This window comes from Cupressus sempervirens, chromosome 10 (genome assembly GCF_028749045.1).
Source record: "Cupressus sempervirens isolate cs-2001-9-10 chromosome 10, ASM2874904v1, whole genome shotgun sequence".
Lineage (NCBI taxonomy): Eukaryota > Viridiplantae > Streptophyta > Pinopsida > Cupressales > Cupressaceae > Cupressus > Cupressus sempervirens.
The window spans coordinates 502,123,333-502,267,511 of NC_143127.1; the positions used below are offsets into that span (position 1 = coordinate 502,123,333).

General features: G+C 35.3%; 1 protein-coding gene across 2 annotated transcripts; it reads left to right on the forward strand.

Moving 5' to 3' along the window:
• Window positions 1–18,905: 18,905 nt before the first annotated feature.
• LOC149534864 (phosphatidylinositol/phosphatidylcholine transfer protein SFH8-like) lies at window positions 18,906–83,805 on the forward strand. 2 transcript variants are annotated; one of them, XM_089803518.1, is made up of 15 exons: window positions 18,906–19,446; window positions 19,533–19,610; window positions 24,493–24,778; window positions 34,732–34,831; window positions 36,598–36,864; window positions 37,029–37,106; window positions 37,276–37,377; window positions 37,504–37,553; window positions 37,702–37,801; window positions 38,273–38,371; window positions 38,526–38,639; window positions 51,377–51,503; window positions 82,589–82,992; window positions 83,092–83,166; window positions 83,269–83,805. In XM_089803518.1, the coding sequence occupies exons 2-15, from the start codon at window positions 19,577–19,579 to the stop codon at window positions 83,290–83,292; spliced, it is 1,860 nt and encodes a 619-aa protein (XP_089659644.1). In that variant the 5' UTR covers window positions 18,906–19,446; window positions 19,533–19,576; the 3' UTR covers window positions 83,293–83,805. The 2 variants fall into 2 exon arrangements, with proteins under 2 accessions (XP_089659644.1, XP_089659645.1); XM_089803519.1 differs by having other exon boundaries at window positions 18,906–19,351.
• The last annotated feature ends 60,374 nt before the right edge of the window (window positions 83,806–144,179 follow it).

Genomic DNA, 144,179 nt, shown 5'->3' on the forward strand with positions numbered 1-144,179 from the left:
GTCCTATACAAGAAATTGGAAAGCATCAAAAGATAATCAATTGAAACTCAAAGGTTACATCAAGAAATTATAATATTCACCTCAGTTCTATACAAATAACTGGAAATAATCAAAAGATAACTGATTGAAACTCAAAGGTTACACTAAGAAAATCACACCATTCACCTCAGTCCTATACAAGCAACTTGAAAGCACTAGCAAATAACTAATCAAAACTCATCACAAAATTACGTAAATACATCATAATGGTTGGGAATAAAAGATCGTGGCCAAATAATAAACACTGATCCATATCTCAAAGATCAAAACATAAACCACGACATCTCATATAACTTTAGAAAATAGTAACCCCTAGGCCTTTGTAAACATCCAAAATTGGTCAACGTAATAAGTCAAACCCAAACCCAACACCCGTAAACCATACATCACATCAAGTATATAACAAGTTTAGTTTCATAAAGCATTTGTTTGAAAACATACAAGTTTGATTTCACAAATAGGTTCAAGTTTTCTGTTTTCAATGTGTCATATCACACAAAAGTTTTTTTTGAGTTCACAAAAGTAATAAAGTTCCTTAGCATAAAATCATTTACTTATAAACTAAACCATTTAAACAAAATTCGAGTCATATAAAAGGTCCAAACAATTCCCTCATTTATAAATAATTTAATTACACTTTCCAAATTAAAATATACACAAAGCTAATTTTTTAATGAAAATAATAATTAAATTTTAATAAAAACTATTAAATTATTAATAATAGTAATTGTTCAATTATTAATAACTAATATTTATTAATTATTAGTAATAACAGTTACAAATTAATAATAATAAAATAATAATAATTAATAATACTAATTGAATAAAAATCATTATTTAATAATTTAAAAAATATATAAATTAAAAATAATAAATAACCTCACCTTTTGGTTTTAAAGCTCGTAGGCTGAATGTGCTATAACAACGTTGATGCCTGTAGCAGCAATGTACTGTCATAAGGCGATACCTGCTGCTATGGCAACAAATTGTCGTGTGGCCTGCATGAACAGTCGCGGGGTTGGAGTTGGGGATGTGGTGCCCCCCCACCTTAAAACATTAATTTTTTTTATAAAATTACATTTCATACACACACACACACACACACACACACACACACACACACACACACACACACACACACATTCCAGTACAAGCCTGGAATACAAACTCTTTCGGCAATTCTCTTTTTCTTTTTTGAAAAATGAAACAAGATAAAATGATTTCCTCAATCGAGTTATTAATCTAATACATATTGAATTCCAAAATAAACCCTAGCTATGTTTTGTTTCTAAACATCAATTCCTAACATGAGGGTTTCAAATTTGATTTTCGTTCATAGACGTTTTCAATAATGAAGAACAATAATTTTAACAACAAGGGTTTCGACCAGAATTATTTTTAAAAATAGATCCATAACAAACATGAAGAAGACAGAGGAATTTTGAAGGGAAATTAATGTGAAAATCTCAACAAGATCCTACCTCGATCTGATGCTAACTAGACAAATGCTCATAACTCACAAGAATTCTTGTCTTCTCGAAAACCCTCTTTCTCGAAATTTGTTCCTCCAAACTCGTGTGTGGAGAAATGAGCAACCATGAACAACTTCCTAAGCCTTAGGACAACATCTTCCTCATAGTCATGAAAAATTTAACACTCGAGGGCAGGTTTGGAGTTTGTTGTTATTATCACCTCCCATTCTTAAATCATTTCTGTAATCGTATTTTAATTTCCTTTCATTATTATCCACTACAATCTCTAGAAAATAATATCAAGGAGGTGTTTGAGGTGAAGAACACTAGAAAATTTTTTAGTATCCTTCACCAAGGCCTCATTTTTTGTCTTTACCATTTCCACCTAGCTCTATGTCCTCCCCATCAAATTATTGTGGAAGAAGTATTGCAATCCTCATCCCCAATGTTGAGAAGACTTTCTAATACCATATCCCCTAGCCATAACGTGGATACCCCTAGCCTTAGTTGCAATATTAATAATCCCACTCCTAAAACCAAGTCCAAATCCCTTTAGGGTGACTCCTAGAGAAAGCTAGATAAGAGAAATAAGTGAGTGACCCCTCCCACTAGACTAAAAAACCTCAAAGAGGTAAATTGAATGTCAAAATTACCACAAAAGCCAATAATCCTTGTTTCTCTAAATGCTTTAGAGAAAAACCTGATAAAATGATTGTTAAGGAGGCCTTCGACTCCAATAATACAAAGTATAAGGAATTGGGTGAGGAGGAGGTCTTTGACTTTTTCATTGAATTTAGTTCTACCAATGTTTTAGCCAACAAAAGATTTGTGGGGAGCCCATTGAGGATTTGGTGGTCTAAGATGCAATTCCTATCACTGATGTCAAAGGTAAGGATCCACTAAGGGAGGAATTAATGCAAATTGATCCACCTTTGAATGACATGGAGGTCTTGAAGAAACATCTTTCAAAGGTGGAGGTAAAAGTTGTGAATGAAAATGGGAAGCTAGAGGACTTGGATGTCAAGTTGTACAATGTTTGCAAGTTTTTTATTTAAGTGATATATAACTTGACCACTTCTCTGTGTTTGATGCATATTTCAAGTGAGAAAAATATAGAAGATGCGAAGGAGTGCAGGGAACTTTTTCACTTCCTCATGGAATATTGAGCGACCTTGATGCTTACCTCTAAACAAACAAATAAGTATAATTAAGGTTGTTGAGATTATGGGTGTTGCACACATTGCATAATATTGTTATATTGTATTATTTTATTTTATTATGTAATGTTGTACCTAGATGAACGTGCAACATGTAAAGATTCCCATAGAATATCCTTGATGAGTTGTATTGTAACATTGTGATAATATTTCATATAATTATTTAATATTGGGGAAAATAATTAAATGCCCAATATTAAATGTGGGGTCAGTGGGTTAGGTAGCACATGGTTTATGCAATACCACTTGGTGGTTTTGTGGGACTTGCTACTATATAAGAAGCCACAATGGTAGTTGTTGATGAAAGAGAAGACAAAAGGAAAGAGTCGAGTAGGACAAGGCTTGATAGGTTAGCCAAGGGAGCATTTGTAAAAGTTGGAAGCATGGAATGGGATGTGTGGATTCATTCTTGTTCACATAGTTTGCTTGGTTGTGGCTACGATTTTGAAGGCTTTCATGGTTGTATTGCAATGGTGTTTTTTGCTAAATAATACATGGTGATGGATGCTTTTGGAGGCCAATTTTTTCCTTCAATGAGAGTTTCCCAGGGTATATCTTGTGTCACATTTTTTGTGGGTATGTTGTCTATTCTCTTGCATGTGGATTTTAATTCTGTATTTATTTTAGATCTATTATGGGTTATGTGGGAACGGTTATATTCTTTATTGCAAGTTTCCTTACAAAGGCTTGACTCTCTTAGGCTTTTTACTTTTTGGCTATTATAGGCTTCCATGGCCCTATCATAGCTATGAAATTTAGTTTTTATTACTAGAGGATGAACTCACAATAGTGGGTTGTACATTAAAAAATCTACATTTGAATGTATATTGCTGCTAAATTGTTACAAATTTGATGATGAAGTAAATTACAATCTCATATGACACTCTCTCTCTCTCTCTCTCTCTCTCTCTCTCTCTCTCTCTCTCTCTATATATATATATATATATATATATATATATATATATATTTCAATTTTCTTTCTCCTATGAAAATTGGTATGTTGTTAAAAACATTATTTTAAAAGAGTGAAATTGTTTTCATAAAACATATCATTTTTTCTAAAATAGATATCAATGCGATCTTTTGAATGTAGTTTTCTAACATCCATATTGAGATCATGGAAATGGTTTCATATATTTATCATGAGTATTTCTTATTTTTTAAATGCTTGAAGTTTACCTAACCCTAATTTCGAGATACATTCTTTTCATAACATGTAACTTCTTGTGTATTTGCTCAATTTTAAAAATTATTTTTCTTGATAGAAAAAAGACTCCAATACAAAGATTTTGGTTGTATTTTAGAATTATTTTTTTCTCTTGTTTACTATTTTTCTATGAATGTCAAATATAGAAGTTTATTTTTGGTAATAAACCTATATTGGTTGATCTCAAAAAATATATACATAATAAACTCAAAAGTTATCAAATCTATAACAATTAGAAAGCTCGTTTTGAGTAATTATGTCATGCAAATAGGCTTGTCTTTGGTATTCCATTTGAGCCCTCTAATTGAGTCCAAAAGCCATGGAAGCTTCTAAATTCTAATAGGTATAAAGGAGACTCCATTGGAGGTATGATTGAGTAGAGAGATTATGTCATATTTTTTTTGATCTAATCATTTTTAATTACTTCCTTAAAATGGACCTCTCAATACTTGAATCAATGCAATTTTTTAAAAAATGTTTTACTTTAGCACAATCAACATGTCCAAAGAAGTGCAACCCACCATTATAGGGTCACCCTAGATCTATATTACGCTTTTTGGTCATGTCCCTAGTACTTTGCTATTTTACTTTTATGCTTTGATTGGCATTATGACGAACTCCTATTTTTGGAATATTTCATGAAAAGTAATTTATCTTGGTTTGTATGCTCATTACTAGTTAAACCTTAATTTATCTTTTTTTTTATAGTAATGTTTGGGTGAATCATAAATGGTTAATGTCTTGATGGTTCTTGACTGAGGTTGTCAATCTGTTGACAAAGTTACTTTGTTGTTAGCATTTTTGTGCTTCCTTGCCCTGGTGACTTGCTATATAGGATCAACACCCTTGTTTTGCTCCACTGCTTCTCACAAAAAATTATTTATGATGTAGAAAAAATCATTATAGAGACAAATGCATGGATAGTTACTATTTGCATAATAAATACAATATTTTTTTGTTTGACATAGGATTTTATATCATTCATAAGATTATTATACACTCCATAGAAGAGCACGAGCCTTAGGTTAACACCTCTTTGGTTGATAACTAAGTACTTTGGGTAGCCATTCCATGAAAATTTCATGAGGCACACCCTATCTCTTACGTTGTTGAGGCCTTATACTTTAATCCTTATGAGCTCATTAGTAACCATTCAACTTTAACAATAGATTACAAATCAAAATATTTTTTAAGTCTTAGTGCTCAACACAACATAATAATATAATTTTGACTTATTAACTTAATGTCTAAACCATTAAAACATATTATCTCAGTTACAAGATTGTCAACTTATAAAACAAGTGCCACTTAGTGGCTTAGTACTTGCCTTTAATAGTTAAATGTTTAATTATCTTTGTCAATTTAATATAATATTTATTTAATGTATTAAATATATTAATTTTTATTTTTTCTATATTTTATAATTATATTTAATGTACATTTTTAAGGCAAGATTTATTTTATTTTATTTAGCCGATATGCTATTTGTGAGAACTTTGTTCATGCAAATTATTTTTTTGATGGAAAAGTTGTTAGTTGGTCCGAAAAGTTGTCAATTTGGCTGAAAAATTATAAATCATTTCCGTTAATTATTTATCGGCCAATTTTTATCTCACTCCACTTTTAACTCTTGTTTTGATATTTATTAGTTGTTATCTCCCACTTTTAACTATTGTTTATCTCCACATTAGCTCATGTTATCTCTACTTATTTAACTTTTGATTTGCAAAATTAATTTAGATTTTAATTTACTTATTATATTAGTTTAGTTTTTCTTTAAATATTATTTTTTAGTTTGTTTAGTCAATAGAATATTTGTTAGAGACTTTGATATTTTTTCATATTATTATTTTTTATTTCTCTTATTAATTTTTCATAATAGATTTTTTGATGGGATTTTTAAAAATGATTATTTTTTATATTTGATAAATTGAATTTAAATAAATAATATTTATGAATCCATTTAAAAGATTTTAGTAAATATTATGTTATTTAAATTGAAAATTATTAATAATCTAATTTGTTCACATAAGATTATATTTTAAATCTCCACTTTTAACTATTGTGTTTTTCTATTTATTTAAAAATAATTACTCGTGATCTTCACATTAGCTCATGTTGTTATCTCTATTTATTTAACTTTTAATTTTTAAAATTCATTTAAGTTTTAGTTTTTAAATTATTTTGAATTAATTTTTATATTAGTTTCATTTTTATTTAAATATTATGCTTTAGTTTGTATAATTTATTTAATTAATAGAATATTTGTTAGAGGTCGTTATTTTTTTATATTTAAATTTTAAATTTTAAATTAATTTTTTAGAATAGTTTTTTTGATTGGGTTTTTTAAATGATTTTTTTTTCATATTTGATAAATTGAAATTAAATAAATAACATTTATTAATCTATTTAAAATATTTGAGTAAATATTATGTTATTAAATTGAAAATTATTAATAATCCAATTTGTTCACATAAGGTTATACTTTAAAAAATAATTTTATTATCGAGCACTATCAACTTATCATTGCAAGTGCAAAAGCGTGCAACTGCTATAAATATTTTATTTTTAAAATTTTAAAATTTAATATTAAAATTTAAATAATGAAAATCAAAAGAACTATTTAATAAAATTTGATATTAGTAGATAATAATAAATATCATACTACATTTTTATTTTTTTTGAAAAAAGAGGGGTAAAAACTTTATTGAACTTTAGAACAAAACATTACAAAACAGCAAAGAGCCAAAGCCCTAGGAACCACCAGAGACCTCAAAAAAGACAAGAACTAGATTATCTCTCCCTAATTCCATTTACATCCTCTGCAAGAGTCCTCTCCAAGTCCTCCCACTCATCAATCTTCCCACCATCTATATTTCCAAATGCCCATTTTGCCAAACTATCAATTGCCCTATTCCACTCCCTTGGAATATGGGCATAAGACATTGAATCCATCAAAGAGCTAACTTGAAAAATTTGTTGTATTATCGTAGAAAACTACCAACTAACATCCAAAATCTTCCTCTCAAGGAAAATATTAATCAGAACTTGAGAGTCAGATTCACAAATCACCTTACGCCACCCTAGAGCATAAGCCTGCTTCAAAGCATATAGGATAGCCAAACCTTCCATCCTATTAACAGTCTGCATTCCTTTATTAGCCGAGAAAATAAAAACCACTGATCCAAAAGAATCCTTACCAATCCCACCAATCCCAACTAGACCTGGATTTCCCCTAGAAGAACCATCCGTATTAATTTTCAAAAAACCATCAGGAGGGGGCAACCATCTCCTCATCCTTTGAACTTTTTGCTTCACACGTCTACCTCTCCTAACACAGGCTGAGGCTGGAGATATCCCCTATATTCCAAACCTATCAACCATCTCAGCATCACCTCTCTCAAGTAGCAACACTACCTCACTCTTCGCTATGACAATATCTTGAATCATTCCCATAATTCTAAGCCAAACCTATTGAATCCCCAATTTTTCACCCTGAAAGATTCTTCGATTCCTTTCCAACTAGACTTGCCATAGTAGAAAGATAGGTCCAACATACCCAACATCTTGCAAGAAGGGAGCCAAGGAGGGGGGCTTCCCTAGAATCATCCAAAACTCCACCAAGGAGGAGGCATGAATGCATGAGTGTTTCCAAACACCCCACAAGAAATGTCATAGCTGCAGGGTGAAAGAGCAGTGGAAGAACGAATGCGGAGAGTCTTCCTCCCCATTACTACAAAGAACTCACCTCGAAGGGCTCGAAAAACACCTCTTCTAGATATTATCCCAAGTCAAGCATCTATTCTAGACCAAAGTCCAAATAAAGCAATTACACTTTGGCCAAGAAAACTTATTCCAAACTTCCTTCCACCATTGAACCTCCCCCCCCCCCACAAGTTGTTGGGAGAGCAACTCTTGATACTCAAAAGAAATAGTGTAAGCACCCTTGGGATTAGGGGACCAAGCCAACACATCATCATCTATAAGGGTGCTATAGTTTCGGCCAGAAAGAATGTACTTGAGCTCAACGCACTCCACATCCAAATCAAAAATAGGTCATTCCTCTAGGTTCTTCCATCTTGCCTCCACCAGTTGCCCTTGAAGTGAAAAGGACTTAAAGTCGTGCACTCTTGACCATCCAGCTTCACAAAACCTTTGGGACAATATACACAAATGAGGATATTGAATGACCATGGGAGGGTAGCCATCCCAAGCATCATGCTAGAAATGAGCCTCTAACCTACCCTTATAGATCCAAAATAGGCCACCTTTAATGAGCGCAACACCTTTCTTGAGAGTATTCCAAATCACCGAACCTTTCCCATTCAAGCTATACCGAGGGATATCTTTCTAGGGGATCCTTGGAAAGTACTTCTTAGTCAAAATTTTTGCCCATACCCAGTCCTATTCCACACACCATCGCCAATACAATTTGGCTGCCTGAGCAGTACTAGTTAGCACTGATTATCATAATCCAAGAACACCAAACTGTTTTGGTCTACAAACAACCTCCCATTTGATAAGGCTCCACTTAGTTGAAGATAAATTTCTAGCCCATAAAAATTGTCTTGCTAAGGAATCCAGGTCCCTAACAAAGCTCATCGGTGCCACTTGAATCATACTCCTATAGAGAGGAAGAGCCTAAACCACAGATTGGAGTAGCTGGACCCACCCAACAAAGGATAGCCAGTGATGGGTCCAATGAGTGACTTTGACACAAAACTTATCCAGAATGACCTGCCAAGAATCCCTAGATTGCCTGTCACCCAAGATAGGAATCCCAAGGTAGAGCAATGGAAGACTCCCAATTTGGAATTTGAGAATATGAGCGACTCTCCTCTAAATAGATGGCAAAGTGTTGAAGAAAAAAATGGAAGACTTGCCCTTGTTTATTAACTGGCTTGAAGCAACAAGATAAACATCCAACACTTGCACATATTAAAAGCCTCCCGAATGGTAGCCATGCCCATCAAAGTTGTATCATCCACAAACTGTAGGTGTGATTGCATAGGAAGGCCTCCTCCCCATTACTAGCCCTGAATGAAGCCCCCTTCTACATTCCTTTTTATCAACCATCCCAAACCTTTTGCCAAAAGAAGAAACAAGTAAGGAGAGAGGGGGTCGCCTTGTCGTAAACCCTGAGAGGCACCAAAAAGATCAGAATGCTCCACATTAATCAAAACTGAGAAAGAAGTCGAATTCACACAACTCATAACCCAACAAATCCATTCCTCCTCAAAACCAAAGGCTCCCAAAACCTTTTGGAGGAATGACCACTGAACTTTGTCATAAGCCTTAGCCATGTCCAACTTGATGAACTTAGCCTTGTCTTTAGAGTTGGCCATATAATGAATAGTCTCAGTAGCCACAACCACCCCATCCAAGATCTAGTGGCCCACCCCAAAGCCACTTTGTTCTTAAGATTTTAGCAGTGGAAGCCACTTTTTTAACCTATCAACAATCAACTTAGATATAATTTTATAAATAACATTGCAAAGAGAGATAGGGTGAAATTGACTTATCTGATCAACCCCTTCCCCCTTGGGGATGAGAGCAAGGAAGGTAGAGTTCAGTGCCTAAAGCATTTTTTTATTCTTCTATGATTTATGAACAACTGCTAGTAAATCTATCTTGACAATGTCCCAAAATTCCTAGAAGAACTCAATCGAAAAGCCATATGGACCAGGAGCTTTTCCTTTTTTCATCTAGAAAACTATCATCTCTAGCTCCTCCAAAGTTATGGCACTCATAAGATGCTCTTTCATTTCCAAAGAAACCAAAGAAGGAATACAAGAGAGCACCTGAGCCTCTTTAATTGAGTCCCTTTGCGAATCCTCCCTAAATAAAGAAGCAAAATACTACACAACTTCTCTGGAGCTATCCTAAGAAGAAGAGAGAACCTCCCCCCTATCAGTCACCAAAGTTGACATAGAATTACCATGTCGTCTAGCCTTCACTGAATTGAAGAAGAAAGTAGTATTCTTATCACCCTCTTGAAGCCATTCAATCCGAGCTTTTTGCTTCCAAAAGATTTCCTCTCTCAGCTCCCATTCCTCCAAGGTTTTTAAAGCCCTAGTTACATCTCACAACAAATACTCTGACACCCCATCCTCCCTAATCAACCTAGTAATATTATTCAACTCAGCTTGAGCTATATTTTTCACCTAGAAAATATTTTTGAAGCATTGCCTGTTCCACCGTTTGAGCTGATACTTAACATATTGTAGGAGTTTAGCAAAAATATACATTGTTGTACCAAAGGCAGGTCTACCATCCTTCCACCACTCAGCCACACATCCATACAGGTTTGGGTCCCTCAACCACATGAGACTGGAATTTGAAAGGTGGCCTCTGAGGCAACCGGGCAGAAGAAATAGCTAGCTTTATGGGCCAATGATCTGAATCTCTCCAATCTAATATCTTAGAATTGGAAGACCACAATCCACCCACCCAAAAATTGGAAACCATGAATCGATCTAGTCGTTCAACAATGCAACTGTCTCCCACCCTTCTATTATTCCAAGTGAATTGACCATTGCTAGGCTTGATATCCACAAGATTGAGTGCCGATATATTATCCCATAATAGCATAGAAGAGGGCTCAAGTCTTGTAATACCCCCCTATTTTTTAGATAAATCAAGAATAACATTAAAGTTACCATCAATAATCCATGGCAAATAAGGAAATAGGCTATGAACAAAATGAATATTATTCCATGCAAGAAGTTTACCTTGGAACTCAATGGGAGCATAGACATTGGAAAAAAGAATAGATTCTCCTGACTCAGGGCATAGAGAGACCATGTATAAGGAGGACCTAAAGGATATCCACCACAAAGGTTGGATCTTTTGTGGGTTCTAGAAGCATGCCACACCCCCCGAAGATCCCTGAGCTCCAATGTATTGACATTGACCATTCTTCCATAATTTAGGTGCTATGCTCATCATGCACTTAATAGAAACCTTGGTCTCTTGAAGAAAAAGAACATCAAGGGAATGACTTCTAACCAATTCTCAAACAACTTTTTGTCTAGGACCAATGTTCAAGCCCCTTACATTCCATGAAATAATGATCATTTTAGGGAAGTCAAAAAATGGGAATCCAAGGTCTTAATAGATCCTAACTCCACCAAAGTCTCCCCTATCATCTTAATCTTCTCCAGGTCCTTCTTAAGTCCACTTTTATCGCTTTTCTCTAAAACCCCCTTCTTGCCATCCTTCTAAAGAATACCCAGATCAGGAGAAGACTTTCCATGCTTATCCATATCTGAAACAACAATCCATGTAGGAAGGGCAATGCCCTCTTTTCCCTGTCCCAAATCAACAATTGGCTCTAGAATCACGTGAGCCCCTCCCTGCCCATCTGTGACCATAGGCATGGTAGATTTTACATGTGGAGCAGGAGGAGGAATGGAAGAGGCAATCTCCAGGCTGGAATCCACCACAAATTGATCCACATTGATAAATCCTGGATCAACTTCTTGCTGTCTCAAATCATCCAAGACCTCAAATATGTTAAAAGTGCCCTCATCTTGTCTCTCCATTAGAGTCCTCTTTTGTCGTCTATTTCAGTTACGAGCCTTAACCTGAACAAAACCCTCAACATCCTTACCCTCGCTAGAAACTACCTTCTTTCCTTTATTAGTACCAAGAGTGTTACGAGGAGGAGGCGAAGGCTATTGCTCCACTGTCTTGGCCTTTGGGCATCTTCGTAGCAAGTGGCCATATTCATGACAAAGGTGGCATCAGAAAGGAAGGGTCTCATAATCTAGTTGTTACACCCAAGAATGTGAGCCCACACACAATTCCACTACATATGGCAATGGTCTACTCAAATCAAGTTCAACACAAATTCGAGCAAAAGTCATTACCTTCTTACCAAGGGTTTGTGTTGAAGACCCCACTAGCTTCCCCAACATCGATGCAAGCATATGAAGAACATCCTCTCGACAACATTCTATTGGAAATTTGGGTAACCAAACCCACACTGGAACCCGATTTGAGAGCTCCTCAGAAAGATTAAATCCTGCATGCCATGGCTTGACAAATAGCCCAACTTGGTTATAAAAATGGGGCTCACCCTCAAAAACCCTATTGCGATCAGCCACACAATTGAATGTGACCATGAAAAAGTTATTTGCAAGCAACGTGACCTCTATTTTCCCCTCTGGTTCCCAAATTCTTTGAGCCCAATTTTTCAAAAATTAAAGAGATACTCTTAATCCCAAAAATTTGCAATACAACAAATTCTTAGAATAGTATTCGACATCCTCAGCAATCATTTCAAAAGAGATTACTAGTTTGGGTCTTTCTTTGCATCGCTTAAGGCACCCGTTAATCTTCGTGGTTAAAGATCCACCAGGTGAGCTCGATTTCGTAGCTCCTGAAATCTGAGAAAAGAGGGCATTATCAAACACCCTCGCCCCTTCTCCCGACAAATGCATATCCACCGCATCATGCAAATCTATATCGGGCATAGCCCTAGAAGGCTCACCCCGAGACATAGCCGCCCACTGGCCTGGACTGTTCACGGCAAGGGACCTCTGTCCAAGCTCCTTCAAAAAAGAATGACCACACTTCTCGCAATAAGGTGGCTAAAAATGAGCAACCAACGTCATTACCACCATTCATTGCAGATACCCTCCCCCACATGATCAGACACGCACCCCCCCACCTTCGCATGCCTAGGAAGAACAAGAACAAGCTAGGGCACGACTAGCCTAACTCAGTAACAGGTTGCAGAGAAACGCCATCTAATAAAATCTACTTCGTAGCATATCATACTACATTAATTATTCAACGTAAACATGAATATAAATATAAATAAAAATAGTAAATGATATTCATCCATCTAATTCAATATGATATATGTATAAGTAAATAAATATAATAAATAATAATGTATGAGACTTTTATCAAATATTTATATTATAACCTTCTTATTTTTTATTTGTAAATGAAGTTTATTTTATTTTTAATTTTAATTTTTGATCAATAAATGGCTGAAGACATGGATTATATTAATGAAAAAATAAGAATATACAATAATCTCCGTTCTGGCGGTCACTAGTAGGAAAGAACAGAGAAGAAAACCTCCAATCTAGCCCAGGACCAAAGTCCTATATTATAGAGAAATAAAAGGGACATACCCCAGTGAGAATCTTAACAAATTTACATAATTCCTTTGTATATAAAGAATCTAATTTAAAAGAAGGCAACCCTTCCAAATTCCGAAGTGTGAATTTGAGCTTAATGAATGGAATCCTGTGAGCAAGAAAGAGAAACACCATAAGCTAGCCACACCAATAAGTTAATAGTTAATCCAAACAAGGAAGGGGAAAGCCAGAACCGAATGATAAAATGAGACAGGTGCCCTAAGCTGAAATTAAGTAAATTGATATTTCTTAAGTTTAAAAATTACTAATGTACTACTCAACTATATTAGTAGATACTTTGAGAAGTCAATCTCCTATCGCTGATTTTAATGTAATTACTTCAAATTAATAATTAATCTACCATCCTTGAAAGAAAGGTTAACTTGTCATCCCCTACCCAACTAAACTTGGAGAAACTACAGATATTACTTAGATTAAATAAAACAAGGAGGAGAACAAGATATCAGTTTTGAAATATATGAAAATAATCAGATATGTCCACAACCATGATAAACATTTCAGATAGCCTTAGGAGAATATATCATAACGATGTCTATAATTAATTTGAACTATAAATGTAAATGAATTTTATAATTTATAGGGGTAGATAATTTTGGCCATAAGGATGGAGTGGGTGTTGAAACATAGTTTATAAAATTTTAAAACAAATTCATATATAAACTTCAATTGATTCACCCAATTAAAATAGAGAAAAATAATTTATATGTATTATAAAGTTAAAAAGTTAACATCTATATTTTAGAAACATATTATTTTTAATAAAAGACCAAATATAAAAAATATTTGATTGGTCAACTACAAGTTCATTTAATCATGAGTTAACATAGATAATCCAAAACATGATACAATAGTACTTAGCCTCTAACAAGTACTAACAAGTGCCACGTAGTGACTAAGTACTTGCCTTTAGTTATTAATTAATTATAGCTTTAATTTAATAAATAAAATATAAAACTTATTTTTATTATTATAGATATTAAAATATTTAATTTTTAATTTTTAAATATAATGTGTATATATATATGTAAAATATTAATTTATTAAATTTTTTAAGAATATATCAAGATAAAAATGATATAAATAAATATATAATCCACGATGTAAATATAATTTTATATTAATTTATTATTTGACTATATCTATAATGCATAAAGCATTATATTGAAAATCTATTATAATATTTTACAAATATTATAAAACTTATTTTTATTATTATAGATATTAAAATATTTAATTTTTAATTTTTAAATATAATGTGTATATATATATGTAAAATATTAATTTATTAAATTTTTTAAGAATATATCAAGATAAAAATGATATAAATAAATATATAATCCACGATGTAAATATAATTTTATATTAATTTATTATTTGACTATATCTATAATGCATAAAGCATTATATTGAAAATCTATTATAATATTTTACAAATATAGTTTTATATTAAACATTTTAAGATAAAATTAAAATAATGCATGTTATATATATATTTAAAAAAATTATATTAAAAATATAAATTTTAATTTATCAATTCTAAAAATCTAAATTATAATAATTTATTATCGTAATATATAAGCAACAACTACATTAATAAATGTTATGAGAATTGTCCCATTTAAGACTCAAATCTCTTTAGCCAATCAAATAAATAATAAATAATTTAAAAAATTTATAAAGTTAAAAATCTTTCATTTATACTATATAAATAAAAAAAATTGTAAATTGTGATTGGTCATGCATTTAGTTGTAATCACTAGTTATTGATGTATGAAATTCAAAAATTGTCACAATGACAAGTACTAATAAATGAAATAAATAAATACTACGCAACCATTAACATATATTATCTCACTTCAAGATTGTTAACCTATAAAACAAGAGATGCGAAGCGTCATAGTTCCTGCCATATGTGTGGTAGTTATGTTGTTGTAGAGAAGGGAAGGGAGGGTTGGCATTAAGTAATAATTAGTTAACTTGAAAAAGCAAGAAATGTACTTAAAACAGTTAACTTGAAAAAACAATAAATGTACTTAAAGCTTTGTGTCCAAGCCAAACAACAGTACAAAAATCGACAGCAAAATTACATTAGGAAATTATAACCTAGGCAAAAAGAAAACTACCAACACACGGACCATGTTTAAATAGATCTCAATCTATTTTACACATAGAATGTAAAAAGACAAAACGCTTTGAGCCACTCTATTTATTATATCAAGTTCAACATTCTATCATTGTTTTAGTAAATCAATATTATCATTTACCATGTTATCATTATGATAAAGACAATACTAACATCTGCATCCCATCATTGGAAAATTAAATACTTACTAGATATCATACACTTTAGATCTAGAGGGAGCAATCTAGACAACGAGGTCACACAAATAGAGCATGTGACATCTTTTTATCAATTAAGCCCTTAACATTGATGCTCTAGCAATTTAAGTATCAATCTTTTAAGAGATAGAGAGAGACAATTAAGCTCTCTAAGCTTATACGCCTGTAGCTAGCTTCTAAATATTAAATAATAAACACAAAAACGAAACAGAATGAAGCCCATGAACCTTCAACATCTATAAAAACATTTGTGTACTTGGTTTTGCATAAGCAACTACCCTCAGTTTTGGATCATTCAAGAAGCCTGTCCTTAAAAAGGAAAAGCTAGTTAAATATAATTGAGGTGCACGCCTCATTAAATAGTGAAATTCTAGTTCAGTTAGAACATCTATCAACAATTTGATGTCACCTTACAAGACATCAAAGTTACAGCTACACAAAGTTATCATCCTACAAAATGAACATACTATAGCATTTTATGACCAAAAAGTGTTCGCAAACTGAACATACTATAGCATTTTATGACTAAAGAAAAAAATTATTAAAATATATTAGGCAATTGCAATACCAGAAGCTTGCAAGTGCTTAATAACTCCAATTAGATGGCATATTTAACACCTTTATAGAGTATGATGTTGTTGTTAACAACATATTTTCTTTTCTAAATAACCAAATCTTTTTAAATTAAACGCAGCTTCATAACAACAACTACAGAAATTGCCCCAATGTATTCGAGTGAACAAAGCAATTCGCTCAACATAAATTTGTATAATTTTGTAACGTTATGTCAAATATGCTTTTGAAATATTGCAGATACTGAAGAATCTTGTTGTGTGGTTTGTTCTTTTGGCATATATTCCGATTGCAATTTTTTCAAAATGTTCTCTTGTAAATTTATTCGCTAAAATTAGGAGGGAATTCAGTAGCAGGTCCAGTATTAGGCATATTTTTTATATGTAAATGGCCAGGGCAGAGCACCAATGTTGCAGGGCTACTTTTTGGATATATATTTTGACAATTTTGGGGCTTATTTTGTTTGTGAGTTTGATGTTTGGTCTTACGCTCAGCTTAATGTCGCTCAGACTCGTTGATTTGGAAGTGCTCATCAAATCTAATAGGAAAAAAGATCAAAGACATGCTGGTAAATTATCTGTAGCCTTACATCTCTTGCATTAGATACCTTGGATATTTGAATTTTATGAACTTTTGCCTTAACAAGGGGTTAAAATGTGGCCAAACAATAGAGGGGTGAAAAACAGTAGTCTCTAGCTAGTAGCTAATTATCTTTAGGATCTTTATCATTACCTTTGAGAAAAATCAATAGGGTTGTCATCATGTTGATATCCAAACAACAAACTCTAAAGCAAAAACATAAAATTTGCTCTAGGAAGGCATGAGTAGTCACCATGTGCAAACATAGGCGAAACTAATTCAAATTGTTGTACAATCAAGAGAATTTTGAGTGGAAAAAAAAACATCATATGCATGAGTAGATATATCATCAAAGCACACGTCAGCACTTAAATGAGGAATCAGTTATATGAGAGCAGATTTTTGAGTGTAACAAAAGATCCTTGTATAAAACATAAAGCTGATTTGACATAAATTATTAATCTAAAATATAGAACCGATACCAGGGCATAAAGAATTTTATGGACAAGAAACATATCTAAACCCCAACTTATGAAATTCAGATCAAGCAAACTACCCAGCTCGCATAGATTTCAGTCTCACTTCACTGAGATGCATTCGCACTTTTAACCTATACAGTAAATAATTTCTAAGCGAAAGACGAGCTATAAACTAAACCAAAAAACACAGTTTTCTTATGCAAGCTAATAAAACGTTGTAAGGGAATGTCAGTACGCCAATATCGTATAGTTTTCTTATGTAGTTAATATTAAGATTGTTTATTGTTTTCTGATGACCATTATATAATTATTGCTCTTGGCTTGTGTCCAAACATATAAATTCTTGTATGGCTTTATTAGGATCAACACCTACCCGTTAAATGTATTTTATTTTTCTTAGTTTGCATTTATTATGTGATCCATGTCTTTCCATTCTATCATTGAATACTACTATGAAATAGAAATCTCAAGCTTGAAGGAAAGAGACAAGCATCTACAAATTGCTTTCTAGAACAAAATCGTACCATTTAGAACAACACGCCGAAAAGAGCAACTAGACGACAGGTCCCCGAATCAACGAGTGTAGAGGCCTTTAGCAAGTTTAAAAAAACCTAAAATTAATATGCTAAAAAATCTTTTTTACAAGGCATCTTCGGTTATAAAAGCCTTGTTTCTAAAACAAAAAATTCACTGTTTTTGAAGTTACAAAGATTTTAAAGCTAAGATTAAAAAAAAGGAGCTTGGGCTCTGCAAGCAAATATCTAGATCATTTAATTTCTTTTACAAAATATGAGGGCTTTAAAACAAATAGGAGGATTCAGCTGGCCTCTAGAACCAACGCTCCTTCAGTCTGGCAGACATTATACAAATGGATGAGAGTAGCTGCTGAGGAAAAAACGATGAACAATCTTGTTCACCACCATCTAGGTTGAGTTCACTAGCATTCTGTTGACTCCGCTTCAGGTCTCCTTCCAACCATGAGCCTTCTGCACACATCATTTCAGAAATGCAATTTTTTTTCCACGAGCCTACTGCACGCATCATTTCAGAAATGCAATTTTTTCGGATAAGTGTTCGAGATAAAGATCATTAATGTGCATTTAATGCCACCGCCTTTTCATATGGGTGTGACTGTGAACAACTCCGCCGCTTACCAACAACTTCACCGCCTTACTGACAACTCCACCATCTTAGCATTGAATGAATTTGAACAATTTATCGTTGGGAGAAATATTTTTCTCCTTGCCTAAATTGTTCTCTGCCAATCAAATGTTAGGTAAATAGTATTTTATTTATTTTATAAATGTATTGTAAAAATGAACTCTAAAATAGAAGTTGAAGTGTAAAAAAATATTTTTATTTTATTGAACAAATTAATGTCACTTTAGCATATGTGCGAATGCATAAGTATTCCTCCATAGGCAGGAACTAATAAATCAATAAACACATATTATATCCCTTGAAAGATTATCAATGTGGTTGAAATATTACAATGAATATGAATATAAGGAAAAAAGTAAAAACCAAACAAATTTGTGTGGTTGATAAAATTGCAATTATCACAAGACAAAGCAAAATGCAGCTAAAAACCGAAAACCCTAACAAAATCCAGCACCTACTTCCAACTACCACGTCATTGTTATTATTATGTTCAAGTAAACAAAAGTGCAATTGAAATTAATAATAAAAAAAATGAAAAAGCAAAAGTTTTTCCTATTGGAGCAAGCAGTTAAAGGTGAAGTAGAGAAGCAAAGGCTGGTCGAGTAGAGGAAACGATATCCAGGATACTGGATTTATATTTGGAGCGTGCCGTTAGGCATTCCAACTTTGCCCGATCGTAAAAATCAGGCTAAATATACGAAAACACAAGTCAACCTCGAAACCCTAACCCTCGTAATGACTGTTTCAGCTCGAATGCCAACGGATCTCTGATGTCACCACCCAAAATCCCGCCATTGAATTAAAAAATTGGAGGAGAAATTGGCTGGCAGCGCCTCGTAAAAAAAGGAAAGCAATACCCATTACTGGTAATCGTACAAAGCAGATTGAAATGCTTTTAGGGCCGCCCGTGGCTCGCCGGGAATTGTAATGCGACGTGCTTTAGTGGGTCCTAGTCCCAGTCCCAGTACCAGTGGCAGTGCAGTCCAGTCGGACACGCGGGCGGCATTCGCCGGCTCCCTAGGAACGGGTCTGCCAAGGTGGCAATTTTCCTTGTTGATATGTTTCCGCTCCCGCATCGTGCGCTCCGAAGGAAAGCAGACGAGAATAGGTATAACCGTAATTCTGTAGGAATTGTTTTGATTTATTCTCGCTTCCCTCCGCTGTACTGCACGCTCTAAACAGCTGACTACTCGGCCAGTTAAGGTACGTGTTTTGCTTTGTACCATTTTAGTTTGATTCCTTGTAGTCTCCTCCGATACCCATTGTAGCTGATCTGAGGAACGTTGCAGGGTGCTAACTGTTCCGTTCCTGAGCAGCTGTACCGAACTGCAGAATGTCCGGTCCCCTCGATAGATTTGCCAGACCTTGTAAGTTTTCAATTGCAATTGTTTTTCTGTCCAATTGTGTGGGGTAATGCGGAAATCAAGAGCTATTTCATGTTTTGATTTTTCAGATGATCGTTTGTTTACATCAGAGTAGCGGTAATGATCGGAATTGTGTTGGCTTATGTTCAGTTCTAGGGAAATTAGGTTTTTTTTGAAGGATTTAATTTCGCAGGAGTTTTGTGTTCTTGTTTACGGTCTTGTAGTTTGGTTCTACTGCTGCCTATTTTGTTGAGAAGACAATAGTTAAACCATAATTCATGTATGTTAGACATGCCACTTGAAACACGGCTTGTTTAGTTTGAGAGATGATAAGATCGCGAATATCAGGCTGTGCATGTTCTGATCCAATTTGCTTACAAATTTTTTTATAGCCCAACTTCTGTAACCACTATTGCGATCTGTCTAAAAGTCTTTTCTGTCGCAGTTAACACTCTGTAGCTAAGGCATTTTTTAATCTACGAAATTAAATTTGAGAGTTATCTATGTGAATGCTTCTTATGTGATTAGATTCTTATCGTATATGCTTACTAGCAACAAACTGATTTATAACAGGTTATTTGCCCATCAAAGGTTGCCATCATAATAGTCTAATTGAATTCAACATTAGGCACACAGCCAAGTCTTTAATAACAGTCAATATATACATCTGCCACTGAAAAACCATCAAAGTTTATCCTCCTTACATTAATTTCCTTGGACCAATCTGTAAGTTCAAATGTATGCGGGTCCCTTGAGTCTACGCTTCGTCTTGTATTTGCCATCCCACCTTGCGGCAAATAGACTGGAGGCCATTCACAGTGCGGGCACTGGAATGACCTAAAATTAACAACTAAGCCAGTCATTTAAATCAGAGACTAGTGCAGATGCATCTGATAACCCTTTTATGGAGACCAAGATTAAGATTTAGTTTTCTGATGGAAACGTGGATGCACATGGTTCAGTTTGGTTTGCAATTAGCGGAGATATAATTTAAGTGGCAGGGATTCGTTGACGTCCTTGAGATATCATGGTCTCACTTTAAGATACTGGTTATGTGTTGTCATGGAGGGAAAATTATGGCATGACAAGGCACATTATTATGCCAGAGGTTAGAAAGGCCTGAAGATTCTATGATGATTCTATTGTCAATTATCTGAAACAAGAGAAACGATTAGAATAAATTTATGTAAGTTTTACAACATTCTTGAACACGGTGAGAGAGTAGGTTATTGAGTTGAAGTTAGAAGCCAAGATCCAAAATTCTGGAGGAACATGTTCCAGGATTAAGGCAGTGGGGAATTCAAACATCAATCTGATTAGGAAGGGAATCCTGGGGAAGACCAGGCAGAATTGTAAAATAATGCACACATGGATTTTAACTATTTAATATTTCATCTTGGTTGGATTGTTTATAATTGTTCAGGTAAGTTTTATGATGACAAAGTAGGCAGGAAGATGGGATAGTCATATACTGTATATGGAATGCAAATAGAATTATTGGGAATGAGTGTGCAATAACAATATTATTAATATCTTTGACAAATTTTCTCTTCTTAACATTTTCCACCAAATTCTGCATCTCTGATCCCAAAAAATGCCAGCATTTCTTATAAAAAAGAGTTGGGAAACCATCAGGGCCAGGGGTTTTCTTTTGGTGTTGCTGATATGTAATGGCGCTTACTTTTTCCATGGTGAATGGGGTGTTGAACATACTATCATTAACCATGTTGATGCATGGTGGAATACAAGAGAGAAGGATTGTCTGATTGGCATACAGTCTGTGACTAGAGGCAAGTAAAGATCTGTAAAAGGTCAGTGCTTCCTCCTCTGCGACTTCCTTATCTTGCCCGAAGGATCTATCTGCTTTGGTAATCTATTCTTTTCTGTTTTTGGATCTTCTAGCATTGGTCAGCACATGAAATAGATTTGTGTTAAGAGACACTTGCCTTGAACCATGTCTCTCTAGCTTTCTCTCCAAAATAATTTTTCCAGCACCAGAAATTTGATGTGCTCCTGTTGGAGCTGCTGTTCCATTTCGAAATCTTCTTTAACATGCCAAATTTTATTATCTCTTCATTGAGTTCTTCCATTTCGTTTTCCTCTTTTTCTTTTTCTCTGATTTTTAATCCCTATGTCTCTCTCCCAATCTCGATTTTATGTATTGCTAAGTAAATTTGAAACTCACAGTTCCTTCTGCAATGAGGCTCTTCTTCCTTAATGTCGCAATAAGTGTGACTAATCTTTCATCCTTCCACCACATACTTTCAAATTTAAAATAGCTTTTGGCGGCTTTTGTCCCAATTTTAACTCGAGTTGGATGGGGAAGTGATCTGAGATGGCTATAGGTATAATCTTCAAGACTACAATGCATGAACCAATAAACTATGCTTGAGATAAAATTAATTGGTTCACAGTTTTTCTGAGATATTTGTGAACACAAAACGTCTATTGGTCCACGTGTAAACTCCATTTTCTGGAACACAGTGCAGTAAAGCTCCATCTTATACAGAACCTCTGAAATGCATCATTGTTCTATTTACTTTGTGCAGATCAACACTTTCTCGCTCAAATGAAGAATGCAATTGAAGATTTCTGCCCCAAAATGAATTTCTTGTTTCTATGAAAAGATTATCTTGGGACCAATTGCAGTCCAAATCTCCTGCTTATCTTCAGTTTTAATAGGATCATATATATTTAAAAGACAAAATTTGAGTATCAGTTTAAACTTCTTACCACACACATTATCCAATGTTGTTGGATTTGGATTGTCTCAATTGATGCATTATTCACTCTCCACAAAATGCCAAGACCGCCTGCAGTCCCATTGGCATCTTGGAACGTCACTGATCAAAATTTACAATATTTTAAGAACCTCTCTGTTTCTCACTGCAAAGCTTTGTTTCCTACAATAATACAAACTCAACCCCATTCTCTTTAGACGATGACTTGCAGGAGTCTTTTGTTTTTGGCATCAAGGCCTGACATTGCATGTGGCAATCTTCAATTCTCTTCAAGGGAGGTACTCAATTTCTTGGATCTCAGCATATACTCTGTGATAATTGTGAGGCCTTTTCCTGTTACCTCTTCCTCATTTATGTTCGTCTTCCTACCTCAACTATTCCCTTTTCTAGATCTACCGAGTGCCCTTGACACAGACTGACTAATACTTCTTTTTTCTATAATTCCAAGATCAGCGGGGATCAGGCAAGATCCCTTATCTGAACCAAAGCTATCGGAATCAACTTTTTCTACTTTCTTACTGGGTAATTCCTTGCTTCTCTTGTTTGATTGATCTTGTTTTTGTGTCTCTTTTGTTACACTTACCTTCTCCTGTTCCTTATTTGACCCACATTTCTTCTCTGTCATTGAAGGATTGAACCCTATGCTTCCCCTTCTAACACCAGATCTTACATCTCCCTGCCCAAAATTGAGGGCAGAGTGTGCTTCCCCATCCAAACTAGTCTTCGCTGGCTCCAGAGATACCTTAGTAGAGAAACTATCAGAACTGATTTCCCCAACCATGCTTAGTTTCAGGGGTCTACCCAGAATAGCCTCCCATTGTTTCTGCTCTGTATTTATCGCTATGGCATTAGCTGCAATGTTTTCTGTGTGCTGCTTGGGGATCCATCTTTTGCTCTATGATCCAGGTCACCTTGCTTCAAAATTTTTCTTGCAATCACATCTTTATTATAAGAATCACCTATCCTTAATTTCAGTTGACTACTTGCAAAGATCTCCAGATGAAGATAGCCGTATGACCTTAGGGATTGGGTCTATGGATATTAATTTGATCTTGACATACAGTGCTGAATTGACTTCCTCTATATCTAGGCCAAGGACAACCCCTTGTTTTGAACCAATCAGTTGAAAACAATGGCGCAACCAATATTTGAATAGCAGATTGTAAAGGGGGCTCCAGTATGGACCTTCTGACAAAACCTTTGATAAGGGTTGAAATTCTGAATCCACTTCTGAACATTTACAAGGTTTTCTCGGCACCACCAATAAGATTTATTGTTTTTTTTTAAATGTCATCTTTGTCCGTCAACTACATCAGAACTCCATTTGTCTGTCGCCAACGCCCCAATTTCTTCTCTGCTGGAATTTAACCCAATGATTTTTTAAGTGTGGCAGTTTGACCGAAAGCCTTTTCAACCTTATCCACCAACAGGGGAACATCAGGAGTGTAGGTTTCTGATTTGGTGACATCAAGGAGACTGCTGGCTGTGCCTAACTCACAAAATATTAGTCGCGACCTCATGTGACTCTTTGCCATTTTTCCAACTAAATTTAATTTCTGTTTACTTATTTTTCATAGTTTTTGGATTTTTAATCAAGATTAAATATTTATTTGTGCAAGTGAATTTTATTTTTCTGAATTTAGATTACTATTGTTTATTTAGATCTTGATATTTAGATTTTGAAATTTTAATATAATTATGATTTTTTTTTCTTTTTCAACTTATATTTAAAATTTTACTTTATTTTACTTTAATTTAGATTTAAATGACATTATTGTTAATTTAGTTATAGGTCGTGGTTTGTATGTATATTTTGAATTTTAAAATCAACTTATAATTAGGTTTCTAAGGTAATAAAAATCTCCTCTAAAAACTTACAAAATCACGTAAAATATATCTGTATGTGTTTTTCAAATTTTATGAATGTCATATCCAGCTGTATCCTTAATAGGGTCTTCAAAAAATGCCGTATCTTTATTTGGTACAATACGCATACTTGTCTCCATATCCATGTCCATGCAACTTTGCTGAATAATTTTATGGTTTGGAGAACCAATGTTTTATATGATGCAATCTAGTTATGTTTAAGATTCCATATAATGCCATTCAGCATGTGATTTTCTTGAGATGAATCTTTTTTCCAGGTTTTGAGGGATCTTCTGGAAATGATGAAAGAAGAGAGAGGAAATCTGATGTAGAGAACTCTGAAGATGAGAGAAGAACCACAAAGATTGGAGCTTTAAAAAAGAAAGCAATAAATGCTTCCACAAAATTTAGGCGCTCTTTAAAGAAAAATTCAAGGAAGAAGTCTGTTGCAATTCAGGATGTACGGGATGCTGAAGAACAGGAGGCTGTTGATAATTTTCGGCAGGCTCTTATTGCAGAAGACCTTCTGCCTCCCAGACATGATGATTATCATATGATGTTAAGGTAGTATTAATGTCTTCAATGAATGCCTGCAATGCTTCAATTTTAGGGATTCTACAGTGTTAAATAAAATATGATTATTCCTGTGATTCATTATAATTATTGTGTAGTTATGATGGACAACTTAAATAGCACATCCGAGTACATTAATGTGCTTTCTTAGATCTACCTTTGCAGCTATAAAATCTCATATGACACCCAATTTATGCTGATCTTGCAAATGCAGTTACTGTTGATCACATCTTTAACCTCTTCTTGAATTTAAATTCACTTGAATGCAACAGACAGAGCATCAATAACTTATGGAACTGGTTCACACTGATCAGATGTCATAGAAGATGGAGTTTATTTAAATAATTTTTTTAAAATGATAAAGCTCAATGACACGTTCTTCTTATTAGAACCTTGCAATTCTTCATTTGGATATTGTTAATGTTTGGTAGCTTCAGTCAGTTAAAACAATGAGACTAGTATAAATATACATATATATATATTACATATATAAGTGTGATGTATATGTGTGTGTGTGTGTGTGTATTAAATATAGATATTTAATATATGAGATATTTTATATATTTGTTATTTTATAATTATAATGGATAGACATGTCTCATGAGGAGACATGTCTCTCCAGCTGTCATTTGTAATATATATAAGATGAGATTGATGCATTTGAAACACATACCGAAGAGGCAGTGCTACTACAATTTGCAACAATCTTTCACAACAACATGGTATCAGAGCAAAAGCCTTAGAGGAAGATCGAAAGAATGAGGAGATCGTAGTTGTTCATGATGTCATCAAAGCAAAAGGGCAGGACATGACACAATCTACCAGAATTACAGATATTGAGTCTTTTCAAACAGCTGTGGAAGAAAAGTGTCTCAAGAGTATCAGAGGGATTGAACTCTGGTGTGACAAAGACCATTCTTCTTACGTGTTGAAAAGGCAACACTAAAAATCAATGAGCAAATCATTACGAGTTTTGAAGTTGGGACTGAACATCAGCGTCAGCAATGAGAGCAAAATGACATTTCCAGAACTGAGATATGTTTATTTAGATCACAATATTCCTTTTGTACCATTCAATTCAAAGGCCCTACCAAAATTGGCAGTATACGTTGGTCCTCTCTTCAAAGGTGGTCTTAGCATTTATAATTTACCCCAAAGTTTAATCCATATAAGAACATTTCAGTCCAAAGGGAAAAGCAGAGATTGGTATGAATCAAAATCAACCAAGGTCGCTCCGAATTCTTCTCTACAATACATAACTTTAACCTCAGTTTCAATGAAGATGTTACCAGAGGGACTCCTTGGTTTCAGTGCATTGAGAAGTTTGAGGTTAGAGAATTGGTATGAAATGGAGGAGTTGCCAGAGGTAATATGTGGACTACATTGGTTGAGTACACTCAGTCTGGTGAAATGTAGCTTCAAACAACTTCCACAGCCTTTTGGAGACGTTATAAGTTTAGTGAATTTGTCACTAGATTGTTGTAACAGATTGGAAGAAGTGCCTTCCAGCTTGGGAAATCTGAAAGCTCTCAAGTATTTAAATCTGGAGAGGTGTACTTCTCTCAAGAAATTGCCTTCAACTTTTGGGGAACTTGGGGCTCTACAAGGTCTGAATTTGAAGAAATGTGTTCACTTAGAAGAGATTCCCGGATTTAAGAAGCTCACAAGACTCAGACATTTGAATATCCAGGATTGCCTGGAATTAAGGTGGGAGTTTGCTAATGCTTACAAAGACTTGCAAATTGAAGAAAAGGGAAGTGAAGAGGAAGAGGAATTACCACATAGATCACTTATACAGTTTATCAGTATACAAATAAGTATATCAAATTAGAGACAACCTTGAAAGAGAGGGAGCAGATAGAGGGTATGATTCGGTCAACCTTTGGTGATCTTGGATGTATTGATTAATAGGGAGTAGACCATGTTGAAGATGAATTCTCTAGTAATCAATAAATTGTAGCAATCAAGAGGATTGTGATTCTTAAATATTCGCCCTAAACTATATGTGTCTACCTGTGTATATCATGAGGAAGTGATGACTTCCAAATGATCATCACTTGTATTTGCTGAAGTTATTGAAAGGTGATGATCTTTCAATAACTTAATCTGTTATGATGGATATATTACAATAATAGATAAGATGTCTATTATTAGTTAATGGTTATCTTGTAAATATCTTTAGCTTTAGTTTGCTTTCGTTTTTTACTTTCTCTGGAATAGAATGTTTCTATTCTTTACGATCGTTTCCTAAGGAAACATCGTCTCTTCCTTTTGTATAAATTGACCTTTCGGTCTCTGTTATTAATAAGCAAGTATTTACCAATTACCTTGTAATATGGTATCAGAGCTAAATACTTAAATTTTTTCGGAAAAATTTATAATTTCTTCTTGAAATTATTTGTTTAAATTTTTTCAAAATTATTTCAGCTAATTTCTCCAAAACCCACCTAGGGTTTTTCTGCTTGGAGAAATTCCCGAATTACGGGTCTGCAAATCGCGTGGAAATCGTGGCCATTTTTTGAAGACTCGCGTTTTTGGGGTGAAAATCTGCATGTTTCTGTATCAAATCTTCATGCTCTTAGCCGTCTCAGTCTGTCATCGTGCTTTGGGAAGCAGATTCGACCATTTTTCATCAAGAAATCTGAAGTTTTTTCAAGCTTTTTTCAGCTAGGGCCGTTTTTTTTCGAAACCCTAATTTTTGGGGTCGAAATTTTTTTTTGTTTGCAGATTCTTGGTGGGTTTTTCAAGAGCTCAACTGGGTTGTCGTCCGTTTTTTCTGGGTGCCTCGATTTTCGAGCCAGCGGATTCAGAAAACGACAGGAGATTCCTTCTAAGTTTTTCGAGCTCTCTTTTGGGTCATTCTCTGATTCTTCTGGGTCTTCCGTATTTTTGCCTCGAAGAACGTGCCTTCACAGATTTTCACAGTTTTTAATTGAAAAACGTGCCATGGCATCTCTGACAAATATTCTGCTCGAGCATAATTCCAAATTCAATGGTCGCAATTATGGAACCTGGAAGCAGCGCATCATCGCAATCTTCGAATATCGAAACACCGATCAACTTGTTCTGGGTGTTAAGCAGCGTTCGACTTCTCCGGGTCCTGATCAAGATACATGGGATCTGAACAATCGAGAGGCAGTAATGCTTCTCAAACTCTCCGTAGCTGATGACCAGCTTTCTCAGATTCCATCCGGCAAGACAGCGGCCGAAATCTGGACACATCTAAAAGGTCTTCATGAGTCTTCCGACAAGAGCAGAGCCTTCTTTCTGAAAAACACTTTGTTTTCTATTGTCATGGATGAGCGCACCTCGCTCCAGGCACACCTGAATCGGATTCAGGAAATCCGTGATCAGTTACTTGCCATCGGTCGCAAGATGGAGGAAGAGGATATTGTGGTAATCACTCTTCGGAGTTTACCAAATTCCTATGAGCATTTTATCGAGACTCTCAACATCACATCTATTGGTGTTGATCTAAAGTTCACTGATCTCTGCACCCTGCTACTTCAGCAAGATCCGTGGAAACAACAGTTCGGTAGCAGCTCCAGTTCCACCTCCACTGAGCAAGCCTTTGCTGCGAAATCCTTTCAGAAGGATAAGGGCAAGTTTCAGCAACCATCTCAGCAGAAGCCTTCTGCTCCAGCATCCGATGGTACCAAAAAGAAGAACATTCAATGCAACTATTGCCACAAGTATGGTCACATGAAGGTTGCATGTCGGAAACGCTTAGCTGCCCAGTCTAAGCAATCAGGTTTGCAACCCAAAGTGAACAGTGCAGAGCACACTGAGCAGGTGGAATCTGCCTTTTATGCCTTCATGGCTAAAAGACCTGCAGATCATGTACAGTCATCTGCCTGGTACATTGATTCAGGTGCCTCTCGACATTTCACTCACCGCAGAGACTGGTTTACTGACTACCAGCCTTATTCAGATTCTGTTATCTTTGGTGGTGGAGAAGAGTACACGGTTGTTGGTAAAGGCAACATTCAAATTCAGTCTGTTGGGAGGAAGCTCATATTCCTTGATGTGTACTACGTTCCAGGGATGGAACTAAATCTACTCTCGGTTAGTCAGTTGTTGCGACATTCTCCACACTTGGCAGTCACCTTCAGTTTACATTAGTGCACCATCACTGATCGGGCGACTAAGTCTACTATTGCAGTTGGTCTTGAGGATCATGGTCTTTTTAGACTTACTGATTCTGGTGATTCTCAGGACTTAGCTATGGCTGCTCGGCGATCTTCCATCAGCACACTTTGGCATTAGCGATATGGGCACTTAAATGTGCATTATCTCTCACAACTTGCTCGGGATGAGCTTGTTCTTGGTTTGCCAGAGATTCAAACCCAACACCTTGGAGTTTGTGACGCATGTTAGGTTGGGAAGCAACATCGCACACCTTTCCCCAATGGCGATTCTTGGCGAGCTTCTCAAGTACTTCAGCTTGTTCATGCTGATATTTGCGGCCCTATGGCCACTCCTTCTGTTCTTGGGTACAAGTATTTTCTGTTGTTTGTAGATGATTTCAGTAGAAAAATGTGGGTGTATTTCCTTAAAAAGAAATCCGATGCATTTATTGTATTTCAGAAGTTTAAACCCTTAGTTGAAAAAGAGTCTGGGAAATCTATTATTACTCTTAGATCAGACAATGGGGGGGAATTTTGTTCTAATGTTTTCTCCAGCTTCTTGGATACACATGGCATCCAACGCCAGTTCACCACACCCTACACGCCACAACAGAACAGTGTAGTTGAACGTCGGAACAGGACAATCATCGAGATGGCTCGTTCCATGCTCGAACACAGACATGTTCCGAAGCGTTTTTGGGCAGAAGCAGTTAACACTGCAGTTTATCTGTTGAACCGGTCACCCACAGTGGCGGTCAAAGGTAAAACTCCGGAAGAGGCCTGGTCAGGTCGCAAGCCCAGAATCAGTCACCTGAAGGTTTTTGGCTCTCTTGCTTTTGTTTGGATCCCTGATGCTTCACGCACCAAGTTGGATGCCAAGAGTCAGAAACTGATGCTTGCTGGATATAGCAGTCTTCACAAAGCCTACTGCCTTATTGATGTTGAGATATCTCGTCTCATATACAGCCGCGATGTAGTCTTTGATGAACAGCGAGGACCATTCATGCTTGTTTGTCCTGTTCCTGATCCAGCAGACCAGCCTATGCAGGTTCATGATTTGGGAGTTTGGTTTCCATTAGGTCCACCTGATGCGAGGGCTCCAGTAGCTCCTACAGCTCCAGTCCTGCCAGTGATACCTGTACAGCCACCTCCGGCTTCTCCTGCAGGATCACCTCGTTTTGAAGATGCTTCACCTGAGTTTGATCCAGATTCTTCTGATTAGGATCCTGCTGATCAAGCATCTCCTAGTACTACTGTTGGTCATTCTCCTCTCCGGCCTAAGTGGTGGGGTAAGACACTTGCTGATCTTCATGATGATGAGCTCATTGATGGGAGAACTACTCGGAAAAAGAGCAAAATTATAGATTCTGTTAACTTTGCTCTTATGGCCAACATTCACAGTGTGTTTGAACCTCAAACATATTCCGAGGCTAAAGGAATTCCAGAGTGGGAACAGGCCATGCAATCTGAACACCAGAGCCTGCTGAAGAACAACACTTGGGTCCTTTCTGATCTTCCCCCAGGGAAGAAACCCATTAGCTGCAAATGGGTCTACAAAATCAAATACAAATCAGACGGTACTTTGGATAAGTACAAAGCTCGTTTAGTGGCAAAGGGCTTTTCTCAGCGTCAGGGCATTGATTATGAGGAGACCTTTGCTCCTACTGCAAAGATGAGCACCATCAGATTAGTCTTAGCCATGGCAGCACAGTTTGGCTGGAAGGTCCATCAGATGGACGTAAAGAGTGCTTTCCTGAATGGTGATCTCCATGAAGAGGTCTACATGACGCAACCTCCTGGTTTCAAGGTTGCTGGTAAAGACCATCAGGTTCTCAGATTGGTAAAAGCTCTCTATGGTTTGAAGCAGGCCCCTCGGGCATGGTACATCAAAATTGATACGTACCTCAGTGATCAAGGCTTCAAGAGGAGTTCTTCAGACTCAAATCTATACAGCAAGACTACTGACAGTGACATCATCCTTCTGGTTATCTATGTGGATGATCTGATCATCACTGGCAGTTCGGCATCTTTGATTCAGGGAATCAAACAACACTTATGCCAGTCTTTTGATATGACTGACCTTGGGCTCATGCATTATTGCTTAGGTGTTGAAGTTTGGCAACAGTCTTCTGGTATATTCATCTCTCAGTCCAAATATGCCAGAGCCTTGTTAGACAAATTCCGAATGCAGGATTGCAAACCTGCATCTACACCTATGGAGAAAGGTCTCAAGTTATCAGCCAAGTCTGATTCTCCTTCCGTTGATGATACTACGTATAGGCAACTAGTAGGCAGCCTCATCTACCTATCTGCTACTAGGCCTGATATCAGCTTCGCAGTCAGCTATATTTCACGCTTTATGACAGCTCCTAAGGCTGATCATTGGATGGCGGCAAAGCGTGTGCTTCGTTATGTGAAGGGCACTTCTGATTATGGACTTCTGTATTCTCGGAGTTCTAATCCTAAACTCAGTGGGTTCACAGATTCAGATTGGGTAGGCTCTGTTGATGATAAAAAGTCAACATCTGGATATGTGTTCAGTTTGGGATCCGGTGCAGTCACATGGACCAGCAAGAAGCAGCAGGCAGTTTCTCTCTCTTCTACAGAGGCTGAATATAGAGGGACTGTTAAGGCAGGATGTGAAGCTGTCTGGCTTCGTCGGATGCTTGGGGATATGCAGATGTCACCAGCAGGACCGACTACTCTATTTGTTGATAACGAAGGCGTGATCAAGTTAGCACGGAATCTAGTCTTCCATGAACGAACCAAGCATGTGGATGTTCATTGTCATTACATACGACAGCTGGTTGAAGACGGGACTATAGATCTGCAGTATGTTCCTACCTCAGATCAGACTGCAGACATTCTCACCAAGCCTCTTGGTCCTGATAAGTTTGTCAAATTCAGAGGATAGCTTGGTGTGTTAGATAGATTAACCATTAAGGGAGGGTATTACAATAATAGATAAGACGTCTATTATTAGTTAATGGTTATCTTGTAAATATCTTTAGCTTTAGTTTGCTTTCGTTTTTTGCTTTCTCTGGAATAGAATGTTTCTATTCTTTACGATCGTTTCCTAAGGAAACATCGTCTCTTCCTTTTGTATAAATTGACCTTTCGGTCTCTGTTATTAATAAGCAAGTATTTACCAATTACCTTGTAATAGGATATCTTATGATATCTATGCATATCATGATAGATTATACTTTGCATGTGGATGTTCATATGGTAAGCATTATAAGAATGCATGTACACATACCTTATGAACATTTTGAGTACATGGTGAATGTTATGCAAATTGATGTTCAGGAGGCCATTACACAGGGTACTTGGTGAATATCAAATGAGTTGACATTCTTGAGGCCATTACTCACAGTACTTGGTGAATATCTTGCTACTCGACACTCAGGAGGCCATTGCTCAAAGAGCACGTGGTGAATGTCAAACGAGTTGACATTCAAGAGGCCATTACTCCCAATATCTATATATTACATTGAGGTAATATATGGTCGCATGTTTGTCCTCCCTAGCTAAGAGGGAGTGTTAATGTTTGGTAGCTTCAGTCAGTTAAAACTATGAGACTAGTATAAATATACATATATATATATATATATATATATTACATATATAAGTGTGATGTATATGTGTGTGTGTGTGTATTAATTATAGATATAAAATATATAAGATATTATATATATTTGTTATTTTATAATTATAATGGATAGACATGTCTCTCCATCTGTCATATATATATATATATATATAAGAGGAGATTGATGCATTTGAAACACACATACCGAAGAGGCAGTGTTACTACAATTTGCAACAGTCTTTCACAACAACAGGTATCATTTTTATACATACAGCAAGTTATAATTTTCAGCAATGTTTCCCCACAGTTATTGGTTCTTGTGCTTTTTTCATGTTTCATATGTTGTAACTTGTAAGTATAGAACTGGTAGGGCCTAAGGATTTTGAATTCTCTATAGTGCTCATTTTGTCCTGTTGCATTGTATGTAAATCAAAATGTGATGCACCTCTCGGGCCTCGAGGGGGTAGAATATGATATGGTTGAATTAATCAATCTATATACAGTTTCCCGATTTGACCATCAGAGCTTTGTAGAAAGCAACAATAATTGTCCTTTTAACACTGACAAAATCTGCAAGTCTATGATATCATGTATGTTCTAACTCGAGTTTCAAAGCATTGGTTTTCAAATTTTGAAATTACCATTTATTGTTTATAGGTTTTCACTTTATGAACTGTTTATTATTGTTCTGGTTCCACAAATTCAGTTTTAAGATCATTTTCAGAGATCCAATGCTCCATTGAAAAATATTAACTCAAGTTTCAGAGCACTGGTTTTCAAAATTTAAAATTAGCATTTATTGGTATATGGGTTTTCACTTTATGAACTGTTTATTATTGTGCTGGTTCACAAAGCCAGTTTTAGATTATTTTCAGAGACACAATGTTCCATTGAAGAATATCGGCATATTTGTGCAAAGAGGTGTGGTGGTGGTTTGAGTATAATGTCTGTGAGATGTTCACTGCAATGGCTGACCATGTAATTTTTCTGTCTTCCAAAATCATCACTGTAATGGCTGACCATGTAACTTTTCTCTGTCTTGCAAAATCATCCTTCATATAATTGCTGAGTATATAAATTGTTTTTGTGTTTTTCAAGGTTAGCATGTACATACATTAGAAACAATAGCTGTGATGCAATTCTTTTTGCTTTCATTCTAAACACTTTTTTTTTTCACACACTAAACAAGTCCATTTAACAGGTTTAAAGGTAAGCGCCACAGTACTGTTAAATTCTTCTAATCCTGTGCCAAAGCATGATTGATAACCTGTGCTAATTCATAATTGAAAATGGAATTTCATTCGGGTATGGAGTATGGACATCCACCAATGCATAACAAATATTTGATTTCTTTCAGGGTATGAATGCCATGTCTGATGATTGCGCACTTCACTGCCAATGATAACACAAAATCTATGCCAATTCTGCAAACTAGCAGCACCATGGCTGATCCTAAAGGCCTTCATTTTGCTTCTGTATGCTGTAGACATAGACCTCAAAATCTCTCAGCTATGCTCTACTCCAACACATTTAAACTCATCCTCACTATCAATCTCATGGACACAGACAAGCTTACTATATCTGCACATACATGCTCACTATATTTACTTACAATGAAGAAACAAATAAATCCCGAGACTATAATAAATTTATGCGTGTGTCAAAATCCTTGTCATATTCTTTACTGTTGCGATCTATTATGTAAATTTCTTTGCATTAGCTGAATTATTTTTGAATATCAAATGAATTCTCACCACTGGATAATTTGCACCTTAGCGTTGATATCTCTTGGGAATCGTCATATAGATATACTTAAGATATCTGAGCTGGTTATCTCTACTTGTATAAACAGAATGATTGTAAATATTTAGCTTCATTTTCCCTTTTCTTTACAATTTTTATTGGATCATCTGTTTTTTGGGACAAAGTTGCCTTGTACATTTGCAGAGCCACCTATAGATTTCTTAAATAAGTGGCAGTGAAAACTGGACGAGTCCCCAAATTCTTGCAATTGGAAAATAGACATAATTTTAGCAAAATAAGAACAAAGATAGGCATACTCCACCAAAATCTATTCCTGCTATGTTTCTGTACAGTAGTTTAAGCTGCATGAGAGTTTTTCACTTTTCAGATAATTTTTAGTATTTGTTGAGGGTATTTATCTCAATCGGAATTGAGTTATGGTAGTTCATGTTGAAACTTATACCAATATGTGAGAGGTGCAGATTTTTGAAAGCAAGGAAATTTGACATTGAGAAAACAAAGCAGATGTGGGCGGACATGCTTCAGTGGAGAAAGGAATATGGTGCTGATACCATTGAGGATGTAAGTATTGATTGTATAGATGTTGCTTTTTTGCAGCTGTGGCTTGTTCATATTATAAGCTGTTGAGTAAATTGAAGTATAGTTTGTTATATTTAGTTTTGTTAAGCTTTTTGGCAGTCATTATTGTTGCTTTCGTGCTAGTATTTTATAATAGGTTTATGCATTTGTCGCTATTGAAGTAGTTCTGACACTTTTTCATCATTTATGTTGTTCTCTTCTATAGAAATAGGTTCTGTCCATCAATAATAAAGAAATACATGAAAGGGTACATTACTAAAACTTGAGACCAGCAGATCTGTAAAGATGTGAAAAGGCAACAAAATCACCAATCTCGTCAGCATCCTAATACATTAGAGATCAATAGCAAAACTGCTTCCTGAGTGGAAAAAAGAAAAAACTGCCCTTGACCAAAACATTTTTTGCCAGAAATTCAGACATAAAATTAGAGAAAAAATTTCTGGAAAAAAAGGAAAACTGTCCTTGACTAGAGCATTTATTGATGCTCAACCTGAATATTTTTTTGCTGAAGTCCTGTACAAAGTGATAGTTTTCTGGTGAAACTGTTGGATCTTGAAACTACAGCAAGAACAGCTGTCTGACTTCAGCAGAATACATGCAAATATAGCCTGCCCAGCAGAATGTTTATCGCTTTTAAATGTTGCAACACTCATGAGTTTGGCTTTGATACCATAAAAAGCTATACTTGCACAGACCACAATTATTATTTTACCACTTAATATAATCTGGCTATTGTATGACAAAGTCTTCCAATTATATTTGTATATTGTATATTTCAAAAATAAAAAGTATATTGCATATATGAATAAAAAAAATGAATAGTATATAAAGTACAAATGTTGTGTACCTTTTGCAATTATACAGTACTTGTCAAACACTCTTTATATTTGCAGTATTTGTATCTTTGCAACTTGTTTAGTTATTGTGTAATTTGTATTTTCAATTTGTTATTGTATTTTTCTTGCACACATATACAAATACATGTATAAATACAAATGTGACTCTATTGTATGTTTTGCAATTACACAATATACAATGTACAAATACTATTCATATTTGCAGTATTTATAGATATGCAGTTGGTTAGGTTATAGCTGTATTTGTATTTTCAGTTTTGAATAGAGTATTTTTTTTTGGCATACATGTAGCTGTGTCTGTACCAGGGAATTTGCATGCCTTACAGATACCAACATGCATAAAGCCCAAATCTGAACCCATTCTTGTAGGACTGTCAACTTAGATTAGAATGTTATGAAAAATGTGAGCCAGCTAAGTCTGTTTGAAGTTCAATTACAATAGACAGCACATTCGGATAGCATCTTGGCAGTTGAACTTTGAAAGATGCTACCAACATAGCATGGCCAGGATTATGCATTGTCTCTCACTAAAGCCTTCATAGAACATGAGTGAACGATTTGAATTTAATGCCATTATTGATTTTGGAGTAATATTTGTTGCCAATTCTTTTGCTCTAAATCTTCTCATCGGTCTTTAGAAATTGCTGGTTTGATGAAGTGCCTTAAGTGGTAGGAGATTAGGCATACACTTATTTTTAGCATGGTTTTTAACATGGAAGCAGACTTCCTCTCTTAGTTTCACTTATTGTAGCTGTTGGACTAAGAACTAAATTTACTTAATTTTCTCTACTGGATTGTGGAAAAATGTACTCGTTCTTTTGATCCCAACACTTCGATGTATAAATTAATAATATTTTTCTAATCACTTATGCTCAATTTGGTATCTTTTAGGATTTTGAATTCAAAGAGATTGGCGATGTCCTCCAATACTATCCACAAGGTCATCATGGTGTGGACAAGGAGGGAAGACCTGTCTATATTGAGAGGCTTGGTAAAGTTGATGTGAACAAGCTCATGCAGGTTACAACTATTGAACGATATCTGAAGTATCATGTGCAGGAGTTTGAGAAGACTATTAACATTAAGTTTCCTGCTTGCTCGATTGCTGCAAAAAAACACATTGATTCAACCACAACAATATTGGATGTGCATGGTGTGGTATGTCTAATAATAATTGAGTGCATATTTGGCTGGTGTGGTATGTCTCTATATATTTTGTATAGCATTTGATCAACAGACAGGAAAGCACTATGATCATGCAGTGCATGCTATTGTTTTTTATTGATTTCTTCTGTGCCTCTTAAGTAAATTCTGTTATTCAGGGTCTAAAGAATTTCCACAAGGCTGCAAGAGAACTTATCGTACGTATACAAAAAATTGACGGTGACAACTATCCTGAGGTATTTCATGATTATTTGCACAGAGTGCACAATTCTGTTTGAATGGATTTGACAAGTAGGTTTAAAATTTGTGTCGGACAAAAATATGTATGTTTAGCTCCCCTTTGGTCAGCAATTTTTTTTTCTTTATGTTCTGATTAATAGCAATAGACATGTTAAATTGCTGCAGACCTTATATCGGATGTTTATCATCAATGCTGGTTCTGGTTTTAGATTGCTGTGGAACACTATAAAGAATTTTCTTGATCCAAAGACCACTACCAAGATACATGTATGTGAGAATGATTTCGTTCCTTATTGCATCAGTTCTTTATCATGGAGTATGTTTCTTTTTGCTTGTCCAATTATTCAGGAATTTGGCTTTTTTTTCCATTGATAGTTTGTTTTTCTGGTATAGGTACTTGGAAACAAATATCAGAGCAAGCTCTTAGAGATAATTGATGCAAGGTATTGTGATTGGCACTTAATTAGGTTGTAATTTAATATCAAGTATTCAGATTGTTGTTGCACCATTGCTTAATGGCAATTTAGTATTTAATCTTTGCAAATTGAACTGCGATAATTCTTGTATATGTTTTGCTTGCTTTGCAAACAGTCAGCTACCTGAATTCTTAGGTGGCTCTTGTGTCTGCTCTGTAGAAGGAGGGTGCATTGCATCAGATAGAGGTCCGTGGAAGGATCCTGATATCATGAAGGTTTGTGGTATTTTGAATCTTTATTGATGTGGTTTTATGATAGAGGAATTACTTTGGGAGAAATAGTCCTTGATTAGATTTGCATATATGATTTTGACCTTAGTAATGAAAATCCTTCAAGTTGAATGAGTATCCATGCATTTTTTTTCTTGGGCCATAAATCTTAAAACCTTAACTTCTTCCAAGAAAGTGGTTGAATTTTGATCCACTTCGTTTAAACTTCTTTGATCTATAATTAGAAAACAATACGAAGAAAGCCTTTCTAGTGAGTTTGACTGGAAAGAAGTCTCTATCCCCTCCTCTCCCAAATTTATTTGCTTGAAGTTATTTCCAATATCTATTATTATCGGTGGTCTCTCATATTTTATATTTTCACAAACATGAGTGCCATTGTTTTGAGTCTTTGTAATGTGTTATGTTTCTGTTAATTGCATTTCACTTTTCTGAATGTGCATCTATTTGGTTTTGCAGTTGGTAATGAATGGTGAAGTCAGATGTGCCCGGCAAATAGTTACTGTATCAACTGTGGAAGGCAAAACGGTTTCACATGGAAAATCACTTTACATGAAGGTAAATTGACTCTTTGTAACCTCAGTAGTATTATCTCAATGTTTGATGGGAAAAGGTTAAGTATCTTGTCATCTAAATACACTCAAGATTTTAATTACAGATTATTTATTTAAACTTCTCCCTGTGAAGCTCCTGTTTTTTGTACCTTTACCAGGCAAAGGGTAGTGACGTGTCTACTGCAGAGTCGGGTTCAGATGTGGAAGATGTGGTCTCTCCAAAAGTACATAAAGCTCCTGGGTTTGCGCGGCTAACTCCTGTTCATGAGGAAGTAAGCACTGTTAATTCTATCTGAGTTTTCCTTGATCAAGCATTTTAAGAGCATTGCATGCATGATGTAGTTGATATAACTCAAAATCTGATGATTTTGAAGGCTAGAATGTCTAATGAAAAGTTGATGAGAAGAGATTAGTGCACATAAGAGATCATTACTTGTATCTTTTTTTATGAGGGAGTAGCCTGCATTACATGATGAGAAATATAATGTTCAAATTTTTGCTTATGCTATATCATGTTCTGCCTTTCCCCTTTGATGCATTGTAAAGCATGGTGGTTACGAAAAAGTTTTCTCCTATGTTTCATGGAGTTTCAGGGATGGTTTAGGGTATGGGGATGTGTTTCCGGTATGGGTACGGTTTAGGGCCAAATTTTTAGGGGGCTATAGGGGCGGATATTAAAAAGAAGGGAATATAGAGAAATTTCAAGTATGCATATTATAACATTGATAAAGCATTTATCATAGACATTGAGATTTCACATTTGAATCAATAAGCAAAATAACAAAATTGAAATGCTTCCATTGTCAATAATGGCATAAATATAGCAAAACTCCCCAAAGGCTCCATATTTCAGCCATGAAATGACATCAAATATTAAAATGTAAATCATAGAGTTAAGCTACTAAGCACTAAACATTGAAGCTCACAACAATATATAACTGTCCATAATCAATAGATGGTAGGTCTAAGAGCCTAAAACCAAGTAGATTTGACACCCAAACCTCCTCTTTCAACTATTAGTCACTCCTTGACCAGCCACTCTTCTCATTTGCAAATGTGAATGAATGTGTTTTTCTTCTTTTTGGTTATTTTATGCTTTGATTATGTCTTTGTATTGTTAAATGTGGTTTCGGTGTCCTTGTTGGCCAGCCAACCTTTTCTCTCAAATTTTAAAAATGCCTAATTATTTAACACTGGCAGTCCAAAATAACTTGAGCCATAGGGGACTTTAAGCTGTACCCTCATACCCTGCCGCTCTCAAAGTGGTGTTTCAGGAATGGTATTGAGCCATAGGGGACTTTTAGCCGTACCCTTGTACCCTGCTGCTCTCAAAGTGGTGTTTCAGGAACGGTACCTAATTTGGAAAAAATGGGATGCCTTTGGGTACGACAAGTTCCCGTTCACGCGACCCTATACCGTCTCCGGGATGGGTGTGAGTGGAATTTCGGAGGAGACGCATCTCCGTGGAGCATGGTTTCTTCACCTTTAAGTAGGGTTGGTTTAACTGCAACACTATTACTAACATTTCAATACGCACAATTGTTACATCCCAATTTTTGCCCTAATTTCTCTTTAGTTAAAAGATAGCCGTTGTGATCATGTGAAATGAATATAGTTTATAGCCGTTGTGTTCAGGTGAAATGAATATAGTTTATAGCTGTTGTGTCCATGTGAAATGAATATAGTTTACAGCCGTTGTGTTCATGTGAAATGAATATAGTTTACAGCCGTTGTGTTCATGTGAAATGAATATAGTTTATAGCCGTTGTGTTCATATGAAATGAATATAGTTTATAGCCGTTGTGTTCTTGTGAAAATATTATTATTTCTCTTTAACCATTGTTTAATCAGTTATTATGTATGATCAAATTCCTAATGGTATTATTTAAGCAAATTATGAATTATTAAATTGATGTTTTTGGCGAGAATGATTGTTTTGAAGGTTGCAGGATAAAGACTCGAGAAGGAGGGGAAGCATTAAGAAATGAGGTCATCTGGAAATGGGACGATCATGTGACCTAGTTATTAGGAATATCAGGTTTGATCAAAAAGACGCCATGGCAAGGTTGTTAAAGCTTGATAATAAAAGTTCAAAGTGAAAAGTTACATGAGCTAAAAAAATAATAATACAAGATTATTAAATTAAATAATAAAATTCGTACCTTTAAAAAAAAAAAGTAATATTATTTAATATTTTATCATTATTTTGATTAGAATCACAATTAAATATTTGCAAAGTGGCACTATTATAAAAGGATCTATAATTCAATAATGTCACTTTGAATATACTTAACTATAATTTAACCCAAGGTCACCGGGAGACGGGGAGACTTCGAGGTCTCCGGTACTGGTACTGGTACCGGTACGGCAATTTTTCAAATAGGAGACGGGGGTACTTGGAGACGGCAATTTTCATTTTATTTTATTTTTTTAATAGTTTAAAGAGTCTAACACTAAAATTAAATACAAAATTTGAAAATAGTAATACTGTAAGACTAAAGTAAATAATAATAGTAATGTCACATTAAAAATTAAAATAGACTCATAGGGTCAAAGATTTCAAAACTCACATGATCACAATATTGTATCTCATAGACATATTTGTTTTTCGAATATTGCATATGATCACCATCATATCAGATTGATAATCGTTGAGATTATCATTACATATTCAAATTTTAAATTCAAAAAGGTATAGTTTGATGCTGAATTGCCGATATGCAAACAAAAATGAACACTTTGTACAATAAACAAAAAATAGAAATATATCTAGTATTAGTATGTCGATGGTACTATCATCTACTCTACAAGGTTGTGATCATCCATCTCAAAGTCTTCAGCTATCATGCTCTCCAAAAATATTTTAAATGATTTAATCATTTAAATTGTTGAATAAAAATAAATTTTTAAAAGTGTTTCTAATGTTTTTAAAGTTATTAATTTATTAAATAAAATATTTTAAATGATTTAATCTTTTAAATTGTCAGTGGTCTCAATTTTTGTATTAAAAACATTAAAATGAGGGCTAAAATATATAATATTTATTAAATATTATATTTTACATTTATATTTTACCAAGAGACTTCGGGGAGACTTCACTTTTTGGATTAGGAGACGGGGAGACTTTAGGAGACTTTGTCATGAAGTCTCCAACCTTTTTTGAGGTCTCTGGAGACGCGAAAAGTCTCCGAGACCGAGACGCGACTTTTAGGGGGGAGACGGGTCTCCTGGTAGCCATGATTTAACCAAAATAATAATATAACATTAAATTATATTAATAAAACTTTTCACCCATTGTTCCAACGTTTTATATTTCCAATCGATGGGAATTCCAATCATATTTCAATCTTGTAACGGTAGGAGATGAAAAGTCGATTCATATCTTTTAAGTTCTGCCTTTGTCGTTTTCAAATGACAGTAACCAATGTCTTCCGCCTGCTGATACTCTCGCCATGGTCTAAGAAATTGTCTATCAATGATCTAAAATTGGTGATGAGGAAAAGCCTCCTTTCTCTGCAGTGGGTTATCCATTTTAGACTGTTCTTTTGATACCCGAATTTCTTGCCAAACATTCACGCCTGCAATCCCGATTTGTCTAACCACGAAACCTTTCATCACAGCATACGTGAAGACGATCTTGCACATTTTGAGAGCCGGGAGTCAGTTGCATTGAAGACTCACAAGCAAATCGTTCAGCAGACTGTGAACAAGTAAGAGTGTGTTAAAACGTACTTCATTCCCTTACGTTTTGTTTCTTCATCTTCTATGACTTCTTTCTTTCTGAGTCGGGTTGTAACAGTGAGGAAGAGTTAAGTGAAAAGATTCAGTCATAATATTAATCTTGAAGCTCATCATAACTGTAGGAAACAATAGAGTTGCAAACATTGTCTAGCAATGTAGTATATGATGCTTCTGATATGTTAAGATTTCTGATCTCATTCTTTTGTTATACACCATTTCCAATCCACAATACTTGAATATAGAACTGCATCATTATCAACCTGTGTCACAAATCCGTAGAATGGTGTCATAAATTGCTTTGTTTCATCTAACCAAAATCATTAATGAAGATCAACTCTGAAAAAAAAAACCAAGGAAAATCTGAGAAAGCAGAACCATAATCTTATGAATAAGATATAAAAGGTTCAGGCACTGATTAATCACCGATCTGTAGATCTGTTAATGGTGAGATGTGTAGATGAACCTGACACAAGAAAAACAAGAAGGATATCAATAATTATTTAATTCAAAATAATCTGATTAGCTCATGTAAATCCACTTTGATTGTCAAGCTGAGCGGTGGAGATCGGGTTACAAAAACCCACCTCTAAAATCCCTGGCCAAGGCGATAGAAGGGCATTCATGCCACAACAAAATGATCGCGTTGTTGTCCTGATACTTCAGCTATTCAATCGAATAGTTGTTGGGACCTCAACCCACCTAAGTACTCCGATGACTGGATCGATGAACATCCCAACCCTGACCTTGGGGTAGGGAGGGCCGTTCTATTAAATTAGAACTTGTGGGGATAAGTAAAAAGGTCCGCGGTTAGGAGGTTAAGCCCATGTTAATGCTTCTTCCCTCACCAAAGTCAGAGCTTGGTCAATTAATTGGAAGAGTCTCTCAAGAAAATCAGTACGTATCTTTGTTTATTTAAGTTTCTTTATATAATCTGAAAGATACTTTCTTGTAAATTAGAAGTAACATAAAATGATTCTTTTAAGTATATTAGCTGAGGTTTTCTTGCAATAATTTAGACTAGAGTTAAAATTCAGTATTCTCAACTATTAGAACAAATTTTGATATTCAGTAATCAAAATAGATTCAGAATTTTCGATTAGCTTTTATCTCATCTAATAATTAGAATATTAAATTCAGGTAATTGTAATTATAGAGTATCATCGGAGTACTCAGGTGGGTTGAGGTCCCAACAGCTATTCGATTGAATAGCTGAAGTATCAGGACAACAACGCGATCATTTTGTTGTGGCATGAATGCCCTTCTATCATCCTGGCCAGGGATTTCAGAGGTGGGTTTTTGTAACCCGATCTCCACCGCTCAGCTTGACAATCAAAGTGGATTTACATGAGCTAATTAGATTATTTTGAATTAAATAATTATTGATATCCTTCTTGTTTTTCTTGTGTCAGGTTCATCTACACATCTCACCATTAACAGATCTACAGATCGGTGATTAATCAGTGCCTGAACCTTTTATATCTTATTCATAAGATTATGGTTCTGCTTTCTCAGATTTTCCTTGGTTTTTTTTCCAGAGTTGATCTTCATTAATGATTTTGGTTAGATGAAACAGAGCAGTTTATGACACCATTCTATAGATTTGTGACACAGGTTGATAATGATGCAGTTCTATATTCAAGTATTGTGGATTGGAAATGGTGTATAACAAAAGAATGAGATCAGAAATCTTAACATATCAGAAGCATCATATACTACATTGCTAGACAATGTTTGCAACTCTATTGTTTCCTACAGTTATGACGAGCTTCAAGATTAATATTATGATTGAATCTTTTCACTTAACTCTTCCTCACTGTTACAACCCGACTTAGAAAGAAAGAAGTCATAGAAGATGAAGAAACAAAACGTGAGTAAGGGAATGAAGTACGTTTTAACACACTCTTACTTGTCCACAGTCTGCTGAACGATTTGCTTGTGAGTCTTCAACGCAACTAACTCCCGGCTCTCAGAATGTGCAAGATCGTCTTCACGTATGCTGTGATGAAAGGTTTCGTGGTTAGACAAATCGGGATTGCAGGTGTGAATGTTTGGCAGGAAATTCGGGTATCAAAAGAACAGTCTAAAATGGATAACCCACGGCAGAGAAAGAAGGAGGCTTTTCCTCATCACCAATTTCAGATCATTGATAGACAATTTCTCAGACCATGGTGAGAGTATCAGCAGGCGGAAGACATTGGTTATTGTCATTTGAAAACGACAAAGGCAGAATTTAAAAGATATGAATCGACTTTTAATCTCCTGCCGTTACAAGATTGAAATACGATTGGAATTCCCATCGATTGGAAATATAAAACGTTGGAACAATGGGTGAAAAGTTTTATTAATATAATTTAATGTTATATTATTATTTTGGTTAGATTATAGTTAAGTATATTCAAAGTGACATTATTGTATTATAGATCCTTTTATAATAGTGCCACTTTGCAAATATTTAATTGTGATTCTAATTAAAATAATGATATAATATTAAATGATATTACTTATTTTTTTTAAAGGTAAGAATTTTATTATTTAATTTAATAATCTTGTATTATTATTTTTTTAGCTCATGTAACTTTCCACTTTGAACTTTTATTGTCAAGCTTTAACAACCTTGCCATGGCGTCTTTTTGATCAAACTTGATATTCCTGATAACTAGGTCACATGATCGTTCCATTTCCAGATGACCTCATTTCTTAATGCTTCCCCTCCTTCTCGAGTCTTTATCCTGCAACCTTCAAAACAATCATTCTCGCCAAAAACATCAATTTCATAATTCATAATTTGCTTAAATAATACCGTTAGGAATTTCATCATACATAATAACTGATTAAACAATGGTTAAAGAGAAATTATAATCTTTTCACATGAACACAACGGCTATAAACTATATTCATTTCATATGAACACAACGGCTATAAACTATATTCATTTCACATGAACACAACGGCTATAAACTATATTCATTTCACATGAACACAACGGCTATAAACTATATTCATTTCACCTGAACACAACGGCTATAAACTATATTCATTTCACATGATCACAACGGCTATCTTTTAACTAAAGAGAAATTAGGGCAAAAATTGGGATGTAACAACAATAGTTTGAAGGTTTTGTTTCTATCCAATGCCATTCCCCACCAGAAGCAATTCTTTTTCCCAGAGGCCAAACCTGTGAGCTTATCTATGATACTTCATTTCTGTCCAGTTTACTGCAAGCAGAATTCCAAGCAGACTTCTATGGAAGATTCTCTTACCTGTCAATCTCAACAGTTTGATGTGATTTTTGCCTAGTATGTTGATTGTGTGTCACAAAGTATTACATGATTTACAACTACTTCCATAAATTCCCAGGTTTATGGCCTGTTTTCAAGTTTTGAAAGTATCTAGAGATTTTACTTTACAATCTTTACAACATGTCTTTGTTATACATAACTGAACTATAAACCTGCTTTTTGTAACTTGGTTAATCCACAATTAGAAAAAAAGCTTTTGTGCCATTGAAGATAAACAGGATGAAGAAATAACTGTTTTGGAAGGATCAGAGTTTTACCTAACCATACAGTCTCTACAAAATGCCCTTGTTATACATTATTACACTAAAATCATAGTTATTTGTAATTTGGTTTGCCCATTATTTGAATAAAAACATATGGACCATTGAAGGTAGACAGGATAAAGAAATAACAGGCAGAATATGAAATAAGCAGGACATTAATATACCTGATTTACTGTATAACTTATGGACCTTCTCAATGCAGTAATAATATTATCTTTCACTTTCTTTCATACTTATCTTCATTCTTCGCTATCTTAAATAAATCTTCAGTTAGTCTTGAATGGGAGGTTAGAGGCATTTATTTTGCAAATATTTGTTGCCGGACAGCATTCTTGACATAGATCTGCATAACGAAAATAAAATTCCCTTCTTTTACTCATTTGGTCCCTTCTTCTTGTTATATGCATCTGTATCTTAACAAATATATGAACAAAATGATCAATTACATTTCTAATCAAGTCCAAGACTTTGACTTAGTTTATTCTCCCTTCACAGACTCTATCATTTGAAAAATAAAGATCATGCTTTATGGTGATGAGAAGATAAACTAAGTTGTTAGTTTTGTTATGGGACTGGGTAGGGGTATGGGATACAGGTGATGCCAGTATGACAATACATACATTATAGAGCAGGTGTAACATCCCAACAGAGCCATCTCCAGTTGTCAGATTTGCGGGATGTCTCTATGGTGTGCGTGTGTTTGCAAATAAATTAGACCAGATCAATCAGGACAGATCGCAAATAGTGGTGGAGGTGTTGTCTTTGATTTGGCTAATAAGCTAAAGGCCTTTATGTGATGTGAAATTGCACTAGTTGCAATTTACAATGTTACATTTTTCCCTGACTTTTGTGAGCATAGAAATGTTTTATTTAAAGTAGAGAGAAAGTGTTGAGACAATTATACTGAGTTGGTAAGGGTAAACTGAGTCTTTAGTGTTGCACCCAGGGAAGAGGCCGAGTCAAACCTTTCTGAGATGGTGTTGAGCTGTACCATCACCACATGTAGCTGCAGACAAACATGTTAGATGAAAAATGTGAAAATTTTGTTACAAAGATGATCAGCTGTCAAACATATGTTTTGAGATCAATCATAGACAAGTCCTTCAGATGCAAGATTGTTAAGATTGTGCCAGTATGGGTAGTAGCAAATATGTACATATATACAAAATAATTAAAAAGTATACAGAAGTGTAAATAGATTTGATAGTGGGAAGACATTTACAAGTATGATAGGTTGAAGGGATGGAGCTAGTGGTTGTTTGTTATCGTGAGAATTTCTGGAACATGCCTATCTTTACAATTACAACAAAAGTTGGAGTTTGAAATGCATTTTTTGTTATTATTGTTGGTTAATGGTACTAGATCATTCACATCTCTGTTCTTTTGTTGTATGGCTTCTAGAACTTCCCTATCACAGCATTTTGTCTATGGTTCTTTTCATGTCTGTGGACTTCTGTGCTCAGTTTTATGGTTGCCAGGAACCCGGATCGCCAGGGCGCTCCCTAGACACTCCCAGGTGCTTTTCAGCAAGAGTACAATTCCAAATGCTTTTTTGGGTACGAAAAACAAAATTGGAACATGGTAGCCTGGAAGATGCTTATTATCTTTCTGTTTTTTTTTGATTTGCATCTCTGTTGTTTTGTTGTATGGCTTCTTCAACTTACCACAGCATTCTGGCTATGGTTCTTTTCATGTCTGTGGTCTTCTATGCTCAGTTTATGGTCGCCAGGAACCTGGATTGCCGGGACACTCACTAGGCTCTCCCAGGGGCTTCTCAGCAAGAGTCCAAATCCCAAATGCTTTTTTAGGGCACGAAAACCAAAATCAGAACCTGGCAACCTAGAAAATGCGTATTAATTTTTTTTAAATTTTTTTTTTTTTTGGCATTTTACCAATCTTCATCTTGTTGCAGTTTTTAAGCAAAAGCATTTGTAATTGGCAAATGAGTATGTAAAATATAAATCCAAATTTAACTGTGACAGTGAATGCAGAAATGTAGTCACATCTTGGAAATGCTTTTAAGGTACAAAAGTTTTTTCGAAAAGCATTATTCTTGTATATGCAATTACCTCAACTTGTGTGGCTGCAAAAATCAAAGAGATGCTTTGGTGACTATAAAAAATTGACAATCAATTTGTAGTTTCTTGAGGCCTTTGAATGCAATGGCGATGTCAGAATCAGTCCAAGAGGCTTCTACTTTTTCTTTTATGGAAAAAAGAGTTTATTTTTTATTTTGGCATTTTACCAATCTTCATCTTGTTGCAGTCTTCAAGCAAAAGCATTTGTAATTGGTGAATGAGTATGTAAAAAATAAATCCAAATTTAACAGTGACAGTGAATGCAGAAATGTAGTCACATCTTGGAAATGCTTTTAAGGTACAAAAGTATTTTCGAAAAAGCATTAAGCTTGTATATGCACTTACCTCAACTTGTTTGCCTGGAAAAATCAAAGAGGTGCTTTGGTGACTATAAAAAATTGACAATCAATTTGTAGTTTCTTGAGGCCTTTGAACGCAATGGTGATGTCAGAATCAGTCCAAGAGGCTTCTACTTTTTCTTTTATGGAAAAAAGAGTATCTAAAAAATAAATCTGAATTCTAAATGGACTGAAAAACTTCTGAAATCCAATATAGATAATTGGAAGTTTCTGCTACCAGTTGATACAGAACTAACTTTTAAGCAATGTACCACCCAAAGATGTTACTCCATGGTGTGTGCTAGGGAATCCTTGCAAGAAAGAGTTACAACTTTGATTACAATTATAAAAATGAAAACTATGATGTGCGGTGCAAATTGAAAGAAATAAGTTTGCAAATAGAAATGCATGCCAGATACATTTGCTTTCAAAACCACTTATTCTGGTCAGCAGTCACTGCACAACTTAATTAGAAATTATTTGTGGATGGGGTGTTCTCGTGAATATGTATTTTTTCTATTTTTTAAACTAGTCATCTTAAATTTGTATCAATATCATTAGTAACAATTTGTGCAGTTAAAATTTGAAAATAAAATAAATTGGAGGCTAATGTTAAATTTAAAAGTGAGGGAAAGAGATTTGTGGAGCTATGTGCATTTTTGGCAATATGCAGGTGCTGCTTATTTTCAGCCCTTCATTTTTCCCACAGCTGATTTTTGATTCCCAAATAGTAGCTGCTCCATTAAAATAGGGAAAGGATACAACTTATCAGTGTTTCATTGTCCATTTGGAATGGGTTTTGAGGATGGGGGGAAAAAGGGCCTAAGTAGGGATGATGGGGGAGGGGTGGTGGCAGCGGGACAGTGCTGATAATGCATATAGTATTTGAAAAACTAGTTATGAAAATATGTATGCGAACTGTGATTCAAATGAAACTTTGGCAAATCACTAAAATTGCAAATACTAAATACTATGATATGTATGTGTCAAATATGTTAAATATGGCTTCTGATAATTACTGATATTTTAGGGACAGTGATACTGCCATTCACCACTGATTATCACCACTGAAACTAGTTATGAAAATATGTATGCGAACTGCGATTCAAATGAAACTTTGGCAAATCAGTAAAATTGCAAATACTAAATACTATGATATGTATGTGTCAAATATGTTAAATATGGCTTATGTGTCAAATACGTTAAATATGGCTTCTGATAATTACTGATATTTTAGGGACAGTGATACTGCCATTCACCACTGATTACATGAAACAATTATACATTGAAATTAACCTTATATGAAAATGGAATTGGATAATGAATTGTTTGATAAATATGATAGCAGTAAGAAACATGGAAATGTAAACATAGAAACCCCATTTCTGATTTTTTGTTTAGGGTAACCAGCATACTGAGCAACAATGTATGCAATAACAGCTACAAACCCTCATAAATTGCCAAAATACGGTTTGCAAATGATCTGAAAATGTCCTTTAATTGGCCAAATACACATACACACACACACATGTATGTATGTATATCTGATTTTCTTACAAATATTAATTAAAAGAAAGAAAACACCTTTGAGATGTCTAGGTACAGGAAACTTCTAGAAGTCCCTGAGACGCTCAAGGCTTCCGTTGGCATCCTCAAGAGGTCCCAAAGACTCTTGGCCATCCCTAAACATCGTGATGGTGGCGGTGGGATGATGGGGGCATGGTCCATCCCCGTGTTGAAGTCCCGGAGATATACCTGTCATAGAAACATGGGGCTCCAAGTGGGGTGGGGGTGAGGAGGGTCACACCTCTCCATGCGCCACTGCAAATTATCCCTTTCTCATAATTGAAAGCACGCACCTCTCTGCCTTACCTATTTTTGTTGGGGAATTCTATGGCATGAGGATGAAAACTTGCGTGGGAACTTTCTAGCTGCTCAGATTTAAGTGGAAAATGCACTTTAGAGTGCATAAGGACATGGGGCAAGTAGTTTAAATATTGGTTAAATTGCTTTGCAAAGCTGTGTACAAACAGAAAAACCATAATCTAAGAACATCCTTACAAGTGTAACCAAAAACGACAAATATTGAGGTGGTTCAAGTATTGTAGAAGATGTTTTGAATTATGAAAAATATAACTGGCTAAGTGAGGGGAAATATGCAAGAGTAGGTAACTCAAGTAACATTGAAGATGTTTTGGACTCGAGAGACGATAATGGACCAAGTGAGCTCAAATATGCAAGTATCTCAAACTAGGAGTTTGCAACTTACTAGGTAAGGTGGAATATGCAATATTCTAATTTTATTTGAATGACAGGAGTGATATTAGGAACTGTAAGGAGTGCAATTATCTTAATTACTATGCTACGAGTGATGTATTATGTATCCTCAATGCACTAAAAATATGAAATTGGAATCATCAGAAAGTTTTCATAGCCACAGGCTTGGGTCTGAGAGTTCAAGGAGGAAGATCAAATATTGGGGGTAGGAATGGGTTTCAAGGTGTCTTACAAGACCTATAACCCTACATAGGATTGAAAGGTTGTTTTCTTAGAGAGAGATCCCAGTTGGATAAAACTGCCTAAATTAGAACCAATAACTTACAGAGAGCTTTAGGTCCAACAGATTGGAGGGAGCCCATACAGAGAGACCCAGTTGAGAACTGGGCTGAGTTGGGTCACAATGGGGCTTCAAAGAAGCAAAATCAACCGTTTTCCCTTGGGGCCGCATTTGGTTACACATTTTATCTGCATCTTCCTTATGTTCTAGATATAGGATTTATTGGTGAGATTCATATAAGCTGAACTTTTGTCTATGTGTCTGGCTAGTTTTAAGATGATTTCCAAAGTCCTCCTTTGAATTTTAAAGTGCATACCTAAATTTCTAATAAAAGCATGTGTTTGATGTAATGGATTGAGATTTAATTTTAAGCAAAGAGTGTAATGTCATTATTTTTCAGGTTTAGCTGGTTAACACGAGTAATCTGTTTCCTTTATTAGTTATTTGACTGTTAAATGAATGCTTCACAATGGAAATCTTGTGAAATATTGTTAGGATTCTATACAAGTGATTATATGGTGTTTATAAATATTGTATGCTAGAATTTAAAACTCATTGACTTTTTCTTTTAAGATTGTTTTCCCTTTTGATTAGTCAGTTGCATATAATTCTTAGATTGATTTTCCATTATGTTAGGTTCTATGTAATCCAGTATATATCTTTTCTATTATCAGTATTAATATTTTTGCATATGTAGTATATTCATGATCTTCCTTGGTCGAACTTACAGAGCAAAATTGGAGGCCAGAATAATTACTTTGATGGCTACTTGGAGTATGATATTCCAATGGTTGACAAGGCTGTAGATAGTGGGTGGAAACGAAAGGGACATGGAGAAAAATTGCCAATATCTAAAGGTATTTTTTTTGAGTTGATGTTGGAAATAGAAACTGTTAATTTGTTTAATTATATTTTATAGCAGGTGATATTAGTTGTGGTGATTTCTACTGTACTGTCTTTATGCTTTTGGTATGTGTGATTTCCAATATACTTTCTTCATGCTTTTGGTATGCTACAATTGGTAATATTCATCTTTGTTTGGTTCCAGTGGGAAATGGCATGAGATTGAAGAGACATCTCTTACAGTATTCTATTATTTAAGACATCTCTTGTCAATGCTATTAAATTTTTAATTACATCCACATAAACTTATTTGATAGATTGGCCTTAAATATTTTACATTTGATATGGGTTGCAAAAAATATTATCTTGCAAATACTTTATTCCTTCTGGTACGAGTTTCCATTGTGGTTTTGCTTGTCATGGTAGGGATGCCAATCGTTTTTGCAAATTTTGACGATCCTATATATTCGAGAAACTATATACTATTAGTTGTAACCTTTCATCGTTTTTTTGAAGAGAAGTATTACTTAGATTATTGGAGTTGCTAATGCTTTAATTAGCACAGTCACCTACTTGTGCCCAAAAACATTTGACAGATTGGCTTCCAATTTTATTTTACACTCTGTTTGGGTGGCAGTTTATAGATCTTGCAAATTGCTTGTTTCTTTCTTTAACCTTGTTTCTGTTCTTTAACAAGCATAAGCTATGGTTTTGCCTGTCATGTTACATACATTCATTGTCTTGTAAGAACTGATGAAATGTGGAATGATCCTATAAACCCAAGAAATATCAAATATATCTTAATAAAGTTTATATTTGGTTTTACTAAGAAGTGACCATTCAAAGTCAATTGCTAGCAAAATAATACCACACTAACAATTTTCCAGCTTCATCACTTCGAAATATTTTATCATTTATTAGTAGCCTCTTTGAATCCATCAACCGAATAATATTATTTAATGCATCCTTATCAAGTTGAAGGAAAGTCAGAACCTAGAATCAGATGGAATAGACTCAAGTAGCTTCTAAGATGAATCTTGAACTAGCTGCCCATTATTCTATTTATTTGTCCTAACATTTACTAATCAATTTAATCATGAACAAGCCTAAATGGATGTGGGGTTGCAGATGAATTTTATAGTACATTAACTTACATGTCTTTTCCAGAAGCGCAATGAATTTTCTCTCCATGGGTAAGATTCCTAGAGAAGTATGATTATCAAGTTACACACTTCTATCTGTTTAGTGTGACTCGACATGAACATTTAGAATCCTATCTGTCATCTGTATGAGAGCTCAAGTGTATTGATATTACTCCAATCTGAAATCCAGTGTAGGAGGAAGTACTATGTTGAAAACACAAAATCAGCCTCCCAGTTACTTCTAAATATGTTGCTACCTTACAAGATTCCCATCCCATTACCATGTCGTTCCAAACAGTTGGACAAGTTTGGCTGCAAACTTAGCTGGTCTTGATTACACTAACAAGGCTTTGCTACTTTTCTAAAACTGTATTAACTTAGCATAACTGAATAAACAACGGGGGCCCCTCTACTTCTATGCGAAATGGATCACATCTGGAAATCTATTTCTAGATCATAAATGAAGTCCATATAATTGTCATGTGCATACTAGTGCATTATACATGGGTATCTTCCCTCAATCTCCTTTCACTGGAACCACAGAAAATGCGAGCAATATGGTGAATTTCGGTCAGAACTTCTCTTGTATGAGAAGTTTGTTTTCCATCATCTCCCAGCAACAATATGCTTCTTTCTGGCCTCACCAGTCTAATAGGTCTTCAGACTCCTGCTATGGGAAGTTTAGAATTATAACTCCACTCCCCTATTTTCTTAGTGAACTGTTGTCTTACCGTTTGCACACACCCATGACCTTCTGTGGGTTTTTTGTTTGTTCTTCAAGATGTTAGCAGTTGCCATATTGAAACGGAGTTTGCACTTGTGTGACTTTATCTCTACTAACACCAATGAGGCTGTTGTGAAAAATATCAAAGGTCTTACCAACAAGGACAAAAGAGGTGGGATTCACAAACCCACTTCTTGAATGCTTTTATCTCCAAATGATTCATTATCAGGAAAACTGCAACAGAGGTTAAGAAATAAAGAGAATTATGTAGATTTTCTTACATAATTGATGCTTTGCATGGGTAAAACTTAAGTGTACGAGACCATTCCTAGTACTGGCTCTGCAATTTAGGAGTCTTTTTGCTGTTCAGCTCAGCCAGGAAGCTCTGTTATGCGTTGAATGTTTGGAGATTTGAAGCCTGGTGTGCTCTTTCATCATCAGATCTGTGTTGCTGGTTGTACTTGTGCTCATGAAGTTATGGAGAGTGTGGGACAACAGACCCAGAAGTTTTCAGACTGATATGGGTTTTTATAAAGAATTTAGCTTTATATTTTTGTTTTTTCAAATACTATAAACTTTTGAACCTCACAAATATCATAATATTAAACTAAAGTAGTATGGCTTTTTCTGATTTAGCAGTTTTATTTGTTGAGAGATTTGGCCTCATAGTGAATTGAAGCCAATTCTATATAATGAATATATATATGTTAATATATGTGTGTTGATGAAAATCTAATAAATGAAAGGCTGATCTTATATATATATATATCGTCAACATTTATATATTTACATGTATCATATACCATTATATTAGTCATAAGTATATTATTAAAATCATGATAAGTATCAGCTTTATTAAAGACCAATGTCGATTAAGTATCGACCTTCATTGATAATGATATTACATTGAAACGGCAGGTGATACACGACTACAGTTGCAAGTGCTATCGGGTGTGACCACGTAGGGTCATGACCATATGTGGCATGAGCCATGTAGGGTCATGCCACTACGTATGCATGCTATCCAATCTATTAATATGCTTTCGAAGACTGCCGATAATCATCAATAAAAAAGGCAATGTGAATCAGTCTTTGAATTATCAAATTCAGTCTGCAATAAAATTCTAATAGAGTCTTCAACATATATTCATTACAGTCTGAAATAGCTCCGTCCTTATCGAAGTACCGTATTTCTGCCAATAACAGTTAGTCCAGTCTCCACCAAATCGATATGTTTTTCTTAACATGGTATTAGAGCCTTGTTGGTAGAGAGATTGCTAAATTACTTTAAAAACAAATTTTCAAATCACAATCATTAAATAGAAGTGGCATCATGCAATCTTAGAGTGGAGGATAGGCTCGAAGGAGCAACAAATTCTTCTCATGGAGAATTGAAATTACGACAATCCTCGAATAATTGGAATTAGAATCATTTATTGAAGAAGACACTTCAATGCCTGAAAATGAGGCAGAAAAATCCACTTGGAAAAGGCGAAATAACAAAACTAGAAGAATCACTGTTGATTCTGTATAAGATCACATTCTCCCTTCTATATCAAATCTAAAGAAAGCATTTGAAGTATTTAAAACAATTAAGGATACATTTGAGATTAATAACTCAAGTAGATTGCTCACATTAAAAAATCAACTTATGAATATAAAAATGAATGAAGGAGAGTCAATCTCATCCTACTTTGGAAGAATTTCTTAAATAAAGAATCAACTACCATCAGTTGGAAATAAAGTTGAAGATCAAGAATTATCCATAATAGCACTTATAGAGGGCTACCTATATTTTGGGAAGCATTTATCCAAGTTGTCAACAGCCCTTCAATACCAACCTTTGATCAACTTAAAAATGATCGCACCACAGAAGAATCAAGACTAATTTCTAGAGGGATCGTTTCAAACCAAGAGGGAGAAAATCAAGCTCTTTTCTCAATCTCTATTTACAAAGGGAAGAAGAGAAAATTTAAACAGAAAGGGAAGAAAAATGACCAAAGAAAAGGAAACAATAATCACAAAAGGAAAGACTTCTCCAAAGTTCAATTTTATAAGTGTGAGAAAATTGGACACACTTACAAATTCTGTCCAGAAAGGAAAAAATTTCTAGCTGCCATAGCCGAAGCTAAAAAGGAAGAGAATCTATTATTCTACTTAGCTCTTTCAAGTGAGATGAATTTCAACGAAAATGTGTGGATAATCGATAGTGGTGCATCTCGTCACATAATAGGATTCAGAGATGAGTTTGAAACTTTTGAAAATTATTTCACTGAAGGAGTCACCATTGGAGACAACTCCACCTATCTAGTAAAATTGGGACTTCTTCTATACAACTAAGAACCAAGGTCACTCCAAAATTGAAAGATGTTCTCTTTGTACCTGGCATAAAAAGGAATCTAGTATCCATCTTAGGACTTGCAGATGAAGGGTATCTTGTTACCTTTAATGAAGACAAAGTGTTGTACTAGCCTAAAAACTCTAACATTAAGAATGCCATCACCATAGGGTCTAGAGATGGAACTCTATATAAACTATGTAACATTCAAAAGCAAGCTCTAAATCATGAAGTATCAAACCCTTATGAAATGTGGCATTGAAGGCTTGGACATCTTGGATTTACTGCACTATTGAATATAGGAAAAATCACCACTAGAAAACCTAACTTAAGTTCAAACTATATAGGCATTTGTAGAGGATGCACTCTAGGAAAGAGTGTAAAAAGATCTTTTCTCCCAAATGAACACAAAATATAAATTAGTACTGGAACTAGTTTACACTGATTTGTGTGGACCTATGTCAACACTCTCTCTAGGAGGATACTCATATTGCATAATCTTTATTGATGACTTTTCTAGGAAAACTTGGATTGACTTCCTAAAAGTCAAAGAATCAAATGAAGTTCTATTGAAATTTAAAGAGTTCAAAGCACTTGTGGAAAATCAAACGTCAAAGAGAATAAAAACTCAGACAATGGGGGCGAATACACCTCTGAAAATTTCAAAGATTTCTACACCTCTATTGGGATTAAGAGGGAGTATACTGTACCTTATAATCCTCAACAGAATGGAGTGGCAGAAAGGAAAAATAGAACCATTGTTGAAGCATCAAAAATAATGTTACATGAATCAAAACTTACACTTCTCATTTTGGGCCGAGGCCACTAATACTGCTGCGTATATTCAAAACACATGTCCATACTCAATCCTAGAAAACATAACCCTTGAAGAAGCCTTTATAGAAATTAAACTTGAACTAAGTCATCTTAGAATATTTGGTTCCTCGTTTATATTCATATACCTAAAGAAAAAAGAACCAAGTTAGAACCATATAAGAAGAAAGGTATATTTGTTGGATATAGTGAAAACACTAAAGGATATAGAGTCTATATACTTGGGAAAAGATTAGTCGAAATCAGTAGAGATGACAAATTCGAAGAAGACAATGCCTTTAAACTATCCACAAGTACAGAAGATGAGCCCATCATAGAATTGGATGAAACTTAACAAACTGGAAATTAGAGGGAGAACATATTAGAAGAAAATGAACCATAATTAAACATTGAAAATAGGGACATCTCTAATATCAAGAAAAGGCCACTACAGGCAAGGAAAATAATTGAAGAGAATAATGTTCTATTAGATTTCTGGGAATGATTTTGTAAGTTTTTTTGTCATCAATGTTTTGGATCATACTACATGATCCATCATGAGGATGCATGAGAGTCATTTCGGTTTTCCTTGACTCTCGTGCATCCTGATGATGGATCATGTAGTATGATCCAAAACGTTGATGACAAAAAAAACTTACACAATCATTCCCAGAAAACTAATAGAACATTATATATGGATTGTGGAAATCTGGTAGCTTTGAAGAGAATAATGTTGAACCAGATGAAATCTCTAGAGAGAGTAAGAAAATAAAAAATAAATCATGCTACACTACACGAGTAACTGAGCTTACAAAATCCGAACCATCAACTGTTGTAGAAGCTCTATCATGTCAAGCATGGAAAGATGCTATGGTCGAAGAATATCAATCCATATTACAAAATGATGTTTGGGATATCATACCTAGGCTGAAAGACAAATCAGTTGTCTCATCAAAGTGGTTATTGAAAATCAAGTATGCTCCAAATGGTATTAATGAATAACATAAAGCAAGATTTGTTGCACGAGGTTTCTCTCAAAAGGTAGGTATTGATTATGAGGAAACATTTGCTCCAGTTGCTCGATACACTTTAGTAAGGATAATTATTGCAATTGTAGCATCCAAAGGATGGAAGATACATCAAATGGATGTCAAGACTGCATTTCTGAATGGTGCCATTAATGAAGAAGTATATATTGAACAACCTGAAGGTTTTAATATAAAAGACAAGAACCTATATTTATGTAAACTAAAGAAAGCTCTTTATGGCCTTAAATAAGCACCACGAGCTTGGTATGAAAGGATAGGTAGCTATCTCTCCAAACTAGGATACTCCAAAAATGAAGCTGATCCTAACATATATCTCAAAATATCTAATGGTGACATGTTAATTCTTGTTCTCTATGTTGATGACTTATTGATAATAGGTGAAGATCATCTAATTGAAAAATAAAAAACATGATCTTGTGGCTGAATTTGAAATGAAGGATCTAGGCGTATTACACTATTTTTTGGGTCTAGTATGTCAAAAGACGAATCAATTTTTTCTAAATCAAAGGAAGTACACCCATGACATCTTGACTAGATTTGGTATGATGGACTACAAGCCCCTAGAACCTCTTATGTAAACAAATCTACACAGGTTAAAAGAAGAAGTAGTGAATTTAGAATCTATTGATCCCACTCTCTATAGACAGATCATTGGATCACTTATGTATTTGGTAAACACTAGGCCTGATATCTCCTATGCCCACTTCTTGTGTGAATCGAAGAAGATTCATTTGATGGCTGCTAAACATATCTTGAGATATCTACGTGGTACTAATGGTCTTGGTTTGAAGTACAAAAATGTTGAGATAAAACTTGAAGGATATACTTATGATGATTGGGTTGGTTGTTGTGATGTCCCCAGAGTGGGCCCCTAACGGAAGGTGACGTAGGTCTGTCCGTGCGGTTTGTCGCTACCACGTGTCCGGGGTCCTCGCTAGCGAGGCTATCCTGGGGTTGCCCCCTTAACGCGGGGAGGTGCCGTTTACTAATAGTCCGGGCTTTTGGTAAACGACACCTCCCCGCGTTAAGGGGGCAACCCCAGGATAGCCTCGCTAGTGAGGACCCCGGACACGTGGTAGCGACAAACCGCACGGGTCACCTTCCGTTAGGGGCCCACTCTGGGGACATCACAGTTGTTCCATAAACCGCAAGAGTACTACAGGGTGTTGGTTTAGTCTTGGATCAACAACGATATCTTGGTTCAGTGGAAAACAACCAATAGTTGCCTTGAGTTCCATCGAAGCTGAATATATGACAGCCTCCATGGGAGCTCGCGAAGCAGTATGGTTGAGAAAGCTACTATTTGGACTATTCGGAAAGCAACTAAGCTCCATAGTGATTCATTGTGATAACCAAATTTGTATCAAACTTCCTGCTAATCTTGTCTTTCACAATCGATCAAAGCACATCGAGACTCCATATCATTACATAAGAGATATGGTTGATAGAAATGTTATTAAACTGATTAATATCAGCACTGATGAGCAAAATGTTGACATTTTCACCAAGACCCTTGCAAGGTTGAAAATAGAGTACTTTAGAGGTAAACTTGGCATGACAAATTTGTAAATACATTTGTAATTTAATATATTCATGAATAATTGAAAATTAAATTTTTGCATTTGTGTGTTATGAAAGGTGATGATCTTTCATAAGATGTGTGTGAGGTCACTATTGTAATGTGACAACCTTATCAATAATTTGACCTATCTCCTAGATACGCTACATTAACTCGTAGCACCTAAATGTGCTTGATATCTAGGAGTAAGTGATTTTGCCGGACACCATGATAACCAACTTATCACGGTTCTTTGGGCCGGATTTTGCCGGACACCATGATAACCAACTTACTATGGTTCTTTGGGCCGGATCTTGTTGGACACCATGATATAGTTACTATTATAGACCACACTTAAGGTGTTGTTTAAACTTATGTTAAAAGTCATGGAAATTGCTTCAATCCTCTCTTTGCTATAGAGGGAGTGTTGAGAAATTTAGCCTCATAGTGAATTGAAGCCAATTCTATATAATGAATATATGTATGTTAATATATATGTGTTGATGAAAATCTAATATATGAAAGTCTGATATTATATATAGATATAGATATACATACATACATACATATATATCAACATTTATATATTTATATATATCATATACCATTATATTAGTCAAAAGTATATTATTAAAATCAGGATAAGTATCGGCTTTATTAAAGACCAATGTCGATTAAGTTTTGACTTTCATTGATAATGATATTACATTGAAACGACAGGTGATACATGACTACAGTCGCAAGTGCTATTGGGTGTGACCACATAGGTCATGACCCTATGTGGCATGAGCCACATAGGGTCATGCCCCTACGTAGGCATGTTATCCAATCTATGAATATGCTTTTGAAGACTGTCGATAATCATCAATAAAAAAGGCAATGTAGGTCACAGTCTTCGAATTATCAAATTCGGTCTGCAATACAATTCTAATGTAGTCTTCAACATATATTCATTACAGTCTGTAATAGATCTGGCTTCATCGAAGTACATTATTTCTGCCAATAACAATTAGTCCAGTCTCCACCAAATTGATCTGTTTTCCTTAACATTATTTGGTGAGTTCTTTCATGATCAAAAGGTTACAACTTCAATGCTTTTGGATTTTAATTATGTTGAAATTGCTTTATGCTGAGCTATCAGAAACTAATGTTCTTTATAGGGATGCGATATTATCTTCTTCCAATTAATTACTATTACTGTTGTCCAATGTAGGTCTTTCTCTTTACTCTCTGATTATTTATGCTTGTCATATATTGTGGCTTGTATCTCTTCTTTTCTTAGATCTATGTTACCTCGAGTTTTCAAGATTGGGGGATGGGGGTTGGGGAAATGGGTTTCCAGGATGGTTTTGTTTTTGGCTGAAATAGGGGATGGCAGGGGACGGCTATATATATTCATGAATTTCAGAATTACATAACATTGTCACATTCATCATAGCAACATAACTTAAAATTATCAATTTCGTTCATCAAATTAGAATAAAACATAGCATACAATCGAATCATCTTCTAAGAATAGGAACATAGTATGACATAAAATGAGAGAATCAATCTGCCATAGATGGGCAATATGTTTAGACTTTAGGGCCCTTTCTTGTGGGTTTTGGAGGAAAATTGAATTTGTTGTACCAAATTTTCCTAGACAGGTATCATCCATCTTGTTGGGGCAGTAAACAACTACAAGAATGTATTTCTAGGCAATTATTGCTGCTATCAAAGCATTATCAAAGTTGAAAACAAATTGAGTATTCCTCAACCCAACAACAATAATTTCCAAGTTTGCAATATGAATATCAAATAGAAGTCTGATTTACAACCATTTTCACGTTTGGTTTGTTCAACAAAAGTTAAAGTTTGAATTTTGAGTCATAGTTGGATGCAAACTTTGTAATGGCTTCCAAAAAAAAAACTGTCAACATATTTTATATTAAAATATTTTATTGTTTTAATGTGGGGCCTGCGAATGGGCAGAAAATCACCATTTATCAATTTTTTTGAGTTAAATTTTAATTTTAAAATTGGAAAATTCAAGCAGTCCCCAAGACGGATGGGAAACGGCTACGAAGTCCTCGGGGTGGTCAATAGCATCTAGAAACACGTTACCGTTTCCGATTTTTTTGCTTGGGCGGGGACTGCTTGGAAATGTTTTTGGCCGTCCCCAAGTCCCTGAAACGGGGGTGGTTTCCAAAACTCAAGGCTTAGGGCTGTAAATGTGTCCCCGGGTAACTTAGGCTTAGATGGTACTAGTATAATTCTTTTAAAGAGCCTCAAGCGAGTTGATTTTGTACCATGTTCCTTATCAAATTTGAATACAAAGAAAAAATGTCTTTGTACTTGAAGTATAACATAAATTATAATACTGGGACTACACACTTAGGAATGAATCATCCTATAACCATAAAGCTAGCTATATGTTCTGCTTAGATACACATAGTGCTGGAGCAATAGATAAGCTAGTTGGTTAATGGTAAATAGTGCTCAATCTTCATTAAAGAGTATATTTTCAAATTTTAAGTGATCCACTACCTGTGTGATGGCTTTATTCATCTCCCAATTGATTACAATGTTTTTGTGGAATTATTTATCAATAACATGATAAGAAGGAATGAAGATTTGAGAAAATATATTTTAAATAGATCTTGAATGCTCTAGTGACATTTTCAAAGCTGCACTTCCAGTGCTTCTGTTTTTTCTTTGCTGTGTTTCGAAGGGGCTTTTGGCAGGGGAGGCACTAACTTTAGGGTTTGTAGCATATTAAGCTGAAATTGCGAAATTGGATTTTAGGAGCTGCCCTTTAGTTGTTTTGAGATTGCTATGAAATATTTGGATTTAATTGATAGAATGCAATGTTTCATATCACCCTATTAACCATGTTGAGAAAATCAAGGATGTTAAGCATCTCTGGTTAATCGATTAATTATTTAATTTTTTTTGCAGTATTCTACTTGAAGCACCATCTCACCTCTTGAAATGTCACCTTCTAGCCAACTCTTTTGACTTGTGTACCTTGTTCCTATTTCTTTCTATGTTGGAAAGTATGTTCGTCTTATACTTTTAAGCTAAGTTACCGATTCGGATGCGGATTCGAAAGTAGATACGGGATGCAAGGAATTTTTTTTGGATGTGGATGCGGGAGGAAATGTATATATATATTATATATAATATATGCAAAGAAATGCAAGAAATATACAAAAACAAATCATTTGATAATATGACTACGAATCTATGATACTTAACCCTTTATCAAAATTCAAGATATTTCAAAATTCATATGATATATCAATATGTGCTTGTTCAACATTAGAGTTTAGTCTTAGTCTCTTAGACAATAAGTTCAAATAGGTCATGTTCAAGATTCCAACAAAATAAAACCATAGTTAATGTCAATGATTGAAGATTCAATCAACTTGCATCAGAGTTTGACTCTGAATCATAGAGATTCGCAAGAAAATCCACATTCTCGTCATTGTTTCCAATTGCTGAAAGGTCATTTGAACCAAACATGGTTCCACTTATGCTAGATGCACCTTGTGCCACACTATCACCATCACCGTCTCTAACTGTAATAAGATCATGAAGTGTTGCATCTAAATCTACACACTTAGGTGCGACATCCCAAAGCTTTTTTTTCCCTTTGTCACGATCATTCTTACGTGACAAAATACACAAGTTGGTTTGGACAAAGACCAAGTCCTCAGCATTCTTGGAGCCTAACCGGTTGCGCTTCACTGAATGGATAAAGGCGTATGTACTCCAATTCCTTTTAGCAGTAGAAGAACTAGCAACCTAGATAGTTGTCACAAAACATACAAATGAAAAGCAAATCAATTTTAAAGAATGTGCGAAACACTAAATTCTAGAATGCAAGTGTAAACATAAAAGTTTAAAACAAATTTACAAAACAAAATAAAAAACTTACTTGTGATAGGACCTTGATTGCAAGGGGTTGAAGATGCTTGAAAGGTTGACCATGCATGTACTACCATTTGATAGCTCCCATTCTATTTTGGTCCTTTAGTGCAAATGGAGAATGCCTTAACCTTGAAGCAAACAACCCAAATTCTTCCCTCACTTTTTCATGCATTTCTTCCAGTGGGAAGTCTTGTAAGAGCTTTGTGACACCCCTCAACAACCTCTTCATCCGCAAATGGTGCATTTCTACCTGACATACCAACTACCTCCTCACTATAGTACCTAGGAGATAAGGCATATGCAAGGAGGTGCAATGGGGTAGTCATCTTATTCCAATGATGGTGGATAATTGCTTGTACTTGTTTGCATAAGGCTTTGCATTGTGTGGGGTCACTCTCATGTGCTTGTATAGAATGTTTTACCTTATCAGCCGCGGTGTCCATGCCATCATACACATCCCCCAAGCAAGGTGTATCTGTATCAACAAAACGAAGCATAGTCATGATGGGCTCGGTGAAACCCAATACATATGCTAGACGAGCCCACCAACTCCCATTCAAGATCAAATCCCTGATCCTTTGTGCTCTTTCTGAATTTGAGATCTTCCTTATGCCCCACTAATTACCTATCACCATTTGACCGAATGCAACTTTTACCTTGAGGAGTCGTCTCATAACAATTGTATGAGATGCAAAACGGGTCTCAGCAACCTAAGCAAGTTAACAATATGTCAATTGACAATATAATTATAAATTTTAATTTTAAACTAAATTACAAATCCACGAAACTTAGTAATATAAAAAAATCAATTTACCTTTAGTAAATCCAATTGGGAGCATGTTCTAAAAATGGATTGTGACATGTGGTGATTGGTCACAAACATCTGTATGTCCTCCCCCTCTTGGTACATTTTCTTTACCCAATCTGAGTGCCAATCCTTTGCATGATCAAGTTAAGGGAGTGGACAGTGCATGGGGTCCAAAAAATATGCTCATACCGACTCTCAACTAAACTGCAATTTTTGGCATTGTCTGTGACCACTTGTATCACATTCTCACTACCCACCATCTCAACGGCCTCGATGAGAATTCTAGAAATGAATTCGAAATCCTTCACTTGCTCCTCACAATCAATAGCCTTCAAAAACACTGCCTCTTTGGGGGAAACTACAATTACATTAATCAGTGGCCGATTTCTTGTATCCTTCCAACTATCTAACACAATAGTTAGACCCAAAGTATTCCAAGATTTTTTGATTGGTTGAAGGTCTTTCTCTATGTGTGTGTTCTCTAGTTGCACCTTTTGATACCTCGGGTTTGTGTAGTTGGTGATTCTTTGATTGCTGCCACCATTTCCTTCCAATATGGCGATCTCACCAAGTTGAAAGGAAGCCCATTCACATAGAGGCAACGTGCAATAGCTTCATCCGCGTGGTCTCTTGTCTCCATTTTAAATGCGGTGTGCAATGGGCTTTTTTTGTGGGTTGAAATTCCCACTTCTTTCTCATCCTCTCTTGGCATAGGTACTTGCAAGAATGGGTGTTGGGAGGATGCAATTTGTTCAGTGGGTGCATGTATCTTGCTCTTTGAGGATAGACCTTGAGAGTAGCTTTTTTTTGATCTATTGATCAATGCATCAACAACTTCTTGTTCTCTTACAAATGAAAGTATTTATGCACTAGTCATCCCAGTGCCATTTTTGCCTTTGCACATTCCAAATCCTTTGCCAGTAGGGCCCATAAAATGAAGCTTCACTTGAGAATATGAGCTATTGAAAGGTTTTCCTTTGTTACTTGAGAATAATTGCACTTCCAATAGTATGAGCCACCTCCTGAAACCTGTGATATCCGTGTTGTATGTCTCCACAAAGGAGAACCTATATCAGTTTTGAAATTATCAGTCCCTTCCACTCCTTGGCCCCCCATGGAACTTTGACTAGCGCTACCACCGGTATCCATTCTTGCCTAGTTTTTTGCAACTTATTCTATAAGAAAATAAATAAATCTTAATTAGCTCCTAACAACTATGAACATCATGCATACAAGTGGAAAGAAGTGAGAAAAAACTACTAAAATAGATACCCAAACTTGCTTCTACATATCTTTCAATTTTTTTTTTGTTGAAAAAATTCATCAAAATACTCAAGAATGGGATTGATCACTTACCTTGAATTAAACTCCTTTGAGAAAGCTATCTCTCCCTCTTTGATCAACCCTCTTTGAAAATGCTGAACTTGGCTTCACAATGACAACGCAAACTAGAGATCAAATGAGAAGTGGCTGTAGGTGCAAACAAAGTTCCAAAATGAGTTGTGAATGCTTCAATATTCACCTTTAGGGTTTCATAGCAAAAAAACCCTAAAAAAGACAATTACATCATGTGTTGAATGGGCAACTTAAGTGTATTAAATTCTTTTAATGGTTTTTTTGCCTTTTCTGGCTGCTGGGCCCGCAGATGTGCCCAGAAGCCCTGTGGATGCTGGCTGGAAGCCAGCCGCAGGCTCCTGGACGCATCCGTCATCCGTCCGCATTGGATGCGGAAACCTGGGCCATTCCATACGAATTGGTATCCTATTTTTTAGTTTATGATTTATTAGAAATCTGTATTTTTGAGAGGGATGCAACAATATCTTTGTATTAATTATAGTTTCTGATGTCAAATATAGATCTTTCTTTTTGCTCTCTTATTCTTTATGCTCTAGTGTCATTTTCAGAGCTGCACATCCAATGTTTCCATTTTTTCTTTGCTGAGTTTTATAAGGGGCTCTTGGCAGGGGGACACTAAATATAGTGTTTTCAGCCTATTGGGCTTAAATTGTGGAAGTGGTTTCTAGCAACTGACTTTAGTCGCTCTGAGCCTGTTGTGAAATATCTGGTTTTAACTGCTAGAATCCAATGTTCCCTGTCAACCATGATGAGAAAATCAAGGATGCCAGACATTTCTAATTTATTGATTTTTAATTTTATATGTTGCAGAATTCTTGTTGAAACATCATTTCAGCCCTGCAAAATCTCATCTTCTAGGCAATTATTCTGCCTTGGGTATCTTGTTCCTTTGTCTTTCTAGTTGGAAACATATGCCCACTCTCTACATTTTCAACAGTTAAGTCTAAAAACTGAAGTTCAGAGACTTAGAATGTAGTTGTCCAAGACAGAGGTTCGCTGAAAATAAAAATTGTGGGTATTTGACTTAGCATGGTTGGAAAATCAAATTTAGCATAGCATTTATCTTTCACCAAATACCATAAAAGATTTAACAGTTTCTGTAGGCTGTAGGATTGACACTGCACTACAGACTTAGGAAGGCATTGGAAAATTGAGTACCATCCAAAGAAACATGATTAGAGATGATGGCTTAGCATAAGTCAACCTTTAATGCACATCATTCTTTGGCAAAGAAATGGGCCTGCCTTTGATCTGTAATCAATATAGTAGTTATTTAATTTCTTAATCTGTTTATCCCCAAAAAATGTTTACATAGTTGAGCTTATCATTAAGAGTATCCCATTCACTTCTAAAACTTATCTATGTACTAAGCTCTAATTTACATCCCAAACACATTCATTCTAGAAATCTGTGTATCATTTTCTTTTCAGAAATTTGTATCAAGATGGAAAACTCTTTATCTTGCCAATTACTTTTTGATACATCATCCGCACACTTGCTTTGACCCATCTGTAATTTTCGTTCCACTGTAATTATTAATGATATCTAGGATTTTACCCTTACTATCCACAGATAGTTAGATCCTTATGTACTGTTATGCTATGCTAGTGAGTTCTTGAGTGCTGGATTCACATGCACTAACGACAACTATTGTTGTCTCAATGGTTCTGCCCTTTCCTTTTGATCCTTCCCAAATTAACCTGATTGGGGTCTCCAGGTCAAAGTCTGAAATGCTTTCCTCAGTTAAATTCATCTTACCATCCTAGGTCTGTTTGAGCCATAGTAACACGGGGACGCGTCCCCCCCCTTTTTTGCCCGACGTCTCGGAGACTTCAACGCACCGGAGACTTGGGGACTCCGTCTCCCCGTCCCCAGCGGTGCCACTAGATTCCACCACCTCCACCAAGGATGGGAGACATCCCGCTATTCACTATTTGCAAATTCAACTATTTATGTTTAATGTTCGATGCTCCAATTCAATGCAATGTTTCAAGTATTCACTCTTTTACATCTTTACATCCTATATTGCAATACATATTTTCATAACTAACATTTTTAAATACCATATGCATAGATATATACACCCCTCTTGTCCCCTGCCGCCGTCCCCCCACCGTCCCCCCGCCGTCCCCAAATTAAGGCCCCTCTGTCCCCCCGTCCCGGAAACTTGTCCCCCCGTTTCGCCGTCCCCCCGTCCCCCAGGGTGGTGTAACTATGGTTTGAGCAGATCAAAATTGAGTGAACAAAATAGTTTAGGTAGGCACCAAAGCGCACCATAATCTCACACTAAGCAGAATGAAATAAATGATTAAATGATGATCAATATGGTGGAGATCATCTGTGATATATAACCTAATTTGTGCATACATAGAATGATAGTGAGAGAATAAGGAGGCTTCTGCAGAAACTGATGTCATACACTCTTCATTCAGTTGGTTGTAAGTAATATTAAAGGGACTATGATTATTGTTGGATAAGGCCAAACATGTACAAATTGCTCTAGAACCACGCTTGGAGTACTCAGTTTTAGTTTCAGCTTTATGTGTAATCAAGAAGGTAGCTGATGAATTCGTTCAGATAACATAAATTTACAGTAATGGTGATATTTACTAGGTAGGACTAGAGGAAGATGACAAGAATTGGCTTTTTCAAAATCCAGATTTGAAATTTTTTGTGTTTGTTTCAAAAGTGGCAAAATGGAAGCAGTAGCAAGTAGGAATCGAAAATCAAAACCTGGTTATGTTTTTTGAGGAGTGTAAAAACAATAGATTGGACTACTTTTTAGAGTCTGCCTGCGACTCCAAGCTTACGCATAAAAATGTGTATTCACACTCATCTTCTGAGTGAAAGAAACGGTTCAAGTAAAATTCCAAAAACAGGAATGAAGATTTGCAAAACCTTGATTTGGCTAAATTGAGATTTGTAGAAATCTCAATTTCTACAATTCCACGAGTCAAATGGACACTAATTTATAAGGAACATGGAATTTTAGAAAATGGAATTGTATGTATTAAAAATACACTCTTAAATTTAGTCTAAAAACACTATAAGAAGCATTAACTAAAAAGAAAAGTTGTCTAAATAAAATTAATGTCTGAAAATAGAACTGATTAAGAGAACTCAAAAGAAAGCCTAAATGATCATGAACTAAGGTTCTAAATGAGCTAAATATAGCAAGAATCTAGGATACTAAAAATATTCTAATACTCTCCCTCAATGGTCATTCTATTGACCCTGCAAAAAACAGTACATGTCTTAGAGTTATAAATCCTTCGGAATATTCTGCTGTTGCTCTTCCCTCCTTGGATCTGTAGAATGTCAATGATGAAGAGTAGCCTAGGAAAAAATACAGAAGACTGTCCCCTTCTTTAGAATGATCTGCAATAAAAGACAAAAGCCTGCCACAAACTCTGCCACTGAGATGAGGTTACCTCTAACCCTCCCAGAATCTGCAAAACTTCTGACCAGAACGCATCATTAAATGTCTAACCTGATGTTGGATAGTTGAATTGTCCTTCCTTAGAAACAAAGATACACACTAAGAACAATTGTTCTGATTTTTGAGAAAAAATTAGCAAACCCTCCAAACTTGAACAGATGAGTAGGATGCTCCAGAACAGACTGCAAACGTTACCATGATTTGAAGTTTACAAAGCATCATTTTCTTTGGGGGAAAAATTGTAAAAAATGAAAAATAGGAATTGCTGATAGAAAATTCCACGTGATCTTTGAGAATTGCAGAAACCAACAGTGATTTTTGAGTAGAAAAATTGACTTAAAGTGAACATGATTTTTGAGGTGAAAAATCAATTAAAATTCAAAATGAAACACAAAATCTAGGACATGGATTAGAGAATACGTAACTTTATTTTCAAGTAAAAAACCAGTGGAATTTTACAAAATTTTTCTGAAGGAAAAAAAAAATGAAAAACCCACCCAGATAATTTTTAGGGGAAAATGATCAAAACCCAACAGATAATCTTTGGGGAAATATTAACTAAACTCTCCCAAGGGGATAATACCCTGACCAACTCTCGCTCTTATATCATGAAACTTTAAAAAATGATCATACCTAGATTGACTCTTGCTTTGATATCATGAAACCCTAAAAAATGTAATTGATTGTATATATTAGAGTTCTCGAACTTGGCTTGGACTTGGCAAGGCTGTCTCAATTCGTGATATGGCAATGACTCGGCCACGGCTTGGTAAAATGAAAAAACCCTTGAAATTTGAAGGTTTTAACGATTTAAAACTTGTTTCATGCACCCATTATTGAATAGAGCTTAAAGACACTACATCATCATCAAATAGAAGCTAATTTGATTGCATTCATAAACATACATCCATCATGTAAGTACTAAAGTAAAATGTAGCTGAAATAAATACAAAACATTGATATATAGAATTATAAATATTATTAAATGTATATAAAATCCATGACATTGAATGTTCCCAAACACATGCAAGTGTAAACAAAAACAAGTCTATGGCTCAGGCTCTAGCTCAGCCTCAAAACTTAGAGTAGTCTGCTTGCCTCCAAATGTGTCTAAGGTAGGTTGTGGATGAGTGAGTAGCCATAGTCTATGCCTGTGAGGTGCCATAATGATCGACATCAGTTGTGACTGATCGTGCTCAATCCTCCTCTGCCATAGCCAGAACCTCAACCTCTTTATTTGCTTGGTCAACCCACTCATGGTCCTTAGCGAGGACAAGATCAGTAGACTCGGTTAGCCACTCAGACTCTTTGATTGACTTCTGCTATAGTGGTGAGAGAAGAGCTAGTGGCCAAAATCTGTGAGGGCAATTGGTCCATGTTCTAGCACATCCATTAAAAGAGGCGTAATAGAATGTCTATGGAGAGGATGAGTGAGGTCCTAAGATGGAGTTTGTAACGACCAATATAAATAGAATCTAGCTGTTTAATGAGAGCATATGTGGCAACTGCAATTGAGATAGTCAGGAGACTAAATGCTATGTTGATGCCAAATTCCTTTTGAAGGTATAAGCCTAAAAAATTGATGGTCTGCATGGAACTCTGCCATTCAGATATTATTTGACTGGCATGAGGATTGGATCCAAGGTATTGAGAATTGGTATGCATGAATTCCTAGTGGAAAGCTACTGGCCATCTTCATTGTGTAAAAAGTTCAACCAAAAAACATAAGACGTATTGCTTGGAGAGGAATCATTTTGCAGATATATAGTTGTGCTTTTTTCAATCAAAATTTGGAACATGTTCTGAAGAAGTAGCATAATTCTTGGTGAAATTCTTTTTGCCAACATTGCTGATCGTGTTGTTCTTTTGTAACTAGTTGGAGAATAAAAGATAGATGTTAAGAGGGGCTTTTCTTCCCTTGACTTTCTAGGATAGTAAAATTGCAAAGAATGTTAAAATGAAACTCCTAAGTGACGAGAGGTGATTTTACCATAGAGGATACGAGCCCCTTACGGACTTTTGGGGAAAAAACCTAAAATATATTGCGAAGGATTTGATGGCTTAGCCTTAAAAACTGATCCCCAATTAAAAAAAGTAATATTTCTAAAAGATTTTGATTTTGCTGAAGTCTCTAAACTTTTGGAATTTGCTATATGTTGTTTGTCTCCTCCTTCACAACAATAATGAACTGACATATGTCTGCATTGTCTGCCAATAATATTGGCCAGATAACCTCTCAATCCTATGGAGTGAAAGGGCTGTTTAGGCCATCTTGTTCAGCAAAGGTAAAAAATCCCTCATTTGGAAATGCCTGTATTCAATTATATGGGCAACATATATGGAGGTACTGTGAAGGTTAGATGGTGGAAACAAAGGCTGTGGTTATTTGAGAAGGTACTAGATTCCTACATTGGTAGTGAGTGACGATTGTGAGAATGGAAGTATGCTGGGTATCAGTCCATGTAGTGTTCTGAGAAGGGTACAAGTGTGAAAATAAAAAAATTGCTTCAGAATGCTGCTTAATTTTTCACAATCTAAAACAAAACTAAAATATGGCAGATGCAAATAATCCACAGTTTGCTAATAGGGGAGCAGATAAATAGGGTAGATAGGGATAACTTACTGGAGAAATTGAGCATCTGAATGTATCCAACCTTATGAGAGGGTTTTGCAATGGCAGACTTGTGCAAGATGAGATCTATCAAGAGGAAGGCAGAAAATTTTAAAATTTGAATATGCAACAGTAGCAGAAGGTCAGAATCAAAACTGGTTATGGTGAAACCTAGTTGGCAGTTAGCTCAAGGATTCACCATCAAAGATGGGAGGTTGAAATTAATGACCACGGAAACTAAGTTGTGATAGGAATTGAGTTAGGCTCTAATATCAACTCTTACTGTGTCCTTTTTTCTAAATATCACCGTGGTTTTCAATATTTGGAAGTTACACTTGATACATTTTGCTGGAGCTCCGTGTGATTATATTCAGAATTAGATAAACTGAGGGAGTTTTGCATCATCAGTTTTGGAAGGAATTGCGTCACTGAAAGGATTTATAGTTTATAGACATTGGGTTTAGCAACAAACTCCTACATTTCTTTTGTGTGTTCTACTGTATGCATATATTTGATTATATTGTGGTTGCTATGTACACCAATTCATGGGCGAGCAGGAAAACTCAATTGGATAAACATCCTGTGATACGTGAATCCCAATAAACAAAAATCTTGCCTAAGGCTAAAGACAGTAGCAAAATCTTGTGGAAGACTAAAGATAACGAGTAAGACATTACTAAGAAATATACTACATGACAAACATAAAAAATACAAGCATCACCAGAAGAAGTATTTGGTTGACAGCAGAAAAACTCTTGGAATAAGTCATGCTAGGGTTAGGAAAAAAATCAGAATTTTTGTTCAATAAATTGAAAAAACCAATAAATCCTAAATTATTTTGATCAATTTTTTCCAAAAAAGTGGCCAAAAGATATAATGGAAAATTACAATTTTATTGGGCAAAATCTCATTTGCCTGATTTTTTACAGGGGAAATCTAGGCATGGGAAGTGAAAAATGATAAATTGTGCTTTTTCAAAGTTTATTGCATCAATGATATTTATGATTCTCTGATAATCCTTAGACAGTTCTATGGTTTAGAGTTCATGTAAGGCTGTCAGAGGGAAGTAAATGAGATAGTAAAACAATCAAAAGTTTCTCGGTGATAGCGGAAACCATAGTTGCTTGGGAACTCCATTATAGGAATGTGGATTGCATACCGCTCTCTGTACTTACAAATTCTGGTGATTTTACATATAATATAGTTATCTCCTTATTTTAGTCATGTATCCTAATTTGATTGTTGTCCCTATCCCTATATTAGTACTGGTACCCCTACCCCTGCATTTCCTGGTAACTATAATAGCTATTGTCCAATTATTCTAATCTGTTTGTATTCACTGGGTGCGATAGATAGATATTGCAATATTTCTCAAATCACATTCCAAACAAATGCCCATACAAATTTTATAAACTAGTGCTCCAAATGGACGCGAGTGTGAACAAACAGAAAGCTACCAAAACTCCTGTTTACTTCCTACAAAAGAAAGGTCACAAATTTTACTGTAAACCTCATCTCGGCCAACAAGTATTTTCAGTTTCAGAATTGCCATACTTGAAAGCTTGAGCTAGGCACTTGCTCCCTTTTTTAACAGGCTTAGTATCATAATTCTGAATTTGTACGAATCTTTAGCCTTAAGCTTATGTTTTGTGCTAAGTTACTGAATCATTGGAAAATAAGGTCAATTCTGAGTACAAAACATCATTGGAATAGATCTGCCGGGGTTAGGTTGCCAAGTATCTGCAGACTTCATGACCTCTTAAAAACCACACACAGACAATTCTCTGCTTCCAAAAACAAACTCATTCTGTTTATGGTAATTTGCTTTCTGGACACAGATTGGTTGGGTGGATAAAATTTGTGATGGTATTATATAGTTACACCTCTTGGTGTAATTATTGTATTGTTTATAAAACTACATATTAATAGTTACAATGAAGTTATAAATTTTAGATAAGATAAAATTTCAAGGTTTATATTTAATGTATAATATATAATATATAAGACATAATTAATATTTAAGTATTTAAATAATATATAAATATATTAAAAATAACATATAAATATATTAATAGTAACATATTTGAATTAGTAGAAAACCAATGCCTGAGTCTTTTGATTAAAATGATTTTTGTTAATACCATCGTCAACCTAGCCATGATACTCGAAAGTGTTATGCTTTGAAAAATGCTATTCAAGAACATTGCTAGAGTTGTAACTAAAGGACGACAAATGGCTTTGCAACGGTTGCATGGAGGAGGGACGCACGGCATAACATTTGCTAGACCTAATGGTTAGGGATTTAGAAATATAGGAGGATGGCGATTGGACCTTAGGAATGACAGTTCCTCAAATATATGGTTTCAAGGATCGCTGCATCCGCAAACAAATGGAAGACCTAGGACAAGTTGGTGGCCCTTTAGCAAGAGGAGTCTAAAGAGATTTGACACTAATAGATATTTGGGAGCCCTTGGTGGGAGAATTGTTAAAGACACAGAGAGGAATGATATATTGGATAGGGATGGTTGGGGTAGGGAGAATGGTGGCCACAACTACATCCACATCTGAATCTCTTTTCGGTCAGCAATGATTTTCAATTCAAACAAATCGAACATAATTTTTGGAGACCCAAAAATCAAGCTACGACTGATGCAAAACCTAAGTAAGTGACAATATTCGACATGTTAGGGCTTTTTCACTGCTTATCAGTAACAAGTACTGGGTTGATTTAGTTTCTTCCTTAGAAGAAAAAGTCTTCTTTTTGAAATGGGCTAGCCTATGGACATCTATTGGTAAGATTCAAAGGTGGTGTGTTGATTAGTCGGGAGGGGCTTTTGAACTCTTCTTATCAACTCAGGAATAAACTTTGCCTTAAATGTATATGGCCCTAACAACTGTGCCTAAAAAAACCAATTATGGGACTGTAATGTCCCTAACCAGATATTTTCTAAAAAACTTTTAATGAATATCAATTTTTTTAAACAAATAACTTCATGCAATGATTTTCAGATTTTTCCAGCAAAACTCCAATAAACAACTAGATAAAGAAGCCTCAAAATATTATTGCATTAAGTCTCCAGCAAAAAATACATGTATTTCATTGAAGTTTTTAAATAACATAAGCCAGAAATCCAATTGTAGCTACAAAAACAACAACAAGATTGGATAATGGAAAAGATGAACTTGGAATACAATGTGAAACACTTGCGGGATGTCTCTAACCGACAATGGGTTTTCATCGAGTGCCTAAGCTTAAGGGTTTCAGTCCTCTCACCAACTGAAAGTTGAAGCTTTCGAGAATAATTCTCCAAGAGGGAAAAGTGAAATCCAAATCACAAACCAAGCATCCTCCAAATGAGTTCCCTCTTCCTCTTTTAAGTACACAGGTGACTCACATGTGACTCTTTGCATTCCCATTTTTGTTTCTTTATTTCCTATTAAAATAATACTTTCTCCCCACTTAAGGAAATAAAGTGCCCATAAAAAATAAAGTGACATTAACAATGTGAACTTAAGTTATAAAGTCACTTTATAATAAAATTGTTAAATCTTTGGGCATTAAAATCTCTAACCAGAGAATCTCAGATATGCATGTGTGATAGCTCGTAGGAAAGATCTCAACAAGACACTTCTAGTTCAATCGTACAATGTCAATATTGTTGAGCCCGTTGACTTACTAAAATAGCGTCTAGAAATCCCACTGAAGCAACCTTGATTAGCCCAAAACTGAAATTGCCTAGGCCAAAAATTGCTCTCATTATATAGAAAGTTCATTGGCTAGAATTGAGGACATGACAAGGACACTTTGTCTTCTATGATGAATAATCATGCAGAAGGCTTGTTTTCATTGGGGGTTGATTTCAATGCAATCCTCTCTCCAATGGGGAAAGAAGGTGGAAGAGGCTGGATGAGCTAGAGTCGGATTTTATTGACTTTATCAATGACAATGGATTAGTTGAAGTGGATCTACGGAATGGTGATTTTACATGGACCAATCGGAGAGAGGGCTTTCTATGTATAGTTGAAAAGTTGGACCGATTACTATTGGGTAGGGATTGGAACAAATTAAATTGGTTGTGTTAGGCCAAAATTCTTCCCATCACTAGTTTTGACCATTTCCCATTTTTCTTAAGACTACATGATTCAACCCCAGAAGGGGCCCTTTTCAAGTTTGAAGGTATGTGGTTAAGGTCGGAAAACTTCATAGATTTGATTAACCAGTGGGTGGCTAATGCTCCCCCACGCATAGGTAACACAGCCTTTATTTTCTTTAGAAAGCTACAAAAGGAACAATTGAAAGTTTGGAACGAAGTAGACTTCAAAAATGTGTTTGCAGAAAAGTTCAGGTTGGAATTGGAGTTGGAGGCTTATTGAGGAAGGAATGAATGAGGAAGCTCTTATGCAGGAGGAGGAATTACAAAAAGAATACTTGGAGATTCTAGCAAGGGAGGAGTCATTTTGGAGATAGAACTAGGGAACTTGGCTACAGGACGGGATATAAATACAAAGTTCTGTCATAACTCGGTTAAGATGAGGAGAGCTCATAACAATTTTTTCTCAGTTAAAGATCAACATGGAAACATTGTTGAGGATGCTGCTGATATTAATAATGAGGCTGTTTGTTACTTCTCGTGCATCTTTGCAAAAGAGGTTTCTGAGATGGCTGATGGGGAGGATATTCTGAAACTTATCCCGAATTTTATTTCAAAGGAGAAAAATGAAATGCTGATTGAGCCGCTGTCTAAGAAGGAAGTCAAATGTGCTCTCTTCAATCTAGGGGGAGATAAAGCCCCAGTTGTAGATGGTTTTCCAGCAATGTTTTTCCAAAAGGCATTGCATATTCTAGGAAATGATCTTTGGGATGTGGTAGAGGAATCCAGGGAAGACAACTTCATCTTTAAGAACTTCAACAACACCTTTGTGTCTTTGATACCCAAAAAAGATGAGAGGGAAATTTTTTATTCTTATTGGCCAAAGGCTTTATGCAACACAATTTATAAAGGTATTGCCAAGGTTATATAGCCAATAGGCTGAAGTTGGGGTTGCCCTCGGTGATCTCTTTGGAACAAAGTGGCTTTGCCCTTGATAGGTCAATGTTTGAAGGTGTTATCATGGTCCATGAAGCCATCCATTCTGTAAGAGCTGCCAAAACCAGGAAAATGATCATTAAATATTAAAATATGATATGAAGATTGTTTATGATAATGTGAGTAGATGCTTCTTCCTTGCTGTATTGGATAGGTTTGGCTTTAATTATGGTTGGATTAAATTGATAAAAGTTGTATATGCACTTCAAGATTTTCAATATTAGTCAAAATGACAACCCTCGGGTTTTTCTTTTTCTTTTTTGAAACTACTACTGGTATTAGACAAGGTGATCCCTATTGCCGTTTTTATTTATTATTTTAGCTGAGGTCTTGAGTAGATCTACAAAGAAAGCTTGGATGAATGGGCAATGGATGGGTATCATGGTTGCAACTGGCATAGATCCTGTCACTCATCTACAATTTGTAGATAATACATACTTAATGGGGGAGGTAACTATTCAGGAAGCTAAAGTTATCAAGTCCATCCTAGACAGTTACTACAAAGTGTCAGGGCAACTTGTAAATTGGCCAAAATCTGAAGTCTTCTTTTTAAGCACTGAACATACAGTCCAAAGACAAATTAGTAAGGTGTTAGGAATGAATGTTGGGAAGTTACCAGGAAAACTCTTGTGCATTCCTTAATTTGAAGGTGCTTCCAGATTGATAGCCGTGTTAAGAAACTAGATGAGTGGAAATGGAAGTGGTTAACATATGCTGGCAGGATTCTTATGCTCCAATCTGTAATTTTTGCTATCCCTGTTTATTCCATGAGCTGCCTTAAAATGCTTTTAAAAGTATTGGGATATATTGAACAAAGAATGAGGATTTGTTTTTGGAATTTCTCACAAGATGAAGACAAAATTCCGTAGGTTGCATGGGATACAATATGTAAGTCCAAGAAGAATGGAGGTGCTGGTGTAAGGTGTTGCAGATTATGAACAAAGCTTTAGGTGCCAGACTAGTGTGGGAAATATTTAGCAACCTGTCTCAATTATGGGTGTGTATTCTCAAAGCAAAGTACTTAGATTCAATGGAAAATTCAAGGATCTTCACAATCAGTGACCTGCCTATTCACAAATTTGGAATTTGATTATTGATTGCAAGAAGATAATAACAGATCATTTAGCATGGGAGGTTGGCAATGGCAGAGATATATCTTTCGGGGACGATTCTTGGAACGCTTCAGCTATTCTTTAGGAGGATGTGGAACTTCATTTAGTTAGGAATGTTTTAAAGGAGAGGTGGGGGGGAGAAACTCTGATTATTTGGAAGAAAAGGTTACACCTTTAGTTTGCCAGAAAGTGTGGAGGAATTTCTCAGACCTGAAACTTGATGAGCATCAAAAGCCATGTATGATGCAGATCTTAATAACTTGGAAGACATGTTAATTTGGTGTGCAGCAAAAAGTGGTAAATACTAGGTAAAATTGGGTTACTATCTTATGTTAAATGAACATCTAGAAGAATGGCCATATAAACTTTGTTGAGAAATGGCTTGTTTACAAAAAATAGGAATGCATGGCTAGCAATCCAAGAGAGGATTCTTATGGGAAAATGAAGTAAGAAATATGGTTTTGTTGGTCCAACAAAGTGTATTATGTGTGGCAAAGGTTGTGAAGATGTTGATCATCTACTAGCACAATGTGAATTAGCATAGGGGTGTTAGGAATGGGTAAGGATGAAGTTAGGATGGAATGGACTTTTACCAAATAAAATCCTGGATATTTTCAAATGATGACCAATTATTGTAAAAACATTCCTCCTTTGCTAAACCATGGATTATATGCCCCTCCATAATTTTGGGAGATATGGAAAGAACATAATCGTGGAATCTTCCAAGGAAAATTTGAACCTATCAGCTGACTTTTGAGAAGGATTGCTGGTGTTGTATAAGAGGTGATTAGTATAGTTGAAAATTAAATTTAGGATTTACGCCATGGACAAAATTGGGAAAACTGATAGGAGTAAGGTGAGCTAGTGTCCTCCACAAGAAGGATAGGTTAAAGGAAATTTTGATGGGGCCATCGGTGGGAACCCATGACCATTTCGGGTAGGGGTATTAATAAGAAATTAGAAAAGTGAGATGTTGGCCACTTTGATGTGAGGTAGCACAGGAGTATTGGGAAAGGGTAAGGATGAAGTTAGGATAGAATGAACCCTTAGCAAATAAAATCCTAGATATTTTCAAAGGATGGCCAATTATTGAAAAACATTCTGCCTTTGCTAAACTATGGATTTTGCGCCCCTCTATAGTAATTTGGGAGATATGGAAAGAGTGTAATTGTAGAATATTCCAAGGAAAATTTGAACCAATCAGCCAACTTTTGAGAATGATTGATGGTGCTGTAGAAGAGGTGATTAGCGGGGTCACATTAAGCTAAACATTGTATTCACTTCTTGGGATAGTGCAGTGCAAAGGCACTGGTGTGGGCTGAAAATTAAATTTACGAATTACACCGTTACAAACCTTGCATAGACCGGCTCGCTCCCTACTATTCTAAGGGCCTCCCGGGCATTCCCCTGCAATTCTCAGGCCCTAAAATTCTATGGGGCTTCCAGAATGCTTTGTGGGTAGGTAGGCACTATTGCAGTTCAAAGGCAATGGTGTGGGCTGAAAATTAAATTTACGAATTACACCTGGACAAAATGGGGAAAACTGATAGAAGGTGAGTTGGACTCCTCCACAAGAAGGATGGGTTAAAGTAAATTTTTGATGGTTCCACCCATGAAAGCCCAAGACCATCCTGGGCAGGCATATAAAAAAAAAGGAATTGGACAGGTGAGATGTTGGACACTGTGAGGCAGCACAGGAGTGTTGGGAAAGGGTAATGAAGGAGTTGACCCTTACCAAATAAAATCCTGGATATTTTCAAAGGATTGCCAATTATTGAAAATCATTCCACCTCTGCTAAACTATGGATTATATGCCCCTCTATAGTAATTTGGGAGATATGGGAAGAATGTAATTGTAGAATTTTCAAGGAAAAATTGAATTGATCAGCCGACCTTTGACAAGGATTGATGGTGTTGTACAAGAGGTGATGAGTGTGGCCACTACTCACATTAAGCCAAACATGGTATTTACTTCATAAGAAAGTGCAGTTCAAAGGCAATGGCCTGGTTGAAAATTAAATTTAGGAATTACGCCGTGCACAAAATTGGAAAACTGATAGTAGTAAGGTGAGTTGGTGTCCTCCACAAGAAGGATGGGTTAAAGTAAATTTTGACAGGGCCACCTGTGGGAACCCAAGACCATTTGGGGCAGAGGTAATAATAAGTAATTGGAAAGGTGATTTGTTGGCCACAACAGTGAAGAAATTAACAGCTGGCTCTAACAATCAGGCAACATTGGTAGCAGTGAATTTGTGCAAGGCTATGAATATGGATAAAGTTCATGTGGGAGGGGACTCTAAGATCATTGGTGATGCTATCAAATTGGGGCAAATGCAGCCTTGGCATCTAAGCCTTATTACCAATATAAGGGAGGTGCTTTCTGGCTTCACAGAGTTTAGGACTATTCACATACTCAGAGAACACAATAAAGAAGCGGATATTTTGGCAAAATGGGCAGTTTCAATGAATAAAGTCGGGGAAGCTGTAGTAGAGTACCTAACGCCTACCTTCCAAACTCAAACTTTGGCAGATGGCAGTATTTAGCATTGATGGGATGGTTAGTTGGCAGTGATGACGAAGGCATATAAGTGACCAGATAAGCTTTAATTTTATTTGATCATTCTTATGGAGCAGTGAAATGATTTGACAGATGGTTAAAAGGTGCCCTTTCGATACCATCTCATGTGCGAATAAAGATCTGATGTAATGTTTAAGGCGAATATCTTTATTTGATGGCAATATGTTTTAATGATATCAGCCTAAGTATAACTTATCACGCAGGGCAGCTACAAGTAGCAATCATAAATGTGACAGCAGAAGCTTTTTAAATGGAAAGAAGTATCAAGTAATCGTTAGCAAAGTGGTCTAAATGACATCAGATTTTGGAGTAAGCCGTGAAGTGCAGAAATTTTAGGAAATTGTAGGATGGAAGCCTCATTCTCAGTAGATATGGATAAACAACAGAAAGGATTCCAGGGACCTGTGAGAAGGGCAAGGTTACATTGGCTCCTGAAAATAAAAACCAAGGAGATGATTGATGCTGTGTTGGAAGTAATTGGTCCTCAGTTTCAAGGAAGAAAAGGGAAGTGGAGGGTAAATATGGATGTTATTTCCATCAGAATAGCATGGGGGTTGGAGATAGGGGAAGAAACAGAGGAGGTTCGAAGGGTAATCAAAGCATTATTTGAAGAAGACATGCTGGGTGGGCTTGAATCAACTCTGCAATGGGCTGTCCCAGGGATAGGGTTGGACATTAGTGAGTGTTTGTAAGATGAAGAAGCTATGAGGTGCTTCTTGTTAGTGCTGTTTGTGAGGTGGTGTGGAAGAGTTGATAAGGCTGCCTACAGGAAGAATGTGGCAGAGGCTTGGAGGAGGTTGAAAATGGAAATAGTGAGGTATGAAGAAAATGAAAGGGAGGCTGTTCATGTTTTTAGTGTGCTGGTGCCAAGACAGGAGCATGCACGAAGTGAAGAAACCCTATTAACTGAAATTGTGATGAAGAAATTTTGAGTAAATTTTGCTGGAAAGTTTTGCTAATGATGGAGTTTTTTGCATGAGTCTGTTTATCATTACAGGATATGACGAGGACAAAGTGTACATATCCTTCTGATGATTGCTGGGTTCCAGTCAATGCCGACTCAGAATTGCAAAAGAAGATGGGAGGGAAGAAACCCTATTAACTGAAATTAACAGGAGCATGCACGAAGTGAAGAAACCCTATTAACTGAAATTGTGATGAAGAAATTTTGAGTAAATTTTGCTGGAAAGTTTTGCTAATGATGGAGTTTTTTGCATGAGTCCGTTTATCATTACAGGATATGACGAGGACAAAGTGTACATATCCTTCCGATGATTGCTGGGTTCCGGTCAATGCCGACTCAGAATTGCAAAAGAAGATGGGAGGGAAGAGTTCCTGTTTATCAATGCCGGTTTTGATAAATGAGGGTAGCAGCACGGGTTTCAAAGACTGATGGAAGAATCTTGGTAAAAGCGGTTTCCAGGAAAGTGAAAGCCTGTTCTTTGGAAACAGGAATTTTGTTATTAGGGATGTCAGACTGTTTATTAGCCTAATGTTTTAATGTATTCTTGTCAAGATAGAAACTAGTATTAGTGAATCCAGATAGATAATGTTTGAAAGGAATTTAGAACATAAACTTTGTGAGGATCTATAGCTGACAGATAGCCAAGATTACTATTAGGGTAATGTATGGATGATGATCAGCCTCAAAGAGCTGCAAGTAACATTATAATGATGGATGTACTTCTATTATTAATAGAATATATATCAGTTACCAATTTTTTTATTATAAAAAAACATCTTTGAATTTTGGGCTTGAATTGATTTGTAAGAGCTGCTATTGTGGGAACAAGATCACAAGGTTCACTCTTCCCCCAGCCCATGTTGTACCGGAGGGTTTGTTGCACCGACATCAGTAGTTATGTAAAAAGTTTAACCATGCATTGCAGTTTAGAAGGGGCCTAATGATAGCAGATTTCTACAATTGATAACAATCTAGTTATAATGTTTCTGGAAATGATATTATATATGTTTTTTACCATCAATGTGTTGGATCATACTACATGATCCATCATCAAGATGCAAGAATTCAAGTTTTTTTAAGCATAAAAATAAGAGATGATTAAAACAAAATAAAGCATAGGAGTCATTCAATTCCATAGGGGACCCTAATCTTCTAATTATCAACCTCAATTGAACTTCAGTTTTGAAAAAAAATTGAATATACCTGATTTTCAACCTCAATTAAACTTTTCATTCTTGAAAAAAATGTTGAAAATAAGAGATGATAAAAAAATAAAGCACAGAAGGCATTTAATTATATATAGATGGTAATTCTATTATATATATTGTAATTCTGATTTTCAACCTCAATTATATATATGGTAATTATGGAGGGCCTTAAAAATAAGAGATGATAAAAAAGTAAAGCACAGAAGGCATTAATTCCACAGGGGACTCATCCCCTGATTATTGACCTGAATTGAACTTTTCATTCTGAAGTAAAATTGAAATAAGAATGCAAATCATTTTTAATATTTTGTCTCTATGGAATGTGATTTATTCAGACACAAAAAATGTGCTTGAATATAACATACATTTTAAATGCCTTGTATTTGTTTGCATATTTCAGGTACCACGTTGATTGTGAATGAGCAGAAACCTCCTCAGGGGATCATTATGCAATTAACTGCATTTTTTATGACCATCATTATGAGCATAGCTGTCTTATTCCGTTCTGTTACTCGTTTTGTTGAAAGTAAGAGTACAAGTGGAAAGGTAGAACTATACTCAAATGCTATGCCATACAATGATGATTCTGGATCTCAGGAAGACCTACAACATCCTATGCCTGCATGTGAGTTAACTGTTAACGATATTATTCCATCTATGGTGAAACGTTTACAAGCTTTGGAAGATAAGGTCAGTGAGCTCAGTGCAAAACCACCTCAGATGCCACTAGAAAAGGAGGAATTACTGCATGCTGCTGTGAACCGGATTGATGTTCTAGAGTCTGAGCTGGATATGGCAAAACAGGTAGGCTGTAAATTGGTTTTGACGGTACTCACTGCTATGTTTTTTTTTCTTTATTTAAGTTACTTGGTAGCATGGCTCCTGATTTTTTTCCACATCCAGGCATTGCAGACTGCTCTTTGTAAGCAAGTTGAGCTAATTGAATACATCGAACAATTGAAGGAATCCCATTTTCAGGTAAATTGTAGAAACATTATGATGTGAATTTCTTTGTAGAATGTAAAATCAGTACTGATGATCTGTATGCCATTCATTGACTGCTACTTGGTTTCAATGCAGAAGAGAAAATTTTGTTTTTTTTAATGGATTCTGCGAACAATTGTATTTGGAATCATTCCTGGAGTGCTTTGAAATAATGTAGCTGTCTCCATCTGCAACCTTGATTAATTCGCATGATGTTTACCTTCGGACTGTTGCGTAAGTTTCTTCAAGCGTGAGAGTAACAAGGTTATTATATTGTTTTAGATGTACTTAAAGAGGAGGCCATGATCTGAACCTAGTAATGAAATTTGTGTTTTGATTCTACCTGTGAAATATGTTTATTCTTTGGTGAAAGTAAATGTGACATGATTCAACAAGAGTTACCGAGGATGAAGGGATGAAGGGATAAAGGGGATACATAGTATTAATATGTCAGTGTGGAATGTGTGCTCACTAAAACTTTCACAGAAGGCATATTGTAAAAATGCAGACTTCTGGACTCTGCTAATTTGAGATTTGATTGTTGGGTGTCTGTTTTTAAATCGTCCTTGTTTCAGTGTGTCAAATGGAGACCAAAATTTGAACTCTGCGAATAAGATAATTCCAGTTTAAAGATTGCCTTTGTCTGATGTAGTTACTTCTAATGTAATGTGAGTTGTGTGAGCCATCATATGGTAACATTTTTTTTAAGATTCAATATGCTATAAGATAGATGCTATAGTTTTTGGTAGATAAAAATGTTTGTCATGGGCTTTCTTGATCAATGGATGGTTGATTTCAAGCATGTAGGATTACCAAGGGAATTCAGTTGGTCCTAGAAAGATCAGAAATTGCAAGAGAGTGATCCCAGAAGCTATAAACGCACATGTGAAAGTGCTAAAATAGTTAATTCTCATTCACTATTCAGGAATGAAAACATGTAAATGAAATTTCAGGGTTTTAGCACCTTTGTGAGGGAGAGTTTGTTAGGCAAAGCTAATTGCTGCAGTATTATAATGAAGGTAGGTAAATAGTTGTTCCATGTTTGAAAGGATAATTGGTTTGGGTAGTGGATTCAGAAGTCTTTGCAGAGATGGGGATAACCATAGATTATGAACACAGCTTAATGCAAAATGTTATTATTTGCCAACAAATTCAGACCATTGAAAATGAAAATTATTTGGTTGTGATTGCTACTAGGATTTAATTGTGTAGTTTTCAAGTACCATTGACCCGTGTTTCATGAGTAGTGGTTCACATGAACCCATCTCTCATGAGAATGAATGGAATACTCGACACTCATTGGATCTAGGTGATGCTCATAGAGGTGAAGCACCGGGACTTTCTCGGAGGTTGGTCACCCATGCCAGTGCTGCCCCAGCTCGAGCGTGCTTTAACTACAAAGTTTCCTCCATAGTTAAATCCACTCCGCTTGCAACCTCATTTGCAAAACCTTTACCAAGTGTTGTGCCTCATGAACCTTTCATTAGAAAGCACCTTAAGTTCATCAATTGATAAGTAGGAGACATTTTCCCACAGCAAGTCAAATTGTGATATTGCTATCAGGATTCAACTGTGTAAGTTTTGAGTCAAACTCATTGACCCAAATGTAATTGTGATGGCAACACGGGTCAATGAGTTTGACTCAAAAACTACACAGTTAAACTTTGATAATAAGTTAACTATTATTTGGTTTTTAATAAGTTGCAGCACCAATGATCCTTGGGCATATATTAACTAGTGCCTATAGGTTTCTTAAGTGTGTTAGCCCCTCAATGAAATATTAACTGAAAGGTAAACCTATCTTTAAACATGTTTTCCAAATCTATATTTGAGGACACCTATTTATTGGAAGTAGAGGTGGTCTTACTAAACTGTGATATCAACAAAGGAGAGGCGCTACATGACGATCAACAAAGCATGGAAATATATACTATTTTGATTTTGAATATGCATAACAGCGAATCGTTTCATTATATTTCTTCTTTTTCTGCTAGGTAAGTAAAATAATTATGATAGTAAAATAATCCACGTAATAGGTTGAAGATTCCTATCTATCTTTATTTTATTATTCTAACTGCGTGTTTCCTTCCTTTTTTATCTTAAAATTTCTTGAGCGATATTGTAATCAAAAGCATGTCATCTATTTAATTACAGAGGATTAAATACCGAGACTATTTAAAAAAAACATAAATATTTTTTAGTATTTTAAAAAAATGTCATGGCATATTATTGGAAAAGATGGTATATAGAAATTACATGATTCGAAGCAAATTAAAATTTAGAATTGTAATTAATGTATAAGTACATAACTTCTTAGTTATTAGTTCTTGTATAAGGCAGGGAACTAATATTTTTGTTTTTCCCCTCTGATATTAATATTTCAGAAAACAAATGTAGTGTGCTAAGGTTTTGGGAGCATATATTTTATTAATCAATTATCATTTGATATTTTCTAATTTCTAATTGGCTGAGATAGAATTTATTGTGGTTTATGCCCATTTTTATAAATAGAAAAAATAGAAAAACATATGGCGGTGGACGATAGTCTTTGATTAAAAATTTGATTGCAGTCATTTTCACTGCTTTGGGTTGAAAACTTGAATGCATATTAAAAAATAATATAATAACAAACTAAATTCGATTCCAATCATTTTCACTTGCTCATGCATTGGGTTGAATGTATTAAATAATATAATAACAACCTTTTTGAAAACAATAAACTATTATAAGTAGCCAACACATTTGTATTTTTGTTTTGTTTTAACGTAGATTTATTTATTTTTATTTGAAAAATATAAATTTATAATTTATAATTTATAATGTTTTTGATTAAGTGAAATAGGTTTTAATAGGTATCTGAGACCCAACAGATTACAAAAGATATAGACATTAAGTCCTCAATCGAAAACATACCAAAGAAATGACATGCCATTATAAGCTAGGAGAGCCTGTTTTAAAGGAAAACCTCTAAAAGAGCAGACAAGCACTAGGTTTTGGAAGGACCTAAGACCTTATTCATTACAAACCAACAAGATTTTCATTGTGGTCCCGTCTTTTGAGATCATAAAGACATATCAAAGGAAGGTTTGGAGGACTTAACTTTTTTCCATTTTATTCATGTCCATCCATCCTCCACTTTCCCAGCAACCTTTAGCCAATCTGGGCAATCAACCCCACTACCAACCCCCAACACCCTCGTAGTAGGAGATAAAACATCTAAAACAACACCAACAATAGTGTTTTGGACAGCTTCAGAAGAAGGGACAACAACACAATGTTGAAACAGATCTGCCAAAGGGACAACCATCAGACCAACAGTTCCAACAGCAGAAGAGTTGCCATTAACAACATTCTGAGTCATCGCCATATGGACAACATTTGAATCATCAGAGACAACAACATAATCTTCCCATAAAGAAAGATCACTCTAAGGAGCTTTCCTTCTCATCTGCAACGAATTTGAATTGTGTAGTGATCATCCGAAACCCTCAACCACCATGAAGGGTGATTTCTTCGATCTAACCTTTTCAGAGTAGCATCGCACAACGAGATGGTCGGTCTTATGACATGTCCTGCATCTGAAGGGAATTCTCTCATAATCAAGAAGTTGAAACCAAGAACAAGAAGGAGAGGCCAACATAATCATCTTAGGGAGCCCCTTGGAGACATTAATGTCCACAAGAATGCGAGCATACGTCATCCTGTACACATTGGAAGACTTAGAATCAACCAACAAAAAGTCCCCAAGGGCCTCCCCCATAGCCTCTAGGATTGAATTCAGCCATAAGTGAAGGGGAAAATTTGGCAACCGAACCCACATAGGAATCTTATTAAAGGATTCAGTAGTAGGGTCAAAATTTTTATACCAAGGTTTGGCCATCAAGGGGAACCTCTCCTCCCAAGAGAAATCGTGACACATGATAGACTTTCTATCTTCAACATTTGCAAATTTCACAATTAAAAAACCCTTTGCCACAGGGTATATTTGAACTAAATCTGAAATGATAGGTTCCCAATATTTGGAAATCCAATCATGCAGATTCAAGAGTGTGCCAAATACCCCTAAAATGAAAAATATCAGCAATAGTAGAGTAATCCACCTCATATGTCTTGATCTCATCAACAATATCAGAATCTATGTGAAGCACAAGCGAGTTACAGGCACAGCCGGACGGGCACCACCCTTCATTGCAGGACTACCGGATCCAGTCCCCCCCAACACAACAAGACCACCAATACTTGCCTTGTAAGCAACAACATCCGCATAGGGGATAATAGATCTCCCCACAGCAGCCTAAGACCCAGAAGTAGCAGATGCAGGGGTAGCGGGAGTAGGAACAACAAGGACAACCCGAGCCACAACCAGAGGATCATCTAGAGCCACACTCTAGGAACGAAGAAACTCCTCTGATGCAACCAACACACGTTGGGCGGGAGAAGCAGGAGTTGAGATTTGAAATCCACCATGAGCTGGAATCTTCACAAGAGCTTTCTTGAGAGCCATAGTTTCATTCTATAATTTATAATGTTAAATTACTAAGGTATTTTAATTAATTCATTGTCAATCAAATTATATTGAAATGTAATCGTATTATTTTTCATCTATAATATTGAGTAGTGAAAAGAAAAATTATTAATCGTTTTTTTAAATATTCTTTTTCTTTTCTTTGAAAAATTGAAAGTAGCACCTTATAATTTTAACCTTAAATTAGACTATTTATTATTATTTATTATATTATACTACTAGATTATAAATTTCCTTAAAATTACACCATAAAGAATCACTTCATAAGAGTTTTCTTTGGCAAAGCATTAGGTCAATAGATTAATAGTGGTACTTTGATACTATCATGTCTACAAGCTTCACTTTCATCGTTGGACTTAGTTCTAAAATTTATTTTATCAATTTAAGATATTGGTAAATTCTTATGATATTAGTAAAATCTTATGATAAAATCTTCTACCCACATATAACATTAAATGAGTGCGCACTCAAATTGAATTCAACAAAACTCTAATTTTACACCCAAATTAAAGCTAGCAAAGACTCAATCCACATGCTTGAAAATTGAATCCACCACGATGTGCACCATAAGTTACAAATTTAATTCCATTTTTGGAAAAACAAGTGCCTCAATTTTCTCTTTCCCAAAAGGCAGGACTCTAGCATGACCACAGCTTTTGTTTTTATTATTTATAGTCAACCAAAGCTGTTGTTTTTATTATTTTACACAAAAAATACAATGTCTTACTAGGGAAAGTTTATTGCCGGCCAGCTATTTTTTAGTGATTGCCAGAAAAGAGTACACACTCGCAAACTCTAGATTTTATTGATTCAAAATTTTTGGATACATTCAGATACACACAAACTTGATACTGAAAATGATACGAATTTATTTACATTGATTTCTGAGCTTCTTTATATAGTCTTATTTTCCCTTATAGAAACTATTTACAGGAATAACTTCCCACAACTATATATTGAACTAATTTTATTTATCTTGATACTGAAAATGATATGAATTTATTTACATTGATTTCTGAGCTTCTTTATATAGTCTTATTTTCCCTTATAGCAACTACGTACAGGAATAACTTCCCACAACTATATATTGAACTAATTTTATTTATCTTATCTAAACACAGAAACTAACCTAATTAATGTATAAATCTAACATTCCCCTCTTATTACATTAATTCAACAATCTAACATTCTCGCTCATTAGAAACTAACCTAATTAATGTAGTAAGTCCAACACTTGGTACACACATTTTATACACTAGAAGAGTGGCAAAGTGCACACAACTCAGATGCGTAGCAAGGTCAAAGGCATCTGCTGATGGGGAAATATCTAGGCAAGCAGGGTCCATGCCGAAGGCCATTCTACAGATATTATCGAAGTTGAATCTCTTCAACATGTCCTTAATATCCAATTGAGTTCCCTCTTCTCCAACGATCCATATGACTATGTTAGAGGCCTTGCGAGATTCATAGACTCAATCCCCTTGCTCACCCATCTAAGAATAGGGGCCATCTTGGTTTTCCCCTCCACCTTTCTTTTCAATTGGCAACAACACTTCTTTCTCCTGTCCCATCTCATCGCCATTATTGCGCCTGCACATTCCCACTAGTTCACCATGAAATTATGTTGTATATCATCACGCAATCATTGTGCTATTTAGCACTATTTCTTCCTATCATGACCCACTTTGTTGTTTTAGATGGTGATATGAAGTGTAACATTCAGGACAACCAAACAAACTTGGAACATCTATGATCTCCTCTATAGTGCACAATGAATGCTCCCATCTGAACAATGAATGTTCACTAGCGAGATACCGTCTTTCTGACAACATGCAATACCTTCTTTTCTTTTCATAACAGGGATATATGATGCTCACTGTCATACTTGATCAGTCTTTGACTGAAATGACCTTGCAATCACTATTTAGAAATTTATTGTCTTGTAATTTCTTGAGCGATATTGTAATCTATTTATCTTACTATCAAAAGCATGTCATCTATTTAATTACAAAGGATTAAATACCGAGACTATTTAAAAAAATAAAATATTTTTCAGTATTTAAAAAAAATGTCATGGCATATTATTTGAAAAGATGGTATATAGAAATTACATGATTCAAAGCAAATTAATATTTAGAATTCAATTAATGCATAAGTAGTTTGAGTATTTCATAACCTCTTAGTTCTTAGTCCTAACATTTTCTTCTACTCCCTCTGTTATTAATTTTTCAGAAAACAAATGTAGTGTGCTAAGGTTTTGGGAGCTTATATTTTATAAATCAATTATCATTTGATATTTTCTAATTTCTAATTGGCTGAGATCAAATTTACTGTGGTTTATGCCCATTTTTATAAGTAAAAAAATCAGAAAAACATATGGCAGTGGATGATAGTCTTTGATTAAAAATACGATTCCAGTCATTTTTCACTGCTTTGGGTTGAAAACTTGAATGCATATTAACAAATAATATAATAACAAACTAAATCGGATTCCATTCATTTTCACTTGCTCATGCTTTGGGTTGAATGTATATTAAATAAAATAATAACAAAGATTTTTAAACCAATAAACTATTATAAGTAGCCATGACATTTGTATTTTTGTTTTATTTTATCGTAGATTTATTTATTTTTATTTAAAAAAAATAAATTTATAATTTATAATGTTTTTAATTAAGTAAACCAGGTTATAATGAGTGCTTGAAACCTAACGGATTACAAAAGATACAAACATTAAGTCCTCAACCGAAAACATACCAAAGAAACGACATGCCACTAAGGCTAGGAGAGCCTGTTTAAAAGGAACAACCTCTAAAAGAGCAAGCGAGCATTAGGTTTTGAAAGGACTAGAAACCTTATTCATTACAGACCAACAAGATTTTCATTTTGGTCCCGTCTTTTGAGATTATAAAGACATATCAAACAAAGGTTTGGAGGACTTAACTTTTTTCCATTTTATTGATGTCCATCCATCCTCCTTTGCAGCAACCTTCAGCCAATTTGAGCAATCAACCCCACAACCAACCCCCAACATCCTCGTAGTAGGAGATACAATATCTAAAACAACACCAGCAATAGTGTTCTAGACAACTTCAGAAGAAGGGGCAACAACACCATGCTAAAACAGATCTACCAAAGGGATAGCCATCAGACCGACAGTTCCAACAACATAAGAGGTGGCATCAACAACATTCTGAGTCATCGTAATAGGGACAACATTTGAATCATAAAAAACAACAACAAAATCTTCTCGCAAAGAAATATCAATCTGAGAAGAGCTTTCCTTCTCATCTGCAAGAGAGGATACTTTCTGAATTGTGTAGTGATCATACGAAACCCCTAGTCACCACCAAGGTGATTTTTTCGATCTAACCTTTTCAGAGAAGCATCACACAGTGAGATGGTCGGTCTTATGACATTTCCTGCAACTGAAGGGAATTCTCTCATAATCACGAAGCTAAAGCCAAGAATCAGAAGTAGAGGCCAACATAATCATCTCAGGGAGCCCCTTTGAGACATCAATGTCCACAAGAATGTGAGCATACGTTGTCCTGTACACATTAGAAGACTCATAATCAACCAACAAAAAGTCCCCAAGGACCTCCCCACAGCTTCCATGACTGAATCCAGCCACAAGTGAAGGGGAAGATTTGACAACTGAATCCACAGAGAAATTTTATTAAAGGATTCAGTAGTAGGGTCAAAATCCTTATACCAAGGTTTGGCCATCAAGGGGAACCTCTCCTCCCAAGAGAAACCATGACATAGGATAGACTTTCTATTTTCAGCATTTGCAAATTTCACAATAAAAAAACCCTTTGTCACAGGGTATATCTGAACTAAATCTGAAATGATAGGTTCCCAATATTTGGAAATCCAAGCATGCATATTTGTGAGAGAGGGCCAAATACCCCTAAAAAATAAATTAACAACAATAATAGAGTAGTCCACCTCATATGTCTTGATCTCATCAACAATATCAGAATCTATGTGAAGCACAAGCGGGTTACAGGCAAAACTGGACAGGTACCCCCCTTCATTGCAGGACTACTAGATCAAGTCCCCCTCAACACAACAGGACCGCCACCAATACTTGCCTTGTAAGCAACAACATCTGCATAAGAGATAGCAGATCTCACCACAGTAGCCTGAGACCCAGAAGTAGCAGACGCAGGGGCAGTGAGAGTAGGAACAACAGGGACAATTTGAGCTGCAATCAGAGGATCATCCAGAGCCGCATTTTGGGAATGAAGAAAATCCCCCGATGCAACCAACAAACGTTGGGCAGGAGAAGTAGGAACTGAGGTTTGAAATCCACCATGAGCGAGAATCTTCACGGGAGCTTTCTTGAGAGCCATAGTTTCATTCTATAATTTATAATGTTAAATTACTAAGATATTTTAATTAATTTATAATCAATCAAATTATATTGAAATCTAATCATATTGTTTTTCATCTATAATATTGAGTAGTGAAAAGAAAAATTATTAATTATTTTTTTAATATTCTTTTTCTTTTCTTTGAAGAATTTAAAGTAGCACCTTATGATTTTATCCTTAAATGAGACTATTTATTTTTATTTATTATATTATAATACTAAATTATCAATTTTCTTAAAATTATACCATAAAGAATCATTTTATAAGAGTTTTCTTTTGTAAAACATTAGGTCAATAGATTAATAGTGGTACTTTGATATTATCATGTCTACAAGCTTCACTCTCATCACCAAAAGGTTTGGCACTTAGTTCTAAAACTTATTTTATCAATTTAGGATATTGGTAAATTCTTAGTAAAATCTTATGATAAAATCTTCTACCCTCATATAACATCAAATGAGTATGCACTCAAATTGAATTCAACAAAACTCTGACTTTACACCCAAATCAAAGCTAACAAAGACTTAATTCACACGCTTGAAAATTGAATCCACCACGATCTGCACCATAAGTTGGCAAATTTAATTCCATTTTTGGAAAATAAAGTGTTTGAATGTTCTCTTTCTCAAAAGATAGGGACTCTAGCTTGATCATAGCTCTTGTTTTTATTATTATTAGTCAAATAGAGTTGTTGTTTTTATTATTTTTAGTCGATAGGCTAGACGAAAAATCACGATGTCTCATTAGGGAAAGTTTATTGCTGGCTAGTTAATTGGGGGAAAAGTGTACACACTCACAATCTCTAGATTTATACATTACCCGACCTTAGGATGATAGGAAAAAATTCAGAAAAACCAAGTGAGTACAACAAATGATGCATCTCTTATCACAATATCTCTAAAAAACTTATCATATCAACCTTGCTCTTCGACATTGTCTATGCTCTATCAAGTGACAAAGACCTAGACAAGAGATCCTGATGTGATGGTCTGTGGGAGGGCGAGATTTCTATCTACTGTTTCTGGATACACTCCTGTATGGTCAAGATCACTTGGCTTAAGTGCTTCTTGGTACCTGCATTTAACACACATTTTACACTAGAGGAGTGGCAAACTGCACACAACTCAGATGCATAGCAAGGTCAAAGGCATCGACTGATGGGGAAATATCTAGGCAAGCAGGGTCCATGCCGAAGTGTTGAAATTTTAAATGTTGTAGTTGTTTGCCCCTGGAGCAAAACATCCACCTACCACCTCTGACAACCTGCACAACAGATAAAAAAAATTGAATGCAGTAGGTGAGTTTTTCAAATCTGAAAATGAGAGGGAATTTTTTGTGGTAGAAGAAAAAAGGAATGTCACACATTCATTCAATTAGTTAGAGAGAGCAAAAAAGAGATTAGAAGTTGCAGAGAAGGAAGAAAGTGATCAGTAGATCCAGTCATGCAGAGGACAGAAGGAAGCTGGTCTTGTGCCTATAGTTGCACGTGTTTCCTTGCTAGTCATTCTGTAAGTTTGTGGTTTATTGTTTGATTCGACCTGTGAAGCAGTGATTGCTCCAAGTGCTATTGTATGCAGCCATTAGAGCTGCAAGTTAAAAGTTAAAAGTTTGAAGTTTCACCAGTTTAAAGTTTTAGGGTTATTTTAGGGTTTTCTGGTTGAAGTTGAATGCTCCCGAATTTTGTAATAGTTTGAATCAAAGTTGAATAGAAAGCAAGCAGGCATAATTGAATCCATTAGTTTATTGTTGAATACTTCAAGTTTTGGCTCTCTGGTTTTAATGGTGGAAAAGTTCACGTTATAAACTTGGTCATTCGGCTTGGTCTTTGTCTGAGTTGAAACTTTGTAGTTTAAGCTGGGCTCACTTGGCATCCATTGGTGTCGAGTTGCCCTTCACGTGCTGAGTTCACTTGACTCCTTCTCATGCTGGGCTCACTTGGCACCCTCCTGCCACTCGGCTCCTTAAGGTGCCAAGTAAAACTAGCACTCGGCAATAGTTCTTGCCAAGTGAAAATTTTAATGTTGTAATTTTTATTTTTATTTATTTTCTACATGGTATCAGAGCTTTGAGGCCTCGCATCTATAGTGAATTAGGAAAATTTTCTCTGGGATATTTAACATGGTAGGAGATGCATGAAAGATATGGCAGTAGCCACTACCCTTCAATGGACAAAATTATGATACATGGGCAAAGAAGATGAAGACCATAATGGTTGCAAATGATTTATGGGAGTTTGTGATTAATGGGTTCAATGATGTGACAAACCCAACTCAGTATGCTTCTCTCACAAATGCACAAAGGACTCAGCTGAAAGAGTCAAGGAGAAAGGATGCTAAGGCATTAAGTTTGAATGAGGCAGCAATGATAGAGACAATTTTTTCTAAAATTACAGTTGCAAATTATGCAAAGGAAGCATGGGATATCCTTGAGACAAACTTCAAGGGGACTGACTGATAAAGTCCGTACAATAAAGCTACAGAATATAAGGAGGGAGTTTGAGAACCTTCAAATGAAGGAAAATGAATTAGTTGCATATTTCAGTTCAAGGACCTCCAATGTGATTAACCAATTGAAGTCAAATGGAGAAGACTACCAAGGGCAAAGGATAGTGGAAAAGATATTGAGGACTTTACCTCATAAATATGACAATTTGGTCATGACCATAGAAGAGGCAAAATACCTCACTATTTTGACAATGGATGAGTTGATGGGTATTCTTCAAACCCATGAGCATAGGATCAACAAATCTGCATCTTCTTCTTCCCAAGAGAAAGCATTCAAGGCTCAGTCAAATCCAAGAGGAAGGGGGAGAGGAAGAAATGGCTCAGGTAGAAACTCCAAAGGCAGAGGCCGAGGTAATGGAAGACGAAGAAATGCTGCAATAGAAAACTCAGAAAGAGCAGATGGAGCAAGTAGCTCACAAAATACTTCAAGAGGAGGTAAGAAAAACTACAACTCAAATAGGAGTAATGTAGAATGCTACTATTGTCATAAATATGGGCATTATGCAAGTGAATGTTGGAAGAAGCAAAATGATTAGTTAGGACAAGCAAATGTGGCTGATGTGAACATGGGAAGTGGAAACAATGCCACTGCCTTCATCATGTGTAATGTTGGTGAAGAAGGAAGCCCTAAAGTTTGGTACCTTGACAGTGGATGTAACAACCACATGAGTGGTAATCAAACCTTGTTTTCATTCATTGACAAGAGTTTCAAATCTGAAATTAAAATGGGTAACAATGGAACCCTACCAGTAGTGGGCAAAGGATCTATTATGGTCTGCACCAAGCAAGATGAGAAGAAGGAAATACAAAATGTGTATTTTGCCCTTGGTATGAAGTACACTCCGATGATCATTGGTTAACTCATTCAAAATGAATACAAAGTGCTAATGGAGAATGACAGGTGTGTCATTCATGAAAATGATGGGAGCAAGAACTTACTTACAGTAGTTTAAATGACAAAGAACATAATGTTTCCCTTGAGGATAGAGACATGTTTCTTATCTCAAGTTGCTGCTGCACCTCCCACACAATCAGCTCTAAGGAGTGTGATTGAAGACCCTTCATGGCTATGGCACCTCAGGTATGGTCATCTCGATTATGTTGGTTTAAATTTTCTGTCAAATAAAAGAATGGTAGAAGGTTTGCCAAAAATAAGAAATTCATGTGACAAGTGTGAGGCTTGTATTTTGGGTAAGCAACATAGAATTCCCTTTAATTTTGGAAATTCTAGGAGGGCTAGATATCCATTAGAGTTAGTTCATATTGACCTAGTCAGTCCTATGCAAGTTACTTCTATTGGGGGGAGTACTTATTTCATGACATTTGTTGATGATTTCAATTGTAGGACATGGGTTTATTTTTTGAAATCTAAATTTGAAGCATTTGATAAGTTTCTTGAGTTCAAAGCCCGGGCTGAAAGAGAATGTGGACACTATATCAAGGTCCTAAGATTAGATAGAGGAGGGGAGTATACCTCCAATTCTTTTGTAAATTTTTGTAGGAAACATGGCATAAAGAAAGAGCTCACAACCAACTATACACCACAGTAGAATGGAGTGGCTAAAAGAAAGAACAGGACCATTGTTGAAATGAAAACAAGCATGATGAAAGAGAAAGGTCTCCCTATTGAATTTTGGGGAGAGGCTGTGGCAACAACAGTTTACCTAATTAATAGGTGTCCTACAAAGGCAATATGTGATAGAATTTCAATGGAAGCATGGTCACGAGGAGGATGGACAGTTGAACACCTAAGGGTGTTTGGATGTGTTGCATATGCACATGTGCCTAAAGAGAAAAGACAAAAAATGGATGACAAAGGTGTGAAGTGCATCTTCATAGGGTACAACTCAGAATCAAAGGCATACAAATTGTATGACCCATTGAACAACAAGACGATTCTCTCAAGAGATGTGGAATTTCTTGAAAATCAGTTATTGTATGGACTGATTGATGAATCACTGAGCACCTCTAGTAAAGTGCCAATTATGAGTGAAGAAGATGCTGATGAACAACAAGAAGGAGCAGATAGAAGAAAAGGCAAGCAGCCTCAGTCATTACCGAGCTCCTCTAGGCATGACTAAGTGTTAGTGCCAAGTAACAACGAAGACTGAGCTGGTCGGCAAAGCAGCAACAATGAAGATTCTAATCCTACACTCTCCTCACTGTTACCAAGAAAGACCAACAGTCTTAGGGAGATATACCAAGATGAAAGGTATGAAGATTATGATGTGAGTGTTAATTTTGCATTATTTTCTATTAAGGAGAAGAAATGGTGTAAGGCCATGGATGAGGAGATAGATGATATAGAAAGGAATGAGACATGGGAGCTAACTGAATTGCCTCCCAAAATGCAAGTGATTGGAGTGAAATGGCTCTACAAGACCAAATGCAATGCTGAAGGCAAGATTGATAGGCATAAGGCAAGACTGGTAGTCAAGGGCTACAAACAGTAGTATGGTAGAGCTTATGATGAGACATATGCCCCAGTTGCAAGAATGGAAACCGTGTGTGCTGTCATAGCCACTAGTACATTTGAGGCTATTTTTTGACCAAAATTGGTCAAAATTTTGACTCAATTTTTGACCAAATTTGACCAATCCATTGGTTGAAGTTTTTCTTGTCAAAATTTTGACCAATACGTTGGTCGAAAACTGTCAAACATGTTGGCCCAAGTTCTGCCAAGCATTGGTTGAAATTTTGACCAATGCTTGGTAGTTCTCGACCAAACATTGGTCAAAATTTTGACCAACACTTGGTAGTTTTTGACCAAACATTGGTCAAAATTTTGACCAATACTTGGTAGTTCTCGACCAAACATTGGTCGAGAACTGTCAAACATGTTGGCCCAAATTCTGCCAAGCATTGGTCAAAATTTTGACCAATGCTTGGATGTTCTCGACCAAACATTGGTCGAAAAATCCAAGTATTGGTCAAAATTTTGACCAATGTTTGGTTGAGAACATCCAAGCATTAGTCAAATTTTTTTCTAGGCTCACACTTGTTGAGGTCCACTTTAGCAATGGCACTTCTTGTGAAATTGTTGTCTAAAACCTTTCTAATGAGATAATGTGTTATGAGCTCTTCATTAGTGGGATGAAATGTGAATCCAGGAGGCAGTTGTACATCACCCATATCATGACTGTAACTAAAGTTAAGAGCCTCTATTATTGAATTCTCTTCCCTATCACCCATGTTCATTTCCTTTGCTGTGGAAAATAAGGAAGAGAATTCAATAATAGAGGCTCTTAACTTTAGTTACAGTCATGATATGGGTGATGCACAACTGCCTCTTAGATTCATGTTCCATCCCACTAATGAAGATCTCATAACACATTATCTCATTATAAAGGTTTTAGACAACAATTTCACAGGAAGGGCCATTGCTGAAGTGGACCTCCACAAGTGTGAGCCTCAGGGAGGGGTCAATTCCCTCCTTTATTATTCACTATGAATATAATCCCACACACCCATTTGATCTCGAATGATGATGTACTAAATGTTGAGTGCTCCAAAACCATCCATTTTGTTGGTGTTTGAAACTACTGAGCAACAAAATGCTCAATGTCATAGTGAAATTACTCACACAATCTAAGGCTTAGCCAATTCCTATTAGCAATTACATAAATAAACCACTTTGACCCAACTTCAACAAAACCAAATATGGTTTTCTACTCTTTAGGCTCTGCTAAACCAAGGCGGGTATACCTAGGCATGATTCTAATGCAAACTGTGGTATGAAATGATCTTAGTTTCATTCTAATTCTCATCTTTTACCCGTAGGCACATATACAGTTTATCAATTTTCTCTAAAAGCTTCTCAAATATATATGCATCCCCTATAAGCAGACCTGGTTATAAATCTCCTATTAGTTTACAAGTATTCCTAGAATTAGTGGCTATCTAAGACTCAAAAAACTATATGCAAATGAGTGGTAACCAACATTTGTAACTTTAAACAAAATAGAATGAAATAATTTTGATTTTTAAAATATGATTTGATATGTAGCAGCAGAACTCACCCTTGCCCATTTTTGACTCATGTGACCAGTGCCTTCTCTATTGGGCAAAAAATTGACTATTGGCAAGAGATCTAATTCAAATAACTTGCAAATGAATAAATCAATTGTAATCACCCATTTCCCTTCTTATGAAATATCCCTTTTATAAGCTCACAAACCCTACTGATTCACTAAACCATTTCCATTATTCTTTGAATTATAAACAACAATAAAACCAGCATACAACCCATCCAGATTGCATTCAGCCAACTAAACCTTATTTAAGTGACTTCAAAGTAAACTAACTCATAAAATGGAGACAGAAATTGGTGACACAAATATAGTGTTAATACCCCTTTGTATTATCCTTTTGAATGACTAATACAATAACCAATAGAATTCAAGGAAAAGCCCAAAACATCTTGTTGATTCTGTCATTTCAATACCACTAGAGAGTACAAGTGGAAGCAAATTCAAAACAACTACATACTATTGGACCGACTATTTGTACTTTTCTTGAGAAACACAAAAATTATACAAGTTTTCAGACCATCACATTGCCTTGAAAACTCATTTATATAGACATTAGTTGCAACAAGCAAAGGGAAATTGTGATTGGCAAGTGTCCTTCCAAACAAGAAAAAAAACATCATAACAAGAGACAAAAACGAGCATAACAGAATGCCAAGCACATCAAAAACTCTTTGGGTAGGCCCATTTCTGTTACTGCTGCAAATCATCAACTTTTGATTTGTCCCCTACTATTTCGGATCTTCAGAATACGTGGCTACCAAACTAGCCAACGAAGGGTTATCCTGTGGTGCCTCCAAATCAATTTTTTCTTATGGATTTTCACTGCTTTCACCTTGAACAAGCAATATTACTTTTTCACCTTCTTCTTCTATCAGATCTAGTGCTGATGTGTCAATGATCTGCACCTCACCTTTCAGTTCTTCATCATCATCTGTACCACCTTCTTTTAACTGCTCATCAAGAGCAATATCTGCCATCCAGGTGTTAAATTGTGCATCATCATGCCATCTGAATCATAGGATATCATCTTGCTTCTTTAATATATAGTTAGCCTCATTTTCAAAACCAACAAACTCTTGTCTCAAATAATCAAAAAATAACTGAACTTTAACCAATTCCTCTGTCATGATGGCCCACCAAGCATGCCCCTTTTCATTTATAACTTTATTTATCCTTATGCATAATAGGTCATCTAATTCTTTTCTCCATTCATCCTTATTTTTCAATTTATTCTTTCTATCCAAGGCACAAGGAAATAAATCAAATTTCTAATTCTTATACTTTCTTAAATAAGAAACAATTTTTAGTTGCAAAGCAATTCTCATGTTATCAAAATCTGACAGGTCATTAGCAACATCATACACTTTTTCAATATGGTCATGGGAAGACCTTATAACTGAATAACATAAAAGGGTGATTTCTTTCTCCCTTTTTCCCCACTTATTAACAATAGGTTTGAGGGTTTCATCATGGGTTTTTGGTTCCTCCCATACACTTGTCACTCTTGCCAATTGATCATAAAACAAGGGAAATTCAATTTTATCTACTAAATACATTAGAGCCTTTCTAAGCTTATCCTCATATTGCATATTTAGCTCTATATGTAAGGCCCATAGCTTGCTTTTCTCTTCTTCAAAATCTTTAGCTGTGTAATATTCTAGCCTTTGAGGTGTGTCTGATATTTCTAGAAGGGGGGTGGATTTAAAAGGTTCCACTGGAGGATGGGGGTATGTTATTCTTGGCTTGGTGGACTTCCCCATTAGCTTGTCTTCAAGCTCAATTCTCTTTTTTACCTCTTTATTATAGGCCTTGAGAATTGTCTCATATTTATTCTGCAACTCAAACATAACTTGTTCTTCCTTCCTAGCAGTGGCCAAAAGAAATTTGGATGAATACACATTCCAGTGTGCTACCTGCACATGTGAGGTATCAGCAATCCTTCTTACAACTATGTCTCCCATCAATCTAAACTCATCTGACTTTGATGTTGTGGCTCTAGATCCTCTTGTTAATGACCAACTGACCAATGTAACTTGATCCTCAACAAATGCAGTGCCCTTGAAATCCTTTTTATTGTGGTCTTGCAAATTCAATTTATTTGAAACAGAATTGAAAACTAAAGCATCAACAATATCCCAATTTGGTAACAATAAAATGTTAGAGGCCTTTACCATTTGCCTCCCCTCCTTAGGGCTTATATTCTGAAATTATTTCATCATTTCCTCTTTTATTTTCTTCTGGATGGAAGTTTCATCCATTTCTGGATGCTATGTTTTCAAGCTTTTGCATCTCTCTTCAAAAATATCCATGTTTGCCCTCCATGCAAACTGCTGGAAAGCCCTAGATCTCACGAAGTTGTCATCGGCCAAAAATTGATGACTTGCCTGTTCTAACACAGGGTCCAACCCCCTACCTCTATAGTCTGCTATTATTAGATCCAAACATGGTAGGGGAGGTTCTGGAGGGTTGCCATCATCTAATTCTGCTTGAGTAATAAAGATACCTCCCTGTGATCCCATCTGTTCAATCTGCTTGCTAGTGAGCTGTTGATTGAGTGGGTGAATATTCCTCAACTTGAGGCCTCTCTTCTTTCATTACCTTCTGCCTCTTGGGACTAGGTTCATTAGGTCTCTCCTCTTGGGCTACACTAGTGGATCCCATTATTTGCTTGCCCTTATCTATAGGAGCCCTTTTTATTTTGAATGATAGTATAACTAGGCTTCTTGTGTACAATTATCTGACTAGCTCCTAAATTAGGAGTGAAAGCCAACATCCTCATGACCTCTCTGACCTTATCAGGATAAGAATCAATAAAAAAATGTTTCTTCTCATTCATAGCTTCCATTATTTCAAGGAAGTTATTCATGAGCTTATTTATTCTATCAGCCTCTGTATTAACATTATCTAAAGGACTATATTTCTAATCAAAACAATGAATGAATTATAGGACCCGGGAATAAACTCTCCATTTTTCCTTTTTAGTTTCCTGCTCCTGCAATGAGAATTCATTCCTTATAATGTCCTCTAGATAATATGAATCATGTTTGACCTATCCCAGCTTAATTCTATGCCTCAATGTTTGATTAGAAAATCCTTCAGAATCAGAAAAATGGGGATGGGAGACAACCATCATATAAAGATCCAAAATCTTATGTAAAAAGAGCCAACTCCCTTTGGTAATCACAAATTGATGGGCCACTATACAGGTAGGGAAAATTGACCCTAGTTGCCTTTTCAACAAAAACATTTCTTCTACTCCTCCTAATTGCCACAAAACTTCAGCCATTCCTACCTTGAAAGGTACTTGGTAAGGCAAGACATGAGGACTCCCTTTAAAACCATAGATTCTGAAAATTGTAGAAATAGGGTAAGGAATGATATCTCGCCAATTATGTGAAACTTTCAAGTTATGGGGTTTGTCCATACGTCTGAGGAGGTCCATTAATACCTTAGGGATTCTGGGATTGTCTCTTAATATGAGGCATCAATTTAGAAGTAAAATACCTATCAAATCTGACAAAACTGACATTATTTGCATCCTAGGTCATATCCGCACTCCACAACTAGATTGGCAGTGCTTCCCCATTCTCTTCTTTGTTCAATTCCATCTCATTACCAAAATATGTCACCCCCTTCAATAAGAACATATGCATCAATAGAGAAAGTGGCCAAAAGTTTTCTCCACTTTTCCCTTTGCAATTCCAACTAAACCAATATGAATTTCCTCAGCCAAAAAGGAGGCAAAATCAAAGATAAAATCTACACTGAAAGGAGCAATCTAAACCATCATATACATAAGGCCAATGGGCATGAAATCCTACTCATCCTCACCAAAAATACGACACAGGGTTTTGTATATTTCTACAGCCCAAGAAGTGAAAATATTCTTCTTAAAAGGTTCCCTAGAGGTTGCAGTAATTACCAACAGAGTTCCTATTGTCCCAATGTATGCCCTCAGTGCACCTCCCCTAATCACATCCTTCTTTGCTTTGTATTCATTTTCTAGTTCTGGCAGATTTATTGGCACATGGTAATTTGACAATGGTTCTAGGTGAAAAACCTCTCTAATTTCTTTAGGACTAATCGAGATCAGAGGTACACCATTTCTTCTTACCACCCTAACAACTTGGTCATAATTCTTGGCAATGGCTTCAAGCAAATCATAATCCATGAAAACACTTGGGACTACTAGCTTTCCCAAATCAAAATTCCAGATGTTAGCATGTGGAGCAAACAAATTCCTCTCTGAAAACCACTTTTTAAACAAGACAAGACCAATTTGCATAGTTGTTGTGTCCCTAACCCAGTTCCCCTTGTCATATAGGCCATCAACAATCTTAAGCCTAGGGTTTAAGGAAATTAAGCTTTTGACTTGTGCAGGCTCGATGGTGGATTTTGGGAGTAATTCTAGCAAATCGTCATGGACATTTCTAATTTCTATCCATATAATTAATTTTCCTAGAAAATGCTTTCTTAGGAGGCATCTTGATCGTAATAATAGGAACTAGAATGCTACAGAGGTTGTATGTGAATACTTACTTGACTTGCCAGACTTGTTCTTCTCTAAACCTCTACAATTTCTCTTGAACAAATGAGGAATCTCTTCACGTCTTTACCAGGCTTAACACAATACAATCAATAGGCTCTTGTTCTCAGAAAACATGAAATCTTTGTTTGAGTGAGACTGGAAGTGATGAAATCTCTTGTATTATACTCTACTTTTCTCACACGTGAAGCTTCCATTCATCATAAATGCACAAAATAGAGAAACAATGTGGCACCATACTTCCTTTTAAATTTGCGCCGTCCATCTTCGAAAACTCCTACGATCACAAAATAAAAATTGAGCTGACTCACATTTCCTCTTAATATGCTGGTGGTCAACCCAATAAAATAACTCCATTTGCACCTTTCCTTTAATGCTGGTGTTTCAAACTGGGCCCATGGATGACTGAGGACACGTGTCATCAACTCGCTACTTCACTATACATAACTTTCACACATCTTTCTATAGCGAGTTAGCGAGTATCGTCGATTTATGCTTGATCTGACAATTTACTATCATTTACATGTTCTATGCATGGGGAGTGGGTCCAAGATACTGTTGTCGCTGAGTTGGCTTAACATGCTGGGACACATATATATTATTTAATTTCTAATGACATCATTTTTCCTTGACTCTGCCATGTTTGTCATTTTTAGGCATGTCACTACCTTGCTACCGGTGAAAAACACAAACTTCCCGGTAATGACATAGCTCCGGCGGAGTCAAAACTTATGGCCTATAAATGCTAAGTAGGATGCCACTGTGTCATTTAATTTGCACAATTCATTTCTAACAAATCACTTGTTCGGGGCCCATCTCTTTTAAAATTTCCACTACATCACAAACCTCCGACTAGTCGCTACCTCGCTATCGGTGAAAACACCAAATTCCCAGCTAACGAGATAGTGACTTCTGGTGGAGTCAAAACTTTGGTGATGGAGAAAAAAAACACATTGATTGAAAATTCATCAATTAATACTGGTGTCATAGAAGGTGGTCACACATATTTATGAACTTGAATGGGAATTTCTACAATCACATTAGTTTTAAAAAAAATTGTCGCTTCCTTTAAAATTCAGGCACTCGCTATGTAAAATTCAGGCACTCGCTATGTCGCTACCGGTACGTCGCATAGATTTTCTAATAGCGACTTAGCGAGTCGTCGGAGAAACTTCAATTTTGGTGACACCATTTGTGAATTCCTCCTCGTGTGTCCTTTCTGACATTGATAATCCTGGGAGATAGCACATGACGATAATGCCTTCAACAATTTTATCAGCATCAGACTTCACTTTTAGCACTAGGACATAGTTCTCCGATGGTCACTACATTGCTATAGGAAACAACCTCTCAACTTTTTATAGTGAGTACACAACATCTGTTGATTCTAACAAGATCCAATGGCAAGATAAGATTTTTCAAAAGGACTCAACAATGACCTTGACATAGGCGGGAAAGAATATTCAGTTGCTGTTAAGACTTTTGCGCCAAAATAAGATTTAAAAGGCAAGACCTAGGGTTTTACACTAATTTTAAAAGATATCAAAATATAAGACCAAAACCTAAAACCATAGGACCTAACAAAAGAGCTCACATATGATTTTTTCACCATGATTCTAAGAAAAAATAATATGTAAAAAATTAGACCAACACATTTCATGCCTTCATCTATACACAATGTCTTTCTAGTTTCTTTCTAGTCGCACACCCGTTTCATTTCATATGATCATCTAAAAATTGTGTCACTCTAAACTCTCAGTTGTTTCCTCTTGATTGATCATATCATAAATGTTGAATGAGAGCTTTGGGATAAGCTATAGGCATCCATCAAAGCATAAAGGATTTTTTCAGACGGTGTAGATGAAGTAGTAGCATTTTCCTTAGGAGACATGCTTGCAAAATGGAAGCATATATAAGTCATGTGAACTATTTGATAGGGTGCCTGAACATAATGTGGTCATCAAAAGCCATGGTTGTTGGATATGCACAAAATAGATATATCGAGAGAATATATTTGTTTAAGTTGCAACTGCCCTGGTAGACATGCATGCAAAATGTGGAATCCTAGATGAATAGTTCAATTGAATCCTCCTCTTGGAGGAAGGCTACAAAAAATAAATAGTTCAATTGAATGGTCTATAGATACCATCAGGATAAATCAAAACTATGGATAAATCATCATATTAGAGAATCACAACTATGGATAAATCATCATTTAGAACTATTTTCACTAGTAGCTAAGATATCAATTTGTATCATACATGGAAGAAGTTGAAGAGCAATGAATACACATCAACATCATGAGAAGAAGTGATTTGGTTAATGAACCAATTACTAAATCAATAAGGAGTGATACAAAATAGCAAATGAGGAATCTGTAATGGGTATTCTAGTTCCCAAGTGCTGATAAGTATGATAGCTACTATGAAGACCAAAAACCAAGTGATAATTGATCAATGATCATATTTATATCCAATGATGGTCCATGATTACTATGTAACAGGATGATATACAAATCAGGAGAAGCTGTATCAATAAACATAAATAATCAAGAGGACATCAATCAACATATGACTGAGCAATAATAAGCATACAACACTCATAACCGATACCGATATGGAGGAACAACAATATGTTATGATAATGATTAAGTGAAAAAATGACAAACTTTGAGATTTATTGAACCAATGAACCATATTATTATACTAGCGCATGCACACTGACTAGTGAGATTATTACTATTAGCATCCAATAAGGAGAATATTATAATCAATAACTAAAGGCTGATTAATTATTGAATGAAAGGATGCAAATCTAACAAGGAAAAGGTGCGTCTAGAAATGATCATGAAGGGATACAATCTTCATTATTAAAAAATGTTATACTAACTAATCTTATTGTTATAAGACTTGTAACAAAAAGGTGTGGTTAGCAAAGGAAATGAAGGGACACGAGACATGTCCTATACAATGGCACTCCTCACTCAAGGATGCAGATATAAGAAAGGTTTTCCATTGATCATTCAGAAATACAATACAAATTATTCAAAACACAAAATAATTTAACACAAATGTCTTATATTGATTTAAAGAGGTTCTTCAAAATTTATTTCTTCTTTCAATCATTTTATCTTTATTATTCCTAGCTAAAAGAAATGAATATTTCTAAGTTTTGAATCTACATGAACAGTGCACAACTTTTATTCAATAAAGGTATGAAGAATACTCATGATAGATAGTCGTTGTCAGTACACTCCAGAATACTATCAGTTGGCTTGTTCTCGTATGTTTTGATTGTCTCCAAGTAACGAGCACACTCTTCCACACTGCAATCTCCAAACAAGAATCCTAATTAAAGACAAAAAAATTCTGCCATTTAAAAGAAAATAAAATAGTTTTTATGCATGTTTGACCCTATGTTCTGATTGTTCCTTGGTGGGGTAGTACAAAGGATTTGTGGTGTCTTCCTAGCAAAGTTTGCAAGAGGTTGGAACATTAAATTAGAAGCAAATCCCAGTAAAAAATGTATAATGTATAGTAATATTAAAACCTTAAAAGGATTGCTACCGAAGAGGCAAAACTGATGCTAAAGATAACAATCTGATTTTGGAAGGTGAAGTAAAAGAAATTGCAACAGATGATCTAGTACTCAATTATGAAGTATTTTCCAAGACTTCAAAAATTGTGGCAAAACATTCATGTGAGCCAATATTTAAGAAAGAAGCCCCATTTTATACATTTGTGAAGTTGTATATTAAAAGTGTTACTCAACATTTTGACTTTTACTAGCTTTGAGGATGAGTCTCTTTAAGGAAAAGGGCATGTTGTGTGCCTAGACACAAAATAACATTATAGTTGTGTTGGTATGATTTTTCACATTACAAAATTTCCTTTGTCCAGGTATAAAAAGTAGGTTGGAATCCATTAGTGGTGACTAGGGTTTTTGACTTAATCATCCATTTGTTAGCCTTTGAATTTTTTTGTTAAAACCCTATGTCTCAGTCCTTTTAAAATTTTTGGGTTCAAAATCTTTTGAAAAGGGAACTTGGGCAAATATTCTATTTTCCTTTTATTTTGCACCCCTTGGGTAGCCTTTTCTCTCATGTTCCTTACTGTCCAATTTGGAAAGATCCATAGTTATCGCTATCTCGCTATAAAAAGATGTACACTTTTTATGCATAGAAAAGTAGTGAGCACCAAAAATTCTAAAAGAATACGATCGTAAAATAAAGGGACGATGTTGCAGTTGAAAATTTAGTCACATGCACCGTGTTAGTATCGTCAGGAAAGAAAAGGGACCCAGTAAAAGATAGCCAGAAAATGGCACCGAAACAAAAGTGTTCCGATGCCTCGCTACCTCACTATCGAAAAAAAAAGCATTCCGCTGTTAGTGAAGTAGCGAGTAGTCGTGAAATCAAAGAGCATGGTGACCCTCAAGTTTCTCGATAATCGTACTTTGTCCAAGTGGCATGATGAGTAATAACTGCTATTGTCAGAAGCAGTTAATAAAGGCGATGGTGATTTTATTGGTTTTTATTCTTTTGACGTCAAGTTTTGTTGAAATCACCAGAGCTTGCTACCTTGCTATCAGAATTTTTTGGCATCTCGCCGTTAGCGACATAGTGAAACACCATGAAATGAACACATGGTGGGAGCTCAAGCAACGTGAAAAGGTGACTAAGATTTAAGAAAGGCTTGGCTTGTTGCCAGCAGTGCAAATTTTCCTACATCACCAGTGCCTCGGACCCACGCCCCATTCATAAAGCATATAAGGGATTCTGATTGTCAGATCAAACTAGAACCAATAGTCCTCTCTATCTCGCTATGGAAAGTTGCAAGTTGTTTACTCTATGCGACATAGCGAGTATGGGACCCACCACTCTTCAGGGTACTTTATGCAATTTCTCTACCTTTGATTTGGTCTCAGATCAATAGCCGTCGCTATGTCACCATGAAGAATAGCTCAGAGGATATGTATAGCAAGGTAGCGAATAAGGGCCCACAATTGTTCTTCAAAGCAATGCAATAATATGTCATCCACAAGATCAAGATTGAATCAATGGCTGTCGCTGCTTCGCTATGGAAAGGTGCTCGTTCTTTATGTATAGCGAAGTAGTGACCTATCGACACGTGTCCTCAATTGCCAGTGGGTCCAGACGAAAATTCCATCAAGGATGGAGCTATGTATGTGGCCAATTTTCATTAGATTGACTAGACAACTTGTCAAGTGGAACGCTGAGTTGTCTTTTTCTGCATCCCTTGATCGTAGGATTTTCAAAGATCGATGACACAGATTTAAATGTAGAAGGTGGTGCCACTCTGTGTATTAATTAGACATGAAAGCTTCACGTGTGAGGGAAAACAAAGTATAATGCAGAAGATTTTCTCATTTCCACCTTACGCGAACAAAGTTTTCGAGCCTTTCTGAGCATAAGTAATTACTAAGAAGACCATGCTGAAATTGGCAAGATTGTGAAACAACTGGTTCATGTAGAAATTGCAGAAATACAAAGAGAATGAGAGCTGAATTCAAGTAGTTATACTTTCATCTCTGTAAGTTTTTTCAGTACTGCAAAGCATAATCCAAGATACCTCAGAAGAAGGGATTTTCAAGTTAGGAAAATTATTTGGATAGAAATGTACATGATGATCTGCTTGAGTTACTTCCCAAGTCTACTGTTGAAACAGTACAAGTTAAGAAGTTGACCTCATTAAACCCTAAGTTGAGGATAGCAGATGGATTGTTTGATAAGGGTAATTGGGTCCGGGATGCTCATACCTCGCAAACTGGTTTAAATTTTTTTAAGAAATGGTTTGCAGAGAGAAAACTATTTGCTCCACATGCCAATATATGGAATTTTGACCTAGGAAAGCTAGTGGTCCCCAGTGTTTTTATGGATTATGATCTCCTTGAGGCCGTGGCAAAGAATTATGATCAAGCCACTAGGGTAGTGAGAAGAGTAGATGGTGAAATTCTAATCACCATTAGTCTAGAAGAGATTAGGGAAGTTTTTCATTTGGGACCTCTCACTAGGTATCATGTGCCCATTAATTTGATAGATTTAGAAAAAGAGTATATGTCTAAGAAGGATATAGTTAGACAAGGTGCACTGAAGGCCCACATTGGTAGAATTGGAACCCTACTAGCAATAACATCATCCTCTAAAGAACCTTTCAAGAAAACATGCTTCAATGCTAGGGCAGTAGAGATATACAAGACCCCATGCAGAGTTTTTGGAGAGGGTGAAGAAGATTTTATCCCTGTGAGTTTCATGTATATGATTACTCAAATCTCCTCTTTCGGCATGGAAATAATTTTTGATTTTGCTTCTTACTTGGCCGATGAGATTCACAGTGGATTGGTTGGGATTGCTAAGGGCAAGGTGGAAAAGGCTTGGGGCCATTACTCTCTATTGATGCACATGTTTATATTTAAGGGGGTTACGTACTTTGGTAAAGAAATGGTTTTAAATAGAGAACAAGAAGGAGAAGCATTGCCAGTTCAGTTATGGAGTGCAGATATGGCTGGGGAAGCAGAAAATGCTAGTTTTGTTAGATTTGACAAGTACTTTGCCTCCAAACTGAGGTGCCTCGTATTGAGTGACAATCCTAGGATCCCTAAGGCAATAATGAACCTTGTTAGGCCTATGGATAAACCCCATAATTTGAAGGTTTCACATAATTGGGGAGATGTCATCCCATATTTAGTTTCAACTATTATCAAAATTTATGGATTCAAAGGGACACCCCATGCACTACCTTACTAGGTGCCCCTAAAGGTAGGAGTAGCTGAATTCTTGTGGTAGTTGGGAGGAGTAGAAGAAGCTTTTTTTCACAAAAGAGGGATGGGATCAATTTTTCCCACTTGCACAGTAGCCCACCAATTTGTGATAACCAAGGAAGGATGGGTTTCTCTTTAAATTTTTTTGGACTAGTATAAGATGGCTGTATCTCACCCTCATTTTAGTGATGTAGAGGGTTTCTTTAATCTGGCTCTTAGGCATAGGATCAAGCTTCATCCAGTTGAGCATGAGTTTTATTTCCTTGAAGATGTAATAAGGAATGAGTACTCTCTACAGGAGCAAGAGACAAAGAAAGAAAAATGGAGAGTCTATTCAAAATTTTTGAATTTTATTAATTGTTTTGATGAAGATTACAGTCCTGTTAGTAATGTTGTAACTACTGCAGATAAAGTTAATAAGCTTATGAATACATTCCCTGAAATAATGGAGGTAATGAATGAGAAAAAGCAATATTTCGTTAATTCTTTTCCAGATAAAGCCAAGGAAATAATGAGGAGATTGGGCTTCACTCCTAATATAGGGACAGGTCCATTAATTGTTCAAAGGAAGCCAAGATATACTATCATTCATAATCAAAGGCCCATGGTGGATAAAGGAAAATAGATAGTTGCATCTACTAGTGTTGTTATTGAGGAAATGCCTCCTGAACCTTCTCCTAAGAGGAGAAGGATAATAAGGGAAGATGAATCTCAAGATGAGGGTTACTCACCTTCTCAAACCCCTATGAGAATTTAGGAGGAGTGGCTCACTGATGAGCAGATTGAACAAATTGGATCACAAGGGGGAGTTTTTGTTACCCAAGAAAAGATTGATGAAGGGAAACCCTAGGAGCCTCCTATGCCAAGTTTTGAGTTGACTGTAGCAGATTTCAGGGGAAGGGAATTGGATCCTATTTTGGAACAAGCCAGTTAGCAATTATTGTCTGATGACAATTTTGTAAAGTCTAGGGCTTTCCATCAGTTTGCTTGGAGGGCAAACATGCACAATTTTGAGGAAAGATGTAAAATATGAAAAAAGAGAATTCATAAATGGATGAAGTCTCCATTCAAAATTGAATAAAGGAAAAAATGATTCAAGAGTTCCAGAATATAACACCTAAAGAAGGGAGACAAATGGTAAAGGCTGCAAATATTTTATTATTGCCCAATTGAGACATTGCTGATGACTTGATTTTCAATTCTCTGTCAAATAATTTGGGATCGCAAGATCCAAATAAAAAAGAATTCTTGGGAACTGCATTTAGTAATGACCAAGCTACTCTTTTCATGTGGTCATTGAGAAGAGGATCCAGTGCTGCTCCATCACAACCCAATGATTCAGGACTAATAGGGAGTATCATTGTGAGGAGAGTTGCCAATACCTCACATGTCTAGGAAACTCACATGAATGTAGATTACTCTCAATTTGCTTTGGCTACTATAGAGAGGGAGGAAAAGAAAATGATTGAGCTACAAAGCAAGTATGAGGTAGTTGTGGATGCCTACAATAAAGAGGTAAAGAGGAGAATTGAGCTTGAGAATAAGCTAATGGGGAGTTCCACAAGACCAAGAATAACATACCCTTACCCCCCAGTTGAACCTTTTAAATCTACTCCCTTCATAGAGGTACCAGATACACCCCAAAGGCCAAAATATTATACTGCTGAGGACTTTGAAGAAGAAAAGAATAAACTGTGGGCCTTGCATGTGGAATTGAATGTGAAATTTGAAGAAAGATTAAGAAAGGCTCTTACATATTTGGGGGATAAAATTGAATGGTCACTAGTTTATGATCAGTTGGCTAGGGTGATCAGTATCTGGGATGAAATGAAAGCAAGTGGTGAGGCTTTGAAGCCTATTGTAAATAAGTGGGTAAGAAGGAGGAAAGAGGTGACATTTTTGTGTTATTTTGTTATAAAGTTTCTTGTGATCAAATTGAGAAAACTTTTGATATTGTTTATGATCTTACTGACTTTGACAATAAGAGAATTCATTTGCAAAGAATAATAGTTGGCTACTTAGATAAGTACAAGAGCCAAAATTTTAGTTTGTTTCCTTGTCCCCTAGATAAGAAAAATAATTTAAAAAACAAAGATGAATGGGCTAAGGAGCTTGATGATTTATTTTGTTTAAGAATGAATCAAGTTATCAATGAAACAGGGCATGGATGGTGGGCCACAACAACTGAAGAAACAGTGAAAGCCCAAATATTCTTTGATTCTTTGAAACATAATTTTGTTACCATTGATAATGAGGCTAAATATGTGCTGAAGAGGTAGAGTGATATTTTGTAATTCAATTGGCTAGATGACACACTGTTTGACAAGTGGATGGCAGAAATAGCTCCTGGTGAACAGTTTGAGGAAATAGAAACTGACAATGATGAGGTGCAGGGTGATGAGATCCAAATCATTGACACCATCACTACACAAGGCCAATAGGGAGAAGAAGACAAGAATGATCAGTCACTTTCAGTTTCAGACCCGGGTCCATAGGACACTGATACAACTAAAGAAGAGGGAAAAGTAGAAGTTATTCCCACCGTGTAGGATAAAGATGGTGAAAGCCCAAAGGTGGAGACTAACTTGCAATCATCAGAACAAACTTCATTGTTAGTTAGCTTGGCAGTTGCATACAAAGAGGGATCAGAATAGTTACCAAATCAACAATAATGGAGAATGTAACAAAAGCAGACCCACTAAAAGGAATGTTTGATCTAGGCATCTTCTGTTATCCATATTTTTGTCATTTTGTGATAGGTGTATGTAATTATCTCCTGAAAAGGACACCTGTCAGTTTCTCTTAGCCTGTAACTTGTTGCATCTCACATTATATAAGTGAGATTCTAGGGCTAGAGAAGGGTCCGATTTTCTAATGCTTAAATTTGGGATTTGTTCTTTATATTTTGTCATTTTGGTAATGGCTATTATAGAGAATGGATAGAGGAGAGGAGTCAATTAGCCTCTAGCCTTCCTAAAGTTCCTTGGATTCTTGATGGGCCAGAGACATGGAATTTGTTAACCTATAAAATTCCTAAAGTTCCTTGGATTCTTGATGGGCTAGAGACATGGAATTTGTTAACGTATAAACTTCCTAAAATTCCTTGGATTTTGGTGAGGACATCAATATGATAGGAAAATAAAGATACATCTTGTTGTAATATAATACACTTACTTTTTAGACTAAAATGAAAAGGGTCCTTAGTTTGTCTGACCCTCTTGAACATAATGAAAAAGGGTCCTTAGTTTGAGCTTTACTTGGTTTCAAGAATAATATAATATTCTCTACTTAACAAAGCCAACCACGTGAAGGTGGAAGCTCATTTGGCCTCACCCCCCTCCCCCTAACATCAATCTAAAGTACCCATTATCATCTAATTACATACTTCATCCATTCATTCATCCATTTATGAACTATAACAATCAATCAATACAATCACATAACATTCATTAATATGATATAAAATTCATTAATACACAATACTAATCAAGACTTCATTAACACATAAAAATATTCATTAACATAAAATAAAAATCTGTATTAATACGCATCATTCATACATTATTACTTAAAACAAAGTTCTTTCATTATCCAACAAGGTTTATCAAAGAAGATTTTTAAAACATCATTTCTTTTTTTTGTTTTTCCGAGCTCTCTTAAGAAAAGCGCTCATAGGAGCATCCATATCTGCATCATTCTCCTCCTCTTCTGGCATGTGTAATGTCAAATTACAATGGCTCCTTCTCTTTGGAGGAGCAGGAGGCTGCTGCACTAAAGGGGGCTCTGTTGCAAGAACAAGTGAATGGGATAAATTGGCATGCTCTTTTTCTTTTTCTAACTATTACAAGTGTGTAATTAAGTACGGATACAACATAACATGCATTTTTCTTACCTGAAAATGCCACATCATGTACATTAACATTTTGATCTGCCACTGTGTCAACATGTTGAACACTTGGAACATGGTCCACTCCTTCAACATGATGTTCAACATGCTCTGAAATATTAAAAAAAAGGATACATGTCAAATTGAAATTGAAGATGTTAAATTGTATTCATAATTGCATAATTAATTTCCAATAGCAAATCAATACCTCCACCACTATAATGCACATCATGGCCTTCGTCATGAGCAGGTTCTGTGGTAGGCTATGAAGGCTATAGTAAAATGTTATGCACATTGTTATGTAATCAATTTAAGTTTAAAACTAATACCAAAAAAGAATCTTCTCAACTATTCAATTTCATTTACTTTTCATTTGACCAATTTACCTATGAGATATCATTTGGTGCACTAGATTCTTAGGCAAAGCTTACAGATTCTTCATCTAGGTGTGCAACCACAACTTTATAGCCTTCCTTCAAGACAATTTTTCTATCTTCATCTGTGACCTCCATATTGAATTCTGTGCCCTGTATTTTTTGCTTGATAACGTTAGTTTTCCATGTATGGTTTCATTAAACAAATTTTTTTGCAACATTATATTAAAAAAAAAATGAAATTTCATTGCTCTACTTACAAGTTGAGACTAGAGATTCATATAGCCACTAGAGCCAAGTTTGTGTTGGCCAAACTTTTCTACTCTCGCTTTTATAGCCACAGATGTTTCTTGCAATCTATGAACAATATCAAACATCTTAGATTATATATTTACAAATATCAATAATTAGTGCATGATTACAATGTACTCAATACTATAATGACATACCTCTTTTTGCCCTGTGCTGCTTCATTATCTCTATCTTCACATAGCCTTTTCTCCTTTGCATCTTCTATTATTTCATTCCACTCCATCGATGGAATCATAGGAGGACGACCGTACTTTGGGTTATCCTTAAGAGCCCTTCTATATTGATCCCTCACAGTCTTTATATGCTTTGCTGCTCTTTGCAAAAGTAGGCCAGTGTCAAAAATGTTTTTCCCAAATTTCTCCTCAAAAGATGCAATCAGTTTATTTTTTAATTCCATAGCTTGTACATTCCACCTTTTTAAAAATAAATAGATTGTTAGATCAATAACTTTAATATATTACAATAAATGGAAGAAAAGAAAAATTATGTAGCAATGATATGAAACTACGTACCTTTTACGTATGGTGGGTCAAAATAGTCTCAATGTCATATGAAAAAGATGTTCAAAGAAAGCATTATTACCTACAAAAACATAAAGGATTTATCAGTCCAAAATGAGTAATGTAAAAGTAAACTAAATTTACACTTTAAATAATAACAATTTTAAAGCACCTAGAAGCTTTCGTTCTTTTAACAGAAACATAGTTTTCTTATTCAGAAATAATGTCCCTTCATACGAACCAGTACTAATCACATGAACTGCTCCAAGAAATGGATCAGCTTTAGTAGTACTTCTCTTTGTTGGTCCATCAATTGAAACATCATGAAAATTCTAGTACTGCTCTCTGTTGGTCGACCTCCTTGCCTATCTCCATGTCTCTCTATGCGTGGGTATATATATATGTATGTATGTATGTATGCGTAGTGTCTGTATGTAGGCTTCTGTAGACATCATTTAAGCACTGATATGCTATTTCGTTGTTCATCAACTTGTAGAAATACATTACAAATAGCACATTACAAAATATAGTAAAACAAGGTTTTACTAGTTCTAGTGGGCATAGATGAGGATGTTTGCATGGTCCTTGTTGCCGACAATGCACCAGGCAATACTGGACTGCCAACCAAAGGAGGAGTCTGCACTTCTTCATGAGTGAAGAATAGAATATTGTTAGCAAAGACATTTGCAATGGATAAAGATCAAATGGGATACTAGTGAGAATTGTCCACAAAAAAAGGTAAGTGTTATAATGTTGATAAAACAAACAAAGTGTTACTTGCACGAAGGTTGTGCACAACAACCCTCACCATGTTCACCATGTGATGTCGCAACTAGCACACATAAAATTAGAGATCATGATCCATAAGATACTATAAAATATTAATATCTATTGAACTTCTATTACTGCTTTAGTTGAATTATTGCTTACCTTCAAAGATTGGATTCTACGGTCCAATTCTATTCTTAGTGCCTCTTTCTCCTCACTTCTGTCACCCTTGATGATAATGTTAACAAGTTCATCAGTGTATCTTTGCTTAATTTGCTGGGTGATGAATACAGGGTCAGTACTAAGGGCAATGTCATGTGGATATGACACCCATATTTTAGATCACATTTGATCAGCGATCATTCTAGCTTTTTCCTATCATTTGTGACATCAAATATCAGTATAATTTCATCAAAATAACTCCAAAGCCATAAAGAAAAGAACATAATAATATGAAATTTGTTTCTATATTAACATTAAAATTTACAATAATTAATGTTTACCTCTATTGAAGGTGTCTGAGATGGTGCATCCATATCGCCCTGTGAAAAAAATTAGTAAGTCTTAGAAATCAACAGCGAAATTAAAGTAATAGACTTACCAAAAAAAATATTAATAATAAAGTAGATTGTATATGTAAATCATTTGTCTTAAGTTAAAATTTTAGTGTAACTAATGTTTATATCTAAAAAAATATTTGACATGTTCTACTTAATGTATATATGTGCACATATGGTTTGGAAAATAAAATTTGGTCATACAAGACCCCATCATAGTTGACATTGATCCTACTTGGACATTTCATTTATCATCATGATCTTCATCCATGTCATCATCATCATCATCATCACCATCATCGTACTTGTCACTTTGATCATCGTCATCACCACCACCATCTTCATCACCATCATCATCGTCTTGATCCCTATCATCATCATGACCATCATTTCCATGATCATCACCATCTTCATCACCATGATCATGATCGTCATCAACATCATCATCATCATTATCACCATTATCGTTAGCATGACCAAAATCATCACCATCTTCTTCTTCTTCATCATTGGGTAACTGTTATTCCTGATAATCATTTACTTCCTCTTGTGCTTCTTCAATATCTTCTTCTTTGATCACATTATACTTTACTGGCCTTCCTCTTGGGTCATGTCTAACAACAAATGACCAACTTGGTTTGTGTGGAACATCAAAGTAAAACACTTGCTCGCATTGGCTTGGAAGAACATAGGGCTCATCTCCGACTGGCTCAAATGACCTTGTATTAATCATAGTAAATCCACTATCATGTTCAATAACAGTCCTATTGAGATCATTTCAATTTAGTCATAACCTGAACCATTTGACAAAAAATAGAACTATTTTAAATGAATTAAAGTCACACTCAAGTATATCATCCAAAATGCCATAGTATCAATTTTCAGATTGTTGAGGATGTATATCAGTTCTAGATGAAATATTGGTGACTGCGAAGACAACACTTATCCCGGAATCACATGTTTTCTTCATTTCATCTAACTTTTTTGTGTGCAATTTATAGCCATGGTAGTACATAGCTTTGTGGTGTTTGACATGCAATTATTCAAACATGTCAAGAATCTTCTCATTGATCTGTGAGTTGATATTAAACTTATGTCTCATGATTAGTAATCTTATGCGTACTTTTGTATCTCTTAAGCCATATATTAGATCAAGTACCATTGGCATAACATTGAGATCTTCATTATGATGAGCTTCTTTAACCAACGATGCAACACCATCCCATGTTAATGAGCGACCATTTTCTTGAGACTATTCAATCCATACTGTCATCCAATCAAGATTGTTTGCAATATACAAGTGTAGTGCTTCTCAATCAGTTTCTGTGGATAATAGGCAAAGTCTTCACATAACCTCATACATTTTAATATTGAAACACAATCAATATTTTGTTGATAGGGAATGTTTAGATCCTAGAGTTGACTGGTTGTGGAACTTGCCTAACACGACCTAGAAGGGTCACTAGGAACACTCCTACAATCTTGGTCATTTTGGATGTTTACTTGGGTCCATCACCCTATCCTCTGCATCACAAGGGTGCATGAGTTGTCAAAACTTCATATGCTTCTCAATCAGTTTCTGTGGATAATAGGAAAAGTCTTCACATACCCTCATACATTTTAATATTGAAACACAATCAATATTTTGTTGATAGGGAATGTTTAGTAAAATGAAGCAGAGAAAAAGAAACACAGTTGTAGTAGAAAAATAAGGTTAAATGTAGTAGTGATCATTGCAAAAATGCCAACAAGATCACCATGAACCATCTGAGAATAAAAAAGATCAAACATAGAGGTAGCTCAGTGTGCCATCATGCTCTTACAATCTTATCTTGATTTTCTTCCTATATCCAGATAACCACATTTTCTCACTGCGATGCTGACATTCTGATATGATACAAGCCACAAGAAATTGGAATTTTTTTAGTGTTTTCATTTGGGAATATTGTTAAGGCAAATATATGGTAAAGGTGATGATGAAGCTAGAATGATGAGAATTCCATTAGTTTCCTAATTTCCTTTCTTATTCATGTGCACTATGTTGTAATGTTATTATATTATCTAATCTACTATCCCCCAGTTCTTTATTGTATTCATCTCTAGCTGGTCAAATCTCTTGGATTGTTATATCCATTACATGTTTCCCTCTTTAAATTTTAATAAACCTTCATCCTATATAAATGCAACTATATTTTCTAGATTTTTGTCACAAAACATCCAGCTTCTCTGTGGTGATTTGCTAGTTTACAAAAATGGGTTTTGCCAATATGGCAAAACAATCCCAAAATCAGTCTGGTTGGGTTCGCTGTACAATATAATATATAATTTGATATTCGTATATATATTTATATATAACAATTTATATGTAAATACAATAATGAATAAACTAATAGGAAGATACATATTTAACATCCCTCCTATATATCTTTATAGGATTACAAGAATATTATATTAATTAATCAGTTTACTAGTTTATATATAAATTTGTTATATAACATGATTTTGGGTTGCACATATTACACACATGTCATTGGCTGTCCAATGGGGAGTGTAGATTATCCAAAACATCCAATGCTATTGCTGTCAACTCCATGACAAATTCTTTTTCTTCGAGTTTGTCCTACCAAACTCTAGCCCACTTGAAGCATTCAAACATGGTTGTTAAGCCTTGGAAAACCTTCCATAAAATTTTAAACAATGGGCACCCAAATTTTTTTTATTAACAACATTTTGAGCTCCTAGACCTACAACATTTTCTCCTTCACACTCTCCATGCTTTCTTTTCTACAGATGCAAACAAATTTGTACAGGTCTTGCAACAACAACACCAAATAAATCTCAAATGCTTCAAATGTATGAGGATCACATGGATGCAATGAGTGCTAGGTGGACTATTTGTAATCACAAGAGATGAGCTCTTGTAAACCACTACTCTTGCAATTGTTTCAAGATTGGTACTAATTAAACATTACATAATTTGACATGACGAAAAATACCACCTAGTTGTTAATGAAGGAATTGAGCAGATCTATGATCAATGGTTCATAGGGCACATAATTTGTTGAAGGTTTTGCAAATGGCATGGCAAGCTAAGAAGGCTTAATCTGTGTCAAATGTCAATGCCCTTTTTATGCCCAAAATATGGCTTTCTATAGTCTATAATTATTATAAAAAAACTATATATATATATATATATATATTCCATATTTCGCGATGATGTATGTAGCCATGTGATCAAGAAATGTACAGATATGATATGAAGGCTTTAAAAGGATTAAAATAGTTCTAAGATAGAAAAACCAGAAAAATAGATGTTTCTTTCTTTGTTGTTTGCAATGTAGGTAAGGAGTAAATTATGTCCGCAAAAGATGTTCTACAAAACTGCCAAAAATTAGAATTGATGCTTCTAGGAATGAAGTCCAAACCTAATATATAAAAGAGATTAATTTTAACTTTTGACATTGGGAAACTAGCATAGAAGAGAACATTGTTCCAAGTCATGCAAAGTCCATTAAGGATTGTTCGGAGGGAGGCATATTCTCAAGCATGAAATATCATAGAATTCATTGAGGAGAGGGCATCATCAGCCAAGCAATACCATACGAGGAAAGTGAAGAATGGGTCCCTTGCACTTGCTACCAAGTTCAAAAGATAAGAAAGAACAAGGGAAAAAATTCCCATCAAAGAAAGAAAAAGGAAAAAATACCCATCAAACCAATGGAAGAGAATTGAACGTAATGATTCCTTGGATTGAAAAGAAGCAGCCATGTACAAGTTATACAACTACATTGAATACAATCATGGAAAAAATGATAATGAAGAGATGAAAGAATAAGAAATTGCTTTTGGCAGATGTAAAGGCAACGAATCTAAAGAGAAAACAATTGAAACTCTACCTTATGCATTCAACCTTGCTGTTTCCAAATCTAAACTTTGAAAAGATTGATCACCTCCTTTTCAAAATATCAAGTTTCCAACTCCAACCATGAGCAAGCTAGGGCAGAACCAGGGCATCCAATTTTTTGTCTGGTGATGGCGCATCAAGTATCCAACTCCAACAAAACATCCCATGTGCGTGAAAAACAACAAACATGAAATGTTTTTATTTTTTACATCTAAGGCCCCCCATTTCGACCAACATGGGGCTTAGTTTTAAAAAAAAAAAATCTTTGCCTTCTACATTTCGACCAAACTAAACTTTTTTAGTTGATGGTCAAAACTTTTGGTAGAAAAATGATGTCAAATGTAGTAGTGAGCAATTGCAGCTTAGCACAAATGGAAGGTATTTCAAATGGATGTGAATTCTGCTTTCTTGAATGGTGTATTGAAGGAAGAAGTCTATGTGGAGCAGCCACCTAGTTATGAAGTTGCAGGTAAAGAACACAAAGTATATAGATTGAAGAGAGCTCTTTATGGCCTCAAACAAGCTCCAAGGGCATGATACAGTAGGATTGACTCATATTTGATGAGCAGTGACTTTAGCAAAAGCAATGGCGAGCCTACTTTCTACATTGAGACAACAAATGGAAATGTGTTGATTGTTGTCTTGTATGTAGATGATTTGATTTTTACTGGTAATGACAAGGCTCTAATTGGTGAGTTCAAAGAGGCCATGAAAAATGAATTTGAGACGATAGACCTTGATCTCTTGAAGTACTTTTTAAGCATAGAAATAAAACAAATGCATGATGGCATCTTCATCTCTTAAGAAAAATATGTAGGGCAGATCTTGGAGAGATTCAAAATGCAATTGAGTAAGCTAGCCCCCACACCAATAGCAATAGGTCTGAAGTTGAGCAAGGAAGACTCTAGCAAGAGAGTGGATCCAACACTATACAAGAGTATTGGGTCGAAGTTTAATGTATTTGATTGCAACTCGGTCAGACTTGATGCATGCAGTAAGTTTGATTTTCAGATTTATGGAAACACCAAAAGATTCTCATTGGCAAGCGGGAAAAATGATCCTAAGGTATGTGAAAGGTATCAAGGGATTTGGAATTTTGTAGACTATAGAAAATGAATTCAAGTTGGTAGGTTATACAGATAGTGATTGGGATGGAAGTATAGATGATAGGAAGAGCACTTTCAGATATGTATTTCATATGAGATCAGGTACAATTTTATGGGCATCCAATAAGCAACCTATTATTGCTCAATCTACAACAAAGGCCGAATACATAGCAGCAAATGCAGTAGCATGTCAAGCTATTTGGTTAAGGAGAATCTTGACAGATTTGAATGAAAGGCAAGAGGGTGGAACCACAATTCATTGTGACAACATCTTCTCAATTGTATTGTCTAAGAATTTAGTCTTTCATAGGAGAAGCAAGCATATTGAGATCAGATATCACTTCATCATAGAGTTGGTGGAGAATGGAGATATCAAAATAGAATTTTGCAAGTCTAAGCAGCAGCTAGCAGACATATTTACTAAGCTATTAGGCATTGGAACTTTTGTACACCTAAGAGAGTGTCTTGGTGTAGTTGATTCGGATCAGTAGTGATCCTTGTTTGTTTGGCTTGGGACAAAGGGGGAGTGTTGAAATATTAAATACTGTAGTCATTTGCCCCTGGAGCCAAACACCCACCTACCACCTCTGACGACCTACACAACAAACAAAAAAATTTGAATGCGGTAGGTGAATTTTTTAAATATGAAAATAAGAGGGAAATTTTTTGAGGCAGAAGACAAAAGGAATGTCACACATTCATTTGATTAGTTAGAGAGAGCAAAAAAGAGATTAGAAGTTGCAGAGAAGGAAGAAAGTGATCAGTAGATCCAGTTGTGCAGAAGACAAAAGGAAGCTTGTTTTGTGCTTGCAGTTGCACACGTTTCCTTGCTAGTCATTCTGTAAGTTCGTGGTTTATTGTTTGATTCGACCTGTGAAGTAGTGATTGCTCCAGGTGCTATTGTATGCAGCCATTAGAGCTGTAAGTTAAAAGTTAAAAGTTTAAAATTTCACTAGTTTAAAGTTTTAGGGTTATTTTAGGATTTTTTGGTTGAAGCCAAATGCTCCCAGATTTTGTAATAGTTTGAATCAAAGTTGAATAGAAAGCAAGCAAGCATACTTGAATCCATTGCTCTTCCCTTGTTTATTGCATTTGAGAAGTTTATTGTTGAATACTTCAAGCTTTGGCTCTTTGGTTTTAATGGTGAAAAAGTTCACGTTATAAACCTGATCATTTGGCTTGGTCTTTGTCTGAGTTGAAACTTTGTAGTTTAAGCAAAGCTCGCTCGGCATCCATTGGTGCCAAGTTGCCCTTCTTGTGCCAAGCTCACTTGGCACCCTCCTACCACTCGGCTCTTTAAGGTGCCGAGTAAAACTGGCACTCGGCAATAGTTTGTGCCGAGTAAAAATTTTAATGTTGTAATTTATATTTATATTTATTTTCTACACAAAGGCCACTCTACAGATATTATCGAAGGCAGATCTCTTCAACACGTCCTTAATATCCAATCGAGTTCCCTCTTCTCCAACGATCCATATGACTTTGTTAGAGGCCCTGTGAGATTCATAGACTCAATCCCCTTGCTCACCCATCTAAGAATAGGGGCCATCTTGGTTTTCCCCTCCACCTTTCTTTTCAATTGGCAACAACACTTCTTTCTCCTCTCCCATCTCACCGCCATTACTGCGCCTGCACATTCCCACCAGTTCACCATGAAATGATGTTGTATATCAGCACGCGATCACTGTGTTATTTAGCACTATTTCTTGCTATCATGACCCCCTTTGTTATTTTAGACGGTGATATGAAGTGTAACATTCAGGTCAACCAAACAAACTTGGAACATCTATGATCTCCTCCGTAGTGCATAATGAATGCTCCCATCTGAACAATGAATGTTCACTAGCAAGGTACCATCTTTCTGACAACATGCAATACCTTCTTTTCATTTCATAACAGGGATATATGATGCTCACTGTCATACTTGATCAGTCTTTGACTGAAATGATCTTGAAATCACTATTTAGAAATTTATTGTCGTGTAATTTACTTAAAGCATATTGATTACTATTTTTCCAAATATGAAACCATAACTTTTTGCTTATGATTTTTCACATCTTTAAAACATGCCCTTGCACTTACTTCAGGCTGTCATATCGAACCTTTGATCTGATAGTGGCCTTTATAATTCACTGAACTGCTTTGCAATATATCTCACTATTTTTTGTAGATGCGGTAAGCTATTATTACTGATGCTTTATCACTTCTCACTATGATTCGTAACTGGTAGGAGATGAGTGTTCTGCTCTGTCAAGGGCTGCATTTCACCATTATACAATCTACTCATCATTCCTCTATTAGGTCTAACTATATATGTCTGTACTTTTTTGTTCTTTTGATTATACGTGACAGTTTTCATAAACATTGTGGCCCTTCTATTGTCATTCGCATTGTAAACCATTACCCTGTGCTCACGAAAAGTAAAAGTCATTATTTTGAACATCATTTGCCCATTGATATTTAACATTGAATCTTCGACTTCTTTGATTTCTCTACTCGCTAACACCTTGAACCACGAGTCTGAGAGGAAAGATAAGGAGTTGTGAATAGACGATTCTTGTATCTTGAATCTTGCTATCTTGCAAAAGTCTCTGAAAATAATGAAAACCTTCATCCAAACAATAGATACCTCTGTCAAAATAGTCACTAGATTTTTGGAAAAGTCTATGCATTTGATGTAGCAAAAGCCTTTTCAACAATGAATCCCTCTCTATACAATGAACAAACTTATATTGGTGTTCTATATGCAAGAGTGATCATCATTGAAGACCCTGCTTTCTTTTTCCTCATATCCATCCTTATGGTAAACATTTAAACTTTTTGATTTTTTTTTCTTGTTGATTGAATGTTAAATAATTTATAATTTAAAATATTAATTATTTTAACTTTGTTATAAAGAAAAAATTTCAAAAACTAAATCAAAATTCACATTGATCCTTGAATTAAATACAATATATTCTTTAATTTCTATTTACTTTCTAAAAAACTTAATTTTTACAAAAATAATAATAATTAAGTTTTAGTATAATCTTTTAAAACAAATATGAGAAATATATTTTAATCATCCACAAGAATCGTATTACTAAATTTTATAATTACTATATTCTATATTTTTCTAGTGAAGTTTATATTTTTTAACTTTAAGATTATACATTAGGTCATATATTATAATTTTTGTTTCTATAAAAATAACAATATCTTTTGTATTCAACATTAAGTTTAAAACTTGATGTTTAATGTCTTATGTTGAAAAGATAATATAATTAATTTTAATTAGAGTAATTAAAAAAGAAGGGGAAGAAAAATGAGGAGGAAGGGAAAGGAGAATAAGGGGGATGAGGAGGAGGAGAAAAAGAAAAGGAACGGAAAGCAAAGAAAAAGAAGGATAAGTATGTTAGTTCCTTGTAACTTTGACAAGACAAGTGTTCTGATTTTCATATCAGTCTAATCTGGATGCATGAGTTCCCTTAAGTATTGGTCACTAGAACATACTGGCTTTTATAAGCCTTCTTATTTACTAATGTGGTTTGTTAGTTACTAACCATTAGTAACTCTTGGAATGGACACCAATCTTGAGGATACAATTATGTTGTTAAATAGGCCAACCTAGAGAGGGACATGCCCATTCAATGGACATGTCCATTCAATGAACATGCCCCTTGAGTTAGGTATAAGGGAGGGTTAAGCATAAGGGAGGGCTAGATTACAGATTAGAAGACACATAAAAATCTATAAGTCGGCTCTTCTAACAGTTTTCCCAAATAGGATCATCTATAGGAGTGTAAACATTTGGAGAAGATCCATGACCTTAACATGGTATCAGAGCAAGGCTGCAAACGTATATGACATAACTTTAGACCCAATAATGGTGTTATACCGTATTCGAAAAATAATAACCTTAATCGTCAACAATGCAAATTTTGCTAATTAAATTTTTAGTCTTCTACGAATGTGGATTGAGGATTTGTGACTATTCTTCATCCAACAATCTTAGATTGGATCTCTGCAGGGAGCTGCTCTTAGAAGTTGATCTTAGTGGGGTCAGAGATGTTGTATCTCTGTGAAGGGCCCCTGAGCTTGGGTGTCATTGAGAGCATGCTTGTGGAATGATATTGTAGGCTAGACATCTATGACAAGAAATTACAGATTTGATCAAGCTTCAATGCTGTTGAGGAAGTGATTGTTGTCGCTGTGGATCTTGTGGCCAAGAAGAGAGCATGGGGTTTGACTATTCCTCAAAGCCCAAGTCAAATTGAATGTCTGATGCTGCTCTCGATGACTGTGCATGCAAAGTATATGACCAAGTGCAATGAGTGGATAACAATTGGGTGGTGCGTAGGGAAAATATTAGATGTCGAACTAAGGGCACATTAAAGTTGAGATAGCTCACTGGTTGTGAATTCTCATATTTGGGATACACGTATTCAACTAACCGTGTTGCAGGTGTGTGGACCTCGCATCAAAGAATAAAGATTGACATCTTGCATTGTCAATGAGTTTTTAAGTCATTATGAATGCAACGAGTGGTGAAGAGGTGTGAAGTAAATGTGATTAGGTGGTAGAATATTCAAACCTCTAAGGACATGCACCTGGTCCAAGTGCATATGTGAAGATACCTATTAATAAGAAAATAAATAAATGAAATTAGTTTGCAAGAAAAGTAGGACCAATTTGTCTTAGCATATGGAAAAGGGTTTCACCAATAGAAGGCATCGATTCATAGTTACAAGTGGGTGACGAAGACTGGCATGCCAAGCAAGATGACATGAACACCATGAACATGACATTCAATTTATAACTGAGGGTTTATATCCCCAATTATATTGAAGAGGATCAGATGTAGAAAACATTGGAGATCGATGAGAACGATTAAAATATATAATTGTAGCAAAGGTATTTTCACTACTTATCATCCATGAATTAGCAGGTTGGGCAAGGAGCTTTTAGCACCTTGAAGGACACATGGCACAACTACTCAAGTATGATCATCTGAAGATTCCTGAACCCAAAGAGGAAGAATGGAATTGTGCAAAGTAGTTCATCCTCATCGAAGTCAGAAAATGGCCTAAGTGCAGAGCCAAGACATACAAAGATTTTGTTTCAGTTAAATAGCTTAGATCATCTTCCGCGGGTTACAGTTATGTTGGCAAGAAAGGATAAAATGAAAATGGTAGAATCATCATCTACTAAGGTAGCAGTGCAATGAAGTAATATTGATTGCATATGAATGATATAATTGGTGATCTTTATAAGGCAACTTCAAAAATAGATTCATCTCTAATCAAACAATATAAATAATTACTAAAATGAAAGAAAAATATCGAGCCTAGGCAAGAAAAATTCTCTATAGGCAGCGATAGTGTTTAGGCAAGCCAACACTTATCTAGACAATGACAAATGACTAGAAGGCCTTCTTGTACGAACCACTCCAGAGCCATCTATTATAACAGAGAGTTTGGCTAGAAATAGAAGACACTGATGGAGAGACTTTAGACCCAAATGAAGACCAATGATCTCTGTAGCCATAGTTTGATGGAACCACTAAAAAGCCATATTAATGTCAATAGAATCAATATTATGATATGAAGAAAACTAGCAAAGAGGAGAACCACTTTTGATATGTGAAAACAGTGAGACTTGTGGGAATGGTCTCATTTAATTGACACCCATAGAAAAACCAACAAAACGAAACCAGATTAAGAGGATGATTGAAGATAAGTGGTAATGGGAATGATTAATTGACATACCAGGTTGATTGATGAATCCCATTATGTGATCAATAGCATATGGAATTGTTTGTTAGTTCTTGGTAATTGCTTACATGTTCTTCTAGAAGGGGAGATGACATCAAGTTAGAAAGTTTTCTTGGCACTCGTCAAGACTTAGAATCAGAGAGAGTCTGATTTTTTTAATCATAGGATATGGAGACATTTGGAGAATTTATAGTGAGTAAGCCGAATGCCACTCTACTGAAAGGAAACTCCCATTCAGAATAATTTTGATCCACTATAAAAGGGAACCTTGGAATAAGAACAAATGATTCTATCATCTTAGACAAAGTCGATTATTTTTTTTGAGAAGAAGTTCATCAATGAAGATAACTCATGGATAGAATCACTGATGAGATGTACATGGATAAAGATTACATCATGAGACTACAGATAATTAAGATAAACATTTTACTCGAGGCATTTTTGATCTTCCATCAAGTCCAAGAGGGAGTGTTAATGATTGTGGACTTAGAAAAGATGCATTCTATATAACCTTATAACTATTCAGATTATTAGTATTGGTTCTCTTAGAAAGAAGGGAATAAAGTGATATCATCCTATGACACTAAGATCATGGATATTAGCATGGTATGCCTTCTTGCCAAAAGGAGAAGCTAAATGATCTTCAATGGTGAATCTTGACTCAGAGGGAGTAGACCATGTTTTATTGATTCCTAAGTAATAAAGAATTTGTAGCAGAGAAATCATAAGTATCATCTTACAAGAAGGATATATGTTAGAGAGAGTACCTAGAAGATCAAGTTGACTCCCCAAGATCTAGGTTATACAAACTCAGACTGAGTGTACCATGTCAAGATGGTGTATACTCATAAAGTACAAAAGCTTTCATCAAGGTTATGATGGAAAGATAAGTATCTATTGTACTTGAGCTCTTCTTTTACCTTATGTCTATAATATCTTTCATTTGTATTTTTTAATAAGAAGAGTATATGCCTTGATTTTTTATTTTAAGAATGTACTTGTAAGAAAGAATTTTTGGATTCAGAGGGAGTCTGACATCTCATCAAGGCAACCTTGAATAAGGAGCTCGGAAGATTTGATATCCAGTAGGAGTCTAGAAAATCTAAAGTGAGCAACCATCTGATGGGCCTACATTTATAAACATCATGGTGTGGAAGTATTTCTTAGCAAACAATCTTGCAACATTAGTTTGCAGTAATAGAAAACAATCTTCGAGCACGAATTTGCAATGAAAACAAATGATCTTATGATGTTTTAAATTAGTAGAGGACTACTGGAAAATCTTGAATAGATTCAAGATTGTGTTCTGAAAGAGAAATTTTGATGTCTATGAATCAAAGCCTGGACAAAAGAGAATTTAATTAATCTCTAGACTTTATCCTTAAGTACTGGAAATTAGAAAGCATGTATTCTTATCAAACTTCTCTAAGAGTGATCATCTCAAGAAAGATCTAGGTATGATTGAATTGTTTTTTATTCTTATGATAATTTATATTATTGTTAGGATATTGACTATTATGGGGATTTACCATTTGTGTTTGTTATTTAAGAGGTGATGATCTCTAAAATAATGAGCACTTGTATAAAGACATTATAAGAGGTGACGATCTCTGAGATAATGTTCTGACCAGTAGAGAACTACTAGTAGATTTGGATGAATTTACGATTATGTTGTGATGGAGGCATTTCTATGTCTATTAATCACAACTTGGATAAAGGAAGAATTTAATTATTCTCTAGATTTTATCCTGTGTACTGGCAAATCTTAATTCAGGATCATGTTGTGTGCCTATGAGTCAAAACTTGGATAAAGGAAGAATTTAATTATTCTCCGAATTTTATCCTGTGTAAGGTATTCTAGTAATGGATTGCTGGTAGAATCTAGAGCTTGGACAAAATCAAGATCATGTTGTGATAGTGACATTTCTAAAACTCCAGACGTCACAACTCGAGTAAAGGAAGAATTCAACTATTCTCTAGTCTTTATCTAGAGTATTGCATTGTATGCAATACTATTATCACAAGCTTAGGTAATACTTCATATCAAAAGCCTTGTCAAACACCTTGTGTTACAAGCCTAGGTGATTTGATAGTTTGTATTATGAACGATGCTTAGTGATTTGATCACAAGCTCTGGTGATAACTTATATTACAAGATTTGTAATATGATGTGTTTTCAGGTATCATTTGTGTAATGATACATCATGCTTGAAATTCAAAAAGATATAGAGTGTATATCTATGCATAGTCATCTCTATTGATGTTGCTAGATATGTCTCTATCACTTATCTTATCAAGTTAAGAGGGAGTGTTAATTCCTTGTAACTTTGACATGACAAGTGTTCTGATTTTCAGATCAGTTTGATCTGGATGCATGAGTTTTGTTAAGTATTGGTCACTAAAAAATATTGTCCCCTCTAGAAAGATCTGCATTTTTCTTGTGTCTTTTATAAGCCTTATTATTTACTAATGTGGTTAGTTAGTTATTAACCGTTAGTAACTCTTGGAATGGGCACCAATCTTGAGGAAACAATTATGTTGTTAAATAGGCCAACCCAGAGAGGAACATGTCCATTCAATGAACATGCCCCTTGAGTTAGGTATAAGGGAGGGATAGATTGCAGATTAGAAGACACACCAAAATCTATAAGTCTGCTCTTCTAGCAGTCTGCCCAAATAGGATCATTTATAGGAGTGTAAACGTTTGCAAAAGATCCATGACCTTAACGAAGTAGAAGAAGAGGAAGGAGAACAAGGAGGAGAAGAAAAATGAATTGAAGAAGGAGAAGAAGCAAATGGAGGAGGACACCAAGAAAAAGGAGAAGGAGGAAGATGGAGTGGTGGAAGAAGAGGCAAAATGAGATGAAGAATAAGAAGGAAACGATGAACAAGGAGAATAAGAAAAATGAGGAGAAAACAAAGAAAAAGGTGGAGAAGGTGAAGAAGCAAATTGAGAAGTGGAAGATGGAGTGGAAGCTAACTTCTAATTTCTTGAGTTATTATATAAGGTCAGATGTAAGGGAACAATAACTATCTTGGTGCCACAACAATTCTATCAGGCCTTTTAAAAATTTTCCCCTTTAAATTATTGCAAATTTGGATGAAACCATTTGATTTTATGGATTATCACCATACATTATGGCTTGATCAAGAATTAAATAAAGGAGAAGGAAAAAAGATGAAGAAAATAAGCATAAAGAGGAGGAGAAGCAAATAAGAAAGGAGATGAAGAAAATGTTAGACTAATTGCCAATGTTCCCCTTCGAGATTCGTGACCGCAGGGAAAACTTTAAGAAACCCCTCTTAAGAAAAATATATAAATTATTGGCAAATTTTTCACTATTTTGAAAAACCAAATTATTTTTATTGGTGAATCTCTCAATTTTTTAATTTTAAATATTATTTACATTGGCAATTATTTTGGAATCATAATTTTTGAGTAGAAAATATTGGCAAATTTCAATAATAATAGGAGTTAGCTAATTGTCATGGAATATTACAAATCAAAATGGAACATGTTTAACTCATGGAAATTGTGAGGATAATTACATTATATTTTAAATCAATAATGAAAACTAAATATTGCTAATATATCCCTAAAGTAACTAATAATTATGATAATTATTGGTGAATTAATTTTTATTTCTTTGATAATATTAAATATTTAGGTGAATAAAATCTAATCATGTATCAAATATTGTGGCAAATCTTTAAGTTTAATTTTTTAATAAATTAAATTATCGAGCAATTTTAAATATTTTAGAACTAAATTTAATAAAAATGTGGTGATTTAGGTTGCATTAAATCTTAAATTATTAGCCAAATTACTAGCAAAATAATTCTAAAATTCACCAAATTACGAATATTCACCACTAAAAAATACCCTACTCAACTGTCTCCTGTGTTCTATAAGTCTAGTGGTTGTATCGGGCACTAACAGGTCAATCTTTTGGTGCAACGGTAACTGTAGCTTGTAGCAAGTGGTAACAAAGCTTGGTCACAAGTTCAAATCTCCTCGGGTAATGTTGAGGGGGGATTGTTGGACTAACCGCCAACAATCCCTTTTGAGATTCGTGACTTTTAACCACCTCGTGTGTTCTATAAGTCTAGTGGTTGTATCGGGCATTAACAATTCAATCTTTTGGTGCAATGAAAACCCTAGCTTGTAACAAAAAATAGGGAGGAAGAAGAAGGGAAAGGGGAAGAAGAAGCAGAAAGAGGAGGACAAGGAGAAGGAGAAGTACAAGAAAAGGGAGGATAAGATGATAAAGAATGAGGACAAGAAGAAGGAGAAGGAGAAGAAGGAGAGGAGGAGGAGGTGTTGGTGGATGGGGAGAATATGAGGAAGATGAACAAGAGGAAGAGAAAGAAGAGAAGAGGAAGAAAAAGTAGCATTGATAGTTGATTCTACTTTAGTGAATTTGTTGAGATCATATCAACATAGTCTTAGAAGCCTCTCCAACAACATCACCACAAACAATTGAGAGATAATATAGGGTGTAATAAAATTTGTGAAATTGAAATGGTAGGAGAAGTGAAAAATACCACACAACATGTGGGTTGTTGGAAGCATATTGTGATCTACTATGTAAATTAAAGTATGATAAGTATTAAAGAATGAAAAATTTCTTAGCATTGAAACATGTAGTCTGCCTTTTTTGAGCGATGCAATATATTTTTTTATCAGTATAATTTGACTTTTTTTTGTTAAAATAATACAATACTATATACATTTTACTATCAGCTAAAACATTGCACCTCATTTGGGTGCAATTGCTAGTAGATATTTTACTTTTGTGAACATCACCTAGATTTAGTCAACAATAAATTATTCTTTTTTGAGTAATAAGTTTTCATAAATTACTAGTAAAATCTGAGTCAATGAGTTGGACTAAACTAACTACATAGTTAAACATAGTTAAATTTTGGTATAAGAATATAATTTGATACACTATGAAAAAAACATTTTGATGAGTTGAAGAGGTTGTATCATGAATGGTTCAAAAGTTAAATTATCTGAAGGTTTGTAAAAGGGCTAGGAATCTATATAGGTTTGATTTTAGAGGAAAATTTATTTAATGAAAGTTTTGTAAGAGGGATAATAAGCTATGTGGGTTTGATTTTGGAGGATACTACATTGTTAAGCTTAGTTGAGTTGAAAGATTTGTGGTGGGTAACCTAATGGGAAGAGTTGATGCTTCATAAGGGATGGACTGTTGTGAACCACTACTTGTGAATCATGGATCAACACGTTTGAATCAATAAATACATAGTGACGTGGGTTTGATTTTGGGGGAAACTACATTGTTTTTGATAAAGTGAAAATGAGTATTGAAGGGAACTTAAAACCCTTTACAAAATAGGTTTGAGAGAGACCTAAAACCCCATAATTAAAGATATTCAAGACTACTCACTAGATAGAGCATGCCAAAGAAATATGAGACCAAACCAAGAATAGATGGCAAGCTACACAAGCTTCCCTAGAAAGACAAGACGTTAGAAAAGAAAAGAAGTAACCCTACATGCATACCATGTTGAGTAACATGAATCATTTATGCAAATGTACTAATATTGCTACTATTATTGATATCTTCCAAATGTATATTTGAAGATTCATAAATATGAGAGGAGGAGACATATCTCTATAGTTAATTATCACTAGTTAATAAATAACCATATGTATAACTCATCTTTAAGCATACATGTAATATTAATATATTAACCATGTATGTTATATATTATTATATAATAATATATAATATATAATGTATAATATATATAATATTAGCAAGTTAGAAGTGCAGGTGGGAAACATCCCAAACAAACTCAAGGATTATGAACAAAACCTCAGAATGTTTATTAAGGAAAGTGGTAATAAAATGGAACAGGTGACTTCCAATATCTACGCTGCTACTGCTAGTCTTGGAAAACACACAAATGAAGAGATTATATCACTAGGGGGTCCAAGCAAGAGAACCAGGCAGAGTTCTAGGAAGCGGGCTTAGGAGGCTATTGGTGTTTCGACTATTGATTCCATTCAAGATACTGCAGAGATTGGAAAAGAGGTTTTCAAAATGATTAAAGAGCTACAGTAGAAGCTCTCACTAGGTTTTGATCTCTGGTTTTTGTCTCAGCTTTTGGTCTTTTTTGCTGGCTGCGGATAATGGTTTATGTTTTTGGTCCTGTTTACTGGTTTTTGTCTGGTATTTAAATTAGGTTCCAGGTCCTTGTAAAACTTGGGTACTTTTATTGGATATTGTTTGTGGTTTTAGGTCCTTGTAAAACTTGATTTTGATGCTATTTTTTTTCGGTAGGTTTCAGGTCCTTGTAAAACCTAGTAGACTTTAATGCTTTATCTTTTCTATTTTTGTTAAAGGGTTTTGGGGCCCCTTCAAAACCTGTTTTTACCGTAATCTAAAAAATAAAAAAATAAATTATATTACATATATAATATATATAATATATATATGATATTTATCTTAAAAATAATTTACCATCAACAAGGTATCTCATGATAAAATGGATTTGACAGAAGCTACAACCTTAACAACAAAGTCATGCCCCCATAAAGACATGACTCTATGTGGTCAAAGGCCACACAGAGTCATGTCCCTACGTGGACATAACTAATCACCGTTGGTGTATAGGCAAATACAATTAGTTTGCTTCTCAATCGATAGTCATGCGGTGGTAAAACAATTACATTCAGAAACTTGAGAACATAATAGTCTCTTTTGATTATAAGAGCCCAATTAGTTAAGTAAAGTCATATCTATATGTACATATATACATATATATCTATGTATATGTATGTATATATATACATATATATATATATATATATATGTGTGTGTATATATATATATATATATATGTGTATATATATATATATATATATATATATATATATATATATATATATATATATATATATATATATATATATAATTCTTATCAATAATATAAGACATAAAACACTATTCATATAAATCATGAATACAAATACTTAATGTAATGAGTATATCACTTCAAATGATACTATACTTCAAGACTCCCTCTTAGCAAGGGAGAAATGACCATTTTTTAATGAGATATCAGTATCAAGGATATCTATACACAACATATTATCTGACTTTAACACTCTGAAATAGTGACTTGTCAAATAACTACAATCACAATGTTATGAACACTATCATAACATATATTATGATCTTTAATTGTCCAAAATAATATCTAGAGTAATCATAATACTTTCCTTATCAATGACTTCCAATGTATCTAGAACAAAACTGTCATAATAATAGGCCTATCATTTGCAAGATCCCCACCTTACAAACATTACCTTCTATTTTTTCGTTATCATGATTTCCAATACTCTGGGACAAAAATTTAATGAAGTCTGTCATGATAAGAGGTCTACCATTTATAATATTTTCATCTTATAATGGTTACCTTCTATTTATATATGTCAATAAAAGATCGCTACCTTTCATTACATATCATATGTGAAATAGTAGCCACCATGAACCCAGTCAGAGGGTGGCACAAATGCTTTCACCTCAATTCTCTCTCACAGAGAAGAATGCATTTCAAGAAATTTCACTTAGAACTTCTTCTCATAGAGAAGATATCATTCACAAAAGATTGCATCTCAAAATTTCTCATTCTAAACATCGATCCTGGGAAGTCAGGTCCTCTAGCTACTTCCTCATAAATTCTCTTCCCCCAAGGATGGTTGTCGAACTCACTCCGAATCAATTGTCTAATTTTCAGGTGATAATTCATCACTTCCTCATGATATACATAGGAGTAGGCCCATCAAAATCATGTAGTCACACACATGTATTTCTAGATTCCCTCTGAGTATCAATCTTTTAAGCTCCTGTGTTGCCTTTGAAGAAGTGTCATAATCCCTCTTAATGTAGAAGAATCTCATAACCTCAATCATCAAAGATAATTTCTTCAAATGCCTCACTTCATCCATCTTAATCATCAGGGTCTTTGGAGCTACTATCATTAGATTGAGTCTGCACAATATTTGGTAGCATGTGCAAAGTACCAACTTTCTTTTCCTATTAGAACATCTTCAAAACATAAAGGAGAAGATCAAGATAAATAACCCTTATAATATGTACATAATTACATATAAGAGAGAGATTAAAAAGAGTAGATAAATGTAAAAGATACAAATCCTTATCTGCACATGAAGATTCAAAAATTGTCCATTTAGATTATTTGAGAATGGAACATCTCCCCTCTCAATAAGGTTCAAGTGGGAATGGAACATTGACTATTATTCCCCCACAATGTAAAATTTCCACTCATTCTTATATTGTTGATTTTTGTGTGTGTATCAAATGTGAAAACTCCTTTCTAAGTTCCAACTTTCTCTTTTCATCCATTGAAGCTCCAAAAATTCATAAAGCTTAATAGTAGAAGCAAACACAAACTCGTCCACAATACACCAAATCATGATTGAGTATGATTGTGCCACTTGAATGACTCTACAAATCATACTTCAAGTTTCAATTATCAAAGAGAGACTTGTAGATAGTTTAATTAAAGTCACAACCTTCTTATGATGTACACAAGGGGTAGGCCCATTCACATAGTTGCATGAATTTCAACCCTCTTGATTGTTACAATTTATCAATCGCTGAAGATTCCATCACAACATTGGTTTACTCCCTCTGAATCAATATGATCAATATCACTGACAGTTGATGAAATCATATCATATATCTGCTCCCTCTAATGGATGTGTCAGAATTTTTCTGAACATAAATCTTCTAAGCTTCTAAAATAAACCTCCCTTTAACAAAGGGTTAAACTCTCTTTGAGTCTGATATTAATCCTCCTTTACCTACAAGAACATTTGTATAGAAAAACAAGTAAGTGAGATATTACAAAGATTAGATAAATAAAATACCCAAGGATAATAAATTCTCATTTGTACATCAATAATTCTTTTATTTGATATTTCATTCTATTAGACATTAATCTAAGAATGATCCCAATTATTTCAATATAAAAAATATCTAATTTAAGTATATACATTAACCATATATACATATATAAAATTTTCTATAGATATAATTTACTTAATATTTTCAACATATTATTATTTTCCTATGGAATCAATATAATATTTCCTAGTTGTAACTTAGGATGTATGCATTGTCCATATACCCTTGTAAATTTTATGATTGATGTTATTATTCACAATGACTAGCTTTATTTATATGAATTTTTCATATAAAGAATTGATTATCACAAATATTCTTATTTTATTTCAATAAATAAAATCATTTATAGTTGTATTCAGCTTGATAATAAAATATCATTAAATGAATATCGAAGATAAACATAATATAACATCACCTTAAAATAATACCAAACAATAATCCATAACTTTGAATAATATACACATTGTAATCTATATTATTCCCATATCACAATTATATACATATTTAATAATCTTAAGTAATATAATACTTACCTCTACCTTCCACCCACATGGGTAATTTTTAGTGTACAGTATCCCACAGTGGATAATGAACAAGCATTCATTATTTTAGCCATTCAAAATGATCTCAAGAGTGATCATTCTTGTCATGAGGGGTTAATGGTTTTAGTAATGAACCTTTTGAAATCCAAAAAAGTGGATAGGCCCTGGTAAAGCAAAAAATCTTTAGATTGTGAGATGGAGGGAAGTGAACCAAACGAGGAATTTGATGTGGATACGGAGGATGAAATTGCTGAGGTTGAATTGACGAAGAGGAAGAAATGCAATTTAGGGAGCTTGTCCAAGAAGCAAAGGAAGGAAAAAGAGATTGATTTGGAACAAGATAGTGATTCTGAAGAGGAGTAGGAAGAGGGTATTGAGAAAAGAGGAACATTGGGTAAGGTTTCAGGAAACAAGGGGAAGAATGTTGAAAGAGATTCTATCCCCTCTCATTATGAAATATGAATTAAGAGGATGGAAAGAAAAAGTAAAAATGTGATTTCCCAAGATGTGGATGTTGAGAAAGAAATTAAGGAGACAGAGCTGGATAGGAACAAACAGGGGGGCATGAGGACTACTCTAAGCATAACAGGGATGAGGATGACCAGGGTTTTCTGAAGGGAATCTTTGGTAACCCAAGGATAATGATGAAGGCTATTGGCACTCTAAAGAAGAAAATGTAGGACATTTCAAGGGATTTTGATCACCTTAGCATGATGGCAAGGGGAGAGAGAACACTATGTCAACACATTGACATAATTTCTATGGTTATCAGCAACGTGGAAGAGGTAAAGAATTTGATGAAATGTGTGCCAACACTTGAAGCTAAGAACAAAAATTTAAATTAGTTGGAAAAAGATCTTCAAAAAAGGATGGATGGTCTAGATACTAGAATGGGTAACTTAGAGAAAATGGTCAAGAAATTGGCAGATTAGAACTGCACTATCTTGAAGACCGTGGCTGACAACTTTAACACCCTGTTGAACAAGCTTGAACATGGTAAAGACCAATACTCTAATGCTATGAAAGAGGACCAGGGCTTGAGCAAACACCAAGGGCCAATTCCTAGAAGAATGAGGGTGTGAAAGCAAAAAAATTGGATGACATGAAAGATCTGTAGAAAATATGAACATCTTAGCAGACCAAGCAATAGGCCTTCTGAAGACTCTATAGCTATCCTTGGGCTGTCTTTTTGCTTTCCATTTGCTATCTTTTCATGCATAGTTGTTTTCTGGCCTCTTGTTTTTGGCTTGTCTTGTTTGTTCCTTTTTTTTTTTTGCTATGAGGCCTTCTGTTGTTTGAGCTTCTATGCTCTTGTTTCTATGTTACTTTGTACAAGGTTTTGGGTCCTTCAAAACTTATTTTTACGTAATGAAAATGGACAAGCATTCGATTTGGTTTGGGTCCTCTTTACCTTTGTTGGTGACCTTACTTGTTGGTAGTCTTTACTTTATTTATAACTCATGTTTCTTTCCTCCAAAACATTAGAATATAGAAGAACATTAAACATGTATTTAATTTCTTAATCATACCTTAATTCAATGGGTGCCTTCTAGTGCATATTCCCTTTGCTAAGGGTAGCCACTATGTAGTATCAAATAAAGCTATCTTAGTCACCTGGATTAACTTCATGATCCCACTTCTATTCTTACGTGCTACATGTGTTTGCAACATATATGAATCATATGCTTATCCTTGGGTTGCTATTGAGTTTTTCTATTATAATTGGTAGATCTCTGTCCAGTACCTGATATTAAATTGGTTGCCTGCAATGGTCGTAAGTGCTTCTGTCACTATGCATCCATTCTCCCTTCATTTATGATTTGAATATAATGTAATACATGCCTTGCCACACTAGTCCATGCTTTATCTTATCTACTATCCATGGAGAAGATGAATGGACTATTGCTTGTTGCTCTTTCGTATGTGCTGTTGCGACTATTCGATGGTTTTACATGATTTAATTCTTTTTGTTGATTCCATAAGCTTATATCAAAGGGAACTATATTTGTCTTTGTTTTGTCATGGATATAACTCCCATGTAATGATGGCTTCCAATAGAGACATTACTTGTAGGTTGCATTCTTATTGGTGTCCATATAGATATATTCATCCTTTGAATGATGATGTATTTCTACTGTGAATCATGACGTGAAAATGTATTAACACTATCCTAATGTTTGATATGTTATTTAGATTAGGAGAAATCCTTTGCATCTCTTGTTAGATCCATACTACTCCCCCTGTGTATATTCCTATAGTAGTGCTTGAATGAAATTTTATTTAGCAATGGCTTAATCATGTGCTCATGAATGTTACAGGTGGATGTGTAGTCACACAGGCGCTTGACTATGTTGCTAGCAAAGCAGAAAATACTATAGTCTAATATCATTTCTATCCATGTCAATTGCTGAGGATCTTTGATCCACTCACAAATTTTTTTTTTATGTCTGTCATCTCCTTATAGCTTTGGTTCCATGCTCGTCTAATTTCTGACTCCTCAGTCTGCACCCTTCAATCAACATATTATATGCGAAGAAATTTGACCAAAGTAGTCTTTCAAATCAATTTATATATTTCTTAGATCTCTCAGTCCCTTTTAAATTTGTAGTTTGGCTTTGATACCATGTTGAGTAACATGAATCGTTTCTACAAATGTACTAATATTGCCACTGTTATTGATATCTTCCAAATGCAGATGTGAAGACTCATAAATATGAGAGGAGGAGACATGTCTCTATAGTTAATTATCACTAGTTAATAAATAACCATATGTATAACTCATCTTTAAGCATATATGTAATATTAATATATTAACCATATATGTAATATATTATTATATAATAACATATAATGTATAATATATATATATATATATATATATATAAAATATATTATACATATACTTATATATAATATATTATACATACATACATACATACATACATACATATATATATACAAGATATTTATCTTAAAGATAATCTAGCATCAACAAGGTATCTCATGATAAAATCAATTCGATAGAAGCTACAACCTTAACAACAAAGTCATGTCCCCCATAGAGACACGACTCTATGTGGCCAAAGGCCACATTGGGTCAAGTCCCTACGTGGACATAACTGATCACCGTTGGTGTATAAACAAATACAACTAGTTTGCTTCTTAATTAACAACCATGCAGTGGTAAAACAATTACATTTAGGAACTCAATGACATGATAGTCTCTTCCAATTATAAGAGCCTGATTAGTTATGTAATGCCCTTCCTGGAGATCCTTGGAACAAGGATAAATATAAGGCAAGATAATTTTAAAAAAAAAAGTATGGATGCACACGACAATCAACATAAAAGGATCACAAAGATCACAATGGAAGACTAAAGAAACATCCAACACCAATGGATCTCCAAATGCCACTACTAACCAGAAATGACAAACTACAAAAGTCATAAAATGCATTCGAATCTGTAACATCCTGAATTCGAAAGATCAAATACTAGGGTTCAAGAACTCTGCAATGGGTATCCCAATCACAAGTCAAAAGGTGCCTACTGGTCACTCGAGTAAGTTTTCTCATTGACCTAGGTGATACTTTCATATAGCCTGGGCAATACTTTCCAGTATCATACGACCTTTCTACAATGAGCGTGTGACACTTTCAGGGTAAGGGTGATAACATTTCTAGAGTTGTGCGACACTCTTCTAGTATTGTACAACAGTTCTACAATGGGTTTGCGATACTTTCTATTATCACACAACATTTTCCCTTAAGGCATGCAATACTTTATAATATCACAAAATGTTTCTTCTTTGGGCATGCAATACTTTATAAGTATCGCTAAATGCTGGAACACTGTCACCCAAGGAAGCAAGAAACATCCCAAGAACATTCAAAGGGATAAAATAGAGAGTTTGAAACTCCACATCGGGGAGCACCGGATCCACAAGTCAAGGCTTAGACACTCGAAGAGCAACAAGACAGAAATAACACTAACCATCTAAACCATAGCAGTATAAGAAAACATATTAAAAGCATCATCACAATGTACAAAAACAACTAAACTCTTACGTTGTTCCTCCCAACCATAATATCATCATGAGACCATGAAGGTCCTAGCCATCCTTTGCGCGTAACATCCCAAACTGCCAACCAGATAGTTAGAGTTGTCTTATGAGGGTGCCACTACTAAAATGTAATAATATCATAAGAATAAGGAAATCTAACATGCTCATCTAGTAAAGAAATATATAAATAGAGAGAGAGAGAGAGAGAGAGAGAGAGAGAGAGAGAGAGAGAGAGAGAGATAAATATATAAATAAGAGAGAATAAGAGAGGTAGAGATATAAAGATAAAGATAGAGGTATAAAGTAGTACAGAGAGAAATGAAAAAAGGTGTAGATATACTGGGATAGAAAGATAACCAGATAGAGATAAGAGATCTATGTAGATAGAGAGGATGATATATGAAGAGAGATAGAAGAGAAGATATATTGATAGAAGACATATTGATAGAGTGATAAGAACATAGAGAGAGGATGAAAGGGAGCAATGAATAAAGTGACATATACTTATATTACTTTTCATAACTCTACGACATACCCATTGCACACTAAGGTGCGATTGCTAGTATTAATAATATTTTTGTTCACTACTATTGGTGTAAATAAGTAATTACTATTTACACTTACTTAAGTTTACTTAGGTTAATGCATTATTTTATTATTTTGCATTATTTTATTATTTATTTAGGTGAGATGCTTAGGAGTTTGTGTACTCTCACATAAGTATGCAACTCTAATTATGTACATGGTGTCTACAACACTGGAGTTTGCATCATTCACTAAGTTTTCATGTACACAACACAGTTATTCGCACTCCTAATTTAGCACATGTTGTCTACACCACTGATTTGTGTGCTACACCATTGTAGGCTTATCCTCACATCATCACACTTATTTCTATGCTTAATGGAGGATAACCCATATCTGGTGGGCATGTACCTGGTTGTATGACTTATCATGATGCCGACTTCTATGCATTCTAGAAGCTCTCCAGAGGCCTTTATATACATGCACTCCTAGTGTACTCTTGGTATGGAATATATGACATATTGAATGAATATATCGTCATTCTGATCATACTCTCTCTTTGGTCTACTGTTGTACTTGTGTTTGAGTTCCTTGGTCTTGAGTGAATTTTGGCCTAAGCCAAATTCTTACATGGTATCAAAGCTTGGAGAGATTTTCTACGCATAGCCATTGAAGACCATTCATGCTTCAAGACCTCAACCCACATCTAGAGTACTACAAAAATTGGGAGCGTTTAGAGCCAAATCTGACCTCATTGTTGCATCTGGAATGTCGATTCGTGAAGATCAACTATAAATTTGTCTATGCTAGGTAAAAGTTGATCGTGAGGCAATTTTTTTTTGCAAATCAGAACCTAGAGGCCCCAATTTGTAATTCAGGTATGGTCATTTTTGGATCTATTTAATTATTTTTTTAGATCTAAATTTTAATCTCTGCATATTTTTCAGAATTATTTTTTGAATTTTTTTCCAGTCAGGCTAGTTGTAGAGAATTTTTTTTTTGTAGAACCGAGTTGTGAAATCCCAAATTTGCAATTTTGGAGGTTTATTATTTTGCAGGGAAATTTTAATCAATGGGCTTCTCTGTGAAATCTGGCATCTATTATTGGTCGCACAGTACAAAATTTGGGCAGACGTATCACAATTTGACAACGTTGACCAATACAAACTTCTGGCCAACCACCCCGGTGTTCATTCCTATCCATCGGTGGGCAACCCCATTTCATTCACCAACAAGGCTTTGCTTACCATAAGTCTATGGGCCCTTCTATTTAAAACTCCCATAGACTCCTTAACCCACAAATGTGGGATAATAGCAAAGAACCCAACACCATTAAAAGAAAATTTGGTGCCATAGTGTAAAGCCTAGTGCATATTTTGTTTGCAGCAAATATTCTGGCCACCACCTGTGGTCTTTTGGCATTGCTACGATAAAAGCCAACCTTGACACACGTCACAACATAATTCATCCATGGTGGAGTAAACGTGTACACGTAGTCTACTCACCCGCCCGTCCCAGTCAACAAGACACCTATGTGCCACACTGGACAATAGGTTGACATGCAGGCCCACTTAGTTCTACCACATGGCAATAGACCACAGTGACACATCATCATCTGACATGTCACTAGCCTGATAAGTTAGCATACGATAAAGTACAATCAACATCTAACTGCGTAGGCTGAGTCAGTAGCCATGTCATCTAGTTCGTATAGTACAATTTTTTTTCCACCTATGTTTGTACAATTTTGTACATGGTGATGTCATCATGGCATCACATTGACATCATCACTCCTGAGTTTCACTAACTTCATTATTTCAAGAGCCTAAATTTGACGACCGTCAGACTGTCATTCCAAGCTAAATTTGAATTGTTGTGATAACCGTATGATCGTTAAATTTAATCCCATCTTTTGCTGATGCAACCTCTCTTCAGATTAATTTTTGATTTTTTTGTCCAATTTTGGGAGGCCATAACTCAGACATCCAGACTCCAAATCAGGTGCAATTTTTTTGAAATTGGGTAGAATTTGCTAAACATTTTAGCGGTGTAGCTCTTTTTTGGTTTTGGTTTTCAAATTTGTCAGAATTTGCATTTTTTTGGAAACTATACTTGCATAATCCTGCATTTTGCAATGTCAAACGCTCCATACGGGCACATCTGGAGTCAAAAATAGGTTTCATTTTTGTAAAAATTGTGTTGTTTTTTTGTCTACTTTCTAGATTTGTAATAAAATTGTAGGGTTGTGTGGACAAAAGTGTCATTTTCAGAAATAGGAACTTTCTTTGCTTTGTATTGCTTCAAAATTGTAGCACATTGTAAAGTTCCAGATTTTTAATTTATTAAGAGGTTGTAACAAGAAAAATTAGAAGTCCACAAAGGCCAAAATTGGCAAGAGGCCCATTGTAATCACACTACTGATAAACTGCCCAAAGCATCTATTTTGGGGGGGTTTATTAATTTAGTGAAAAGGGGGGGTGTTCTTGGTGTTGTGTTCTCTCTTTTCTACACTTTTCTTTCATTTTTTGCATTATGGGAAACTTTGAGTTTCCAAAATTAACTCCACATAACTATGCTCCATGGTCCATTTTTACCACTTAATGCATAATGGAGTTTCAAAATATGTAGATGGTACTCTTCCTAAACCAACAGGTGATAATGTACCAGCAAGTGATATTTTAGCTTGGATAACATTGGATAGGAAAGCTCTAGGTGATATATGTTTGGGGGTTGATGACAAGATCACATATCAAATTAAGAAGTGTTCTACATCCAAGGAAGCTTGGGATACCCTCAAAAACCTTTATGGTAAAATGTCTGAAGAGGATGTTTTTAAAATTGAAGATGAGCTTGTCTCCTTAGATCCTATGTCATTTGATTCAATACACGATTTCATCATCAAGGTGAATGAACTAAGGACAAAGTGTACTGATTGTAGGAGTTCTATCAAAGATGACAGATTGATCTATCTCATACGTAACAAGCT

Bases quoted from the DNA above. Each gene is read 5' to 3' on its own strand.
- LOC149534864 (XM_089803518.1), top strand. From the start codon at position 19,577: ATGTCCGGTCCCCTCGATAGATTTGCCAGACCTT. The intron at 19,611-24,492 runs GTAAGTTTTCAA...TCTTTTTTCCAG, and splicing joins CGATAGATTTGCCAGACCTT to GTTTTGAGGGATCTTCTGGA. The intron at 83,167-83,268 runs GTAAATTGTAGA...GTTTCAATGCAG, and splicing joins TGAAGGAATCCCATTTTCAG to AAGAGAAAATTTTGTTTTTT.